Raw genomic sequence first — 131,608 nt, 5'->3', positions numbered from 1 at the left:
AAGGGTTAGGATTAGTGGTTAGGATTAGGGTTAGATTTAGTTTTAGGGTTAGGGGTTAGGATTAGGGTTAGGAATTAGAGTTAGATTTAGTTTTAGGGTTAGTGGTTAGGATTAGGGTTAGGAATTAGAGTTAGATTTAGTTTTAGGGTTAGGGGTTAGGATTAGTGGTTAGGATTAGGGTTAGATTTAGTTTTAGGGTTAGGGGTTAGGATTAGGGTTAGGAATTAGAGTTAGATTTAGTTTTAGGGTTAGGGGTTAGGATTAGGGTTAGGAATTAGAGTTAGATTTAGTTTTAGGGTTAGGGGTTAGGATTAGGGTTAGGAATTAGAGTTAGATTTAGTTTTAGGGTTAGGGGTTAAGGTTAGATTTAAATTAAGAGTTAGGTTAAGGGGTTGGGGCTAGGTTTGGTGTTAAAGTTGAGGTTAAATAGGATTTTGAATTGGAATAAATGTTTTGGTCCCAACTTGGATAGTAAAACCAATGTGTTTCTCTCCACTCAATCACCCCACATATTTCCCAATTCCCATACATTCATTCTGGATTAAGTGAAACTGTGGACAATAGCATGTAACACACAGGATAGTAGCACGTAATACACAGTAGTACACTCTCACAGGCAGAGTCGCCCATTAAAGTCCTCTATGAAACAGACTATTTAAAGATATAAAGACATGCACGAATCACAATAGATCCAGGCAGACAGACTATAGGGCTCTAGTCACCGTGGAAAAGTGGAAGACACACACACACACACACACACACACACACACACACACACACACACACACACACACACACACACACACACACACACATACATACACACACACACACACACACACACACACACACACACACACACACACACACACACACACACACACACACACACACACACACACACACACACACACACACACACACACACACACACACACAGTCCATTCACTGTGGAAGACATGATTCTCTGTGACACCTCACTGGAAGCAGCCGGAGGTTGGGGTCCCTGTGCAGTGCGCGCTAAGTGTGTGCCCTAGCCCAAGCCATATAGCACTGTAGAATTACGTAAATTCGCTCGGAACTGTGCTCTGGCTCAACATGCGAGAAATGTGTTGCTGAAGGACATGTGGACGAAAGGATGGAAGATTGGAAACACTGGACGATTTATCGCAATTTCTCGTCGGAATTGTTAGGGCGTGAAACATGTAGTTTTGGATTAACTCACAATTTCAGAAGCTTGGTAATCTTTCTAAAAATGAAAACATCTATAGCCATGTTAATAGAATGGATGAGTTCGTTTACCTGCATGTTGTAGCCGAGTTCTCCGATTTAAAGAGTTAATTAATCTGTCCTCCCGCTCTTCTCAAAGCAGACCCTTGCCTGTCCGCGGGAATGCAAAGGCAGGCACTGGCACTGTCTGTGACTTTTCTGAGAGAGGTGGATGGAGTGTGGTGAGCGAGAGAGAGTGGGGGGTGGCTGGTATAGAGAGCGAGGAATTAGATGCGCTGTGTGTTCCCTCGAACTCGTTTTAATTTTCCATGCTCGATTTGAATTGGCTATGTAGTCTAAACAGAAATGCTAATTCATTTAATTATTTGAATATAGTTGCCATTTAGGAAATTTGAAAATCTCACAAAATAATGGAATGGCATCAAATGCCACAAAATTAACTGAGCCAAGGTGAATTATTGTTCACCTCTTCTGAATTATTTGTATTCTCTTCTCTGTCATTAGGCTACGGTTTACCATAATAGGCATCCAATTCAATCTCATCATGTGGAGAAGACCAATCCTCTGGGGAGGACTGTGGTGTGTGTGTGTGTGTTTGCACACACATGTGGGTGTGACCAGAGTCGTCATGCCCATAGTGGGAACAGGGGCACATACCCCCTCAGATTTGTCCTGTTAAAACAAAAACAAACAGGCTTATATATACAGTGCCTTTGGAAAGTATTCAGACCCCTTGACTTTTTCCACATTTTGTTACGTTACAGCCTTATTCTAAATTGATTTTTTTTTAAATAATCCTCAGCAATCTACACACAAAACCCCATAATGACAAAGCAAAAACAGGTTTTAGTACATTTTTGCAAATGTATTAAAATAAAAAACAGAAATACCTTGCTTGCATAAATATTCAGACCCTTTGCTATGAGACTCAAAATTGAGCTCAGGTGCATCCTGTTTCCATTGATCATCCTTGAGATGTTTCTACAACTTTTGACTGGAGTTCACCTGTGGTAAATTCAATTGATTGGACATGATTTGGAAAGGCACACACCTGTCTATATAAGGTCCCACAGTTGCCAGTGCATGTCAGAGCAAAAACCAAGCCATGAGGTCGAAGGTATTGTCCATAGTGCTCTGAGACAGGATTGTGTCAAGACACAGATTTGGGGAAGGGTACCAAAAAATGTCTGCAGCATTGAAGATCCCCAAGAACACAGTGGCATCCATCATTCTTAAATGGAAGAAGTTTGGAACCACCAAGACTCTTCCTAGAGCTGGCCACCCTGTCAAACTGAGCAATCAGGGGAGAAGAGCCTTGGTCAGGGAGGTGACCAAGAACCCGATGGCCACTCTGCCAGAGCTCTAGAGCTCCACTGTGGAGATGGGAGAACATTCCATAAGGACAACCATCTCTGCAGCACTCCACCAATCAGGCCTTTATAGTCGACTGGCCAGACGGTAGCCACTCCTCAGTAAAAGGTACATGACAGCCAGCTTGGAGTTTGCCAAAAGGCACCTAAAGGACTCTCAGACCATAAGAAACAAGATTCTCTAGTCTGATGAAATGCCAAGTGTCACGTCTGGAGGAAACCTGGCACCATCCCTAGTGTGAAGCATGGTGGTGGCAGCATCATGCTGTTGGGATGTTTTTCAGCTGCAGGGACTGGGAGACTAGTCAGGATCGAGGGTAAGATGAACGCAGCAAAGTTTTTATTTATTTTACCTTTATTTAACTAGGCAAGTCAGTTAAGAACAAACTCTTATTTTCAATGACGGCCTAGGAACAGTGCCTGTTCAGAGGCAGAACGACAGATTTGTACCTTGTCAGCTTGGGGATTCGAACTTGCAACCTTTCGGTTACTAGTCCAACGCTCTAACCACTAGGCTACCCTGCCGCCACAAGTACAGGGAGATCCTCCGGACCTCAGACTGGGGCGAAGATTCACCTTCCAACAGGACAACGACCCTAAGCACATATCCGAGCCAACGCAGGAGTGGCTTCGGGACAAGTCTCTGAATGTCCTTGAGTGGCCCAGCCAGAGCCCGGACTAGAACGCGATCGAACATCTCTGGAGAAACCTGAAAATAGCTGTGCATCAACACTCCCCATCCAACCTGACAGCGCTTCAGAGAATCTGCACAGAAGAATGGGAGAAACTCCCCAAATACAGGTGTGCCAAGCTTGTAGCGTTGTACCCAAGAAGACTCGATGCTGTAATCGCTGCCAAAGGTGCTTCAACAAAGTACTGAGTAAAAGGTCTGAATACTTATGTAAATGTAATATTACAGTTTTTAATTCTTTATAAATTAGCAACAATTTCTAAAAATCTGTTTTTGCTTTGTCATTATGGGGTATTGTGTGTAGATTGATGAGGGAAAAAAACAATTGAATCAATTTTAGAATAAGGCTGTAAGGTAACAAAATGTGGAAAAAGTCAAGTGGTCTGAATACTTCCCAAAAGCACTATATATATACAGTATATACAGTTGTGAGAACAAGTATTTGATACACTGCCAATTTTGCAAGGAATGTAGCCCATCCCAGCCTTGTGCAGGTCTACAATGTTATCCCTGATGTCCTTACACAGCTCTCTGGTCTTGGCCATTGTGGAGAGGTTGGAGTCTGTTTGATTGAGTGTGTGTACAGGTGTCTTTTATACAGGTAACGCGTTCAAACAGGTGCAGTTAATACAGGTAATGAGTGGAGAACAGGAGGGCTTCTTAAAGAAAAACTAACAGGTCTGTGTGAGCCGGAATTCTTACTGGTTGCTGATCAAATACTTATGTCATGCAATAAAATGCTAATTAATTACTTAAAAATCATACAATGTGATTTTCTGGATTTTTGTTTTAGATTCTGTCTATCACCGTTGAAGTGTACCTATGATAAAAATTACAGACCTCTACGTGCTTTGTAAGTAGGAAAACCTGCAAAATCGGCAGTGTATCAAATACTTGTTCTCCCCACTGTATATAAATGTGTCTCTGTAGGCTAATACTACTAGACACCTAGCAATTTTATGAAGTTGGCTTTAGCTAGCTCAGATAGGTTCCCAATCTCCCAACCTCATAACTACCAAGAAGTGATTTTAGGCTATTGATCAAGTTAGTGTAGCTAGCTTGTCTAACTATCTTAGCTGGCATGCCTGCTGGCAAGGTTGGTAGACTTTAGAAAAGCAAGCAGTAACTAAATGTACTGAATAAGACTCACATTCCTTTCAAACTTTTACACAGATTTGAGCAGAAATGCAGAGAAGCATATTTAGTTTATTTTAAAAAAACACCAAGATACAGACAGCTTAAGAGGTATGCTTAGATATGCAGAAAAATAAATGAATGATTATGGCTCTAGACTGCAAGAAATTGCTGTTTCAATTTATGGACGAGGGGCTTAGGCCCCCAGCGGACCTCCAACCAGCCATCCTCACATACTTTGTGCCCGCTCATATTGTTTCGGTACATCACGCCCAAGAAGCTCAGCGAAAATCCAAATCAATTTAGGCGACCTTGTTTTAGTCTGAGGCTGCTCATGTCAGAGAAAGGCAGAGAGGGTGAGAGAGAACGGGGTTGGAGTGAGAGAGGGTGTGATAGAGATGGGGAGGGAAGGGAGAGAAAGAGAGAGATAGAGGGGTTGGACTTGGAGAGGGTGTGAGAAAGGGAAGGGAGAGGAAGAGATATAGAAAGGGGTGTGAGAGAGAGGGCTTGGATTGGGGGAGGGTGAGAGAGAGAGAAATGGGGAGGTAGGGGAGAGATAGACAGGAGAGAGGGGTGTGAGAGAGAGAGAAATGGGGAGGTAGGGGAGAGATAGACAGGAGAGAGAGGTGAGAGAGAGAGAGAAATGGGGAGGTAGTGGAGAGATAGACAGGAGAGAGGGGTGAGAGAGAGAGAGAAATGGGGAGGTAGTGGAGAGATAGACAGGAGAGAGGGGTAAGAGAGAGAGAGAAATGGGGAGGTAGTGGAGAGATAGACAGGAGAGAGGGGTGAGAGAGAGAGAGAAAATGGGGAGGTAGGGGAGAGATAGACAGGAGAGAGGGGTAAGAGAGAGAGAGAAATGGGGAGGTAGGGGAGAGATAGATAGGAGAGAGGGGTGAGAGAGAGAGATAAATGGGGAGGTAGGTGAGAGATAGACAGGAGAGAGGGGTGAGAGAGAGAATTGGGGAGGTAGGGGAGAGATAGACAGGAGAGAGGGGTGAGAGAGAGACCTGGGTGGAATAGCAATCAAACGGGTCAGACATTTTCTGGACGTGTGCATTGCATGATAAAGAGTTAAGATATGCAAACAGCCTGCAGGAGCCACAGGCTAGAAGATCTACTCTGAATATACTTTACTCCCTAATACAGCGGTCCTGTGGTTAAGCAGTAATATCTGATTGAAGGAAACCGTAAAGAGAGGTCATGTGAGTAAGGGCAAAGGTCATCCCATCCCATGTTGTCCTATTTTAGTAATGATCATTAAGTCCACAGGCACGACTGATTTCCTGCTATGAAGCACATGCACTTGGACTAAGCTCAATGGAAGTTTGGGATATGTTCAGGGTCACACACACAACCGACCGGAAACAAATAATTACATAGTGGCTTCATTAGGTGGCTTTCTCTCTCTCTTTTCACTATATTACCCAGTGTCAGTGGTCTTCTTTGGGTCAATACTCATTACACACAGGGATCTTTTACTGTAGACAACTGTCACACACAACCATGGAAAACATCGCCAGACCATTATTCCTCCTCCACCAAACTTTACAGTTGATATTATGCATTGGGACAGTTGATATTATGCTTTGGGTCAGGTAGCGTTTTCCTGTTCTGCCACACCCAGATTTTTCCGTCGGACTACCAGATGATGAAGCGTGAATCATCACTCCAGAGAATGCGTTTCCATTACTCCAGAGTCCAATGGCGGCAAGCTTTACACCACTCCAGCCAACGCTTGGCATTGCGCATGGTGAGCTTAGGCTTGTGGGCGGCTGCTCGGCCATGGAAACTCATTTCATGAAGCTTCCGACGAACAGTTCTAGTGCTGACGTTGCTTCCACAGACAGTTTGGAACTCGGTAGTAAGTGTTGCAACTGAGGACAGACAATTTTTACGCACCATGTGCTCCAGCACTTGGTGGTCCCGTTCTGTGAGCTTGTGTGGCCTACCACTTTGCGACTGAGCCGTTGTTGCTACTAGATGTTTCCACTTCACAATAACAGCAATTACAGTTGACCGTGGCAGCTCTAGCAGGGCAAGCATTGGTACTGCTGCCGTGCAGTAGCAGAGAGAACAGTCTATGACTTGGGTGGCTGGAGTCTTTGACAATTTGTAGGCCCTTCCTCTGACACCACCTGGTATAGAGGTCCTGGATGGCAGGGAGCTCGGCCCCAGTGATGCACTGCCTTGAGTTCTGATGCATAGTAGTTGCCATACCACGTTGTGATGCAGCCAATCAAGATGCTCTAAATGGTGCAGTTGTATAAATCTTCTTGAGGATCTGAGGGCACATGCCAATTCAGCTTACTGAGAGGGAAGATGCATTGTCGTGCCCTCCACTAAGCCCAGTCTATGTGAATGGGGGCGTGCTCAGCCCTCCGTTTCCTGTAGTCCACGATCATCTCTTTTGTCTTGCTGACGTTGAGGGAGAGGTTGTTGTCCCGTCAGGAAGTCCAGGATCCAGTTGCAGAGGGAGATGTTCAGTCCCAGGGCCCATAGCTTAGTGATGAGCTTGGAGGGCACTATGGTGTTGAACACTGAGCTGTAGTCAATGAACAGCATTCTCACATTGGTGTTCCTCTTGTCCAGGTGGGAGAGGGCAGTGTAGAGTGGAGTAAAGATGGCATCATCTGTGGATATGTTGGTGTGTGGTATGCGAATTGGAGTGGGTCCAGGGTGTCTTGGATGATGGTGTTGATGTGAGCCAACAGCCTTTCAAATAATTTCATGGCTACAGAGTGCTACAGCACGATAGTCATTTAGACAGGTTAACTTAGCATTCTTGGGCACAGGGACTATGGTGGTCTCCTTGAAACATGTGGTTATTACAGACTGGGTCAGGGAGAGGTTGAAAATGTCAGTGAAGACACTTGCCAGCTGGTCAGCGCATGCTCTGAGTAGGGGCCCTGGCAATCCATCTGGCCCTGCGGCCTTGTGAATGTTAACCTGTTTAAAGGTCTTACTCACATCAACTACAGAGAGCGTGATCACACAGTTATCCAGAATAGCTGGTGCTCTCATGCATGGTTCAGTGTTGCTTGCCTCGACGCAAGCATAGAAGGCATTTAGCTTGTCTGGTAGGCTTGCGTCACTGGGCAGCCCATGGCTGAGTTTCCCTTTGTAATCCGTGATAGTTTGCAAGGCCTGCCATATCCGAACGTCATAGCTGGCATAGTAGGATTCAATCTTAGTCCTGTATTGACACTTTGTTTGTTTGATGGTTTGCCGGATGTTGTAGCGGGATTTCTTATTAGCGCCCGGATTAGTGTCCCGCTCCTTGAAAGCGGCAGCTCTACCCTTTACCTCAGTATGGATGTTGTCTGCAATCCATAGCTTCTGGTTGGGATATGTACGTACTGCAGTGGCGGTCGGTGCCGTTTAAGTTGAGGGAAGACAATCATTTTTTAATGAGCAGGGCCTTATTTCTATTACAGCATATTGGATGACTGTCATTCATATTTCATTCATCCATCTCAATGTAACCTCGATAGGTTTAGGTTACTACATGGTACTCCAATTTTTCTTATATCCATAATGAGGTTGTTACAAGGTGACAGACAATGACACATTCAATACCGCCTTGTACACTCTTGCCTGAATCTAGCTAATCTAGGGTGTAATCGTTAGTCCAACAGTTGCAAACGAGAGTTTTCTATTGGACAAATTCAGGTATGTTTATCCCCGTTTCGTTCCGTTTAATTCTGTTTAAGAAACATTTTTTAACAGAATCGATGGAATGAATACACCCCTGATCACATGCAAACATAGTTCACTTTCATAGCAGCCATATACAAACAGCATAATCACTTTCCTCGTTAATTACTTCTCGCATCTACGGGCTCCCTCCTCTCACTTTTTCCCTTCGCTTGAAGGCTTCAGTGCAAAACACATCAGTTGTCTTTGACCTGGCGAAAAAAACCTTTCCAAGCCAAACCTTTATATCATACCAATAACTGCTACACACAGCCTACATCGTTGTCACCATATTAGCTAATGTCAGTCAACAAAGTTACTAGAAATAAAGTGTAAACCTGCTACAATCGTGCAGTACTGTGTAGAGTTAGCAAGCAGTTTAGCAGTTACACTGGTGGGCCCTGGTGGTAATACATTTATAAAACCAAAAGCTTACCTTGGAAAAGTTCCAGTGTTGGATAGCCATAGCCAGCTTGCTAACATGGCATCCCTCCCTGTTTGAGCAGGATGTTTGAGTAGGCTAAACTAGCTAGCTGCAAGTGAAAGTGAAAGAAAATACAACAAGAAAAGTCTCTTGTTTCTCCTTTATTTTTGAAAAATGTATTTGTTCAAAACTGTTCAACTATTGTCTTTCTCTCTCTTTGAGTCAACTACTCACCACATTTTATGCACTGCAGTGCTAGCTAGCTGTAGCTTATGCTTTCAGTACTAGATTCATTCTCTGATGCTTTGTTTGGCTGGACAATATGTCCAACATGTTCATATTTCAAGAGGTTGGAGGACGTCCTCCGGGAGTTGTCATAATTACTAAGTCTATGGAAGGGGGCGAGAACCTCCTAGATTTTGTATTGAAGTCAATGTACCCAGAGGAGGAGGGATGCTGTCTGTTGAGGCTACTTTAGACCTTCGTTGCAAAACAGTGTGTTTTAATCAATTATTTGGTGATGTGAATATATTTAGGACAGTTTTATCTAAAAAGGATAACTTTTTAGACACACACACACACACACACACACACACACACACACACACACACACACACACACACACACACACACACACACACACACACACACACACACACAGTCAGAACACCGTTTACCACTTGTAGCTATTTTTAGAGGTGATATAAATAGCTTTTCTTTAGCTCAAACATTTGCATTCATGTCTGACTGTAGCCAGCAGCCTTGTTTTCTGTTGTCTACAGATGTTAGACACGGATGTTATCATCTACTCTGTGATTCTGTTCTCTCTGCTATCGCACGGCAAGAGGTATGGGAGCGCCAAGTCTTGGACCAAAAGGCTCCTGAACATCTTCTACCCCCAAGCCATAAACCAGCTGAACAGTTAATCAAACGGCTACCCTGACAATTTACATTGATCCCCTTTTTATTTAAACTGACTCTTGCACCAGTGCTATACAAACTCACTGAACTCTACCCACACACTCACACATACTACACTGACACAACACACACACACACACACACATAGACTACATACAACTACATACCCTCACACACACACAAACCACACACACGCATATTGACATAACACACACACACACACACACACACACACACACACACACACACACACACACACACACACACACACACACACACTTTCCCACTCTTTCACACTTCACATACACTGCTGCTACTCTGTTTATGATCTATTCTGATTGCCTAGTCACCCCTTACCTACATGGACAGTTGAAGTTGGAAGTTTACATACACCTTAGCCAACTACATTTAAACTCAGTTTTTCACAATTCCTGACATTTAATCCTAATAAAAATCCCTGTTTTAGGTCAGTTAGGATCACCACTTTATTTCAAGAATGTGAAATGTCAGAATAATAGTAGAGAGAATGATTTATTTCAGCTTTTATTTCTTTCATCACATTCCCAGTGGGTCAGAAGTTTACATACACTCAATTAGTATTTGGTAGCATTGCCTTTAAATTGTTTAACTTGGGTCAAATGTTTCTGGTAGCCTTCCACAAGCTTCCCACAATAAGTTGGGTGAATTTTGGCCCATTCCTCCTGACAGAGCAGGTGTAACCGAGTCAGGTTTTTTAGGCCTCCTTGCTCGCAAGCGCCTTTTCAGTTCAGCCCACACATTTTCTATAGGATTGAGGTCAGGGCTTTGTGATGGCCACTCCAATACCTTGACTTTGTTGTCCTTAAGCCATTTTTCCACAACTTTGGAAGTATGCTTGGGGTCAATGTCCATTTGGAAGACCCATTTGCGACCAAGCTTTAACTTCCTGACTGATGTCTTGAGATGTTGCTTCAATATATCCACATAAATTTTCTTCCTCATGATGCCATCTATTTTGTAAAGTGCACCAGTCCCTCCTGCAGCGAAGCACCCCCACAACATGATGCTGCCACCCCCGTGCTTCACGGTTGGGATGGTGTTCTTCGCCTTGCAAGGCTCCCCCTTTTTCCTCCAAACATAACCATGGTCATTATGGCCAAACATATCTATTGTTGTTTCATCAGAACAGAGGACATTTCTCCAAAAAGTACGATCTTTGTCCCCATGTGCGGTTGCAAACCGTAGTCTGGCTTTTTTTAATGGAGGTTTTGGAGCAGTGGCTTCTTCCTTGCTGAGCGGCCTTTCAGGTTATGTTGGTATTGAAATCGTTTTACTCTAGATAATTTTGTACCTGTTTCCTCCAGCATCTTCACACTGTCCTTTGCTGTTGTTCTGGGAATTGATTTGCACCTTTTGCACCAAAGTCTCCTTCCTGAGTGGTATGGCGTCTGCGTGGTCCCATGGGGTTTATACTTGCATACTATTGTTTGTACAGATGAACGTGGTACCTTCAGGTGTTTGGAAATTGCTCCCAATGATGAACCAGACTTGTGGAGGTCTACAATTTATTTTCTGAGGTCTTGGCTGATTTCTTTTGATTTTCTCATGATGTCAAGCAAAGAGGCACTGAGTTTGAAGGTAGGCCTTGAAATACATCCACAGGTACACCTCCAAATGGCTCAAATTGGCTCAAATGATGTCAATCAGAAGCTTCTAAAGCCATGACATCATTTTGATACAGTGAATTATAAGTGAAATAATCTGTCTGTAAACAATTGTTGTAAAAATGACTTGTGTCATGCACAAAGTAGATGTCCTAACTGACTTGCCAAAACTATAGTTTGTTAACAAGAAATTTGTGGAGTGGTTGAAAAATAAGTTTTAATGACTCCAACATAAGTGTATGTAAACTTCCAACTTCAACTGTACATATTATCTCAACTACCTCGTACCACTGCACATTGACTCAGTACCGGTACTCCTTGTATATAGCCTCGTTATTGTTATTTTATTGTGTTACTGTTTCCTTTTTTAAGGTTCGCAAAAAAACATTTTGTCTCTACATTGTTGGGAAAGGACTCGCAAGTAAGCATTTCACAGAAAAGTCTACACCTGTTGTATTCAGCGCATGTGACAAATACAATTTGATTTGATCTATATAGCTGTTATATGACCTGGCTCTTTACACAGAGCACTTATATTGGTGTGTGTGTGTGATGTCTCACCATTCTATCACCCCACAAATTTCCTGGAAATTCTTTCTAGAAACTGGGATTTGAGGACAACCACACACAGTAACACACACACTCTCACACAGTCCCTTATATGCCTTAATCTATAGTTTCTCTAAAGCTCTCTGATCTTACTATTAAAACACAGAGCAGTGCTATAGGACAGTGCACCTCATTCATCCATATAAATGTCCCTCTGTTCCTGCAATGGATATTCTTAAAAGCTTTGCAATCATTGATTGTTTCTGATATGTGCAGTATTCCATTTAAAGGGAGGAAATTCAATACAATATTTTCTTCTCATTAACCCCTACTAGTCTAATCCTGTAGACGGTGACATCCACTAAGCTAACATATGGAGCTGTTTTATTAATATGGTCATAAGACGGACCACTTAGCTATTTGATTTGGAGTTTTAGGACCCCTGTAAACCAATACATTTAGCCTTTATTAAAGCCTTCATGGTGGAGCTTTAGGAAGTGGATGGAACAAAACACAGCCCAGAGACACAAAACACAGCTTATCTTGGAGGTGGGGTGGGGGCGATGGAGGGAGACACGTTGTAGCCTTGGAAACGGTTGCTAAGTAGCGGGGCGAAGGATGCCTGGACAGAGGGACCGAGATGGAACTGTGAGGAGGGATGAGGAGAGAAAAGAGGGGGAGACCTGTGTGTGTGTGTGTGTGCGTGTGTGTGTGCGTGTGTGTGTGTGTGTGTGTGTGTGTGTGTGTGTGTGTGTGTGTGTGTGTGTGTGTGTGTGTGTGTGTGTGTGTGTGTGTGTGTGTGTGTGTGTGTGTGTGTGTGTGTGTGTGTGTGTGTGTGTGTGAACAGTAGTCTGTGAATCGAGTCACTCATACACACATGGAACTCTAAAGTGCTTTTGCACTCCGTGGACCCTGCCTTTGGTGGGATAAAAATAACCAGGTTTTGGCTATCCAACTCCACTGTATCCTAAAGACACACACAGACACACACACAGACACACACGCATTTCCATTCAATCTACTCTTACTTGAGTTTATTCCACTCGATGCCTAGTTGAACTAAAACCTCTGTACCCTCTGTTTTTTCTCATTTCCTCTGTCTATCCCTTCTCCACTCTCTTTTATCCTCTCCTTTCCTCTGTCTATCCCTTCTCCACTCTCTTTTATCCTCTCCTTTCCTCTGTCTATCCCTTCTCCACTCTCTTTTATCCTCTCCTTTCCTCTGTCTATCCCTTCTCCACTCTCTTTTATCCTCTCCTGTCCTCTGTCTATCCCTTCTCCACTCTCTTTTATCCTCTCCTTTCCTGTCTATCCCTTCTCCACTCTCTTTTATCCTCTCCTTTCCTCTGTCTATCCCTTCTCCACTCTCTTTTATCCTCTCCTTTCCTCTGTCTATCCCTTCTCCACTCTCTTTTATCCTCTCCTTTCCTCTGTCTATCCCTTCTCCACTCTCTTTTATCCTCTCCTTTCCTCTGTCTATCCCTTCTCCACTCTCTTTTATCCTCTCCTTTCCTCTGTCTATCCCTTCTCCACTCTCTTTTATCCTCTCCTTTCCTCTGTCTATCCCTTCTCCACTCTCTTTTATCCTCTCCTTTCCTCTGTCTATCCCTTCTCCACTCTCTTTTATCCTCTCCTTTCCTCTGTCTATCCCTTCTCCACTCTCTTTTATCCTCTCCTTTCCTCTGTCTATCCCTTCTCCACTCTCTTTTATCCTCTCCTTTCCTCTGTCTATCCCTTCTCCACTCTCTTTTATCCTCTCCTTTCCTCTGTCTATCCCTTCTCCACTCTCTTTTATCCTCTCCTTTCCTCTGTCTATCCCTTCTCCACTCTCTTTTATCCTCTCCTTTCCTCTGTCTATCCCTTCTCCACTCTCTTTTATCCTCTCCTTTCCTCTGTCTATCCCTTCTCCACTCTCTTTTATCCTCTCCTTTCCTCTGTCTATCCCTTCTCCACTCTCTTTATCCTCTCATTTCCTCTGTCTATCCCTTCTCCACTCTCCTTTTATCCTCTCCTTTCCTCTGTCTATCCCTTTTCTCCTTTCCTGTCTATCCCTTCTCCTTTTATCCTCTCCTGTCCTCTGTCTATCCCTTCTCCACTCTCTTTTATCCTCTCCTTTCCTCTGTCTATCCCTTCTCCACTCTCTTTTATCCTCTCCTGTCCTCTGTCTATCCCTTCTCCACTCTCTTTTATCCTCTCCTTTCCTCTGTCTATCCCTTCTCCACTCTCTTTTATCCTCTCCTTTCCTCTGTCTATCCCTTCTCCACTCTCTTTTATCCTCTCCTTTCCTCTGTCTATCCCTTCTCCACTGTCTTTATCCCTCTCCTTTCCACTTTTTATCCTCTCCTTTCCTCTGTCTATCCCTTCTCCACTCCCTCTTTTATCCTCTCCTTTCCTCTGTCTATCCCTTCTCCACTCTCTTTTTTTATCCTCTCCTTTCCTCTGTCTATCCCTTCTCCACTCTCTTTTATCCTCTCCTCTTTCCTCTGTCTATCCCTTCTCCACTCTCTTTTATCCTCCTCTGTCTTCCTCTGTCTATCCCTTCTCCACTCTCTTTTTTATCCTCTCCTTTCCTCTGTCTATCCCTTCTCCACTCTCTTTTATCCTCTCCTTTCCTCTGTCTATCCCTTCTCCACTCCTCTTTTGTCTATCCTTCTCCACTCCTGTCCTCTGTCTATCCCTTCTCCACTCTCTTTTATCCTCTCCTTTCCTCTGTCTATCCCTTCTCCACTCTCTTTTATCCTCTCCTTTCCTCTGTCTATCCCTTCTCCACTCTCTTTTATCCTCTCCTTTCTCTCTTCCTCAGTTATGAAATATGAATGACAGAAAGCGGACACAGACGACATGCAATTCATATGCTAATCCATGTGGGTTGGATTTCCGCAGTGCCGGGCCACATTCAGTGAATACACAAGTTCACTTTAAATACATTTGGATTAAAGCATCTGCTAATTGAACCTTTTGTTTTTATATTAAAATTATATTATATGTGTTATTGGAACTTCTCTCAATCACCGAAACAGTGCTTACTTACTTGCTTATGGTAGCTCAATTCATCAGATGATGGTACGCATAGTTCTCTGTTAATCATGACAGTAGATGTCAGTAGATGTTGTCCACGTATGTTTCATGTGGTCTTCCACTATGAGACCACTGGTGGCCAGCTGATGATGCCTGAAACATACAGAAACTGTATTGAAGATTAAAATAATAAACACAAATCATAAGACCAAGTAGGACATGGACAGACACGCATTCTAATGCACACACGTATTCTGTGTATATTCCTGAATGGTAGAGACGGGGAAAAAACATGAATTCGAAATAGTCTGGAAAGATTTAATCTATTTAGGCAGCGGTGGTTGTGTTTTGGTAGCAGCCTTGAGTAGTTATTTGTTTGACAACAGACAAGCATTCATACACTGAGAATACAAAACATTAAGAACACTGCTCTTTTCATGACATAGCCTGACCAGGTGAATTCAGGTGAAAACTATGATCCCTTATTGATGCCACTTATTAAATCCACGTCAATTAGTGTAGATGAAAGGGAGGAGACTGGTTAAAGAAGGATGTTTAAGCCTTGAGACAATTGAGACATGGATTGTATATATGTGCCATTCAGAGAGTGAATGGGCAAGACAAAAGATTGAAGTGCCTTTGAACAGGGTATGGTAGTAGGTGCCAGGTGTACCGGTTTGTGTCAAGACTTGCTGTGTTTTTCACAACCAACAGTTTCCTGTGTGTATCAAGAACGGTCCACCATCCAAAGGACATCCAGCCAACTTGACACAACTGTGGGAAGCAGTGGAGTCAACATGGGCCAGCGTCCCTGTGAAACACTTTCGACACCTTGCAGAGTCCTTGCCCCTGGCTGTTGTAAGGACTGTTCTGAGGGCGGGGGGTGCAACTCAATATTAGGAAAGTGTTCCTAATGTTTGGTATACTCAGTGTATATAGGCATGAATAAATGGATACAGGTGTATCTGACGTATTCTAAATGGATACAGGTGTATCTGACGTATTCTAAATGGATACAGGTGTAACTGACGTATTCTAAATGGATACAGGTGTATCTGACGTATTCTAAATGGATACAGGTGTAACTGATGTATTCTAAATGAATACAGGTGTAACTGAGGTATTCTAAATGGATACAGGTGTAACTGACGTATTCTAAATGGATACAGGTGTATCTGACGTATTCTAAATGGATACAGGTGTATCTGACGTATTCTAAATGGATACAGGTGTATCTGACGTATTCTAAATGGATACAGGTGTATCTGACGTATTCTAAATGGATACAGGTGTAACTGACATATTCTAAATGGATACAGGTGTAACTGGTGTGCCCTTGACTTGTGCGGCCAGTCTTCCTTGCATACGTCAATATATCTATAGGACTATCTCTGGAGGGAGAACATTTGGCCATCAGAATTCTCTCGATTTTCCTCTCTCTTACTTCTCTTTTTATCTATCTCCCGCTCTCCTTTTCTCTCTCTTGATCTCCCCCTTCCCTGCTCCCTCTACACCAGGGGAGAACGACTGGTCCCTCTCGTTGAAGACACAAAGTTCAAGGCCGACCGCCGTACTGCAGGAATTGTTTGCAGAAAATAGGATCCCCATTATAATGAAGGGGAAATGGCGATCTTTGTGGTCAATCTTCATGTAAATAAATACAAATTTGAAGGAAATCATGGTACCAATATTACTTCTATAACACCAGATGTATGTCCTTGAAGAGATTATTTTTAAATCACACAGAAGAAATTATAAGGATAATTTAGTAGCTAATATCAGCCTGCAGTACCCCGGTCAGTCTTCAATTGGAGGAGCAGCACTGAGCTACCCTCAAAGGTCACTTGATCGAGTAGCTCAAACTTTGCATGTGAGGTCTACATAAATCTCCCACGAGACGCCATTTTAACCAACTTCCTGGGTTGCATTCAAAACACTTAACAGACACACCCTCTTTTTATTATTTTTTATTATTTTTAATAACAAATCAATACATAAAGCACATGAGGGAACACAAGCATACATAGATTACAAACAATAGACAATCGAGCTAGGGGGTACAATATCACATTACAATTACACAAGGACCTTAAGGGACATGCATATACTTACAATTCTAACAGCTTTTTTGTTAGTAGAGCATTTAACTGTCTTAAAATACAGTTCAATTTATTTTTGTAGGGTACGAAAATGTGGTTTTCTGTTTGTAAATTTACATTTGTGTATATGAAATTTGGCCAAAAGAATAATGAAATTAATTATATAAAAATGATTCCGCTTATTTCTATTGTATGTAAAGAATCCAAATAGTACATCTCTCCACAATAGTGTAAAATCTTCATAAATGTGTTCAAACAGACACACCCTCTCAAATTAAGTGGACACTTCTGATGACGTATCATGATATCTGACGAGTTTACACTTGCAGGGCAAGGGGCGAGGGAGGAAGGAAGGAATTTTAAATGGACCACACTTGCCCGGATATTCGTCCTCGTTCATCCCACGACGATTGTGTTTTCAGCCACCGGTAGCTTGTGGGTGCTTTATATGCGCTACAGTCAATTATGATTGCATGTCTACTTATATTAAATATATAATTATTCATATACGCCTACTGTATGATAGCTACCAAATTAATTAGCTAACTAACGTTAACCTGCCTAGCTGGAACTTCTGAAGTAGGAAAAGTTTTATTTTTTACAATTTCCAAAAGCTAACCAAACAAAAACATAATTACTGAAAACGAGGGCTGAGGGGCTTACGTTGCAAACTTCCCTTGCTTGGCGAATAATTTGGACCGACGACAAATATGGCGGGCAGGGATTCCCCCAAGGGCATAAGACGAGGATAAATGAATAAGGGTGTGTCTTTTATGAGTTTGAAACGCAGCCCTGGGCTTCAAATGCGCTATTGAGTCTTCAGATGGGAATGAATGGTGTCACGTGATCGATGGCTTTGTCCATTCATAAATGTAGTCTTTGCGCTGTACACACCTAGGTATACCTAGACTCACAGAGTAAGACCAAAGTGACTTGCTCTCCTCCCTCTCTCCATTAGCGATCCCCAGACTTTTACTATCCCCATGTATCTTCATCTCACTCTGTCGTTTCTCTGTCTCGTCTGGGTGACCCACACTCATTGAGAAGAGTCTAACGCAGCTCTGTATTAACTAATTTCCCTCTGCCTCAGAGAAAACTATAGAACTTACTATAGAATTATGTTGTACACTGTAGTATCCCTCGTTCATGTGTTGTACTACAGTATACTATAGACCGCAAAAACACAACAGTAATTACTATAGTATATACCGCAGTATTTAATTTGCATATACCCTGGCCATTCCCCTCCCTAATATCTCAATTTGTGTCACCTATAAGTGACTGGAGGCTGCTATAACAGCCAGTCTCCAGTCTTCTGGGAAGGCTTTCCACTAGATGTTCGAACATTCCTGTGCGGACTTGCTTCCATTCAGCCATTAGAACATTAATGAGGTCGGGAACTAATGGATGATTAGGCCTGGCTCGCAGTTGGCTTTCCAATTCATCCCAAAGGTGTTCGATGGGGTTGAGGTCAGGGCTCTGTGCAGGCCAGTCAAGTTCTTCCACACTGATCTCAACAAATCATTTCTGTATGGACCTCGCTTTTGCCACATTGGCATTGTCATTCTGAACGATGGAAACACAAAAAACATCAACCACAACCACACATCCCACCAGTATCCTGAAAAACAAGTTTCCATCCCCTACTTTCTATTTTTAATAAAGTTATTCACCCCCTCCCCAACCATACCCTAAACTGGGTTTGTATCCTATTCCCAACCCTACCTCTTAAACCTAACCCCATCTCCTCTATTTTATTATCCTCTTTACATTTTTTTATTAATTCGTTTAAAAAAAATCAAGTCGAGGAAGACAAAAGGTGAACTCCACCACCCCTCCCCCTTGTAAATTGGCAAACCTGATCTTCAACCAGACAGCTACACTGAGAAGAGGGATAGAAGAAGGCATGATACCCTGAGATGTCCCTACCAGTCCCAAAGTTTGTTGTGTCTATCTCCAGGTTATAGAAAAGAGCAGCTCTTAACTATCTGTACAGACTCCAGTCCTAAATAACTACAGGCTATGGAATATTTGCTCTTTTAGTATTTGCCCAGTAGGTTTCCTCAAGGAGAAAGACCACATGTATATTACAAAAAGAACTAAACAAAAACACAAGAGTAAATACTACAGTAAATACTACAATCATGTCCGCAACACTACATTGAATAATACAGCAAAAACACCAGTGTATACTATCGTATTTATACCGTAGTGTACTATACTATTTTTTCATGTGAGGGGAGAGAGCGATAGAGACGATTGACATGCAAGCCTAAATATTCTCAGTACTGGATAATCTCCTTTTGCATCTGAGGGGAGGGGGGCACAGAGAGAGAGGCGGAGTCTCACCCTGTCCCCTTATCTCACCCCGTCTCTGGTGCAAATCCCAGTCCTCTAAAAAGCAGTTTACAGACCAGACAGAAAAAGCAGAGGGAACGAGAAAGGAATGGACTAGAGATAAGTGCGGTAGAGTAATGAGCAGAAAGGGCTGAATAGACAGAAAGGGCACTCCAGGCCAGAGAGAAAAGCTAACTATACTAAACATGTAAAGCAGAGAAAGCAAACTCTATAGGCTAACTTTATGAGTTGTCTGGCTCAAGAGATGTGAAGGGGTGAATTGTTAGACTGCGCAGCAGTAATGCTTGTTAATGTACTTTTAAATTATTAGAACGCTTGGGCAGAAATAACTATAAAACAAATGCAGGGGCTACGCAGAGACAGACCTGTCACCAGAGGAAGACGGATAAATGGAAGTGTCCAGTTAAACCGTCATAGCTGCCTCAGTATTTCATTAACCACTCACATCAAGACTAATTACTTTATAGAATTCATCAGAAGTCCACCTAGGTTTGTAACCAGAGAAGGGGGACGGATGGAAGCATTGCCTGGAGCAACCTGAGGCAGTAGTTATTTTTACCTTCAGTAGAAATTGGTCACAGAACCCGTGATGATTTAACTTGAAATGAAGGTTGAGGGAAAAAAACAAATTTCTCCCCTGGTTGCTGTGGATACTAACTCAATGCAGCTCAGCAGATTAGTTTTGAGAGCATGTGGTAGCCGGGAAAGGGATAATGTAGAAATGCAATCTACAGTGAGATTATAATCCAGCCCTCCCCTTTGTTGCTTTTGGGCTGGTTGAACCCAGTGAAGTGCTAAAATTGAGTATACATCTGAAGCCAGATGTACCGATGGGATTAGGGTTTTAGAAAACCCAGACTGATAGCGCTGTGTTGGCTAGGGCCATAGAGAGAATTGCCAGAGGACATAGCCTATTCACTTATAGCATGAGTGCCAGTGGTTGTGCCATAATGCCAAACAGTTTGTTTTGACAATGGCAGTTGTCAAGGGCAAACAGATCTGGGCCCAGGCTACTATTTACAGCAGTCAAAATGGTTTTGATTGTAAAAAGCTTGGATTTTGATTGCTATAAATAGCCTGGTCCCAGATCTGTGTGCCCTTGACAACTGTCATTGTCAAACCAAAGAAGCATTTTAAGACTAGGTAGAAATCACATATCTGTGATCAACTCACATTACCCCAATCGGTAGGGGGATTAGGGGATTGAAGAAATACCAGACCCTATATGGTTAGTGGGAACTAGCAGGATCAGTGGGTCCCCCAGGGGATGGTTGAGCTAACCTAGGCTAATGCGATTAGCATGAGGTTGTAAGTAACAAGAACATTTCCCAGGACATATCTGATATTGGCAGAAAGCTTAAAATTCTTGTTAATCTAACTGCACTGTACAATTTACAGTAGCTATTACAGTGAAAGAACACCATGCTATTGTTTTAGAGTGCACAATTTTGAACATGAAGTTATTAATAAACAAATTAGGCACATTTGGGCAGTCTTGATACATTTTGAACAGAAATGCAATGTTTCATCGGATCAGTTTAAAACTTGGCACACTTGCCATCTAGTGGCCAAAATCAAAATTGTACCTGGCCTGGACTGTTACGGCCTCTTGCATTTGCATCAGACAATAAATATAAAGTACTTTCTTTTATCAGATCTAACGCGTTATATTCTCCTACATTAATTTCACATTTCCACAAACGTAAGCGTTTCCTTTCAAATGGTATCAAGAATATGCATATCCTTGCTTCAATGCCTGTGCTATAGGCAGTTAGATTTGGGTATGTCGTTTTAAGCAAAAAAATTGAAAAGGGCAGATCCTTATTAAAACATGCACCAATTGTCTAAATACATTGGTAAATTAATCTGGATAAAGTTTCCCTTAAAAACAAGAGTTTGTTAAGAGGCATATATTATTTTTCAGGGACACAGACCAACCCCAATACTGGAATAAAAATGTGTTCAAACAAGATTCTCCATTGCAAGTAATTTGTCAAACTAGTCCATCTATGCCCAGGAAAACTGCAAATGAAATGGCACTGAGAAAGTTCTGATCATTTTATAGTCATGGGCACCACCTTGTGGTAGCAGATAGAAAACACATATTGTAAATCAGAATCAAAGTATTTATTTATTGGGGTTCAAGAATAAAAAGTTGGAGTGGTGAACATGACCACAGAACATATATACAGACATATCTACAGACTGGAATGAGCATTTGTTTTCCAAACAGAAGGGGGAACAAGGGGAGCATGGAGTTCTGTTGATCTTCCTCACAGACAGCTGGCCAGGTAAGATTAGCAACTAAAAAGTACTTGCGCTAGAATAAGAACCCTAGTCCAAGAAAAGGACATCAGTAGATCCCTACCACCATATAATATATATATATATATAAAAATGACTGGATCAGTCAAACTGCTGATAAACAAACATATCCAGATAAAACTAAAACGCAATAGCGATGCCATGATGCATACAAAGTCAGCCAGCCATCTCTTTCCCACCCGCCAACAAGATCCTCCTCCCCACCCACAGGAAGGAACATGAACCCCCACTCCATTGGAAGTTTGGACCGGGGAGGTTTAGGAAGCCTCCTCGTCAATCTTGGGCGCCAGGTAGTACTTGACATGGCCCATGTCAGCTATCTTGTACTCCACCACTGTCAAAGAAAAGATCAGTCAGACATCAGAAAACAATGTACAGTACCTGATAGGCTGTGTGTATGGGGTAGAGGTTAGGGTTAGAGGGCAAGAGCAGGTTACCTACCTAGGGGAATGTCTGCAGACATGCTGAGGATAACTGTCTTGGAGAGGGGTGTGGCCTTGGTGAAGAAGTTGAGGTAGTTGAGGGCAAAGATCAGCTGGACTGGCTCGTTCATCTCAATACTCACCTAAGAGGAAGGAATGGGAGAGAAAATATTTAATTCAACATCAAAGCTTCCAGTGATCCCAGACAAAACTGCAAATCTGTTGTCCAAGAGAACAACCTTTACCGAGCTGATGGCCATTCTGGTTGACATGTTCATTGTCCATCTGATATGCAGTTTCTCACACTTCACCCCAGGGATGAAATTATATAGGGCACTATATAGGGAATAATTTGGGATACAGACCCAGGTCTCCTCCCCATACGTACCGCTTCCTCCTCCTTGTCCACGTTGCTGGTTTGGGACAGCTTGACGTTGCCAGTGCCCAGCTCTCCCGTGGCCGAGAACTTAACGCCATCCTTGGCGCAAGAAATCATGACGGCGTCACCAATCTGAGACAGGTCACGGCAGATACGGGCAAACTCCCCCGATGGCATCTTGACCACACAGCTGTACTCCTGCTCCTAGAGGGTAAGAGAGGGGTGAGAACGTGACAACCAACATGGCATGGTCTGGTGACAAACGCTACTGCCACAAGTATGGTTCAAATAGCACACTAAAGAGAAGTTTAGAACTTTTACTTAATGGAATATTGGGAGAACACTTACTGGGATTCCCAACTGTTCTACATCGAGATCCATCAACTTCATCTCATAGTCCGACACCTTCTCCTGGTCTAAGAGAAGAACAGGTTAACACTGACATCTAATTAAACATTAAATACATGACCAAGCATATATGATAGCAGTGGTTTACCATGGGTCCTGAGAATTCAAGTCTTCCTACAACAACTCTAATAGATCTAGCAATCTATCATTCCAGCTGCAAAATGAAATTTCCCTACTGTAAAAGTATAGATATTGCTTGATGGATAAAGGTACTCACTGAGTGTCTCGAAGACTAGGGCGAGTGTGTCTGCGTTGTCCTCTGCTCTGAGAGTGATGATGTCTTCATTCCCAGCACACTTCAGGATCTTTGACATACTAGGAGGGAGAGTGGTAGACCAGTCATAATTTCACTCAAAAAAACTTGCTGAAGCACAAAATATGAAAATTGATTTGATATGCTTTGTTTATACGGCAATATTTTTATTAGCATATTTAAACCTGCCCTTTCCATAGGCTGTGTAAATCAAATGCAACTTTGTTTAGGCCGTCATGACACTGCACGGAGCACCATTGTCTAGAAGCTCTGCTACACGTTAGTGGTTAAATTACACATAAGCATTTATGAGATATACAAAGTGATTTCATATAGCTGGTAAACATGATCGTATGCTCCATTTAGCAAACAGCCAACTTCAAACAATGGTGACTGACGTCACCTGAATTTGGCGGGTTCGCGAAATTCCCGCCAACCTTCAACCAGCGATTTGGCGCTCAATTGACGTCACTTTCAAAAGGCGGCTTTATGACATGCATGTTACCCTGCAACCGGTCGATAATATCAGTTTTCCAGGAAAAACATTGTCTACAGACTTTTAACTTCTGAAAATAACACGAGGCGTTGCAAGAGACGAACGTCTAAAATTTCCTCAACACAGTAAAAAGTAGAATACTAAAGCCACGCCAACAAAATAACATGGTTAACTTAGCTTACTAGCGACAATGAAAAATCTTAAACTAGTTACCTCCTTGCTAAACTAACGACATTATTGTTCTCTAGGCAAAGTAACTAACCTTGACAATCATGCTGTCATACTCAAAATCAGTTCCACTAACCTGCTAAGATTGACTCCCATTGCGAGGTTGCGGTCACAACGGTAGGAGTCGAATCCGTCGCTGCGGAGAGTGAGCTGAACTAGGGAGACGTGGGACGAGTCCATACTCTGAAGAGAGATACCCGACGAGCTCACGTCCCAACAGGCCTCGGTGATCAGGTCCTTCAGAGCCTCCAAAACCTTCTTCAGGATGGATCCCTGTACCAAGCGAGCCTCAAACATTGTCGAGTCTGTTTGTATGTAGTAGAAATACAAAATTATTTCCCGAGACCTTCTCCTTCAACTTTAGTCCTGCAGTCTAAAAATGCGGGCTTGTATAAAAAATGTAAAAAAGAGCTCCCTTCCCAAAATGCGACAAGAATTCTCTCTTCTCTAGTTGGAGGGGAAACGGTCTGTGGATCACGAACGCGCGCTAGTGTTGTTTAAAGCGTCATTCGTCATTTCCGTTTAATAATGGGCGCCTTCTGCTCCTCCCACTGAAGAAATTGAGGCACAATAATCTCTATCTTTGATATAGTTTTAGGCACTTGTTCATACGCATACGTTGATCCAAAATGGTATATGTTACAACCTATTTCCAAAATAAGGAAGTTCGATGGCGCCAAATGTTCTCCAGCTTAATTTTCAAAACAGTAAAATGATTCCGATATTTCGACCGTAGCTATGCATACATGTTCTCTGGTTTTACTTTATTTGACTCATATTTATTACTTTAACCCATGTGTTTGAGTGATATGCAACTGTCTATGCGCTGCTGCATTAGGTTTGTCTGAGCTTTCCCAGCTTGCATTGTGACTGTCATAAATTCCTATGTTTTGTTGCAAACAGTCCATGCACCATGACACATGTAATACATTTGAATATGGAATAGACATGAATATGGAAACTATAGCTTCCATATTCAGCATACAGTTGGTTAAAAATGGATTTCCCCAAATATATACACACACACATGTGATTGGTGGCCTACCTCTAACCTATATACCTGCCATTCCACAATTCCTGGCCCTACAGATGTTAACATTGGTTATTGAAATAAGTAAACATTGAAAATCGATTATTTTATTGAAGCACACAACCATTTGACTTGCCACTCATCTCAAGTTTCACGTGTATAAAATGGATGAACACAGAGCATGTCATTTCTCCCCTGAGAGTATTCAATACAGTGACTCATGTTAGACATGGGGGTAAAACATTTGGGACACTTAAGGTTGGATGGATATATATTAGCATGATCTTAGAAACAGAATCTATCGAACAACAACCTGAGCTCTTGGAATGTTTGAAATTAACTGCCAATATCACACCATTGATGGATGTCTGTGTTCTTATTCTTTGTGTAATATATCAAATTATACTGGCACTACCATATTAGGACGGTTATATGTGATATAACTCAGGACAGAGTAGGGTACATTCTACACATTCTTATATCACAAGGTTGCTAAGCACTGGGCAGGGTGTAGTTGGGTTGCTAGGCGCTGGGCAGGATGTAGTTGGTAGCCATGGCAAGGACTGGCGCTCCGGTGGGTACACCGGGGAAGGGGCCGCTGGAGCCAGCGATGTCGATGTGAGAGTATGGCAGAGGACTGCCAGAGTCCACACCATACTAATGGAGGGAAACAAACAAACGAACACAGATTATGTTCGATCCATCCAGGGCTGTGAAAAGAGCTGGAGCATTGTGTGTCTGTGTGGTGTGGGATGTGTACCTTGTCCAGCCCAGAGGCCATGATGAGGAAGGCAGCGGGGGTCTGATGTCCACGGGGAGTAGCAGAGGATGGCAGGTTGTTGCTCTGCAGAATCTCCTCGTACTCAGACTTCCCCTTATGGAAGTCATAGTCCTCACGCCTGATACTGGACACTTCAAACAGATCACCCAGCACCTCCCCCGCTACACAGAAGGAGAAAGAAATAGGACTAACAGGTTAAACCATGTCCAACCCAGAAAACCCACATTCAGACCTGTAAACCCTGGTTTGAATGAATAGTATCCTTTAAGTACATTGGGGCAAAAAAGTATTTAGTCAGCCACCAATTGTGCAAGTTCTCCCACTTAAAAAGATGAGGCCTGTCATTTTCATCATAGGTACACTTCAACTATGACAGACAAAATGCGAGAAAATCACATTGTAGGATTATTTATGAATTTATTTGCAAATTATGGTGGAAAATAAGTATTTGGTCACCTACAAACAAGCAAGATTTCTGGCTCTCACAGACCTGTAACTTCTTCTTTAAGAGGCTCCTCTGTCCTCCATTCGTTACATGTATTAATGGCACCTGTTTGAACTTGTTATCAGTATAAAAGACACCTGTCCACAACCTCAAACAGTCACACTCCATACTCCACTATGGCCAAGACCAAAGAGCTGTCAAAGGACACCAGAAACAAAATTGTAGACCTGCACCAGGCTGGGAAGACTGAATCTGCAATAGGTAAGCAGCTTGGTTTGAAGAAATCAACTGTGGGAGCAATTATTAGGAAATGGAAGACATACAAGACCACTGATAATCTCCCTCGACCTGGGGCTCCATGCAAGATCTCACCCCGTGGGGTCAAAATGATCACAAGAACGATGAGCAAAAATTCCAGAACCACACGGGGGACCTAGTGAATGACCTGCAGAGAGCTGGGACCAAAGTAACAAAGCCTACCATCAGTAACAAACTACGCCGCCAGGGACTCAAATCCTGCAGTGCCAGACGTGTCCCCCTGCTTAAGCCAGTACATGTCCAGGCCCGTCTGAAGTTTGCTAGAGAGCATTTGGATGATCCAGAAGAAGATTGGGAGAATGTCATATGGTCAGATGAAACCAAAATATAACTTTTTGGTAAAAACTCAACTTGTCTTGGAGGACAAAGAATGCTGAGTTGCACCCAAAGAACACCATACCTACTGTGAAGCATGGGGTGGAAACATCATGCTTTGGGGCTGTTTTTCTGCAAAGGGACCAGGACGACTGATCCGTGTAAAGGAAAGAATGAATGGGGCCATGTATCATGACATTTTGAGTGAAAACCTCCTTCCATCAGCAAGGGCATTGAAGATGAAACATGGCTGGGTCTTTCAGCATGACAATGATCCCAAACACACCGCCCGGGCAACGAAGGAGTGGCTTCGTAAGAAGCATTTCAAGGTCCTGGAGTGGCCTAGCCAGTCTCCAGATCTCAACCCCATAGAAAATCTTTGGAGAGAGTTGAAAGTCCATGTTGCCCAGCAACAGCCGCAAAACATCACTGCTCTAGAGGAGATCTGCATGGAGGAATGGGCCAAAATACCAGCAACAGTGTGTGAAAACCTTGTGAATACTTACAGAAAACATTTGACCTCTGTCATTGCCAACAAAGGGTATATAACAAAGTATTGAGATAAACTTTTGTTATTGACCAAATACTTATTTTCCACCATAATTTGCAAATAAATTCATTAAAAAAATCCTACAATGTGATTTTCTGGATGTTTTTTCTCATTTTGTCTGTCATAGTTGAAGTGTACCTATGATGAAAATTACAGGCCTCTCATCTTTTTAAGTGGGAGAACTTGCACAATTGGTGGCTGACTAAATACTTTTTTGCCCCACTGTATATGTATGCATGTTAGGAGCGTCTCACCTTTCTGCCACTGCCGGGCATTGCCAGAGCGTTGGGCAGCTCCGTTGTCCATGATGATCTAAAATGGGACAAAGTTTAATCAAACAAAATTGTCACCATGGCCAGTGTGTTGTATTGTACTGTGTGTGTATGGTAGAGTACAGTGTGTGTATATGGTCCAGTCCTCACAGAGTAGTTTGGTCCCATGGCTCTGATGGCGTGTCCTGTCAGAGTGGCAATGGTAAACAGCTGAGGAGACACCTCACATACCGCCTGGAAAGAGAGGAGATAGAGGGTATCATTACACTTGATGAAACACCCTGCCAAGAAATGAAACTTTAAACCTCATTTTACATTGTCATCAACAGCTAACCCCTAGAATGTCGCATGCAAACATATCCAGTGACACCTGTTTTGGGACTTAAACAGATATACGCAAACATTAAAAGGTCTTGCCCCTTGACCTGGAAGGCGTATAAAGACACTGACAGTCAGTCAGTTTTTGACAGGAAGAGGTGAGATTAAGGTGACAGAATGGGTTGGACAGGAGAAACCGAGGGAGAGAAGAGGGAATAGAATTGTGTATTCTCACTTTCTCCTTCATTTCACAGAGCAGGTCGACCATCACCATGCGTCCCTCAGCGTCCGTGTTCCCCACACGAACTCTGCGACCCGCACGGGACACCACCAACTCATCAGCTACGTAGCAGTCTGAAAGAAGAGAACCACAACACACAACCCTTAAACCCTCATTTAGTCAGAGAGAGACAACACACAGAGAGAGATAGGAGAGAGGGAAGACGCCAACTGTACACTCATTAGGTGAAACTATAGAAATAGAATAATAAAAATAGATTTTCATATAAGATTCTATTTGTGAAACCCCTACGTCATCACACTGACCTGAGCCCACGCTGTTCCTGACCATCGCCATGGCACCGACCACCTTCAGATGCTTGGGCTTGAGTTTGGCCAGGACCTGACAGGACAGAACAGAGCTACATGTTAGCAGGAGTAGCAGACTATTTGAGGGACTATGAAACATCTCTAACTACCATCCTCTAGTGATAACTAAATAGTGTCAAAGTGCTAGTTGTTGAACCTGGAAGAACCCAGCCACGGCAGCAGCACCACACTTGTCTCTGTGCATGCCAGCCATGAAGCCACCAGCCTTGATGTCAGCTCCACCGGTGTCATAGGTGATGCCCTGAGAGAAACACACAAACATGTTACATCCAAAAACATGTTCATGACATGAGAACACCCCACCCCCTTTATCGCCACCATCATCTTCCCCTCTTCCACACTCTCCCTCTCACCTTGCCGACCAGCATCAGTGTGTGTTGGACTGGTCCTTCTCCACAGTACTGCAGCTTGATCACTCTGGCCTGGTGACGAGGCACAGCTATAAGAGACAAACACACGGATGAAAAACACACACACACACACACACACACCAGACCTAGGTTCAAATACATGTGAATTTGAGTATGTGGTATTTAAAATACTTTTCTCTGTGTATTTGAGTATTTTCAAATAAACAGCCCAAAACAAGTACTTTTATTTGAGTATTTGAATGGTTATTTGTAAAAAAAAAAAAAAACAGATCGAATATCAAAAATTGAGAGCATTATCAAATACATGGGAGTGTATTTGAGTATTTTCAAATATTCAACTACTATTCAAATAAGAGATATGAATACTTACTGTGAATGTATGTAAAAGTCATTGAGATATTTGAACCCAGGTCTGACACACACACTTACCATTGGCACAGCGGTTAACAGCAGCGAGGCAAGGGTACTCCTTCTCCAGCACCTTCAGATCACTCACCACATCTACCTGAGAAAGACAGGGTGGTTCAGCTTCATCACATTAACATATTAGTGAAATACATGAGACAAGTAGAGTTTAGATATGCTGGCACTACTAAAGGCTGGTAAAGAATGGAGAGCTCATCTGGGTAAAGTCATATTCCCAAAAATTAAAAGGTGATTGCATCTCCCAAAAAGACTGCAACAAAGCTTTGACAAAGACCGATAGCTTTTTTAACTAATAAAAAAAGCACCTAAATCACAAAATCACTTTGTTGTTGCTGTCTTTTTGGGAGATAGAAATCACCTTTTCCTTTTTGGGAGATAGAAATCACCTTTTCCTTTTTGGGAGATAGAAATCACCTTTTCCTTTTTGGGAGATAGAAATCACCTTTTCCTTTTTGGGAGATAGAAATCACCTTTTCCTTTTTGGGAGATAGAAATCACCTTTTCCTTTTTGGGAGATAGAAATCACCTTTTCCTTTTTGGGAGATAGAAATCACCTTTTCCTTTTTGGATGCATGAGAAAAATCATCTCTCACCTGCACTGGGCTGTCCTTAAAGAGGGCCTGGATGTACTCAGCTACACGAGGAGCAGCCATCCTCTCAGGATCGGACCCTCCTATGTCACGGCAAGCCAGCCTGGAGAAAGAGGGAGAGAGAGATGGGGTAGTCGGCGGAAGAGAGAAAGATTGCTTTTTTTAAACTAACAAAAATTGTTTTTTTCAGATCTAATACATTTAAAAACCTCTCCCCATAAGAGGGATCACTAAGTTGTGAAAATGTGTGTGTGACCCACCGTCCACTCTCCAGAGCAGAGGCCAGATTCACCAACTCCTTCCCCTGGGCCTCCTGGTCCACCCACAGCCCCAGAACACACACCTTATACTGGCTAGGCTTCACAGACGCCTCCCTCACTTCCAGAGGCTGAGAGAGAGGAGATGGAAAAAGAGAGAGAGGGAGAAAAAGAGAGACTAAATGTCAGCACCATATTTGGTGCAAGAGAATTGATTTTCTAGAGCTCCATATGTGTGCAAAGTTTATTTGAATAAGGGTCTAGGGGTTTATGGGCACAGGAGTGCCTGAAAGTTCTTCGGGTCGAAATGTTGCACAATAAAAAACAACTATGGGAGCATTAATCAGTGTACTGGTATCTATTCTGTTTTTCATAGGATAGTTCTCACCATGTAGAGGGCGTGCAGGGCACCTAGGGCAGCCACCAGGGTGCTCCTGTCATAACTGCTATGGCGAGGACAGACCAGAAGGGGGCGCTGCATGCCTGCTTTCATGGCCCTGAAGAAACACCCATACAGTATATGGTAATGAATGGGAGACACAGCGTAACCTCTTGATACCATTTGTGTGTGTGGTGTTGACTGACCTCTTGATGCCATTAACAGCTGCGTCACTGAAGCGTCTGACATCATCGTAGTCCCGGTTAACGGGCCCGGTGGACGCAAACACCAAGCGGTTACCAGGCAACCCCGGAACCTTCAACACCACCACCTCATCTCCCAGACCACAGTCCACCTAGAAGAGAAAGGGAAAAAGGAGAGAGATGGAGGAAAAATGAGAGTGGAGAAGAAAAAAAGTAGGGCTATATTCATCTATCTTTCTATATGCTGTTGTGTGACTCACAGAGCTGTAGTCCAGCAGAGGTGCTTTCAGACATTCCAGCTCCTTGGGCAGCGTGTCATAACTCTGCGTCACCAAGACTATTCCATCATAACTGGAGAGAACACACACAGTTAGATCTTGCTCTCTCTCTCTCTCACACACACACACACACACTTAATACTCACTTCTGGCTCTTACAGTCAGTGGTCCACTCGATGGGCTGGACACTATAGACAGTGGTGGAAAAAGTACCCAATTGTCATACTTGAGTAAAAGTAAAGATACCTTAATAGAAAAATGACTCAAGTAAACATGAAAGTCACCCAATAAAATACTAGAGTAAAATTATTTAGTTTTAAATATACTTAAGTATGAAATGTAAAAATGTAATTTGTAAAATATACTAAAGTACCAAAAGTAAAAATGATTTCACATTCCTTATATTAAGCAAACCAGAGGGCACAATGTTTTTGTGTTATTATTTTAGGGATAGCCATGGGACACTCCAAAACTCAGACATTTACAAACAAAGCATGCGTGTTTAGTGAGTCCACCAGACCAGAGAAAGTAGGGATGACCTGGGATGTTCTCTTGATTAAGTCTGAACTGTCCTGCTAAGCATTCGAAATGTAGCTAGTACTTTTGCGTGTCAGGGAAAATGTATGGAGTAAAATTACATTATTTTCATTAGGAATGTAGTGGAGTAAAAGTGGTCAAAAATATAAAGTAAAGATGCCCCCCAAAAACTATTTAATTAAGTAGTACTTTAAAGTATTTTTACCTTAATACTTTACACTTCTGACTATAGAGAGAAACATTAATTACAGCTCAATATGACTGGTCTTGAAGGTCCAACTCACAAACCTGGTCCCAGATTTGTATGTGACCTTGTCAACCCCATTGCTGTCATTGTCAAGCCAAACATTGTTAAGCATGATAATGAATGACAAAGAGTTGGAAATCATTATAGTACACACTGGATCTCTGGTTACCAACTCAGCATAATACAGTGAGCTGTTTTGACTGCAGAGAAAGGTGAGATAATGTATTGCTTTGCTTTCCTGTTTGGTATTCTCTGCTGCAGGGTTAGCGATTTCACTGAGACTGTGTCAAAGTCTGTCTTGCAGAGAAACCTTTGGCCTCTAGATAATCTGCAAGACTCGTATACACTCGGTCTGTTAAGACTCCCTGGTTATCTCTAAAGGCACACATAGTCAAGGGGATATCGCTTTTACCTGCCCAATTCATCCACAACGCACAAGGAACAGAGATACCTTTGAGAACCACGTTATGTTGAGTTGCAGACCATACGAGTCCGACTCAGTATTTACGTATCTCGCCATAGAACGAACCACGCCTTCAGATTGAAATGGAAGGAGTGTTCTAAAGACCAGTGTTACCTTTCTCTCACCCTCCCTTTCCTGGAATGTGGAGATTCATGCCTTTGTCACAAGAATAACATGTCATGCGGGGAGACTATTATATCTCCAAAAACAAGGAACACGATCTAGGAACAGAAAGTGAAAATGGCAGATTCTATTTTTTGCCATAGGCCAAGACAAACTGGGCTGTAATAAAAAGCTAGTTCGCAGCTACTTGAATGCAAAATTGCAACTATCTTGCTAATCAGTAAAAAAAAAACAATAGACAGTCCTTGCGAATTGATCAAGTGTATTTAAATATGCATGCAATCCTGTCGAACAAAGCCACGGCTCAAGAAGTTAGTTCGCTCATTCATACCAGATAACAATTGATCCTGCACACATGCATTTCACAAAGTACATTTTCTGACCGAATCTTTGCACGGAAAACAGCTAAATAATATGAATCGGTAGGCTTACCGGGTACACATTGCTGTCCTTCCGACGTCTAGAGGGAAAGAGACAGCAAGCTGACAGAACGAAGCCTCCCTCTGGTTGATCACCTGATTTATCAACGTTCTTTAAATTTAATCATGGGAATTGTAGTTTATACATAGCAATTACTTATCGTCTCGGTCGCGGAAATGTATGCAGATTATCCATAGAAATTGTTCAGATAATCAATTGTAAGTGTTACTTATGATGCAAATGCTAGAGAGCATTGACCTTTGATCTCACATACTGTAAGCACTGAGTGACAGTATCCAGTAAACTAAACTACAAACACTGACCAGGAAGTGCACTTCTGTGCATATCTGTTCTGTAGACAAACTAGCAAGGCGAGTTTATTGATCTTCGGTCCAAAGTGCAATAATGAGACGATTTACAAGACGTTTGACCTGATTTATATGATATCGGTAAAAACCAGCTACTTTTCATTGACTAGATTGTATTAGCAGATTTTGGTTGTGCAACGTAGAGTATATGTTGCTGGCTGCGTAATGTATACACCAGTTCCACAGCATAGGGACAAGGGGTTAATTTGGGATTGGGCACAAGCGTTACAAGTGTTGTCTGTTGTGGTCCTCAGTGCTTGACTTCAGCAAGAACTCACCGGAGTTGACTACTGGCACCTAAAATGTTCTACTGCTTGAGCTCCTGTTCCTCTAATAGAATAGGAACTCATAAGTATTGTGACGCTCCTGTACCATAATGAAGTGTTCCTGTATATGTGTGTATTTCAGAGAGGTGACGTGGTTGAGTGTCAGATAGACCAGCTGGGTGTAATAGCAACAATGTTGTCTAACCTATGACTCCTGAAGCAGCCAGCCCATTGGTCAGCTCTTTTTTTAATCAACCAATCATTATGATTGATAGATTCAGCTCTCTTTTGGACCGAAGTGGCATTATTCTGTCCCTATGCTGTGGAACTGGTGTATACAATTCTGTCCCTATGCTGTGGAACTGGTGTATACATTACGCAGCCAGCAACATATACTCTACGTTGCACAACCAAAATCTGCTGATACAATCTAGTCAATGAAAATCAGGTCACAAATCCAAGCAATGTTTTGTGTGTAAATTCTGTCAATCTAACTCATGTTGCATATATTTTGTGGAATTCTTGTAGATTCGACTAGATTACTTATCAATTCAAGCTCTGTGTGTGTTCGGTGATCATTCTTATACAAAACATCTGTTGTCATACTAAAATACCACTCACATGGCTAAATGCATGATGAGTCTTTACAGAAGTCAAGTGTGCTATAACAATGTTTCCATCCCAAATGGCACCCTATTACCAACATGACCACAGACCAAAAGTAGTGCACTATATAGGGAATAGGATGCCATTTGTGATGCAAACAGTGTCATAAAGAATATATTTTTACCTAGACAATTAGATTAAGCAGGACTACCATTAATAATTGTGTTAAATATTCATGGGGGTCATTATGACTCATATCACTGTTATATTTCTTTGACAATAGATATACTCAGTGGTCAGTTTATTTAGGTACACCCAGCTATACCGAACAAAATAAAACGCAAAATGCAACAACTTCAAAGATTTTACTGAGTTAAATGAACTTGAAGGAAATTAGTCAATTGAAATACATTCATTAGGCCCTAATCTATGGATTTCATATGACTGGGAATACAGACAGGCAACTGTTGGTCACAGATACCTTAAAAAAAAGGTAGGGGTATGGAACTGAAAACCAGTCAGTATCAGGCGTGACTACCATTTGCCTCATGCAGCACAACACAACTCCTTCGCATAGAGTTGATCAGGCTGTTGATTGTGGCCTGTGGAATGTTGTCCCACTCTTTAATGGCTGTGCGAAGTTGCTGGATATTTGCAGGAACTGGAACATGCTGTTGTACAAGTCGATCCAGAGCATCCCGAACAGGCTCAATGGGTGACATGTCTGGTGAGTATGCAGGCCATGGAAGAACTGGGACATTTTCTGCTTCCAGGAATTGTGTACAGGTCCTTGTGATGTGGGGCCGTGCATTATCATGTTGAAACATTAGGCGATGGCGACGGATGAATGGCAAGACAATGGGCCTCAGGATCTCGTCACAGTATATCTATGCAATCAAAAATTGCCATCGATAAAATGTTTGTTGTCCGCAGCTTATGCCTGCCCATAACATAACCTCACCGCCACCCCTCTGTTCACAACGTTGACATCAGCATACCGCTTTCCCACACATGAACCCTCCAGGACACCTGATGTCACCTGATGTCCAGGACACCCGATGTCACAGGAAGGCCCAAAAGATCAAGGACAACAACCATCCGAGCCACTGCCTGTTCACCCCGCTATCATCCAGAAGGCGAGATCAGTACAGGTACGTCAAAGCTGGGCCCGAGAGACTGAAAAACAGTTTTTATCTCGAGGCCATCAGACTGTTAAATAGCCATCACTAGCACAGAGGCTGCTGCCCTTTATAAACTCAGCAAAAAAAGAAACGTCCCTTTTTCAGGACCCTGTCTTTCAAAGAAAAACTGTAAAAATCCAAATAACTTAACAGATCTTCATTGTAAAGGGTTTATACACAGTTTCCCATGCTTGTTCAATGAACCATAAACAATGAATGAACATGCACCTGTGGAACAGTCGTTAAGACACTAACAGCTTGCAGATAATTACCTACTAAGGTCACAGTTCTGGAAACTTAGGACACTAAAGAGGCCTTTCTACTGACTCTGAAAAACACCAAAAGAAAGATGCCCAGAGTCCCTGCTCATCTGCGTGAACGTGCCTTAGGCATACTGCAAAGAGGCATGAGGACTGCAGATGTGGACAGCGCAATAAATTGCAATGTCTGTACTGTGAGACGCCTAAGACAGCGCTACAGGGAGACAGCTGATTGTCCTCGCAGTGGCAGACCACGTGTAACAACATCTGCACAAGATCGGTATATCCGAACATCACACCTGCGGGACAGGTACAGGATGGCAACAACAACTGCCCGAGTTACACCAAGAACACACAATCCCTCCATCAGTGCTCAGACTGTCCGCAATAGGCCGAGGAAGGCTGGACTGAGGGCTTGTAGGCCTGTTGTAAGGCAGGTCCTCACCAGACATCACTGGCAACAATGTCGCCTATGGACACAAACTCACCGTCGCTGGACCAGATAGGACTGGCAAAAAGTGCTCTTTACTGACGAGTTAAGGTTTTGTCTCACCGGGGGGGGATGGTCGGATTCACGTTTATCGTTGAAGGAATGAGCGTTACACCGAGGCCTGTACTCTGGAGCGGGATCGATTTGGAGGTGGAGGATCTGTCATGGTCTGGGGCGGTGTGTCACAGCATCAGACTGAGCTTGTTGTCATTGCAGGAAATCTCAACGCTATGCGTTACAGGGAAGACATCCGTCTCCCTCATGTGGTACCCTTCCTCCAACATATCAATGTCACCAGCCATACTGCTTGTTCTGTGCGTGATTTCCTGCAAGACAGGAATGCCAGTGTTCTGCCATTGACCAGCGAAGAGCGCGGATGTCAATCCCATTGAGCACATCTGGGACCTGTTGGATCGGAGGGTGAGGGCAAGGGCCTTGGTGGAAGAGTGGGGTAACATCTCACAGCAAGAACTGTCAAATCTGGTGCAGTCCATGAGGAGATGCATTGCAGTACTTAATGCAGCTGATGGCCACACCAGATACTGCCTGTTACTTTTGATTTTGACCCCCTTTGTTCAGGGACACATTATTCAATTTCTGTTAGTCACATGTCTGTGGAACTTGTTCAGTTTACGTCTCAGTTGTTGAATCTTGTTATGTTCATACAACTATCTACGCATGTTAAGTTTGCTGAAAATAAACGCAGTGAGGACGTTTCTTTTTTTGCTGAGTTTACAGACTTGGAATCACTGGCCACTTTAATAAATGGAACACCAGTGACTTTATTAATGTTGACATATTTTGCCTTACCCATCTAATATGTATATACTGTATTCTATCCTATTCTACTGTCTTAGTCTATTCCGCTCTGACATTGCTCGCCCAAATATTTATATATTCTTAATTCCATTCCTTGACTTTAGATGTGTGTATTGTTGTGAAATTGTTAGATATTACTGCACGGTTAGAGCTAGAAACACCAGCATTTTTTCGCTACACCCGTTTATAACATCTGTTAAACACGTGTATGACAAATACAATTTGATTTGACTTGGCATGCTGTCTGTCATCTGCCCGGTACAGTCAAAACCGGGATTCATTCGGGAAGAGCACACTTCTCCAGCGTGTCAGTGGCAATTGAAGGTGAGCATTTGCCCAATAAAGTCAGTTATGACGCCAAACTGCAGTCATGTCAAGACCCTGGTGAGGACGACAAGTACACAGATGAGCTTACCTGGGAAGGTTTGACAGTTCTTTGGCTGCGCAAACCCCCAGTTTCATCAGCTGTTCGAGTGGCTGGTCTCAGATGATACTGCAGGTGAAGAAGCCAGAAGTGGAGGCCCTCGGCTGGCGTGGTAATACGTGGTATGAGGTTGTGAGGCCTGTTGGACATACTGCCAAATTCTCTAAAACAACGTTAGAGGTGGCTTATGGTATAGAAATGCACATTTAATTTTCTAGAAACAGCACTGGTGGACATTCCTGCAGTTAGCATGCCCCCACAAAACGTGAGACATCTGTGGCATTGTGTTGTGTGACTGTACATTTTGGTGGCCTTTTATTGTCCCCAGCACAAGGTGCCCCTGTGTAATGATAATGCTGTTCATTCAGCTTCTTGACATGCCGCACCTATCAGGTGGATGGATAATCTTGGCAAAGGAGAAATGCTCACTAACAGGGAGGGAAACAAATTTGTGCACAAAACTTGAGATACGCTTTTTGTGCTTATGGATAATTTCTGGGATTTTTTATTTCAACTCATGAAACATGGGACCAGCACATTCTATATGTCGCGTTTTATTTATGATCAGTGCAGTACCGGGTTGAACCCCCCTTTGCCTCCAGAACAGACAGAATTCTTCAGGGCATGGATTCTACTTTATATAGCAAGCCACAGTCACATGAGTCACTGTCTGTAGGTGTGAACCATTTTCATGAATGGGGTGGTGTACCTAATAAAACAGACAACTGAGTGTATGAGGTTAGATGTGGGCACAGATAAGATTCCAGTGTGTGCAGGAATAGCAGCTGCTTACCATGAGGCAGTGTGGCAGCTGGAAAGGTATTGCTCTGAGTCAGCTGTTGTGGGCAGCTCATCTTCTCTGTATGGAGATGGTGGCTTTGGTCTCCATGATTCAATCAGACATATGTATGACCTTGGAAATATTAAATATCTGGGTCCACTGCAGCTCAATGCTCTACGGTAGATACATATTCTGTATTGGAAACATTATACCTGGTTAGTCTCACCATCAGACAGTGGCCTCTCCTGTGGCACTTACACAAACACAAGTGTTTACTGTGTCAAACACAGCCCAGAGATACCCACTTAATCTAAATGCAAAGTGCGAGACAGAAAGAGAGAGCTGAAGGCTATTGATTATTCAAGGGCAATAGAGGTAAAATGCACAGCCAGCCTGTCACATCTCTGATTACAAATGCTGCCATTTGTTCAGACCAACACAAGGTGGTAGTAGTGTGTCATAAGACGTCTTCTGACATTCAGACAACGGTATCTAATCTCTGCCATCTCTTGAAATAGTCTGCATGCTATATTGTTGCCTTACAAGACAACTGATTTGACTTATTTCCATCTGTTCAAATGTTTCTTACACATGTTGTCTTCTACAGTATGTAAGGGTGAATTATTTGACCTCAACTCATCTTCCCATGTTTTTGCTCTGTCCAGCCACTCTTCTCCCAGGTTAAGTATTGATTGCTCTCTCTTTGTTATTCAGTGACCCCCGACCCCCCCATCCCCTGGTTGTTCATGCTCTCCTGGGCTCTCATTCAGCACATCAAGACAGATATAAAATATACTGTCTAGAACAGCGATGTTAGAAACGCACTACCTGGAACAAGCATGATAGAAATACACTGCCTACAACCAACATAAAGTACACTGCCTAGAACAGGCATGCTAGAAGTATAATATATATATATATATATTTATTTATTATCAGTCAAACTTTTGAACACACTCATTCAAGGGTTTTTCTTTATTTTTACTATTGTCTACATTGTAGAATAGTGAAGACATCAAAAGTCTGAAATAACATATGGAATCATGTAGTAACATTTAAATCTATTTTAGATTCTTCAAATAGCCACCCTTTGCCTTGATGATTGCCAAGAGTGTGCAAAGCTTTCGCTTAACCAACTTCACCTGGAACAGTCTTGAAGGAGTTCCCACACATGCTGAGCACTTGTTAGCTGCTTTTTCTTCACTCTGCGGTCCAACTCATCCCAAACCATCTCAATTGTGTTGAGGTTGGGTGATTGTGGAGGCCAGGTCATCTGATGCAGAACTCAATGAATCTCATTATTGGTCAAATAGCCCTTACACAACCTGGAGGTGTGTTGGGTCATTGTCCTGTTGAAAAACAAATGAAAAACAAATGGTCCCACTAAGCCCAAACCAGATGGGATGGCGTGTCGCTGCAGAATGTGTGCCTTGAATTCAAAATAAATCACTGACAGTGTTACCAGCAAAGCACCCACACACCACCTCCTCCATGCTTCACGATGAGAACCACACATGCGGAGATAATCCAGTCACATACTGAGTCTCACAAAGACACGGCAGTTGGAACCAAAAATCACAAATTTGGACTCATCAGACCAAAGAACAGATTTCCACCAATCTAATGTCCATTGGTCGTGTTTCTTTGCCCAATTAAGTCTCTTCTTCTTATTGGTATCCTTTAGTAGTGGTTTATTTGCAGCAATTCGACCATGAAGGCCTGTGTAGCATTTATTTGGGCTGCAATCTGAGGTGCAGTTAACTCTAATGAACTTATCCTCTGCAGCAGAGATAACTCTGGGTCTTCCTTTCCTGTGACGTTCCTCATGAGAGCCAGTTTCATCATAGTGCTTGATGGTTTTTGCGACTGCACTTGAAGAAACGTTCAATGTTCTTGATATTTTCTGTACTGACTGACCTTCATGTCCTAAAGTAATGATGGACTGTCGTTTCTCATCGCTTATTTGAGCTGTTCTTGACATAATATGGACCTGGTCTTTTCACAAATAGGACTCTCTTCTGTATACCACCCCTACCTTGTCACAACACAACTGACTGGCTCAAATGCATTAAGGAAAGAAATTCCACAAATTAACTTAAGGCACACCTGTTAAATGAAATGCATTCCAGGTGACTACCTCATGAAGCTGGTTGAGAATGCCAAGAGTGTGCAAAGCTCAAAATCAAATCAAATCTTATTTGTCACATACACATGGTTAGCAGATGTTAATGCGAGTGTAGCGAAATGCTTGTGCTTCTAGTTCCGACAATGCAGTAATAACCAACAAGTAATCTAGCTAACAATTCCAAAACTACTACCTTATAGACACAAGTGTAAGGGGATAAAGAATATGTACATAAAGATATATGAATGAGTGATGGTACAGAGCGGCATAGGCAAGATACAGTAGATGGTATTGAGTACAGTTTATACATATGAGATGAGTATGTAAACAAAGTGGCATAGTTAAAGTGGCTAGTGATACATGTATTACATAAAGATGCAGTAGATGATATAGAGTACAGTATATACGTATACATATGAGATGAATAATGTAGGGTATGTAAACATTATATTAGGTAGCATTGTTTAAAGTGGCTAGTGATATATTTTACATAATTTCCCATCAATTCCCATTATTGAAGTGGCTGGAGTTGAGTCAGTGTGTTGGCAGCAGCCACTCAATGTTAGTGGTGGCTGTTTAACAGTCTGATGGCCTTGAGATAGAAGCTGTTTTTCAGTCTCTCCGTCCCTGCTTTGATGCACCTGTACTGACCTCGCCTTCTGGATGATAGCGGGGTGAACAGGCAGTGGCTCGGGTGGTTGTTGTCCTTGATGATCTTTATGTCCTTCCTGTGACATCGGGTGGTGTAGGTGTCCTGGAGGGCAGGTAGTTTTCCCCCGGTGATGCGTTGTGCAGACCTCACTACCCTCTGGAGAGCCTTACGGTTGTGGGCAGAGCAGTTGCCGTACCAGGCGGTGATACAGCCCGACAGGATGCTCTCGATTGTGCATCTGTAGAAGTTTGTGAGTGCTTTTGGTGACAAGCCGAATTTCTTCAGCCTCCTGAGGTTGAAGAGGCGCTGCTGCGCCTTCTTCACAATGCTGTCTGTGTGGGTGGACCAATTCAGTTTGTCTGATGTGTAGGCCGAGGAACTTAAAACTTACTACCCTCTCCACTGCTGTTCCATCAATGTGGATAGGGGGGTGTTCCCTCTGCTGTTTCCTGAAGTCCACAATCATCTCCTTAGTTTTGTTGACGTTGAGTGTGAGGTTATTTTCCTGACACCACACTCCGAGGGCCCTCACATCCTCCCTGTAGGCCGTCTCATCGTTGTTGGTAATCAAGCCTACCACTGTTGTGTCGTCCGCAAACTTGATGATTGAGTTGGAGGCGTGCGAGGCCACGCAGTCGTGGGTGAACAGGGAGTACAGGAGAGGGCTCAGAACGCACCCTTGTGGGGCCCCAGTGTTGAGGATCAGCGGGGTGGAGATGTTGTTGCCTACCCTCACCACCTGGGGGCGGCCCGTCAGGAAGTCCAGTACCCAGTTGCACAGGGCGGGGTCGAGACCCAGGGTCTCGAGCTTGATGACGAGCTTGGAGGGCACTATGGTGTTAAATGCCGAGCTGTAGTCGATGAACAGCATTCTCACATAGGTATTCCTCTTGTCCAGATGGGTTAGGGCAGTGTGCAGTGTGGTTGAGATTGCATCGTCTGTGGACCTATTTGGGCGGTAAGCAAATTGGAGTGGGTCTAGGGTGTCAGGTAGGGTGGAGGTGATATGGTCCTTGACTAGTCTCTCAAAGCACTTCATGATGACGGAAGTGAGTGCAACGGGGCGGTAGTCGTTTAGCTCAGTTACCTTAGCTTTCTTGGGAACAGGAACAATGGTGGCCCTCTTGAAGCATGTGGGAACAACAGACTGAGATATGGATTGATTGAATAATTTTTCTGTAAATACACCAGCCAGCTGGTCTGAGCATGCTCTGAAGGCGCGGCTGGGGATGCCGTCTGGGCCTGCAGCCTTGCGAGGGTTAACATGTTTAAATGTTTTCCTCACGTCGGCTGCAGTGAAGGAGAGTCCGCATGTTTTGGTTAAGGGCCGTGTCAGTGGTACTGTATTGTCCTCAAAGCGGGCAAAAAAGTTATTTAGTCTGCCTTGGAGCAAGACATCCTGGTCTCTGACGGGGCTGGTTTTCTTTTTGAAATCCGTGATTGACTGTAGACCCTGCCACATACCTCTTGTGTCTGAGCCGTTGAATTGAGATTCTACTTTGTCTCTATACTGACGCTTAGCTTGTTTGATTGCCTTGCGGAGGGAATAGCTACACTGTTTGTATTCGGTCATGTTTCCGGTCACCTTGCCCTGATTAAAAGCAGTGGTTCGCGCTTTCAGTTTCACGCGAATGCTGCCATCAATCCACGGTTTCTGGTTTGGGAATGTTTTAATCGTTGCTATGGGAACGACATCTTCAACGCACGTTCTAATGAACTCGCTCACCGAATCAGCGTATTCGTCAATGTTGTTGTTTGATGCAATACGAAACATATCCCAGTCCACGTGATGGAAGCAGTCTTGGAGTGTGGAATCAGATTGGTCGGACCAGCGTTGAACAGACAGCGCGGGAGCTTCTTGTTTTAGTTTCTGTCTGTAGGCAGGGATCAACAAAATGGAGTCGTGGTCAGCTTTTCCGAAAGGAGAGCGGGGCAGGGCCTTATATGCGTTGCGGAAGTTAGAATAGCAATGATCCAATGTTTTTCCAGCCTGGTTGTGCAATCGATATGCTGATACAATTTAGGGAGTCTTGTTTTCAGATTAGCCTTGTTAAAATCCCCAGCTACAATGAATGCAGCCTCAGGATATATGGATTCCAGTTTGCAAAGAGTCAAATAAAGTTAGTTCAGAGCCATCGATGTGTCTGCTTGGGGGGGAATATATACGGCTGTGATTATAATCGAAGAGAATTCCCTTGGTAGATAATGCGGTCGACATTTGATTGTGAGGAATTCTAAATCAGGTGAACAGAAGGACTTGAGTTCCTGTATGTTGTTGTGGCCACATCACGTCTCGTTAACCATGAAGCATAAGCCCCCGCCCCTCTTCTTACCAGAAAGATGTTTGTTTCTGTTGGCGCGATGCGTGGAGAAACCAGCTGGCTGCACCGACTCCGATAGAGTCTCTCCAGTGAGCCATGTTTCCGTGAAGCAAAGAACGTTACAGTCTCTGATGTCCCTCTGGAATGCTACCCTTGCTCGGATTTCATCAACCTTGTTGTCAAGAGACTGGACATTGGCGAGAAGAATGCTAGGGAGTGGTGCACGATGTGCCCGTCTCCGGAGTCTGACCAGAAGACCGCTAAGTTTCCCCCTTTTACGAAGTCGTTTTTTTGGGTCGCTGGCTGGGATCCATTCCGTTGTCCTGGGTGAATGGCAGAACACAGGATCCGCTTCGCGAAAGTCATATTCTTGGTCCTACTGATGGGGAGTTGACGCTGCTCTTATATTCAGTAGTTCTTCTCGACTGTATGTAATGAAACCTAGATGACCTGGGGTACCAATGTAAGAAATAACACATAGTTAACTGCATAGTTTCCTAGGAACGCGAAGCGAGGCGGCCATCTCTGTCGGCGCCGGAAGTAGAGCTGTCATCAAGGCAAAGGGTGGCTACTTTTAAGAATCTATAAAATATATTTTGATTTGTTTAACACTTTTTTGGTTACTACATGATTCCATGTGTTATTTCATAGTTTATGTCTTCACTATTATTCTACAATGTAGAAAATAGTAAAAAATAAAGAAAAACCCTTGAATGAGTAGGTGTTCTAAACTTTTGATTGGTACTGTATATGTTTTCATTGGACATAAAAAACATTAACATTTTGGGAAATCTGTTCTAAAGTATTTCCATGCATAACAGTGATCATATACAAATGTAAGCAAAGTTTGAAATGATTTAGTTTCATTTATTATATCTGTTTGCTAGTTTAGGGTTGGAGTAAAAACCTATACGATGGTAGCTCTCCAGAAATAGGGTTGGAGAGCCCTGGCCTAGAACAGTTATAGATATACACTGCCAAGAACAGGAATGATAGAAATATACTGCCTAGACTTGATAAGACTCAAGAGTTCTAATCTAAACTGACCTCTAGTCCATAAACCATTGTTAATTATGTGAACACTTGGCAAACAATAAACTGAATGGCTGCCCACACATTAGTTTTATAGGGATTGTTCTCAATCATTATGACCCTTATCACTTCTAATGGAGTGTGATGCTTCAGGTTTGTGAGAGCAGAGCAATGATGGATTCAGAAAATAAAAACATTTCTAGGTTTAATAACATCAACGTAACAAAGAGCATCATATGAAAAAAATCTTGCTCGACACTTTCCACTGAGCTATTCTGCATCATTAACACTAGAAACACACATCTTCTCTCAATTTCTCTGGTGTGTCCAAAAATGTGAACTGTTCCAAGCCAAGTTATCACTATACATCTTTGGCCAAAGGCAACATCTAAACTGAAACAAGACCCAATGTTCCGGTCCATTATAGACTCATGCAAAGTCTTTTACTAAACTGAAACACGCATTGAGATTAAACAAAAAAAATGCCTGATGAGAACAGTAAAATGTAAACTTAATTCCAACAAATTGATCATGTAAACACATGAAAGTCAATAAGAGCAGGCTAAACATTATAGAGCTTCACTATATAGACTTTACTCTCATTCACTGCTTGGTCGTTCTCTTGTGGTGTGTGTGTGTGTTAGTCATAGAGGAACTGGGATATAAAGCTGTGGAGTTTCTGTCTGTTGTCTGTCTGTTGGAAGAGTGGACTGACTCCCAGGAACACACATCCTCTCTGCTGATCCTCAACCAGCACCTGACACACAAACACTATTTAGATACACGTGCAAGGACCAGTGAGTCAATGATAAAATGTTAATCATATACAGAGTGACTGCTTCTCACCCCCAGGTCTGTCAGCGTCCTGACTGTCACACGTGCCACCTCCTCTGAGCAGCTCTCTGTGACACACACACACACACAACAAACCAGTGTTTGTGAAAGGTGAGTCATGTGCGTAACCTCCAGACAAAAAAGCTGGTTATTAAAGAGGAGATTTTCATTAGGCAAATGTTTGAAGTATCGGTATTAAGCATTCTGTGTGTATGTCATTGTGTAATTCCAGTCTCACCATAGTGTCCCCTATCCCTCTGGGCGGTGTCACACAGGTGGGAGTGTATCTGGCCCAAACAGACAGCCTCTGCAGGGTGAGACACACACAGCTACTCAGAGGAGTTCCACAAACACGCGCACACACACACACACACACACACACACACACACCTGGTAGCGGAGTGTCTAGGAGGTCTAACCCCTTTGTAGCCCAGCACAGGGCCCTCAGGTAGCCAGCCATCAGACTGCACAGGAAGAAAAGCAGTTCTGGACACTGGCTGGGCTGGCTCAACTACAACGAGAATGAGAGAGATAGATTTTAGTCACTGAGTTGTGTTGATTAGTAGTTCTGTGTGTGTACCTTGAAGGAGCGTGCCTCTCCTTCTTCACAGTCAGAATGGTCGTCTGAAGCACTCCAGGTCAGAGCACCCTTCCTCCAGAAATCACAGATCGGCGTGTCGCTAGGAACCTACACACACACGAACGATATAAATGACATAAGCCCAATCACTGGGTTGAAATGGTGAAAGTGTGTTGTGAGAGATGTACGTTTGTGTGTGATGAACTTTTAACCTCTTCCATCACAAGGATGCCACAGCGCACCAGTGTGTCCACTGCATCCAGAGCAAAGCCATGAGATGACTGACATGGCTATAGAGAAAGAAAGACAGAAACATGGGGCAAGTCAGGGCATTATCTGTGCATATTTCGTTGCTGCTGGTGGACAGACAGGCAGTTATCAGTCAATGTGGAAACACAGATGGGTAGGGGGGTGAGGAAACACAGGAGGGTAGGGGGTTGAGGAAACACAGATGGGAAGGGGTGAGGAAACACAGGAGGGTAGGGGGTTGAGGAAACACAGATGGGTAGGGGGTGAGGAAACACAGGAGGGTAGGGAGGGTTGAGGAAACACAGATGGGAAGGGGGATGAGGAAACACAGATGGGAAGGGGGAGGTGAGGAAAAACAGATGGGTGGGGGTGAGGAAACACCGATGGGTAGGGGAGGTGAGGAAAACAGATGGGTAGGGGGGTGAGGAAACACAGGAGGGTAGGGGGTTGAGGAAACACAGATGGGTAGGGGGGTGAGGAAACACAGGAGGGTAGGGAGGGTTGAGGAAACACAGATGGGAAGGGGGATGAGGAAACACAGATGGGAAGGGGGAGGTGAGGAAAAACAGATGGGTGGGGGGTGAGGAAACACCGATGGGTAGGGGAGGTGAGGAAAAACAGATGGGTAGGGGGTAGAGGAAACACCAATGGGTAGGGGGAGGTGAGGAAAAACAGATGGGTAGGGGGTGAGGAAACACAGATGGGTAGGGGGTGAGGAAACACAGATGGGTAGGGGGTGAGGAAACACAGGAGGGTGGGGAGGTGAGGAAACACAGATGGGTAGGGGGGTGAGGAAACACAGGAGGGTAGGGGGTGAGGAAACACAGGAGGGTAGGGGGGTGAGGAAACACCGATGGGTAGGGGGTGAGGAAACACAGATGGGTAGGGGGAGGGGGTGAGGAAACACAGATGGGTAGGGGAGGTGAGGAAAAACAGATGGGTAGGGGGTGAGGAAACACCGATGGGTAGGGGGAGGTGAGGAAAAACAGATGGGTAGGGGGTGAGGAAACACAGGAGGGTAGGGGGTGAAAACACAGATGGGTGGGGGGTGAGGAAACACAGGAGGGTAGGGGGTTGAGGAAACACAGATGGGTAGGGGGTTGAGGAAACACAGGAGGGTAGGGGGTGAGGAAACACAGGAGGGTAGGGGGTGAGGAAACACAGATGGGTAGGGGGTGAGGAAACACAGGAGGGTAGGGGGTGAGGAAACACCGATGGGTAGGGGGGTGAGGAAACACCGATGGGTAGGGGGGGGGAGGAAACACAGGAGGGTAGGGGGTGAGGAAACACAGATGGGTGGGGGGTGAGGAAACACAGGAGGGTAGGGGGTGAGGAAACACCGATGGGTAGGGGGGTGAGGAAACACAGATGGGTAGGGGGGTGAGGAAACACAGATGGGTAGGGGGTGAGGAAACACAGATGGGTCGGGGGTGAGGAAACACAGATGGGTAGGGGGAGGTGAGGAAACACAGATCGGTAGGGGGGTGAGGAAACACAGATGGGTCGGGGGTGAGGAAACACAGATGGGTAGGGGGGTGAGGAAACACAGATGGGTAGGGGGTGAGGAAACACAGATGGGTCGGGGGTGAGGAAACACAGATGGGTAGGGGGAGGTGAGGAAACACAGATCGGTAGGGGGTGAGGAAACACAGATGGGTCGGGGGTGAGGAAACACAGATGGGTAGGGGGAGGTGAGGAAACACAGATCAGTAGGGGGTGGGAGGAAACACAGGAGGGTAGGGGGGTGAGGAAACACAGATGGGTAGGGGGAGGTGAGGAAACACAGATCGGTAGGGGGGTGAGGAGGAAACACAGATGGGTCGGGGGTGAGGTGAAAAACAGATGGGTAGGGGGTGAGGAAACACAGGAGGGTAGGGGGTTGAGGAAACACAGATGGGTAGGGGGTGAGGAAACACAGGAGGGTAGGGAGGGTTGAGGAAACACAGATGGGAAGGGGGATGAGGAAACACAGATGGGAAGGGGGAGGTGAGGAAAAACAGATGGGTGGGGGGGTGAGGAAACACCGATGGGTAGGGGAGGTGAGGAAAACAGATGGGTAGGGGGTGAGGAAACACCAATGGGTAGGGGAGGTGAGGAAAAACAGATGGGTAGGGGGTGAGGAAACACAGATGGGTAGGGGGTGAGGAAACACAGATGGGTAGGGGGTGAGGAAACACAGGAGGGTGGGGAGGTGAGGAAACACAGATGGGTAGGGGGTGAGGAAACACAGGAGGGTAGGGGGTGAGGAAACACAGGAGGGTAGGGGGTGAGGAAACACCGATGGGTAGGGGGGTGAGGAAACACAGATGGGTAGGGGAGGTGAGGAAAAACAGATGGGTAGGGGGTGAGGAAACACAGGGGGAGGTGAGGAAAAACAGATGGGTAGGGGGTGAGGAAACACAGGAGGGTAGGGGGTGAGGAAACACAGATGGGTGGGGGGTGAGGAAACACAGGAGGGTAGGGGGTTGAGGAAACACAGATGGGTAGGGGGTTGAGGAAACACAGGAGGGTAGGGGGTGGGAAACACAGGAGGGTAGGGGGTGAGGAAACACCGATGGGTAGGGGGTGAGGAAACACAGGAGGGTAGGGGGGTGAGGAAACACAGATGGGTGGGGGGTGAGGAAACACAGGATGGGGGGTGGTGAGGAAACACCGATGGGTAGGGGGTGAGGAAACACAGATGGGTAGGGGGTGAGGAAACACAGATGGGTCGGGGGTGAGGAAACACAGATGGGTAGGGGGAGGTGAGGAAACACAGATCGGTAGGGGGTGAGGAAACACAGATGGGTAGGGGGTGAGGAAACACAGATGGGTAGGGGGTGAGGAAACAGATGGGTCGGGGGTGAGGAAACACAGATGGGTAGGGGAGGTGAGGAAACACAGATCGGTAGGGGGTGAGGAAACACAGATGGGTCGGGGGTGAGGAAACACAGATGGGTAGGGGGAGGTGAGGAAACACAGATCGGTAGGGGGTGAGGAAACACAGGAGGGTAGGGGGTGAGGAAACACAGATGGGTAGGGGGAGGTGAGGAAACACAGATCGGGGGGGTGAGGAAACACAGATGGTTCGGGGGTGAGGAAACACAGATCGGTAGGGGGTGAGGAAACACAGATGGGTCGGGGGTGAGGAAACACAGATGGGTAGGGGGAGGTGAGGAAACACAGATCGGTAGGGGGGTGAGGAAACACAGATGGGTAGGGGGAGGTGAGGAAACACAGATCGGTAGGGGGGGTGAGGAAACAGTGTGAGTCAGATATAAATAAAAACTGGTGCAATCAGACAAAGGAGGGAGCGAGAAGGAGAGAGAGAGGGAGCGAGAGAGAGAAAGTCCTAGTATTTATGTCTTTGATTAAAAGCCTTTGAGGACAGAGAGTTCGAGAGCACACACTCAATGGAGCATACACAATCTCTCGCACTCTCAGAGCTAGATGAATGGCTGTGCTGCTCCATTAAACATTCATTGAATTAGACACACACACACCCAGCCAGTCCATTGTGTGTCTAGTTTAGTATTTCCAGGCACAGTAGGTATGTGTGTGTGAATGTGTACTATTCACAGGTATTGTTCACAGGGGGGCATTGTGTGTGTACGTACTCACAGGTATATACCCCGGGGGCAGTAAGTGTGTGAGTTGCAGGGCTCTCTCAGTCAGTTCATCCTGACACAGTGCCACGTCAAACTCTATCTCCCCTCTGACCCCGTCACCTTTAATCTCTTCACCCCTGATCCTGCTGCTGCCCCCGCAGCCTGCCACCTCACACAGCATGGCCGACACCGCACACGCTGCACACACAGTCAATTGTAGGAAAAACAAAAGAGTCATAAATAATACAACTAATCAATGAAGATTGTGAATGTGGTAATGAATTTGCACAGACGTACCTCCGACGGCCTCATGGATGAAGGTGTGTGTGAGTATCTGGGAATGGCGGGAAAGAGAGAGAGTGGCAGAGAGAGAGGGGTGGGGAGCGATGAGGGGATCAGACCTAGAAGGGAGGGAGAGAAATGGTTGGTATTCCCTCTCCGTCACACACACACACACACACACACCTACCTACCTGTCTTTGGGATGGGCAGCGAGGGTGAGGTGAGGGGTGAGGAGGGTGAGGGAGTGGTAGACCACCCCAACCAGACTCCCCCCAAAGCCCACATCTCTGTTCCTGAACAATATCTCCTCCAGCAGCCAGGCCACGTCACGACACAACACAGACAGACATACACCCTGGATGGAGGGTGGGGGTGGAGAGAGAGAAAATGAGGTAAGCAGACGACCTAATGACCAATAAAATGAAAGAACAGGGCTTTGCCCCTTTGAGAGTAGAAAGTCAGCATCAGCGACTCTAATAACGTCTATACACAGAAACAATAAGCAGCAAAGCAGAAAAACACGGGACTCCCGTACTTAACCCCCCAGGCTGAGTTTATGGTCATAGATGGTGTGTGTTCCCTGTGATATCACCACAGGGCTGGCAGGAGAATAGTTCACACACACACACACACACACACACACACACACACACACACACACACACACACACACACACACACACACACACACACACACACACACACACACACACACACTACCTTGCGGTGTTTGTGCAGTAGAAGACAGGAGACCAGGCTAGTGGACATCACAGCCATGCAGGACATAGTGGCTAAAAAGAGGAAAAACACCAGGTATATTACATGTTAATAGACGAACTGGCATTATGACATGTCAAAGAGATGGAGACAGAGGGTATGAGAGAGAGAGGGGGGTTGGACAGTGATGTAGTGTCAAAGATATTATGGAAACTCCAGACTAGTACAGTATAGCTGATCTGGTCCTTTCTGATGTACAAGGGGGAAATCAAGAAGAGTCTAGGGGTTAGGACTAGGGGTTGATTTAGGACGGCAATAGACTCACAGTAGATGAAGGGCAGGGTGGGGGTGTGTGTGCGCGCTTTATGTATGCATCTCTGTGTGTGTGTGTGTGTGTGTGTGTGTGTGTGTGTGTGTGTGTGTGTGTGTAACTCACAGTAGGTGAGGTGCAGGGTGAGGGCAATGCTGAGGTCTCTCTCCGATTGGCAGAGCTCAGGCAAATAACGAGGGGGCAGGATCCATGACATCGTCCTCTGGCCAAATATCGCATCAGACCTGGAGGAAGGGCAAGGGCGCGCACAAACATATCAGCCTGAAGACCTTTCACTAAATCAGCTCCTTCAAAACAGGAAATCTCAATTAGCGATGCCAGATAGAGAACAGGAAGCATAAAACCTAGAGAGTAGAGACTGCAGGGTGTTTGAGCATCAGTTAGGCACTTTGAATGAGTGTGTTTTTGTGAGTCAGATCAAAAGTGTGTGTATATCCCACCAGGTTCCCAGCTTGGTTTGGCCAGCTCTCCTGTTCACTGCTGTGTGTTTACTATTTGAGCTGTGAACAATAGAGACTTTAAACAGACCTAATAAACCAAGTAAAGCCAGACAGATTGACTCAACAAACTCTTTCTCCATCCATCTTCAGTCCCCACTGCTGATACCCCCTTTCAACTCTCTCCTTTTCCCATCGTCCTCTCTCCTCCTCTGAGTTTCATAAGAAGTGAGGACTGAACAGCAAATATTGAGATAAGATGTGACGCAAGCGCAGGCACACACCTGTTGTGTAGAATGGTAGGGAGCAGGAGATCTTGTAGAGGGCGCCCTCCATCCACACGACACTTCCCTGTGTCACACATCTCCTACGCACACACACACACACACCACACACACACACCACACACACAGCAGAGAGAAAAGTCACACTCAGTAACAACTAGGGCTGTTACGGTGACCGCATTACTGCCACAACGGCGGTCACGAGTCATGACGGCAGTCAAATTCCACCTGGGTAATTAGGCTTCTCCAAGCTCTGATGCTGCTGATGGTCATAAGTAGCCCACCAAACTTGCTAACTGCCTAGTACTCGGCACTCCACTGTCCCTCTAATCACTCTGACGTCAATGCAAATGTATTCAAAAATCGAATCAAACACTTTGAGAGCCCATGAGCTCATGTTGAGCAACATTTCTATAGGCTATGCAATTGTGTGAGAAAACAGAGTGATGGCCTCTATTAAAAAGAGGACGATCCCATCAGCTTTCTTCAGGCTAGGCTTACTTTATTTATCAACTTTCCTAATATTTAGCACATTGCTTCTCTTTACAACAGGAGTAGAGCCTACCTGACTGGTGTGAAAATAAACCAATGGAAAAGTGTCCTCCATTTGCTATTTAAGTGCATAGATGACATGTATTTTTCCCGATGCCCTGTTTTAAGACAGGTGCATGATAATGGGTCATTTTAAATCTAAACTAATTCCACACATACAGTGGGGCAAAAAAGTATTTAGTCAGCCACCAATTGTGCAAGTTCTCCCACTTACAAAGATGAGAGGCCTGTAATTTTCATCATAGGTACACTTCAACTATGACAGACAAAATGAGGGAAAAAAGTCCAGAAAATCACATTGCAGGATTTTTAATAAATGTATTTGCAAATTATGGTGGAAAAATAAGTATTTGGTCAATAACAAAAGTTTCTCAATACTTTGTTATATACCCTTTGTTGGCAATGACAGTGGTCAAATAACTTCTTAAAATGAAGCACATTAATCTGCTTTATAACAGGTGTAGAGCCTAACTGGCAAACATATGCAGTGCGTGAGTGTCAAGTTTGGGGGAAGATAATTTTCACCATAATAATTCACCTTTATAATAAAATTATTTAATGCATCATCGCATCTGTGGTCACTTTTGAGAATGGTGTTTTCCTGCTAATGGAACATTTGCGCTTATAGCCTACTGCCATTTGCGCATTGCTGCGCTTATAATGTCAAGAAATAGCCCAATAGTTTAACAACATTTTAAGCTAAATGTTCTCATCTGTTTCGTCAGGCTCATTGCTTAAAACTGTTTTTTCGATGCTAGTGGTTGTATTAATTTGGGATCTAGGGCATTCCACAACTGTCCCGGGCTATGTTTGGAAAATGTATTTCTCGCACGGAATAGGTGAACTTTTGTACTATGGGGATAGTATATAGACTAGTGCTTTTGCTGTTTGTTACGCCTACTCATCTTGTTGGTTGACAAAAAGTAAATGTGGACAGTTCTTCCAATATGCGCCTCAGAATTGGATAAGGATGCGCACAGTTGCGTCCCCGATGTGTCTGTCTTCACTTGAAGCCTGTGAGAAAGACATGTACCACGTGACTGAGAGCCATACGAGTGAGATGCTTCGGCACGCAGCCGGGAGAAGGGAAACATAATTATTATATTCAGCCCAAGGGCACAGATTTTTTTCTTGGGCATTACGGCCACAAAGGGGATGCAGCCAGGAAATTTGAGGCATTATCAAATGCTTGTCAAATTGTGAATGAGAGACTGATGAAGTGTGTACAGTCTGAGCAAAAAAAAACTAATCAGAGCTCATGCCTTTTTTCAAAACATCATTAGAGTCGCACCATGCAGGCTTAGAAGGTATAAAATCGAAACATTGTCATGACGTTGCCCTGTTGGGTGAGGTTTATGACCCCCCATAAATACATTTCCCCCTTTTCTCTCCACTCTACAGAATGGACTCTTGGAAAGCCATTTGTTAACAGAGAGAGTATGGCAACATCAAAAGGTTGAGGAATGGAACAATATTTCCCTTTCTCAACCAGTTGAAAGTGTCCGTTGGTACTTAAAGAATATGATATCAGATCAGTTGGTGTCTGGGACATTATATCTGATGAAAGGACGACAAATGTAATCTTGGGACATCTACACATTCTAGTTATAAGATTCACATGGAATGGTTGTGCAATTTAAATGTTTAAATATGAAACAATTTGTGACCAGATGTAATTTTAACTTCTAAATGAGAGAAATGTTTACATTAGTAAACTACGCTCACTCAGTGGACATCCCCCAAGTGAACAGACATTGGTTGAGAACTATGAAACACGACCTTCTCTCCCACAGTACAAAAGCCCGTTGACGGATGTCAATTTAGTTCCCGACGACGTGAGGACTGGTGTCCAAATGTTTAAAAGGGCGAATTTCAACGTGGAAGTGACGATCACTACGCTGGAATGGTGAATTTCAACGTGGAAGTGACGATCACTACGCTGGAATGGTGAATTTCAACGTGGAAGTGACGATCACTACGCTGGAATGGTGAATTTCAACGTGGAAGTGACGATCACTACGCTGGAATGGTGAATTTCAACTAGACCAGCCAGAATACAGTGCGAGCTGATTACGGCAACTTGGTATGAACTTTGAACAGTTATTCACTAAAGAAGAAGTGAGCCTGCAGGAAGGGTACCACATGAGGGAAGAGGATGTCTTCCCTGTAACGCACAGCGTTGCGATTACCTGCAATGACAGCAAGCTCAATTGGTATCGTTTTTTATTTATCACACTTTTCTTTAACCATTTATGTTCTTTAATACAGGGCCGACATACCAGTTCCTTACTTTTTTCCCCTTCTACTTGCCTCTTCCATTTTTGTGGTAGTGCTGCAATTAGTTGGTTGTAATTTTGGGTAGAGCAGATATTTCCATGTCTGTGTTAGCTGCATAACTCCACCAGTCCTATTTATGATATCATTCACTAAAACACCTTTTTAAATAATTTCTTCAAATTTGTTATATTTTTTAATCAATTAGTATATTTGAGTTTAACCACAATATTTGTTGTATTATTTGTTCTGTCTTTTCAGGTGGATTCAACTGAAATTGCAACCAACTTTCTAAGGCTTGTTTAAAAAAATAACGATATTTGAGATTATTTCCTTTTCAAACAACTGAAAGTGAGCAGGTGTAATCTGAACAAAGGGGAAAAGGCCATTCTTGAACAAAGGATGAGACATTCCTACCAATTTACTAGAAAACCAGTTTGGATTTAAGTACAACTTTTGTATGACTGATGCCTTTAGTGAGACCATTTAATTGGTAAACTACACGGTAATGTAAAATTAGCATTTTTTTGTGATCCAATACGTAATACTTATAATACACTTATAATTTGGTTTTAATCCAGAGACGATAGCAAAAGTATCTAGATTCTCTATGAGGCCGTGGAAAGATTCTAATTATGTTTTTAAAAGAAAACATGAATCAGCGTACAATGACACCTTAGTATTTAAGCCATGGATTTCCAATCCCTTAATTCTTAAGGCTAGAGGGCATTATTTTCACATCCGGATGAAAGTGTGCCCAAAGTAAACTGCCTGATACTCAGGCCCAGAAGCTAGGATATGCATATAATTGGTAGATTTGGATAGAAAACTCTAAAGTTTCTAAAACTGTTAAAATTATGTCTGAGTATAAGAGAACTTATTTGGCAGGAGAAACCCCGAGGACAAACCATCCAGGAATTTTGTTGTTGTTGAGGTCACTCTTTTCAATGGGTTTTCTATGTGGACCTAGATTTCTAAGGCACTTGCTTGCAGTTCCTATCGCTTCCACTAGATGTCAGTCTTTAGAAATTGGTTGAGGTTTTTCCTTTGTGTAATGAAGAAGTACGGCCATCTTGAATGAGAGTCACTTGAAGTGCACTGTTGGATAGATGCGCATGACCAGAAAAGTAGCGTCAGTTTGTTTTCTTTTTGTATTGAACACAGATCATCCCGTCTTCAATTTTATTGATTATTTACTTTAAAAAATACCTAAAGTTGTATTACAAAAGTAGTTTGAAATGTTTTGGCAAAGTTTACAGGTAACTTTTGAGATATTTTGTAGTGACGTTGGGCAAGTTGGAACCTGTGTTTTTCTGGATCAAACGCGCCACATAAATGGACATTTTGGATATATATGGGCGGAATTAATTGAACAAAAAGGACCATTTGTGATGTTTATGGGACATATTGGAGTGCAAACAAAAGAAGGTCATCAAAGGGAAGGCATGATTTACATTTTTATTTCTGCTTTTTGTGTCGCGCCTGCAGGGTTGAAATATGTTCTCTCTCTTTGAATACAGAGGTGCTACCCTCAGATAATAGCATTGTTTGCTTTCACCAAAAAGCCTTTTTGAAATCTGACATGTTGGCTGGATTCATAACACGTGTAGTTTTAATTTGGTATCTTACATGTGTGATTTCATGAATGTTTGATTTTTTATAGTATTTTATTTGAATATGGCGCTCTGCATCTTCCCTGGCTATTGGCCAGGTGGGACGCAATCGTCCTATCCCAGAGTGGTTAACCTGTTGAGTGTATGGGGCAGTATTTTGATGTTTGGATGAAAAACGTACCCAAATGAAACTGCCTATTTCTCAGGCCCAGAATCTAGAATATGCATATAATTGTCAGATTAGGATAGAAAACACTCTAAAGTTTCCAAAACGGTCAAAATATTGTCTGAGTATAACTGAACTGATATTGCAGGCGAAAATCTGAGGAAAATCCAACCGGAAGTGCTGTTTTTCCTGAAACCTCTGTTCCATTGCCTGCCTTCGCTCCATTTAAAGGGATATCAACCAGATTCCTTTTCCTATGGCTTCCACATGTTGTAAACAGTCTTCAGACATAGTTTCAAGCTTTTATTTTGAAAAATTAGCTAGAAAGATCGCATCGCGTCATTGGATGGCTGGGTGCCAGCAGCGTTTTGCAAGCGCAACAGCTTGGAGCAGACATTTTCTCTCTCCCATTGAAGAAGCTACAGTCTGGTTGAAATATCGATTATATATTGTAAAAACAACCTGAGGATTGATTATAAAAAACGTTTGACATGTTTCTACGAACGTTACAGATATTTGGAATTTGTCTGCCCGGTCATGACCGCTCAAGCCTGTAGGATTTCTGAACATAACGCTCCAACCAAACAGAGGTATTTTGGATGTAAAAATAATCTTTATGGAACAAAAGGAACATTTATTGTGTAACTGGGAATCTCGCGAGTGCAAACATCCGAAGATCATCAAAGGTAAGTGATTCATTTTATTGCTTTTCTGACTTTCGTGACCAACCATATGGCAGCAGGTCCACAAGGTCTGCCATGAGAGGTGACTGTATAGTTCTCTTAAGGAAAAGCACCTTTAGTAAATCCGCTTTCTCTGTGAGAGCTTCCCTTGTCTGGAATACACTGCCACCAGACACACATAACTGCACCACCTATCACACTTTCACAAAATGTATGAATACATGGCTAAAGGGCAATCAGATTTGTGATCATAATCCCTAGCTGTGTATTGCCGCTTTCCATGTTGTCTGTTGTCTGTAGCTTGTGAGGTGTGGAAACAATGTTGCTTTTATGAATTTTGTCTTGCTGCTTTTTGTTCTGTCTGTATGCTACGTCTTGCTTGTCCTACGTTGCTCTGCATGTGCTCACTGCTCAATGATTGTCTATATTGTAATTGTTTTTAATAACCTGCCCAGGGACTGCGGTTGAAAATTAGCCGGCTGGCTAAAACCGGCACTTTTACTGAAACGTTGATTAATGTGCACTGTCCCTGTAAAAATTAAATAAACTCAAACTCGATCTACTTGGCTGCTAGCTGTTTGTAATGTTTCGTCTGCTGAGAGAGATGTCCTTACATAAACGCTTGGTATGCTTTCGCCGAAAAGCTTTTTTGAAATCTGACGCGCCAGGTGGATTAAACTAAGCTGTGTTTTGCTATATTGCACATGTGATTTCATGAAAATTAAAATGTTTTTTAGTAATTTAATTTGAATTTGGCGCTCTGCAATTCAGCAGATGTTGACGAAAATCATGCCGCTAACGGGATGGGTGCATCAAGAAGTTAACGGGATTGATTTTACAACGCCCAGTGAAATAGCAGTGCGCCAAATTCAAAACCAGAAATACTCATAATAATAATTCATGACTCATACAAGTGTTATACACCGGTTTAAAGATGAACTTCTTGTTAATCCAGCCACCGTGTCAGATTTCAAAAGGGCTTTACGGCGAAAGCAAACCATGCTATTATCTGAGGACAGCACCCCATCAAACAAACACATGAAAATCACATTTCAATCCGCCAGGCGCGACACAAAAGTCAGAAATAATGATATGATTTATGCCTTACCTTTGAAGAGCTTCTGTTGGCACTCCAATATGTCCATTAAACATCACAAATGGTCCTTTTGTTTGATAAATTCCGTCGTTATATCCCCAAAATGTCCATTTATTTGGCGCGTTTGATTCAGAAAATACACCGGTTCCAACTTGCGCAACATGACTACAAAGTATCTAATAAGTTACCTGTAAACTTGATCCAAACAACTTTCCTAATCCAACTTTAGGTATTTTTAAACGTAAATAATCGATCAAATTTAAGACGGGATAAACTGTGTTCAATACCGGACAAAAACAAAGTGGAGCGAGCTTTCATGTCGCGCGCCCCAACCACAACAGTACACTAGACTCGACTCTCGTTCTGAACAGCCCTACTACTATATTATCTCCAATGTATCGTCCATGTAAAAAAACGGTCTGATTAGGATGAATAATATCTGACAATACTTTATTAATTCTATGCACCAAGCATTTTGCTAGGATTTTTGCATCACAACACTGAAGTGTAAGAGGTCTCCAATTTTTTAAATGAACTGGAACTTTATATATACACACACCACTTGTGTCCTGTTTCAGTAATAATGATATCAGACCTTGTTGCGTGTTTGATAATCTACAATTTATATAAGAGTGGTTAAAACATTCTAATAATGGTCCTCTGAGGTTATCAAATAAGTTTTGTATACTGCCATCCAACCCTGGAGTTTTCCCAGACATAAAGGCTTTAATTGCATAAAGAAGTTCCTCCTCTGTAATTTGGCCTTCACATGTCCTTCTGTACAGATGTTAATTTGACATTATTATTATTAGGAAAAATATCCATACAATTAGTGGAGATGGAGGAGACAAACTAAAACATTCTTAAAGTATTTTACTTCCTCTTTCAAAATATAATTTGGTGAATCATGCATTACTCCATTTGTAACAAGTTTCCATACATTTTTGGTAGCATTTCTATATTGAAGATAAACAAATAATTTGGTGCATTTTCCCACATATTCTATCCAGTTCGCTTAATATTTTATAATATATTACACTGGATCTTTCTTGAATAAGTTTCTCCATTTCTTTTTGTTTTTCCTCCAACTTATTCTTTGCCTCTATGGTACAGTTTTTATTGCTATCTAACTGTACTGTTAGTCCTTCAATTTCCTTTGTTAACCTCTCTGCGCACGGAACCCGGTAGCGGGCTGAAATTCCACAACATACGGTGATCGCTACATAAATAGTAATATTAAACATTCATGAAAATACAAGTGTCTCACATGTATCGAAAGCCTAGAATCTTGCTAATCCAACTGCGTTGTCAGATTTAAAAAAGGATTTACTGCGAAAGAATACGATGCGATTATCCGAGGATAGAGCCCCATAAAAAAAAAAACTATTTAAACCAGCACAGGCATAACAAAATCAAACTGCATTAAAATAAATTGTTTACCTTTGACGATCTTCGTCTGTTTGCAATCCCAATGCTCATTGTTACATAATGAATGATCTTTTGTTTGATAAAATCCGTTTTTATAGCCTAACACGAAACATTTTGTGAACCGCTTGTGTCGTGAATTCCGTCTCATTCCATTTGACGACGACCCATTCGAGGGTAAATACCCACACAAAATGTGACTTTTCCAGCCATGTTTGGTATCATTGCAATCAACTTGTTTGTTTGTAACACAACCAAACATGATGGGCCATTTTGCGGGACGTATTGACTGAAAGAAACCGATTTGAAGACAACAGGTAATGACATCACTGTGCACCAATGATATGACCACTGTTTCGTTGATTGACTGTATTTTAACCCAATGACCACTGATCGTCTTGAAATCTAGCTGGGTAGATAGCCAATTAGCTGAGGTAAACGGCAATATGCAATGGTTATGTGTTGGAAGACCAACCCATGTAGTAAACTCTGGCGTAAAGAGAGTCATTTGCTATTGAAGTTTTATACCGGAAGGAGCTACGCATATTACGCACAGCATTGTTTGGTAAACGCGCAGATTCAGCTGTTTATATATCAATCAGTATGGCGACTAAGTCAGGGAAAGCTAAATCTCAGTCTATATATACAGATGTACACACAATTTTAGAAGAAATTGATCGGAAAAGTGAGACAGAGATTGTTGTAGGACGATTCATTTAGCGATTCCCAAGTGGAGGAATATTTCTTTGAACGGAGAGGACATCGTTTTGGACTGGTAAGTTCTTCTCATGCTAATGCCCTTGTTTGAAATTAATAATATGAAATATTATTTGTGATTTCTTTTAAATTTAGAAGCAATATCTAAAAATGTAATTAAATGTGAGATGCGTGTGTCTGCCGCCCCACCCCAACCCACATGAAATAGTCTATTTGAGGCTGTTGAGGGGTGGGCAGGCCCACAACAATGGCCAAAGTGAAATGGAGACAGTAGATACAGCTGGTCTGTTGTAATATAATAAAGACAGTAGATACAGCTGGTCTGTCATAATATAATAGAGACAGTAGATCTAGCTGAAATGTCATAATATAAAAGAGACAGTAGATCTAGCAGGTCTATAATAATATATTCAACCTTATGTTCCCTGTACTCCATATATACACTGCTCAAAAAAATAAAGGGAACACTAAAATAACACATCCTAGATCTGAATGAAATATTCTTATTAAATACTTTTTTCTTTACATAGTTGAACGTGCTGACAACAAAATTACACAAAAGGTATCAATGGAAATCAAATTTATCAACCCATGGAGGTCTGGTTTGGAGTCCCACTCAAAATTAAAGTGGAAAACCACACTACAGGCTGATCCAACTTTGATGTAATGTCCTTAAAACAAGTCAAAATGAGGCTCAGTAGTGTGTGTGGCCTCCACGTGCCTGTATGACCTCCCTACAACGCCTGGGCATGCTCCTGATGAGGTGGCAGATGGATCCCTCAGGAGACCATCCGCCACCTCATCAGGAGCATGCCCAGACCTGGACTAAAGCATCCGCCAACTCCTGGGCAGTCTGTGGTGCAACGTGGCGTTGGTGGATGGAGCGAGACATGATGTCCCAGATGTGCTCAATTGGATTCAGGTCTGGGGAACGGGCAGGCCAGTCCATAGCATCAATGCCTTCCTCTTGCAGGAACTGCTGACACACTCCAGCTACATGAGGTCTAGCATTAGGAGGAACCCAGGGCCAACCGCACCAGCATATGGTCTCACAAGGGGTCTGAGGATCTCATCTCGGTACCTAATGGCAGTCAGGCTACCTCTGGCGAGCACATGGAGGGCTGTGCGGCCCCCCAAAGAAATGCCACCCCACACCATGACTGACCCACCGCCAAACCAGTCATGCTGGAGGATGTTGCAGGCAGCAGAACGTTCTCCACGGCGTCTCCAGACTCTGTCACGTCTGTCACATGTGCTCAGTGTGAACCTGCTTTCATCTGTGAAGAGCACAGGGTGCCAGTGGCGAATTTGCCAATCTTGGTGTTCTCTGGCAAATGCCAAACGTCCTGCACGGTGTTGGGCTGTAAGCACAACCTCCACCTGTGGATGTCAGGCCCTCATACCACCCTCATGGAGTCTGTGTCTGACCGCTTGAGCAGACACATGCACATTTGTGGCCTGCTGGAGGTCATTTTGCAGGGCTCTGGCAGTGCTCCTCCTGCTCCTCCTTGCACAAAGGCGGAGGTAGCGGACCTGCTGCTGGGTTGTTGCCCTCCTACGGCCTCCTCCACATCTCCTGATGTACTGGCCTGTCTCCTGGTAGCGCCTCCATGCTCTGGACACTACGCTGCCAGACACAGCAAACCTTCTTGCCACAGCTCGCATTGATGTGCCATCCTGGATGAGCTGCACTACCTGAGCCACTTGTGTGGGTTGTAGACTCCGTCTCATGCTACCACTAGAGTGAAAGCACCGCCAGCATTCAAAAGTGACCAAAACATCAGCCAGGAAGCATATGAACTGAGAAGTGGTCTGTGGTCACCACCTGCAGAACCACTCCTTTATTGGGGGTGTCTTGCTAATTGCCTATAATTTCCACCTGTTGTCTATTCCATTTACACAACAGCATGTGACATTTATTGTCAATCAGTGTTGCTTCCTAAGTGGAAAGTTTGATTTCACAGAAGTGTGATTGACTTGGAGTTACATTGTGTTGTTTATGTGTTCCCTTTATTTTTTTGAGCAGTGTATTTGAAGATATATAGAAAAGCTATATTTTTTTATTGTATTATTACAATCCATAACCAGGGTAGAATTGTGTTTCATTATTTTCCTCTATAAGAACTTCGTAATTTTTTAAATAGCCATGGAGTAGTCTTTGTGTCTCTGAACAGCTGGTTATCAATATATAGTTTAGCGACGACAAGAGTGACTCGTTTCCCCTTGTAATCAATATTTCTTGGAAATTGGATACAGAACTTTATGCCATTCTGTAATTTCCTTCGGGAACTGGCCATTCATGCCAATTTTGGTCCCAGCAAGTCTTTTACCCAGGCTTTTAACCATTATTTTATCTTTAAATGTAGCAAATTTGGCAATGATTGGGCGTTCATACCTCTGCTCTCTCTGTCCGAAGTGGTGTACACATTTGAGTTGGATTTTGTTGATAGCTTCGCATGGAATCTGAAGCGCTGTAAGGAGGAACTCTAACTACAGATTCAGGAACTTCTCCTCCTTGGATACCTGTAAGTACCAAATTCTCTCTCATGGATCTAGTCTATGTCAAGTAAGGCTTCTCTCAGAACGGTGTTCACTTCGGTTTCAATCTTATGGATTGTCACTTTTAGCTTATTTGTTTCCTTCTCCAATGGTCGCAGCTTTTTCATCACTCATCTCGAGGCTTGCCTTCAACTCTTTTATATCCTTACTGACTATTTCAAGTATACCCAGTTTGTCATTTATTGATTTTAACAGATCGGTTTCGACCTTTACCATTCCTGGTGGTGAAAATATTAAATCGTCTGTGTCTGTAGAAGAGTCACGTTTTCGTTCTGAAATCGGTTCCCCTGTCTTAACTCTGTCATATTTGTGTGTTTCTTGTTTTCTTAATATTTGTCAATATATTTCTCTCGTCTTAAGATTTGTTTTGTGTTATTATCCAGATTGAAGGTTATCACCCACCAGATTGTGTTGTGCTAATATTTAGTCTAACTTGCCGATATTGAATATTACGTTTTCATCTTGAGGTGCTCTACATAACTACGTTCAGTCCACCATTACCTGTCTCAGTCCCACCCTCTCCTCCTACCTCTATAGCCAAGTACTTACGACAATCAGAATGAGACCGATCGAGCTGACGATTAATAATTGACTGCTATTGATATACAAGATCTTCAGATCTTTTAAAGAGTGGATTCGGGAGATAACCGCTCTATATAAATGAATGCCTCCGTGGTGCCCCAGGTTATTAGTGGTTTAATTGTTGCATGGTTTAATTCAATCACGTAATCAATTAAATGTTAGGTAATCGATTTGATAAAATAGCATATCTTATCATTTAATCAGTCAGAAGCACGACAAATCTTGTCTGCTAAATTAAATAGTGTAGCCCACAGCCATATGGCATAGCCTGATCAGGGCCTAACATAAGGACAACTCAGAGTATGCTATTCTGTTCTTCTGAAATATACTACATTTCCTTCATTTCATGTTTCTATAGACATGTCTAAAATAAATAACAGATTTATTGTGATGGTGTAGGCTGGTGTACATGGATCTATTAGACTTTTTAAAATGTAGATGTTCCAAAGTTCTGCATCAGTGGCTTGTAGGCTGTGTGTGGAAGATGCTAAATGTGTTTTATGTTAATTAACGGTCAATTATTGTGAGACTAGCAGTTATTTGCTTGACATTCACAGGCTGACTAAATTTCATGACCGCCTCAGCCCTAGTCACAACTAGACTTCAAAAATACTAAGACAAAAGTGTTTCACAATCCCTGTCTGTTGGAGAGTTAGTTGTAAGCTAAGCAGCTCAGTCCTCCATGAAGGAACAACAATAGCATACCCATCAGTTCCTGGTCCAAACATACCTTCAGAGAGAAGGGCTGGGCGAAGTGGATCCTCACACTACTTCTCTGTCGGTTGCCGCACAGCAAGGAGAACACACACCTCAGAGTAGACAGCAGACCAACCTGGGGGATATGGAATACATAAACACATTGTTATCCTCGTGGGGACCTAGAATGAATTTCCATTCAAATTCCTATTTTCCCTAATCCTAATCCCTACCATAACCCTAACCCGTAACCCTAGCCCTAATAGTAACCCTAACCCCTAAGCTTAAAATAGCCTTTATCCTCATGGGGATGTGGGAAATTCTTTGGATACTTGAGGGAACGATTAGTTAGGAGAATGGAAGTACAGACACAATAGAAGTATAGAATACATGCACATAAGCACACACAGATGAGTTATGATGATACCATAATGGGGCTCTCCCATTAAGAGGAAGATTAGGGGAGCAATAACAAAAATGAGAAGGCTCTTTTAATTAGCAATAGGATGACGTGTGTGTGTGTCAGATTAATAATGAACAATAAGATGTTGAGGGAACATTAGCCCACCCACAACGGAACACCATCTAACCAACAAGTACAGAAGCAACACTGTGGGGGGGCTCCGAGGGGCTTTACCGGGAAATTTAAGATTAATGTGTGTGTGTTATACAGGTAACTGTCAAAAATAATGGGAACACTCAAATAAATGAGGGATAGAGGTGTGGTTCTTGAGTTAATTCAGCATCCCATCAAGCTTAGGGTCATGTAGAAAAATGCTGGGCAGGACATTATTTCGGCTACCATGGCTATAACCCCATAGGATGACAATGCACCAATCCACAGGGCACGAATGGTCACTGAATGGCTTGAGGAGCATGAAAATGATGTAAAACACATGCCATGTCTGTCTCAGTCACCAGATCTCAACCCAACTGACCACTTACGGGAGATTCTGGAGCGGCGCCTGAGACAGCATTTTCCACCCCCATCAACAAAACATCTCTCCCACAGTGTTCCAGACACTTGTAGAATGTATACAGTGCCCTCGGGAAGTATTTAGACCCCTTGACTTTTTACATATTGTTACATTACAGCCTTATTCTAAAATGGATTAAATAAAAATCCTCAGCAATCTACAGAGTAACCCATAATGACAAAGCGAAAACAGGTTAAGAATGTGTCCAAGGTACATATAAAAAATAAACTGAAATAGCTAATTTACATAAATATTCAGACCCTTTGCTATGAGACTCGAAATTGAGCTCAGGTGCATCCTATTTCTATTGATCATCCTTGAGATGTTTCTACAACTTGATTGGAGTCCACCTGTGGTAAATTCAATTGATTGGACATGTAAAAAAAAAAGGCACACACCTGTCTATATAAGGTCCAACAGTTGCCATTGCATTTCAGAGCAAAAACCAAGCCATGAGGTCGAAGGAATTGTCTGTAGAGCTCCGGGACAGGATTGTGTTGAGGCATAGATCTGGGGAAGGGTACCAAAAAATGTCTGCAGCATTGAAGGTCCCCAAGAACACAGTGGCATCCATCATTCCTAAATGGAAGTTTGGAACCACCAAAACTCGCCCGGCCAAACTGAGCAATCGGGGGAGAAGGGCCTTGGTCAGGGAGGTGACAAAGAACCTGATGGTCACTCTGACATAGCTCTAGAGTTCTTCTGTGGAGATGTGAGAACCTTCCAGAAGGACAACCATCTCTGCAGCACTCCACCAATCAGGTCTTTATGGTAGAGTGGCCAGACAGAAGACACTCCTTAGTAAAAGGCACATGACAGCCAGCTTGGAGTTTGCCAAAAGGCACCTAAAGACTCTCAGACCATGATTGATGAAACCAAGATTGAACTCTTTGGCCTGAATGCCAAGAGTCCCGTCTGGAGGAAACCTGGTACCATTGTTACGGTGAAGCATGGGTGGCAGCATCATGCTGTGGGGATGTTTTTCAGTGTCAGGGACCGGTAGACTAGTTAGGATCGAGGCAAAGATGAACAGAGCAAAGTACAGAGAGATTCTTGATGAAAAGCACTCTGGAGCAGGTTAGGACCTCAGACTGGGGCACAGGTTCACCTTTCAACAGGACAACGACCCTAAGCACACAGCCAACGCAGAAGTGGCTTCGGGACAAGTCTCAATGTCCTTGAGTGGCCAAGCCAGAGCCTGGACTTGAACCCGATCAAACATTTCTGGAGACCTGAAAATAGCTGTGCAGCAACGCTTCCCATCCAACCTGACCGAGCTTGAGGGTCTGCAGAGAAGAATGGGAGAAACTCCCCAAATAATGATGTGCCAGGCTTGTAGAGTCATACCCAAGAAGACTCTAGGCTGTAATCGCTGTCAAATGTGCTTCAACAAAGTACTGAGTAAAGGGTCCGAGTAGTTATGTAAATATGATATCAGTTTTTTATTTTTCATAAATTAGCAACAATTTCTAAAAATCTGTTTTTGCTTTGTCATTATGGGGTATTGTGTGTCGATTGATGATAATAATTGTTTAATTGTAACATAACAAAATGTGGAAAAGGTCAAGGGGTCAGAATACTTTCCGAAAGGCACTGTACCAAGGTGCATTGAAGTTGTTCTGGCTTGTGGTGCCCAATGCCTTATTAACACACTTTATGTTGGTGCTTCCTTTATTTTGGCAGTTACCTGTAGGCTATACACTGAGTGTACAAAACATTAGCAACACCTGCTCTTTCCATTACAGACGGACCAGGTGAATCCAGGTCACCTGTTAAATCCACTTCAATCACTGTAGATGAAGGGGAGGAGACAGGTTAAAGAAGGATTTTTAAGCCTAGAGACAATTGAGACATGGACTGTGTATGTGTGCCATTCAGAGGGTGAATGGGCAAGATGAAAGATTGAAGGGCCTTTGAACAGGGTATGTTAGTACTTGCCAGGCACACTGGTTTGAGCGTGTCAAGAACTGCACCGCTGCTGGGTTTATCATGCTCAACAGTTTCCTGTGGGTCAACATGGGCCAGCATCCCTGTGGAATGCGTTCGACACCCTGTAGAGTCCATGCCCCAACAAATTGAAGCTGTTAGGTATTAGGTAGGTGTTCCTATTGTTGTGTATACTGTACCGGTGTGCTGGTGTTGGGAACACAGTCATAGGAGATGCCCACTGGAACCAGGTGGACGTCAGGCACCACTCCCTCTCTCACAGCCAGTCTGATGCGTGCCAACCATTGCCCTCCTCGCCAACTCTCTCCTGACACACACACACTCAGTACCTGGCCTTCACACAGCAACTCACCAACCAACTACACACATAAAGAGAGAGAGGGGGTGGGGAGCAGTTGGAGAAAAACATGTTTTGGAATGCAATAATCTGATAAATTACCCACCATAACGTAATGACAACCTCCAATAAGAGGGGTGGGGGACCAGAGAAGGAGAAGAGAGGATAGAGAAATAGGAGAGCTAGGAGTAGTCGATGCCTCCAGTCCAAAGCATCTGTCCCTACTGAGAGGTCGAAAAGGCAAGGATGATAAGGAAAGAGGGGATGATGAACAGAGAAAGAGAGGTATATAGCAGGACAGACAAGTGGATTATGAATGTGTGAGATATATGTACATACATACACAGTTGAAGTCGTTAGTTTACACACACACAGTTTCACAATTCATGACATTTAATCCTAGCAAAAATTCCCTGTCTTAGGTCAGTTAGGATCACAACTTGATTTTAAGAATGTGAAATGTCAGAATAATAGGAGAGAGAATGATTTGTTTCAGCTATTATTTCTTTCACACCAGAAGTTCACATGCTACCAAATGCTAATTGAGTCTATTGCCTTTAAATTGTTTAACTTGGGTCAAACGTTTTGGGTAGCCTCCCACAAGCTTCCCACAATAAGTTGGGTGAATTTTGGCTCATTCCTCCAGACAGAGCTGGTGTAACCGAGTCAGGTTTTTAGGCCTCCTTGCTCGAACGCGCTTTTTCAGTTCAGCCCACAAATTTTCTCTAGGATTGAGGTCAGGGCTTTGTGATAGCCACTCCAATACCTTGACTTTGTTGTCCTTAAGCCATTTTCCCACAACTTTGGAATTATGCTTGGGGTCAATGTCCATTTTGGAAGAACCATTTGCGACCAAGCTTCCTGCCTGACTGATGTCTTGAGATTTAATTAATTTCCCTGCCTCATGATGCCATCTATGTTGTGAAGTGCACCAGTCCCACCTGCAGCAAAGCAACACAACATGATGCTGCCACCCCGTGGTTCACGGTTGGGATGGTGTTGTTCGGCTTGCAAGCATCCCCCTTTTTCCTCCAAACATAGCGATGGTCATTATGTCCAAACAGTTATTTTTTTGTTTCATCAAACCAGAGGACATTTCTCCAAAAAGTACGATCTTTCTCCCCATGTGCAGTTGCAAACCGTAGTCTGGCTTTTTTATGGCGGTATTGGAGCAGTGGCTTCTTCCTTGCTGAGCAGCCTTTCAGGTTATGTCGATATAGGACTTGTTTTACCGTGGATATAGATATTTTGTACCTGTTTCCTCCAGCATCTTCACACGGTCCTTTCTGTTGTTTTGGGATTGATTTACACTTTTCGCACCAAAGTACGTTCATCTCTAGGGGATAGAACGTGTCTCCTTCCTGAGCGGTATGACGGCTGCGTGGTCCCATGGTGTTTATACTTGCGTACTATTATTGTTTGTACAGATGAACGTGATACCTTCAGGCATTTGGAAATTGCTCCCAAGACCCAGACTTGTGGAGGTCCACAATTTTTTTCTGAGGTCTTGGCTGATTTCTTTTGATTTTCCCATGATGTCAAGCGAAGAGGCACTGAGTTTGAAGGTAGGCCTTGAAATACATCCACAGGTACACCTCCAATTTATTCAAATGATGTTAATTAGCCTATCAGAAGCTTCTAAACCATGACATAATTTTCTGGTATTTTCTAAGCTGTTTAAAGGCACAGTCAACTTAGTGTATGTAAACTTCTGACCCACTGGAATTATGATACATTGAATTATAAGTGAAATAACTTGTCTGTAAAGAAAAATTACTTGCATCATGCACAAAGTAGATGTCCTAGCCGACTTGCCAAAACTATAGTTTGTTAACAAGAAATTTGTGGTGTGGTTGAAAAGCAAGTTTTAAAGACTCCAATCTAAGTGTATGTAAACTTCCGACTTCAACTGTGTGTGTATATATTAGATGTCGACCGATTTATCGGAATGGCCGATTAATTAGGGCCGTTTTCAAGTTTTCATAACAATCGAAAATCGGTATTTTTGCGCGCCGATTTTTTTATTTTTTATTAAAAAATATATATATACAGTGGGGCAAAAAAGTATTTAGTCAGCCACCAATTGTGCAAGTTCTCCCACTTAAAAAGATGAGGCCTGTAATTTTCATCATAGGTACACTTCAACTATGACAGACAAAATGAGGAAAAAAAATCCAGAAAATCTCATTGTAGGATTTTTAATGAATTTATTTGCAAATTATGGTGGAAAATAAGTATTTGCACGCAGAGTCAGGGTATATTCAACAGTTTGGGCAGCCCGGCTCATTGTGAACGTAATACGTACGTAATTACGTAATACGTAATTACGTAATACGTAATTATGACATAACATTGAAGGTTGTGCAATGTAACAAGAATATTTAGACTTAGGGATGCCACCCGTTAGATAAAATACCGAACGGTTCCGTATTTCACTGAAATAATAAACATTTTGTTCTCGAGATGATAGTTTCCGGGTCGACCATATTAATGACCTAAGGCCATTTCTGTGTGTTGTTATAATTAAGTCTATGATTTGATAGAGCAGTCTGACTGAGCGATAGTAGGCAGCAGCAGGCTCGTAAGCATTCATTCAAACAGCACTTTCTTGCGTTTTGCCAGCAGCTCTTCGCAAGCACAGCGCTGTTTATGACTTCAAGCCTATCAGCCTAATGGCTGGTGTAACCGATGTGAAATGGCTAGCTAGTTAGCGGGGTGTGCGCTAATAGCGTTTCAAACATCACTCGCTCTGAGACTTGGAGTAGTTATTCCCCTTGATCTGCAAGGGCCGTGGCTTTTGTGGAGCGATGGGTAACGCTGCTTGAAGTGTGGCTGTTGTGTTCCTGGTTCAAGCCCAGGTAGGGGCGACGAGAGGGACGGAAGCTATACTGTTACACTGGCAATACTATAGTGCCTATAAGAACATCCAATAGTCAAAGGTATATGAAATACAAATGGTATGGAGAGAAATAGTCCTATAAATACTATATTAACTACAACCTAAAACCTCTTACCTTGGAATATTGAAGTCTCATGTTAAAAGGAACCACCAACTTTCATATGTTCTCATGTTCTGAGCAAGGAACTCAAACGTTAGCTTTTTTACATGGCACATATTGCACTTTTACTTCTCCAACACTTTGTTTTTGCATTATTTAAACCAAATTGAACATGTTTTATTATTTATTTGAGGCTAAAATGGATTTTTATTGATGTATTATATTAAGTTAAAATAAGTGTTCATTCAGTATCGCTGTAATTGTCATTATTACAACAACAACAAAAAATAAAACGGCCGATTGATCAGTATCTGCTTTTTTGGTCCTCCAATAATCGGTATCGGCGTTGAAAAATCATAATTGGTCGACCTCTAGTATATATACATATACATACGTGTGTGTGTGCGCACGCACGCACGCACACGCGCGCACGCACACACACACACACAGCAGGACAGACCAGTGATACTATAGGATGAGCTGCAGTAGCTAGATGCCGCCAGAGCCTCAAATTGTGTTTTTACTTCTCATACACAGTGAATTAAATTACTATTGACCCGCAGAAGAGCAGCCCTGTGAAATGAACTCAATAAACTAGCAGGTCTATTAACAATGATGCACAGCCAATAGAAATACACACACAACTGCCTCCCTCCCTTTTTCCCTTACTTCCTCCTCCTCTCTGCTTTCCAGCCAACACAGATGCCACAGATTCTCTAGTGAGATTCAGACTTGCTGTTAATGGGAGTAGAACCAGAGCTGGAGTGGGATGGAGCCGGGGCTGACAGTGGGGGATGGAGCCAGAGTGTGGGATGGAGATGGGGCTGATAGTGGGGGATGGAGCCAGAGTGTGGGATGGAGCCGGAGATGGGGCTGACAGTGGGGGATGGAGCTGGAGTGTGGGATAGAGATGGGGCTGACAGTGGGGGATGGAGCTGGAGTGGTGGCTGGAGATGGGTCTCACAGTGGGGGATGGAGCCGGAGTGTGGGATGGAGATGGGTCTGATAGTGGGGAATGGAGCTGGAGTGTGGGATGGAAATGAGGCTGACAGTGGGGGACGGAGCTGGAGATCGGGTTGAAGTTCTGCCATCAGCATGCCAAGGAGTGCAATAAAGATGGCGCACGTGTGTGTGTTTTACCCAAATTCCATTTCTCCCCTTCCCCTGAAGTATGAAGGTCTCTCGAATCCACTTGTTGATGGAGACAGACTTACGGAGGTCATGACTGATGAGTAGAGGTCGTCGGTCTCTGCTTCCTGTTCTGTGATTGGATCTGGTGGGAGGAGGACAACGCCAAGTCTCTGCAGGACTGACCTATAGGAACAGGTTATACCAGTCAGGTGACAGGAAGAGTAGAGCAGCCAAACTGCCATACCAGGTTGTCTTTTTGTCAATCACTGACTGTCTGTGTGTGTGTGTGTGTGTGTGTCTGCGCACGCGCGTACCTAAACCAGTTGTTGTGTATCTGTAGGTGACAGAGTGTGTATGGCACTCTCAGGTTGTGACAGAAGAGAACCAGTGGGATGAGAGCATAGTCCACGATACTCTGAGGCACACACACATACACCAGTAACGCACCCTGAAAAACAAAACGCATTACACACATTCATTCCTCCAATCGACCTTCTACACACACACACACCTACATATCTTCTTACACTCCGATCAAAATGTCTGTGTGTGCGTTCGCCAAAATTTCCTAGGGGGATGCAACCTTTATTTGAGGGGTAAAATATCCTTAAATAACCTATAGGTACACCTAAAATATGTCATGAGTCTTGTTAACATATGTAGAATTGCATTAAATTAGCTTCAAAACATTTATTTTACTATGGTTATAGCGTCATTTAATATTTTTTTAAATGTTTATTTTAACCTTTATTTAACTAGCCATGTCAGTTAAGAACAAATACTTATTTACAATGACGGCCTACACCGGTCCAAACCCGGACGACGCTGGGCCAATTGTGCGCCACCCTATGGGACTCCCAATCACGGCCGGTTGTGATACAGCCTGGATTCGAACTAGGGTCTGTAGTGACAGATGTGCCTTAGACCACTGCGCCACTCGGAAGCCCCATCACCATTGATTTAATATAGAGCCCTAGAACTACCTTGTCTGACGACTCAAACTGAATTATTCCGCTGCTCTATGTTCAACTACATACTTCAGACTGCCATCGTTGAAGTCGTTTGTGGTGACGTCAAAATGAGGGGTGTTGTACAAAATAAAGTCATCAGTGATTGGATCATCTCTAATCAGAGTATCAACGGCAATTTTCAAAACGCAGCTTTACCCATGTGCGTTCTGGCTCTGGCCCAACGCATCAGTTTCTAGGACCACTAAGAAAGGTTCAAATGTCTTTGAGTTCTAGAAATAGTCGGGGAGGTACTCAGATCCAGCCTCTAACGTCCATGGGCGTGGCGTAGCATTTGGCCGGAGCAAGGAGTTTGGGTAACCAGGCAAAGAAAGACCCTCATACCTATGGGGTACATAAGAAAATGTCTGTATGACAGTGTGTGCGTGTGTGAGTGAGTACCTGCTTTGAGGCTCTGTGCAGGGGAGCCATGTGGTTCAGGTTGACCTGAACACTGCAGAACACTGACCCAAACGCCTTCAGCAACACCCAGCCGACCAGCCTGGAGAGAGTGAGAGAGACAAACGCCTTCAGCAACACCCAGCCTGGAGAGAGAGAAAAACCCCTTCAGCAACACTCAGCCTACCAGCCTGGAGAGAGAGAGAGACCCCTTCAGCAACACCCAGCCAACCAGCCTGGAAAGAGAGAGAAACCCCTTCAGAAACACTCAGCCTACCAGCCTGGAGAGAGACAAACACCTTCAGCAACACTCAGCCTACCAGCCTGAGAGAGACAAACACCTTCAGCACCACTCAGCCTGGAGAGAGAGACAAACACCCCTTCAGCACCAGCCTACCAGCCTGAAGAGAGAGACAAACCCCTTCAGCAACACTCAGCCTACCAGCCTGGAGAGAGAGAGAGACCCCTTCAGCAACACCCAGCCGACCAGCCTGGAAAGAGAGAGAAACCCCTTCAGCAACACTCAGCCTACCAGCCTGGAGAGAGAAAAAACCCTTCAGCAACACTCAGTCTGGAGAGAGAGACAAAAACCCCTTCAGCAACTCAGCCTGAAGAGAGAGAGACAAACCCCTTCAGCAACACTCAGCCTGGAGAGAGAGAGAAACCCCTTCAGCAACACTCAGCCTACCAGCCTGGAGAGAGAGAGAGACCCCTTCAGCAACACCCAGCCGACCAGCCTGGAAAGAGAGAGAAACCCCTTCAGAAACACTTAGCCTACCAGCCTGGAAAGAGAGAGAGAGAGACAAACACCTTCAGCAACACTCAGCCGACCAGCCTGGAGAGAGAAAAAGCAACCCCAGCCAGAAACACCCTCAGCCTACCAGCCTGGAGAGAGACAAACACCTTCAGCAACACTCAGCCTGGAGAGAGAGACAAACACCCCTTCAGCACCACTCAGCCTGGAGAGAGACAAACACCTTCAGCAACACCCAGCCGACCAGCCTGGAAAGAGAGAGAAACCCCTTCAGAAACACTCAGCCTACCAGCCTGGAGAGAGACAAACACCTTCAGCAACACTCAGCCTACCAGCCTGGAGAGAGAGAGAGACATCCCTTCAGCAACACTCAGCCTGAAGAGAGTGAGAAAAACCCCTTCAGCAACATTCAGCCTGGAGAGAGAGACAAAAATCCCTTCAGCAACACTCAGCCTGGAGAGAGAGACAAACACCCCTTCAGCACCACTCAGCCTGAAGAGAGAGACAAACCCCTTCAGCAACACTCAGCCTGGAGAGAGATACAAAAATCCCTTCAGCAACACTCAGCCTGAAGAGAGAGACAAACACCCCTTCAGCACCACTCAGCCTGAAGAGAGACAAACCCCTTCAGCAACACTCAGCCTGGAGAGAGATACAAAAATCCCTTCAGCAACACTCAGCCTGAAGAGAGAGACAAACACCTTCAGCAACACTCCCCAAACACCTTCAGCCCCCCAGCCTACCAGTCTGGGGGAAAAAAGAGAGACCCATTCAGCAACACTCAGCCTGGAGAGAAACAAACCCCTTCAGCAACACTCAGCCTAGAGAGAGACAAACCATAAAAATATAGCTGTATGTGAGCTCAATCAATGAATTATTAATTTATTTTTTAAACCCCTTTCAACCTCAGCAGTAGTCACAAAGTGCTTTACAGAGCTCTCAGGAGTGCTCGAATTCTGAAGATAGTGTTTGTGAGGGAAAGATAGGAGAAACATGACACTGATATGGAGAAAGCACGGGGTAAACCCATTTGAATTTAATCACTTTAATCAGTTCTTTGTAGTTTGACAACCCTGTTTGTAAGCTTTTAAATGATATCAAACTTTTAGATTTTCCAGTGATGAAGACATTTATAGCCTGAATGTCCAAAAAGTCACCTTTAGAACACTTCTACAATGGACAAACATGGAAAGTTTTGTTGAAATCAAAAGGGATGCTATGAAAAAGTAAATTAATTCAAATGGATTTACCCGGAGGGGAGGGGTAGAAAGAGAGAGGAGATAAAGAGGGTCAGATGACACTGGCTGGAAATTAGATGGAAGTTGTGGGGGGAGAGAGCGCGGGTGGAGAGAAGTAGACAGATTTTAAAGACAACCACAATAGAATTCCAATGACAGAGTATATCTACTGGGGATGAAATTGAAAAGAGAATTTTCAATTCCATCCAGGACTACATTATATTCCACCATCTACAGAATCTGAAAGGCAGTGAAATTCAGAAGGCAGGTCAAATTAACTCCAAGAGAGGATTTCAATGACAATGGTATTCCAAAAACAAATTCCAAGATTTATGGAACAGACAGAGTTAATCCCAAATGGCACCCTATTCCCTACTTTTGATAGGGCTCTATGGGCCTTTAGGGACGCATCCACTGCCGGACAGACCCACCGTAGAAGCTGTGGAGAGATGCAGGTGTTGATGAGGGGGATGTAGGGGGTAAGGTGGGTGAGTGAACCCCAGGTATCTCCCCCTGCTGGTGCTATGTCTGGTGAGGAGAGAGCCTTCTGAACCCTGAAACACACACAGAAACATTGGGATAGGCAACAGAACAAAACAGCCATTTTACTTAACATGTGCACAAACACGTATGCATGCACTCATACACACATATCCACTTGGGGTGAGCTTGGGTGAGCTCCCAGCCATCAAGGACGTACATGCAAGGGGGTGTCTGAGAAAGGCCAGAAAATTGCTAAAGACTCCAGCCACCCGAGACATGGACTGTTCGCCATGCTCCCGTCCGGCAGATGGTACCGGTGCAGCAAAGCTCAGAACGACAGACTCTTACAGTTTTTATCCCCTGACCATAAGACTGTTAAAAGGCTAACAACTACTACTCACCCTCACACCTACACTCCTGCTAAAATCCTCAATGATTCTATTTCTTATTTCCACTATGATGCTGATTGCCATTATCTATCCATTTTATCCTTCTATTGGCCACTATTACTCCCGTTCACATTTATACACTCACCGGACAGTTTATAAGGTACACCCATCTAGTACTGGGTCGGAACCCTCTGCCTCCAGAACAACCTGAATTATTCAGGACAAGGATTCTACAAGGTGTCGGAAATGTTCGTTGCTCAATTGGTATCAAGGGATCTATCGTGTGCCATGAAAACATTCCCCACACAATTACACCACCAGCCTGTACGAACCAGGATGGGGCCATGGACTAATGCGGCTTACGCCAAATCGTGACTGTCATCCAGCATGATGCAACAGAAACCAAGATTCGTCGGACTAGGCAATGTTTTTCCACTCAATTGTCCAGTGTTGGTGATCGTGTGCCTACTGGAGCCGATTCGTCTAGTTTTTAGCTGATAGGAGTGTAACCCGATGTGGTCGTCTGCTGCAATAGACCATCCGTGACGAGGATCGACACGTTATGCATTACGAGATGCCGTTCTGCCCACAATTGTTGTACTGCACCATTATTTATCCATTTGTGGCCCACCTGTTAGCTTGTATGATTTTTGCCATTCTCCTTTGACCTCTCAACAAGCTGTTTTCGCCCACAGGACTGCCGCTGACTGGATATTTTTTGTTTGTCGCACCCTTCTTAGTAAACCCTAGACACGGTCATGAAGAAAGGCCAAGGAGGGCATTCATTTGAGTTACTGGATCTGGCACTGACGATCATACCACGGTCAAAGTCGCTTAAGCCACTCGTTTTGCCTATTCTAACATTGACTCACTGTACGTAGGAGCAAACCATTTTCGTGAACGGGGTGGTGTACCTGAAACTGGCATGTGAGTATCTGCTGGTCCCAGTGGTTTTCAATTAATGTGGTCTTGTTTTTTCCAGAGAGAGAGAGTTTTGATACATAGCGATGTCTGTAGGAGCGATCCATTTTTGCTATACTATTTTGTTAGTGATAACTGTACTGTTGGGTAGAGCTTGCAAGTTAAACATTTACGCTTCAAACACACCGACAGCGTCAATGCGCAAAATAGTATGCAGCATCATCTGGATATGTGTGCAACAAAAGTTACATTCACCTACAGTAAAATTCACCTTCTGCTACCTTTTCTGCTACCATTTCTGCTACCATTTCTGCTACCATTTCTGTCAAGCCGTCTACACATAGTTTAACGCATACGTTCAATAAATCCAACATCTGCACCACACCGTAAGCACTGCAACTGCCTCTGCAACACAATGCTGCACAGCAAACTCAGCGTTTCATTGGAAATGAATGTACTTCTGGTGTACCAAAATGCAATGACGCCGTCGGTGTGTTCGAAGCGTTAACTGTACCTTTGCTTGCAACACCACAACACACACACAGGTACCTGTTGCTTTGGGAGACTCGCTCCACTCTGTCAGTAGCAGGACTAGGGTAGACCCTGCAGCCTCTGACCAACAGCACACAGCACACCCTCCTCACCAGCCAACCACGATACCTACAATGAAACATCACATCATTGTGTGTTTGCATGCAGTGTAAGGCCGTGGAGGTCTGTGTGTGTGTGTAATATATGTGTTACGTCTACCTGGTGTGGGTCTCATTGACACTCAGTAGATTATGGAAGCCCAGAGAGGGTGTGGTCTGTCCCAGCTTCTTGCCCTGAAACGCAAGTGTACGCACACACACACACACACACACACACACACAACCTAGTTGGTTAGACCAGTCCAAAGATGACTACACACTGCCAGTACCACACCTCATAATAATGGCTGGAATTGAGTGATGGAATGGTATGAAACATGTTTGATGTGATTGACACCATTCCATTACTATGAACCCATCCTGATTTACAGTGCCTCCAGCCACCACTGCTGCAGAGATTGACTGATGTGAACAGTAAACGTCCGCTCAGGACTTCATTTAAATGGGGCCTTTTATTAGGACATGACGGGGTTTGCTAAATGTGCTTTGTGTGTCAAGTCAACCCCATCTCTATGGGTACACCTCAATAGCTTCTCTATAGACCCTTTTCCAGTACACGACACACTGACATCACTCTTGGCGGCAGTAAGAAAGCCATCACCATTTGCGGCCATTCAACATTTAGATTTACGTTTTTATTACTTTAAACTTAATACGTTTTTTGGGTTCTCATACGCTTACAATGATGTTTTGATTCTAGCTTGAACAGTCGCTAAGATTATATTTTGTATGCAGCAGTTGTTAGCTAGAATGCTAACACTCATTATTATAAGCTGTAGCAAAAGCTAGCCAAATAGCAATTTTACTGGTTGAAGTTTGTGTTTAAGTATACTGTAATTGATTTGCAATGATGACACAAACAATATATTAATCAGGACATTCATACATTCATTCAATTATAATCCAAAAGTAGAGTGAAATAAGCAACATGTAAATAGAGGCGTTTTTTGCGGGCGTTCTATAAGAACGTCCGGTGTTCTGCCACCCTCATGCGGCAAAGTTTGCAAACACAGAAAGGGCTCTCTGGGCTGCCCCTCCATAGGCTCGCTCTCTGGGCAGCCCCTCCATAGGCTCGCTCTCTGGGCAGCCCCTCCATAGGCTCGCTCTCTGGGCAGCCCCTCCATAGGCTCGCTCTCTGGGCAGCCCCTCCATAGGCTCGCTCTCTGGGCAGCCCCTCCATAGGCTCGCTCTCTGGGCTGCCCCTCCATAGGCTCGCTCTCTGGGCAGCCCCTCCATAGGCTCGCTCTCTGGGCAGCCCCTCCATAGGCTCGCTCTCTGGGCAGCCCCTCCATAGGCTCGCTCTCTGGGCAGCCCCTCCATAGGCTCGCTCTCTGGGCAGCCCCTCCATAAAACAAATCAAATCAAATTTTATTTGTCACATACACATGGTTAGCAGATGTTAATGCGAGTGTAGCGAAATGCTTGTGCTTCTAGTTCCGGCAATGCAGTAATAACCAACAAGTAATCTAACTAACAATTCCAAAACTACTGTCTTATACACAGTGTAAGGGGATAAAGAATATGTACATAAGGATATATGAATGAGTGATGGTACAGAGCAGCATAGGCAAGATACAGTAGATGGTATCGAGTACAGTATATACATATGAGATGAGTATGTAAACAAAGTGGCATAGTTAAAGTGGCTAGTGATACATGTATTACATAAGGATGCAGTCGATGATATAGAGTACAGTATATACGTATGCATATGATGTATGCATACGTATGCATATACGTATGCATATGAGAGTAACATTATATGAGGTAGCATTGTTTAAAGTGGCTAGTGATATATTTACATCATTTCCCATCAATTCCCATTATTAAAGTGGCTGGAGTTGAGTCAGTGTCAGTGTCAGTGTGTTGGCAGCAGCCACTCAATGTTAGTGGTGGCTGTTTAACAGTCTGATGGCCTTGAGATAGAAGCTGTTTTTCAGTCTCTCAGTCCCAGCTTTGATGCACCTGTACTGACCTCGCCTTCTGGATGATAGCGGGGTGAACAGGCAGTGGCTCGGGTGGTTGATGTCCTTGATGATCTTTATGGCCTTCCTGTAACATCGGGTGGTGTAGGTGTCCTGGAGGGCAGGTAGTTTGCCCCCGGTGATGCGTTGTGCAGACCTCACTACCCTCTGGAGAGCCTTACGGTTGTGGGCGGAGCAGTTGCCGTACCAGGCGGTGATACAGCCCGCCAGGATGCTCTCGATTGTGCATCTGTAGAAGTTTGTGAGTGCTTTTGGTGACAAGCCGAATTTCTTCAGCCTCCTGAGGTTGAAGAGGTGCTGCTGCGCCTTCTTCACGATGCTGTCTGTGTGAGTGGACCAATTCAGTTTGTCTGTGATGTGTATGCCAAGGAACTTAAAACTTGCTACCCTCTCCACTACTGTTCCATCAATGTGGATAGGGGGGTGTTCCCTCTGCTGTTTCCTGAAGTCCACAATCATCTCCTTAGTTTTGTTGACGTTGAGTGTGAGGTTATTTTCCTGACACCACACTCCGAGGGCCCTCACCTCCTCCCTGTAGGCCGTCTCGTCGTTGTTGGTAATCAAGCCTACCACTGTTGTGTCGTCCGCAAACTTGATGATTGAGTTGGAGGCGTGCGTGGCCACGCAGTCGTGGGTGAACAGGGAGTACAGGAGAGGGCTCAGAACGCACCCTTGTGGGGCCCCAGTGTTGAGGATCAGCGGGGTGGAGATGTTGTTGCCTACCCTCACCACCTGGGGGCGGCCTTTCCTTCCAGTAGGCTCGCTCTCTGGGCAGCCCCTCCATAGGCTCGCTCTCTGGGCAGCCTCTCCATAGGCTCGCTCTCTGGGCAGCCCCTCCATAGGCTCGCTCTCTGGGCAGCCCCTCCATAGGCTCGCTCTCTGGGCAGCCCCTGCAATAGGCTCGCTCTCTGGGCACCCCCCAATAGGCTCACTCTCTGGGCACCCCCCCCAATAGGCTCACTCTCTGGGCACCCCCAATAGGCTCACTCTCTCTGGGCACCCCCCAATAGGCTCACTCTCTGGGCACCCCCAATAGGCTCACTCTCTGAGCACCCCCAATAGGCTCACTCTCTGAGCACCCCCTCAATAGGCTCGCTCTCTGGGCACCCCCCAATAGGATCACTCTCTGGGCACCCTGAATAGGCTCACTCTCTGGGCACCCCCCTCGCTCTCTGGGCACCCCCTCAATAGGCTCGCTCTCTGGGCACCCCCTCAATAGGCTCACTCTCTGGGCACACCTCAAAAGTCTGAAGTGACTTTCTCTCTTCCATCTGCATAATTTTTTTATTTCACCTTTATTTAACCAGGTAGGCCAGCTGAGAACAAGTTCTCATTTACAACTGCGACGTGGCCAAGATAAAGCAAAGCAGTGCGACAAAAACAACAGAGTTAAACAAATGTACAGTCAATAACACAATAGAAAAATCTGTGTGTGTGCAAATGTAGTAAGATCAGGGAGGTAAAGCAATAAATAAGCCATAGCGGCAAAATAATTACAATTTAGCATTAACCCTGGAGTGATAGATCTGCAGATGATGTGCAAGTAGAGATACTGGGGTGCAAAAAGAGCAAAAATAAATACATTTGGGGGATGAGGTAGTTGGATGGGCTATTTCCAGATGGGCTGTGTACAGGTGCAGTGATCGGTAAGCTGCTCTGACAGCTGATGCTTAAAGTTAGGGAGGGAGATATGAGTCTCCAGCTTCAGTGATTTTTGCAATTCGTTCCAGTCATTGGCAGCAGAGAACTGGAAGGAAAGGACAGCAAAGGAGTTGGCTTTGGGGATGACCAGTGAAATAAACCTGCTGGAGCGTGTGCTATGGGTGGATGCTGCTATGGTGACCAGTGAGCTGAAATAAGGCGGGACTTTACCTAGCAAAGACTTATAGATGACCTGGAGCCAGTGGGTTTGGTGACGAATATGAAGCGAGAGCCAGCTGACTAGAGCATACAGGTCGCAGTGGTGGGTAGTATATGTGGCTTTGGTGACAAAACGGATGGCACTGTGATAGACGACATCTAATTTGCTGAGTAGAGTGTTGGAGGCTATTTTGTAAATGACATCGCCGAAGTCAAGGATTGGTAGGACAGTCAGTATTACGAGGGTATGTTTAGCAGCATGAGTGAAAGAGGCTTTGTTGCGAAATAGGAAGCCGATTCTACATTTAATTTTGGATTGAGACGCTTAATGTGAGTCTGGAAGGAGAGTTCAGTCTAGCCAGACTCCTAGGTATGTGTAGTTGTCCACATATTCTCAGTCAGAACCGTCCAGGGTAGTGATGCTAGTCGGGCGGGCGGGTTCAGGCACCGATCGGATGAAAAGCATGCATTTAGTATTACTAGCATTTAAGAGCAGTTGGAGGCCACGGAAGGAGTGTTGTATGGTATTGAAGCTTGTCTGGAGGTTTGTTAACAGTGTCCAAAGAAGGGCCAAAAGTATACAGAATGGTGTTGTCTGCGTAGAAGTGGATCAGAGAATCACCAGGAGCAAGAGCGACTTCATTGATATATATACACAAAAGAGTCGGCCCGAGAATTGAACCCTGCGGCACCCCCATAGAGTGGCATAGAGTGGAGTTCTGCACAGTTCTGAGTTCTGCATATTCTGCACAGTACTGTCTTTTATCGATGGCGGTTATGATATGGTTTAGGACCTTGAGAGTGGCTGAGGTACACCCATGCCCAGCTCGGAAACCAGATTGCATAGCGGAGAAGGTACAGTGGGATTCGAAATTATTATTATTTGACCATGCTGGTCATTTATGAACATTTGAACATCTTGGCCATGTTCTGTTATAATCTACACCCGGTACAGCCAGAAGAGGACTGGCCACCCCACATAGCCTGGTTCCTCTCTAGGTTTCTTCCTAGGTTTTGGCCTTTCTAGGGAGTTTTTCCTAGCCACCGTGCTTCTACACCTGCATTGCTTGCTGTTTGGGGTTGTAGGCTGGGTTTCTGTACAGCACTTTGAGATATCAGCTGATGTACGATGGGCTATATAAATACTTTTTTTATTTTTGTAATTATTTTTTGATCTGGCTTTAGAAAGGCAGGGCAGGATGGATATAGGTCTATAACAGTTTGGGTCTAGTGTCTCCCCTTTGAAAGGGGGATGACGAGGCAGCTTTCCAATCTTTAGTGATCTCAGATGAAACGAACGAGGTTGAATAGGTTAGTAATAGGGGTTGCAACAATTGCGGCGGATAATTTTAAAAGAGAGGGTACAGATTGTTTAGCCCAGCTGATTTGTAGGGGTCCAGATTTTGCAGCTCTTTCGGAACATCAGCTATCTGGATTTGGGTGAAGGAGAAGCGTGGGGGGTGCAGAGCTGTTGGCTAGGGTCGGGGTAGCCAGGTGGAAAGCAAGGCCAGCTGTAGAAAAATGCTTATTGAAATTCACAGTTTTATCGGTGGTGACAGTGTTTCCTAGCCTCAGTGCAGTGGGCAGCTGGGAGGAGGTGCTCTTATTCTCCATGGGCTTTAGTGTCCCAAAACTTTTGGGAATTTGTGCTACAGAATGCAAAATTCTGTTAGGAAAGCAAAAGCTAGCTTTTTCAAACGGACTGTGTATATTGGTTCTTAACTTCCCTGAAAAGTTGCATATCGTGGGGGCTTTTCGACGCTAATGCAGTCCGCCACAGGATGTTTTTGTGCTGGTCAAGGACAGTCAAGTCTGGAGTGAACCTAGGGCTATATCTGTTCTTAGTTCTACATTTAAAAAAAATGGGGGCATGCTTATTTAAAGAATAACCAGGTGTCCTCTACTGACGGTGTGACATAGAAGTCTGTCACTGGCCGCGGGCAGCATTTGGTTCTTTAAAGCACGCACACATTCATTACTCCTCCCTGCTTCGTTACAAGATAAGTTAACAATGTGGGTCGACACACAAGTTAACTTTTGTCATAGTGCATACATTTCACACTTGTCAGTGTTCATTTGTAATATAAGTCAAATGTATTATACTTTTCTATGTTGCGGATGAGAGTGTTGTTTGTTTGTTTTGTTCCTCTATCTCTGTAGCTTCTGGGTATGCTGGATAAGGACCCGAGCTAAGGGAATTGGGCAGACTTTGTAGCGCCTGTCCCAAATGACTCATCAATGTAAATGTGCATATTGAAAGACACTGTCAGTAGTGATGTAATTTTGTAACTGTTATGTTGTGATATTGTTTCATAAACATGTTGCAATGTATATACTTTAGTATGTTTAGTTAAATGGAGAATGTAGGTTTGTATAGGTAATTGCTTAATTCATTGGTGTTAATTGTTCTGAGGGGAGGGGCTAGCACTACAAAAGGAGCCTCTCTTTCAGTTCACGGAAGGCCATTTTGGATTGAGCTGTGAATGGGGCAGCATTGTTTTTAGCTGTCCCATAAGGTATACGTTTGATGGCAGTACTGTTGTTTTTGTTTCGGAATCACTTTGTAAATAAACCCCCTTGCACAGAAGAACATTTGCGGCTCCGCCATCTTCTTATTTTGATAGAGGTTAGGTTTTCCAGTATAGCCTTCTGGGATACTCTACGTGACAGACGGGATGAGGTCAATATCCTTCCAGGATGCCAGGGCGATTAGAAAGGACTGCTCGCTTAAGTGTTTCAGGGTTTGACAGTGAAGAGGAGTGGTTGTTTGACCGCAGACCCATTACGGACGCAGGCAATGATGCAGTGGTCGCTGAGATCCTGGTTGAAGACAGCAGAGGTGTATTTAGAAGGCAGGTTGGTCAGAATGATATGAGGGTGCCCGCGTTTACGGATTTGGGGTTGTACCTGGTAGGTTCCTTGATAATTTCTGTGCGATTGAGGGCATCTAGCTTAGATTGTAGGACGGACGGGGTGTTAAGCATATCCCAGTTTAGGTCATCCAACAGTATGAACTCTGAAGACAAATGAGGGGCAATCAATTCGCATATGGAGTCCAGGGCATCCCTGGGGCTAAGGGGGGTCTATAGCAGGCAGCAACAGTGAGAGACTTTGTTTCTGGAAAGGTGGATTTTTAGAAGTAGAAGCTCAAACTGGTTCGGGTACAGACCTGGATAGCATGACAGAACTCTGCAGGCTCTCTGCAGTAGATTGCGACCCCACCCCCTTTGGCAGTTCTATCGCGGTGGAAAATGTTGTAGTTCGGGATGGAAATTTCATAATTTTTGGTGGCCTTCCTAAGACAGGATTCAGACAGCTATGACATCAGGGTTGGCGGAGTGTACTAAAGCAGTGAATAAAACAAACTTAGGGAGGAGGCTTCAGATGTTAACATGCATGAAACCAAGGCCTTTACGGTTACAGAAGTCAACAAATGATAGCGCCTGGGGAATAGGAGTGGTACTGGGGTCGACAGGGCCTGGGTCTACATCACCAGAGGAACAGAGTAGGAGTAGGATAAGGGTACGGCTAAAGGCTATAAGAACTGGTTGTCTAGTGCAATGGGAACAGGGAATAAAAGGAGCAGATTTCTGGGCGTTGTAGAAAAGATTCAGGGCATAATGTACAGACAAGGGTATGGTAGGATGTGAGTAAACCTAGGCGTTGAGTGACGATGAGAGGTTTCGTCTCTGGTGGGACCAGTTAAGCCAGGTGAGGACTCCGCATGTGTGGGGGGGTGGGACAAAATATATATCTAAGGTAAGGTGAGTGGGACTGAAACAATAAGGACTAGCCGATATGCTCTGGGGTTGATATCGCGCTGTGCAAACTGGCATGTATTGTCCGAGCTAAAGCTGGCGGTGTCCGAGCTAAAAGGTGAAGATCGCTAGCAGTGGCTAACAAAGACCAGTAGCTAGTTAGCTGGCTAGCTCCTGACAGAGGTTCCAGTTATAGGGAAGAAAAATAGCGTACCACATTGGGTGAGGCAGGTTGCAGGAAAGTACACTGCTCAAAAAAATTAAGGGAACACCTAAACAACATAATGTAACTCCAAGTCAATCACACTTCTGTGAAATCAAACTGTCCACTTAGGAAGCAACACTGATTGACAATAAATTTCACATGCTGTTGTGCAAATGGAATAGACAACAGGTTGAAATTATAGGCAATTAGCAAGACACCCCAAATAAAGGAGTGGTTCTGCAGGTGGTGACCACAGACCACTTCTCAGTTGCTATGCTTCCTGGCTGATGTTTTGGTCACTTTTGAATGCTGGCGGTGCTTTCACTCTAGTGGTAGCATGAGACGGAGTCTACAACCCACACAAGTGGCTCAGGTAGTGCAGCTCATCCAGGATGGGACATCAATGCGAGCTGTGGCAAGAAGGTTTGCTGTGTCTGTCAGCGTAGTGTCCAGAGCATGGAGGCTCTACCAGGAGACAGGCCAGTACATCAGGAGACGTGGAGGAGGCCGTAGGAGGGCAACAACCCAGCAGCAGGACCACTACCTCCGCCTTTGTGCAAGGGGGAGTAGGAGGAGCACTGCCAGAGCCCTGCAAAATGACCTCCAGCAGGCCACAAATGTGCATGTGTCTGCTCAAATGGTCAGAAACAGACTCCATGAGGGTGGTATGAGGGCCCGACGTCCACAGGTGGGGGTTGTGCTTACAGCCCAACACTGTGCAGGACGTTTGGCATTTGCCAGAGAACACCAAGATTGGCAAATTCGCCACTGGCTCCCTGTGCTCTTCACAGATGAAAGCAGGTTCACACGGAGCACATGTGACAGCCCTCCATGTGCTCGCCAGAGGTAGCCTGACTGCCATTAGGTACTGAGATGAGATCCTCAGACCCCTTGTGAGACCATATGCTGGTGAGGTTGGCCCTGGGTTCCTCCTAATGCAAGACAATGCTAGACCTCATGTGGCTGGAGTGTGTCAGCAGTTCCTGCAAGAGGAAGGCATTGATGCTATGGACTGGCCCGCCCGTTCCCCAGACCTGAATCCAATTGAGCACATCTAGGACATCATGTCTCGCTCCATCCACCAACGCCACGTTGCACCACAGACTGTCCAGGAGTTGGCGGATGCTTTTGTCCAGGTCTGGGAGGAGATCCCTCAGGAGACCATCCGCTACCTCATCAGGAGCATGCCCAGGCGTTGTAGGGAGGTCATACAGGCACGTGGAGGCCACACAGACTACTGAGCCTCATTTTGACTTGTTTTAAGGACATTACATCAAAGTTTGATCAGCCTGTAGTGTGTTTTTTTTTATCAACCTCCATGGGTTGATAAATTTGATTTCCATTGATCATTTTTGTGTTATTTTGTTGTCAGCACATTCAACTATGTAAAGAAAAAAGTATTTAATAAGAATATTTCATTCATTCAGATCTAGGATGTGTTACTTTAGTGTTCCCTTTATTTTTTTGAGCAGTGTATATAAAGTAAACAGAAAGTGAGATTAAAATGTATACAAGAAAAGAAAAAGCCGGGTATTTACACGGGATAAAGACAAAGACACTGCTACACCATCTTTGCATTAGTCTGAAAACAGTAGTTAGGTGTCAAAATGGAGGAACACAAGGAAAAGGAAGACACCTTTGAGACGCAATCTACTTTATAAACTCGGTGGTTCGAGCCCTGAATGCTGATTGGCCGAAAGCTACAGTATATCAGACCATCTACAATGGGTATGACAAAAAATAACTATTTAGTCTTCTAATTACGTTGGTAACCAGTTTATAATAGCAATAGGCCACCTCAGGGGATTGTGGTATATGGTCAATATACCACGGATAAAGGCCGTGTTCAGGCACTCTGCGTTTCGTCGTCCTTAAGAACAGCCCTTAGCTGTGGAATATTAGACATATACCACAACCCCCTGAGGTCGTATTGCTTAATTATACAACGGGTGGTTTGGAATTCCCATTGTTAGAGCCTATCCTGCCCATGATATACGAGAAAAAAACAGGAGGTTGGTGGCACCTTAATTTGGGAGAACAGGCTTGTGGTAATGACTGGCGCGGACTTAATGGAATGGTATCAATAACATCAAACAAATGGTTTCCAGGTGTTTGATGCCATTTGCTCCGTTCCAGACATTATTATGAGCCGTCCTCCCCTCAGCAGCGTCTACTGGAGACAACATACACATGGCCTGTACATTCATAAAAAGTACCATTGTTTACGTTGTTACCTAGCAACGCACTACTACTCCTCCTCGGGCCTTATTGCTTAAGTACCCACCTCGCCTCGCTCTCCATCCCCCTACTTACCAGGCTGTCAGGGGTACACTGGTGGCAACATTGTCCTACAGATGGTCTGAATTTGCCGAGGTAGGGAGCTACAGTCTTCAGCTTCTTCTTGATCTTCGACCCCCACGACAACTAACAGGGAGAGAATGCAGGGATATGGCATTAACATACACACAAAATCACAATGTAAATTGACGACAGCATCAACTCAGAGTCAACATGCTTCATATTTGGTATTGTTCTTATATTGTCCGGCACAAACACATGATCTTATATCAACATGTCATAAACATGTCAACATGTCTAACACAAACCGGATTGTCACTGTATAGGACTTTTGAGCGGTGACTTTCAAACTAGTGGCAGTAGAATGCGTTTACATGACATCCCTATCAGTGAGACCAAATCCATTATTATTCTGTCTACTCCCAAAACACAGGTATTGTGCTGTGTGTGCGCATGTGTAACGGACAAAGGCTTGCTTGAAGTGTAGCGCGGTACCACGGTAATATAACGTTACCAAAATGTCATGATATGAAGATTTTAGAATACCATAGTACTGTCTCATACGATACTAGCGACTTTTTCAGCCCGACCGATCTAAAGAACCTGCGGGCGCCTGTTCTAAAATGTTTCTCAAGTCAGTTTTGTTTATAAATTCAGTTGAATTTAAGCAACAGCCACTAGTCTCTTGAATCAGCAGGCAATAATATCCACATCACTTTGTTTAAAAAAATATATAATTTAACTGTGATGCGAGCGGGGATGCAGACCCAGACGAGTCTTATGTTGTTAGAGTTATATTTGTTACATTGGAGCAGCCCGTAAAGTGATACATTGTATAATTTCATCACTTGTTATAACCAAGAGCACAGACCAGTCTGAGTAGACTTTAAAAGTTCCCTGACATGTAGCCTCTGAGTGCCAGAGGGAAAATGGAGCAGAGAAAACATCTTGTCTCTAATCTAACCAGTAACAACAATATGACCCATATTACCAGAGACGCCTTTCATTCTACCTATCAGGATTCGCGCACATTTGCTATAATTTCATAAACCATGTCACGGGCCTTTCACACTAATCCTGGGTCGCTGATTATGAGTTTGGTAACAGACAACGTTGTTCAGTCATGTTACCCAGCTAGCTAACAACCTGGTAACTTGACAGTAGGTTTAGGCAAATTGAATTGGCACAGGAAGAAAGAAAAAGAGTCTGCTACTCATGAGAGGTATTTCAAAAGGAAGAATTCATTTATGGTGCTCCTTCAATTCTGTTTGGTGCCTATAATTTAAAAAGTTGGGAGTAGTGTGTTTGTGGGAGAGAGAGAGTGGTGTGTGTGTGTTTTATGAGAGTGAGGGAGACAGAGGGTGTGTGTTAACTGAAAAGACGCTCCCCTTACTGACACAATGACATGCAGATCATTATGCATGTATATCACAGGAGGTTGTTGGCACCTTAATTGGGGAGGACAGGCTAGTGGTAATGGCTGGAGTGGAATGGTATCAAACACATGGTTTCTGTGTGCTTGATGCCATTCCATTTGCGCCGTTCCAGCCATCATTATGAGCCATACTCCTTTCAGCAGCCTCCACTGATGTACATATATTCCTTCCTCTCATTCCTCCAGCCAATCACAGGTAGGCCTTTTCAAATATTAGCAAATCCTCCACAGGCTGAGCAGGGCCAGGGACAATCCACTTTAATAGAGAGCCTGCAGTATGACACTGATAAATGAGCCAGTAAGTTTTCACTAGAGTAAGAACACATTGTGAAAAAAATCTGAAGTGCTGACATGTTGAAAGCAACTCTCCAAACCAAATATATATATCTATCTATATATATAAATAATTCTGAGTTTTGCGTGTCAATTCATAAACCATGTAATCGGTACATCGAAAATCTCCCCAACTATTTTGCAATGTACTTGGCACAGCTGTCAATATAAGGTCCCACAGTTGCCAGTGCATGTCAAAGCAAAAACCAAGCCATGAGGTTGAAGAAATTGTCCGTAGAGCTCCAAGACAGAATTGTGTCGAGGCACAGATCTGGGGAAAGGTACCAAAAAATGTCTGCAGCATTGAAGGTCCCAAAAAACACAGTGGCCTCCATCATTCTTAAAAATGGAAGAAGTTTGGAACCACCAAGACTCTTCATAGAGTTTGCCGCCCGGGACAAGTCTCTGAATGTCCTTGAATGGCCCAGCTAGAGCCCGGATCTGAACTCGATCATACGTCTCTGGAGATGCCTGAAAATAGCTGTGCAGCGACACTCCCCATCCAACCTGACAGAGCTTGAAAAGAATGGTAGAAACTCCCCAAATACAAGTGTGCCAGCGCGTAGTGTCATACATCTCAAAACAGCAAATGCATTGGCAACGGAAGGCAGGCTTCATCAGCGTGTCACACACCACTTTCAATGAGATGGAGGCCGTATGCATTTTGAAAACAGCCTACTTAATCGTTTTACTACATTATGAGGCATGTCTTACCTTGCTTTAAAACCTCTTGGGGCTAGGGGGCAGAATTTTCACTTTTGGAAAAATAGCGTGCCCAATTTCAACTTCCTGCTACTCATGCCAGGAATATAAGATATGCATATTATTCATTGATTTGGGTAGAAAACACTGAAGTTTCGAAAACTGTTTGAATCATGTCTGTGAGTATAACAGAACTTATGTAGCAGGCAAAACTCCGAGGACTAACCGTTCAGAATATTTCTTTTTTGAGGTCTGTCTGTTCATAGGGCTCTCTGGTTTGTTTTCATTCCTGTATTGAACACAGATAGACCCGTCTACAATTTGATCGATTATTAACGTTTAAAAATACCTAAAGTTGTATTACAAAAGTAGTTTGAAATATTTTGGCAAAGTTTATAGCCAACTTCTGAAATATTTTGTAGTGACGTTGCGTTTTTTGGAAGGTGTGTTTTTTCTGGATCAAACGCGCTTTATAAATGGACGTTTTGGATATATATGGACGGAATTAATCTAACAAAAGGACCAATTGTGATGTTTATGGGACATATTGGAGTGCCAACAAAAGAAGCTCGTCAAAGGTAATGCATGTTTTATATTTTATTTCTGCATTTGTGTAGCGCCTGCAGGGTTGAAATATGCTACCCCTTTGTTTACTGCTGGTGCGATCATCAGATAATAGCTTATGCTTTCGCCGAAAAGCATTTTTAAAATCTGACATATTGGCTGGATTCACAACGAGTGTAGCTTTAATTGAGTATCTTACATGTGTGATTTAATGAAAGTTTGATTTTCTATTAAAACATTTTTTTTTGCCGCGCTGCATTTTCCCTGTTTTTTGCCCAAGTGGGACACAACTGTCCCGCCTCGTCAAAATTCAGACCATATCCGTGGAGGCAATTGTTTTATATTAACTTTTTTTATTGTCCAGTAGCCAAAGGCACAACCCATGCTAGTTGTTGCATATTAGATCACCCCTCTTTCTAAATGTTTAAGAAAATGTTCATCTCTGTTACATGAAACCACTCGCATGTGCATTGTGCTTTTGACAATAGGCGTTTTCCCACTAATTGCATTCTGGAATGAAATGTTGCGCGTAGCCTACTGCTTGGCTGCGCTTATTATGTGAATAAATAATAGTTTTTCAACATTTTAAGCCTACACGTTCTAATCGGTTTCATCACTCATTGCCTTTTAAAGTATATATATATTTTTTTAATGTAGCCTACTGGTTGTATGAATTTGGGATCTATCATCCCACAACTGTCCCAGTCTGTTTGGAATAGGCAAATTCTTTCTTGACAAGCTGGCCAATAGAATAGGTAAACATTTGAACTATGGGGTATAGTAGATTGACATAGGCTAGTGATTTTCTGTTTGTTACTCGTCTTGTTGGCTGAGGAAAAGTACATGTGGACAGTTATTCTAACATCTTCGAAGTGCACATCTGAATTCAGTAAGAAGAACCGCACATCGTTGCATCCTGGACTTGCATGTCCATTTAACATTTAATTACTATAAACAAAATGTGATTTGTCATTCTGAGCACTGTGGTTGGATGCCCTAATCAGGTTACATACCCAATGCATATGGGTCCGGTAAATTTCTCAAATGTCAGGTAAATTAAAATTTGCCGGTCAAATGTCCGGAGCCAAATTTTCCTAACGGAACCCCTGGTGGGTAGGTAGGTGGGTGTACTGTAGGCAGAAGGGTGTTCTTACTGCTGGTCTCTTCTGTTGAGTGCCCTGGGAGATGAGGGCTTCAGTAAAGCCATACCCACTCTCCTGCGCCATGGTGGTTCGTTCCACAGGTGTGTCACTCTCTCAGGGACCTATAGGCACAAAGAGGGTGGCAGGGTAAGAGCAGGTTTACTTCACACACATACACTGTAGAGCTCTTCACGGTTCGGGTGGACACGATATACCCCGAGTCCGAACAGATCGGGTTTGTGTTTGAAATTCAAACTTGTCCCTCGGGTCTGAGCTGGATCCTGTTTGATTGTCATCGGGTCTATGTAACTACTGCTTACAGACCCGCGTGGACCTGACCATGTTCTGCATAGCCCATAGCATACTTATGTTACGCTAATAAGGTGAATTTATTGACTTAGAAGGCCTAGCCAACATATAAAGACATATTCATTAACCAGAAGAGCAACTTGTTAGTTCACAGGCTGAAACAATGGTGCTCAAACACAAGAGGCTGTTTCTGTTCTTAACTGCCATTACAATTAGACTTTTATTAGAGATGTATGCCTTCCTGTTCATCTGTTATCAATAGAAAAATGGTGTTCTGGTGAAGACATTCAGAGACAGATAACGCAGACACACTGGCAAACAAGACAACAGTCAAGAGAAACAGTATGAATGAGTGCACTGACGCATCTAACATCTATCAGTATCACTGACATCTCCCCCTGCCTCTCAGTATCACATAATAAGGCCAGACTTCCATAATAGGAGAGAGCTGACAGAGCCAGAGCATGTGGCCAACCCAGTCATCCTCTGTAGCTGATAATACACCTGAAAGCATCGCAGGCACATGCACCCTTTACATACAGACTTTCCCATGGGAATGAGGTTTATTCTAGGGTGAAGCTGTAACCATAGTAACCATAGAAGCCAATCTAGCTTGACACACAAGCATATGCTTTATTTTGCACAAACACCCATAAGCATGTACGCACGCACACTTTATGAATACTTAACAGTAATGTGCTGGACACTGCACAAAACAAACAGAAGAGGATTGTGATTGAAATGCACAGAATGTGCTTTATCACTTCAATTACAGCTAAAGCCTTAACACACACACACACACCTTTCCCCCAAAACAAATTTACTCACCCAGTCCTGGCCAGGGAGTGTTGGCAAAAGTCAACCATCTATCAACCTGAGCCCATAGCTACAATTGCTCATCCTCCTTCTGCATCTCTCCACACCACATTTCACTCTCACTTCCTTATTACTAACTTTACTCACATCCTGAATCAACTCTCCTTTCTAGCAAGCGTATAGCCTAACTTAATGCTCAGAGAGGGCAAAGAGGGGTGGGCTATCAGCTGATCATAGCGAATGTACACTGAACAAAAATATAAAACGCAACATGCAACAATTTCAAAGATATTACTGAGTTACAGTTCATAAGGAAATCAGTCAATTGAAATAAATTCATTAGGCCCTAATCTATGGATTTCACATGACTGGGAATACAGATATACATCACTTGGTCACAGATACCTTAAAGAACAAGGTAGGGGCGTGTATCAGAATACTAGTCAGTATCTGGTGTGACAACCATTTGCATCATGCAGCACAACACATCTCCTTCACATAGAGTTGATCATACTTGATTGTGGCCTATGGAATGTTGTCCCACTCTTCAATGGCTGTGCGAAGTTTCTGGATATTGGCGGGAACTGGAACATGCTGTCGTACATCCAGAGCATCCCAAACATGCTCTGGATGGTGAGTATGCAGGCCACGGAAGAACTGGGACATTTTCAGCTTCCAGGAATTATGTACAGATCCTTGTGACATGGGGCCATGCATTATAATGCTGAAACATGAGGTGACGGATGAATGGCACGACAATGGGTCTCAGGATCTCGTCACGGTATCTCTGTGCATTCAAATTGGCATCGATAAAATGTATTTTTTTTGTTGCCTGTAGCTTATGCCTGCCCGTACTATAACCGCACCATGAGGCACTTTGTTCCTAACATTGACAACAGAAAACTGCTCACCCACATGTCTGTCATCTGCCCGGTACAGTTGAAACTGGGATTAATTCATAAAGAGCACACTATGTGATGCCAATGTCCATCGAAAGTGAGCATTTGCCACTTAAGTCGGTTATGACACCAAACTGCAGTCAGGTCAAGAACCTGGTGAGGATGACGAGCTTCGCTGAGGCGTTTTCTGACAGTTTGTGCAGAAATTCTTCAGTTATGCAAAGCCACAGTTTCCTCAGCTGTCTGGGTGGCTGGTCTCAGATGATCCCACAGGTGAAGAAGCTGGATGTGGAGGTCAAGGGCTGGTGTGGTTACACGTGGTCCGTGGTTGTGAGACCAGTTGGATGCACTGCCAAATTCTCAAATATGACAGCGGCTTATGGTAGAGAAATTAACATTAAATTATCTGGCAACAGCTCTGGTGGACATTCCTGCAGTCAGCATGTCAATTGCATGCACCCTCAAAAATGTTGACATCTGTGGCATTGTGTTGTGTGACAAAACTGCACATTTTAGAGTGGCCTTTTGTCCCCAGCACAAGGTGCACCTGTGTAATGATCATGTTTAATCAGCTTCTTGATATGCCACACCTGTCAGGTGGATGGATTATCTTGGCAAAGGAGGAATGCTCACTAAACATATTTCTGGACAAAATTTGAGAGAAATAAGCTTTGTCTGCTTATGGAAAATGTCTCAGATCTTTTAATTCAACTCATGAAACATGGGACCATTACTCTATATGTTGCATTTGTCATTTTGTTCAGTATAGATTATGTTAATAGCTAATTATCTTGCTAGGTTGCTATTCTGTTGAAACAATCTAACTAGTCTTTACCTGTGATTGGAGTTATCTGCCTTTTAGGCCTACTGACAGTCGAATTGAAGCCTTCCCTGTTCCTCACCGTGAGATGACAGGCAAATCAAAAGGGAGCCACTAGTAGCCTACACTACCGTTCGGCGCCAATAGATTCTGCCTGCAGGACAAGTAACAAGGAGAAGTACAGTACAGTACGCGCACGGGTTGGTGCGAAGGAGGAGGGAGTTTCAAGATTCAAAAATTAGCAATGAGCTGGTTTGATGGGCAACTCAAATAAGAGAGAAAATGGACTAAGTGAAATAAAAAAAGTTAAACGCCACCAATCTGAAAGGGCACTTTTCTTATAGGAGGGCAAAAGGGCAGGTGCCCAGAAAGACCATCTATGCACGTGCCTGATTCCTGCTCTCTCAGTCTTTTCCTTTTTCTCCCATTCACCTCCATGGGTACATCTCTGGCTAAGCATCATTAGCTAAACATCAAATGGTACTAAGACAGAGTGGACAGGAATTTGTTTGTAACGTAAACTAGGCAGAGCCCCAACATAAGCCTACCTGTCTTTGCTCTTTCTCTCTTATTAACGCCTTTTCTAGTCTCCTCTGAAGTTGTTCAACGCTACTCTATGATACGTATGACCGCTTATCCTGCACAGCTAGCTTATGTAACTAGCCAACTTGCTGGCTAGCTCCAAGTATGGGTAATTGCATACGTTCTGTCTAGAAGTGGGCGTGTCAACAGAAGTAGGTGGATCAACAGACCGTTTTGATTGTGCGTGTTATTTTTAGTTTCCACGTTTTAATTGGTCAGTTCCCCACCGTGGGAACCAAGACTGGGTGTTAAAATGCACTCTGTTCTTGATAGAGAATAATACTGTGCCATTTGAATGTTAACAAAACACACAACAAACATCTCACTTATTGCCTATATATGAAAATAAAAGTAATTTTAACGTTAAATGCTGAACTAAAATCCACAAATAGCAGTAGAGCATAGATAGGCCTTGGGGTTCTCCAGATGTTGCAGGATGAGATGCACTATACTGAGGATTGCTTAATCTGTGCCACATTTGTATTTGTTAGCCAACTGATACAGGTCCAACAGTGTGTTTAGTCTGACTGAATGATCTTTTCAATACACTTCATTACAATGGAGGTCAGAGCAACAGGTCAACAGTCTCATCTTTGGGAGAAGGCTTCTGAGGAAGAGGGGTGATGATTGCCTTCTTCCACCGAGGTGGAACCGTGTGGGAATGTACAGGTATCTAAAAGACAGTGACCCTGACTGGTGTTGAGCATGTTAACACACTTGGCAGAGAAGTGATGTCAATTTTGTAGAAGTCATTAAGTTAATTTGCTATTTTCTTTTCATCTGTTGTGTACAGTGGTTTTCTGGTGGGAGTTATATTAGTGATGGCTTTTATTGTTAACCTTTGTCCTTGAATACTCTTCATTCTAAGCTGGTTTGCTGCACACGTCTAAGAGTAATTATATTGAGCCAAACAATTTTAGTATCATCATCTGATAGTAAAATATATAGATGCCATAAGTTATAATAAAACAGATTTGGAAAAATGGAAATAAAAAAAAATGGAAATGAAAAAAAACAGTAGACTGTTTGCTGCCCAATTATACAAGAGTAATTATTATTGGTAATATGTGAAAAACTGGAAGACTAATAACTGACATCAACATTTATTTTCATATACTGTATAAGCTATAAGAGAGGTGTTTGTTATGTGTTTCGTTAACATTCAAATGGCATAGTATGATTTTCTTTCAAGAATAAAGCGGCTGTTAGCCCTCCCAGTCTTGTTTCACACTTTCAGGAACTGACCAATAAAAACACGCTCAATCAAAACAGTCTAACCAATTACAGAACGCTGGTGTAACGCCTATCGCTGCTGATCCTCCCACTTCTGTTGACACACCCACTTCCAGACAAACTCCACGTATGCATTTACCCAAGGGAGGAAAAGTGACAAGGCTAATGTTACTTGCTTGGGTAAAGTGTACATTGCAAATTTGAGTTATTTTGATTCATAAATTTTTCAAATGTGCTTGCAAAGCAGTATTTGCTACTCATGTTGCAATCTACTGTCTGCTGGCAGTACTTATGATGTTCAATCACTGAGAGTCTAACCTAACATAGAAGGCGTAAAACAAACGCCTGAAACTAGATCCTCTACATCAGTGATTCTCAACTGGTGGGTTGCGACCAGGTTTTGAATGGGTTGCGAGTGTCCAAGTACATTTTTATTAAATTAAAAATACTCCAGTCTGAACTTAAATGACTAAAACCAGGTATAAATGTGTATAAATGATAATTAACCTATATTTTTTTATAATTTAACTTCTGAACAATTTCTTCAATCACAGTATTTTCAATATAGTTATTAGCAGAGCTATTTGGCAGATTTTGTAGTCTCAAACCAGTGAGCTTAACATTCTTCATCAATAAAATGGGCAAATTGGAATTATTGACAATGAAAAAGGTGGGACATTTGTTCCCATGTCATATAATTGGTGCATTTACTATCAAATTAATATTAAAAATAGAATTCCATATTGCATTTTGGCAAATTTGGGCCGACTTTCTTCTCTGTATACATCAATGATGACGCTCTTGCTGCTGGTGAGTCTCTGATCCACCTCTACGCAGGCGACACCATTCTGTATACTTCTGGCCCTTCTTTGGACACTGTGTTAACAACCCTCCAGACAAGCTTCAATGCCATACAACTATCCTTCCGTGGCCTCCAACTGCTCTTAAATACAAGTAAAACTAAATGCATGCTCTTCAAATGATCGCTGCCCGCCCGTCCAGCATCACAACTCTCGATGGTTCTGACTTAGAATATGTGGACAACTACCTAGGTGTCTGATTAGACTATCAACTCTCCTTCAAGACTCATATCAAACATCTCAAATCCAAAATTAAATCTAGAATCGACTTTCTATTTCACAACAAAGCATCCTTCACTCATGCTGCCAAACATTCCCTCGTAAACCTGTTCATCCTACCAATCCGACGATGTCATTTACAAAATAGCCTCCAATACCCTACTCAATAAATTGGATGCAGTCTATCACAGCGCCATCCATTTTGTCACCAAAGCCCCATATACTACCCACCACTGCAACCTGTACGCTTTCGTTGGCTGGCCCTCGCTTCATACTCGTCGCCAAACCCACTGGCTCCAGGTCATCTACAAGACCCTGCTAGGTAAAGTCCCTGCTTAGCTCAGCTCGCTGGTCACCATAGCTGCACCCACTTGTAGCACTTGTTCCAGCAGGTATATCTCTCTGGTCACCCCCAAAGCCAATTCCTCCTTTGGCCGCTTCTTCTTCCAGTTTTCTGCTGCCAATGACTGGAACGAACTACAAAAATCTCTGAAACTGGAAACACTTATCTCCCTCACTAGCTTTAAGTACTAGCTGTCAGAGCAGCTCACAGATTACTGCACCTGTACATAGCCCATCTATAATTTAGCCCAAACAACTACCTGTCACGCTCGTCAAAATGATTAGACCAAGGCGCAGTGTGAATAGAGTTCCACATATTTTTAATCAACTGAAATTCACCGAAACATAACACCGACCGACCGTACTTGCTATATTTTACTTGCTATATTGTATTTACTTCGCCACCATGGCCTTTTTTTGCCTTTACCTCCCTTTTCTACTGTATTATTGACTGTATGTTTGTTTTACTCCATGTGTAATTCTGTGTTGTTGTATGTGTCGAACTGCTTTGCTTTATCTTGGCCAGGTTGAAATTGTAAATGAGAACTTGTTCTCAACTTGCCTACCTGGTTAAATAAAGGTTAAATAAATAAAATAAAATAAAATATTGGATAGCGACTGAGACAACCTAGTTCAATTTGGGTCCCGAAGAAAAAACAGTTGAGAACCACTGCTCTACATACTTTTCTTGACAAGAAGGGAAAAGAACTGTTAGGGGAGGAGTTAAAATGGAGTGTCTCCAAAGTTGTCACCTTGATAACATCCACAGTGGTAGTCGTGTCACAGGCTCTCTTTCCATTTCCATGAACACCAGAACATCCGGCCACAAAGTCAAAATTGTCTATATCGTAAAAATTCATGAAAACAAACACTTACTTTTGGGTCTTAATTTAAGGTTAGGCATAAGGTTAACAGTATGGTTAAGATTAGTGTTAAGGTTAGGTTTAAAAATCACATTTTATGAAAATAAATTGTAGAAATAGACAGAGTTTATGACTGCGGTAACTAGTGACAATCCTACTGAGAGGCGTGTAAACTTGGAACGCCCCCTTCAGGCCAAAAAGAAAGACAAGATTAGCACATTTGTTTGTTCATTTGTTAATATAATATCAGCGTTTTTATAAGCGAATGCCGATACATATGTATATAAGGCCAATATTGGCCAAAAATATCGCTAAACTGATTTATTGTTTGGCCTCTAGTGGTCATAGTGCTGTAGTGGCCTGGGATTGGGAGATCATGAGGGACTCTCAGTGAGAAGAGGAGACTGGCGTAACCATGGTTGCATTTGCAACCACTTAACACTGTCACTCACACTATCATCAACTCTGGTATTCACATTACACCGCAAGGCTGGAAATGCAGTCTAGAGGGGGAGACAGCGATTACATGAGAGAGTGTGAGCCGACAAACCAAAAAGAAAGATGGTCCATGGGGTGACACACAATTGGCCTAGCATCATCTGGGTTAGGGAGGGCTTGGCCGGTAGAGATATCCTTGTCTCATCGCGCACTAGCGACTCCTGTGGCGGGCCGGGCACAGTGTACGCTGACCAGGTCGCTAGGTGTACAGTGTTTCCTCCGACACATTGGTGCGGCTGGTTTCCGGGTTGGATGCGCACTGTGTTAAGAAGCAGTGCGGCTTGGTTGGGTTGTGTTTCAGAAGACGCATGGCTCTCGACCTTCGTCTCTCCCGAGCCCGTACGGGAGTTGTAGCGTTGAGACAAGACTGTAGCTACTAACAATTGCATACCATGAAATTGGGGAGAAAAAGGGGGTAAAAATAAATATATAATTTTAAAAAGTAGTGCACTGGGGAATAGGGTGCCATTTGAGACGCCTCCTAGGTTGTCCTATTGGCTGTGTGTGATCAGTCAGTCAGACTAGGTAGATAGGCTAGAGCCTAGAGAGGTACAGGGAGGCTAGAGGCTGTGTGTGGTCAGTAAGACCAGGTAGGTCAGGCCTGGTCTGATTGACCACACACAGCCTCTAGCCTCCCTGTACCTCCCCAGGCCCTAGCCTATCCACCTGGTCTGATGATTGTATGATGATTGTATGTATTTTCCATGGAGGGCCACATTAGAATATATTTTTGAAATTGCGGGCCAGAATCATATTACATACATACTACTTATTTTACTTTTTTAACATGCACAGAAATAAACCATATCCATGTTCTCCTCTTGGTAGTCATTATTAAACATGCAATGAACTACACGGAGGGAAAGTACACTGCACATTCAGCACCACGGACAGAACTCTTGTTAGCGGTTATGCACAAAAACACAAGAAAGAGAGAGCTCAACATTACATTTAAACTACTCAATCAGTGTGAGGAGTGAAGTCTCTGACTGACATTGACTAGAGCAGTGAAGTCAGGTATAGTTTCTGACGTCGCTATGCGCAGGATTGCTAAGAGGTGAGAGTCAGTAAGAGATGATCTGTGCCTTGACTTGTTATATTTCGTCACTGAAAATGTCTGTTCACATACATAGGTTGGACCAAACAGTACAAACATCTTCTGAGCATGACTCCTAATCTTTGGAAAGTTTTGTTTATCGAGAGACGCATAGAACCTCGTCAGTGACATTGTTTTGAATAGTTCTCCAATCACTGCATCAGACTGAAGATTGATAAGCTCAAGTTGCAGGTAAGTGGGAGCGTTATCCACATTGAAGGTGAAAGGAGAGGAAACCAACAGCATTACATTTTCCAACACTTTGAAGTCCTCAAGACGAGAGAAAACTCACCATTCAAAGCATGCAGCAGAGATGAATACTTCTCCCGCTAGTCATCTGACAGGGAACAGACTAGTAGTGTCAGAAGGTGGTTGAGATGGTTGTCATCTGACAGGGAACAGACTAGTAGTGTCAGAAGGTGGTTGAGATTGTTGTCATCTGATAGGGAACAGACTAGTAGTGTCAGAAGGTGGTTGAGATTGTTGTCATCTGACAGGGAACAGACTAGTAGTGTCAGAAGGTGGTTGAGATTGTTGTCATCTGATAGGGAACAGACTAGTAGTGTCAGAAGGTGGTTGAGATTGTTGTCATCTGATAGGGAACAGACTAGTAGTGTCAGAAGGTGGTTGAGATTGTTGTCATCTGACAGGGAACAGACTAGTAGTGTCAGAAGGTGGTTGAGATTGTTGTCATCTGACAGGGAACAGACTAGTAGTGTCAGAAGGTCATCTGACAGGGAACAGACTAGTAGTGTCAGAAGGTCATCTGACAGGGAACAGACTAGTAGTGTCAGAAGGTCATCTGACAGGGAACAGACTAGTAGTGTCAGAAGGTCATCTGACAGGGAACAGACTAGTAGTGTCAGAAGGTCATCTGACAGGGAACAGACTAGTAGTGTCAGAAGGTGGGTGAGATTGTTGTCATCTGACAGGGAACAGACTAGTAGTGTCAGAAGGTCATCTGACAGGGAACAGACTAGTAGTGTCAGAAGGTCATCTGACAGGGAACAGACTAGTAGTGTCAGAAGGTCATCTGATAGGGAACAGACTAGTAGTGTCAGAAGGTCATCTGATAGGGAACAGACTAGTAGTGTCAGAAGGTCATCTGATAGGGAACAGACTAGTAGTGTCAGAAGGTCATCTGATAGGGAACAGACTAGTAGTGTCAGAAGGTCATCTGATAGGGAACAGACTAGTAGTGTAGGAAGGTGGTTGAGATTGTTGACTTCTACTTGGGGGGGTCAGGAGGAGTCATTTTCCCTTGAAGGCTTTGACAAGGCTGTACATCTGATGTACAAAAGGGCCCTTCCCTTGTAGTTTGGAATTAATTTAATTCACGAGGGCCATGATGTCCACGGTGAAGGCAAAATCAGCCAACCATTCTTTATCTTGCAGTTGAGGGAAATCCACATATTTTCCTTTCATTTGCAAAAATTCAGCAATCTCCTACTTCAGGTCCCACACCCTTTTAAGAACCTTCCCCAAACTCAGCCATCTCACGTTTGTGTGGTAGGGGAGATTTGAAACTTCCAACTGTGAGACAAACTGTCTGTGGTTTAAATATTTAGCTCTTATGAAGTTTACCACTTTAGTGACTGTGTCCACAACATGACTCATTTTCAGAACACATTTACAGAGCACCTCCTGATGAGTAATGCAACGCAGGAAAATTATTTTCTGATCTGGGTTCAGCTCAGCTACTTGATCCTTTTCAAAAGGCCAATGTTTTTTTCTGTCAAGTCTGATCACCCATCAGTGGTCACACTGGGTAACTTTTCAAAACTCAGTCCCAGCTTTGCCACACACTTATTAACCTCCTTCAATAAACATTTCCCTGTGGTTTTGCTCTTCGTTGACTGCACTAAAGCAGTAATTTCAGAGTATGGGGTTATGCCTCGTAATAATATCAATAACTCCGCCTTGTCACGAGCATCACTGCTCTCATCCAGGGCCAAGGAGAAATCCGTTACCTTGTCTTTTTTTTTTATTCCATATTCTCTGCGATGTCCTCAACACGCCGTGTCACTATTCGTCTTGACAGGGAAACATTTTCAAACAGCTCTTTATTGTTGGGGCAAAGTATTGCTGCAGAGTAAATTAAACATTATTTAATGAATTCGCTCTCAGCGAATGTCTTGTTATGTTTAGCAATTTTGTGGGACAGTACATAGCTAGCTCTCGCAATTCCATCGTTTGATGAATGCAGTTTTGTGAAAAGTCTTTGCTGCTTTTGCAACTGAGAAAGCAACTCTTTCGATGCACTTGCCCGCTGCTCAGAAGACATATTCCTACAGTTCTCTGTATGCTTCGTTTGGAAGTGTCGGGACAAGTTGAAGTATTTCAAGACTGCGATGATCTCTTTGCACACAGCTTTCCCTGATACCTCAATAAAGACATATTTCAATGTCCACTCTTGCTGGAACATCCTACATTCATTGTCTACTTTCCTTTTCCTTGAAAACTAGTTTTGCGCAATTTCTAGCTAACTATTATTTATAACTGTGACTTTTGTGTCAGCCTGTCAGTCACTGTCTGTCCTAGTGCAGTTGTTATTTGTAGGTGCCTTCAAAATAAATGTCACACAAGCGGTGGGAGTTAAATCATTACACAAAGGCGAGTATTCAATGGGCTTTTAATTTGAATTAGTGATGGGCATTCCGGCTCTTTTCAATGAGATTTATATGCACTTTGTTTACATACATTAAAAAGTTATACTTTAAATGCAAATGTTTAATAGCATCCTTTTTCATAACAAACCAATGTCACGCCCTGGTCGAAGTATTTTGTGTTTATCTTCATGTATTGGGTCAGGCCAGGGTGTGGCATGGGTTTTTGTATGTGGTGTGTATTTATTGGGATTGTAGCTAGTGGGGTGATCTAGCAAAGTCTATGGCTGTCTGGAGTGGTTCTCAATCAGAGGCAGGTGTTTATCGTTGTCTCTGATTGGGAACCATATTTAGGCAGCCATATTCTTTGAGTTTGTCGTGGGTGATTGTCCTTAGTGTCTTCGTTCCTGTCGCTGTGTTAGTTGACACAAGTAGAGGCTGTTTCAGTTTTCGTTACGTTTATTTTGTTTTGTAGTGTTTGTATTGATTCGTGTTTACGTTTTGTTGATTAAACATGGATCGTAATCTACACGCTGCATTTTGGTCCTATCCTTGTTCCACCTCTTCGTCAGAGGAGGAGATAGAAGAGAACCGTAACAGAATCACCCACCACCAACGGACCAAGCAGCGTGTCAACAGGCAGGAGCAGCCCAAAGAGGAGATGCGCTATAAGGATTTCTGGACATGGGAGAAAATCCTAAACGGAGAAGGACCCTGGGCTCAGCCTGGAGAATATCGCCGCCCCAAAGAAGAACTGGAGGCGGCGAAAGCGGAGAGGCGCCGGTATGAGGAGGCAGCACGGCGACTCGGAAGGAAGCCTGAGAGTCAGCCCCAAAAATTTCTTGGGGGGCTCAGGGAGAGTGTGACAGAGTCAGGAGTCAGACCTGAGCCAACTCTCCCTGTTTATCGTGGGGAGCCAAGGAGGAGACCAGAACCAGAGCCGGTGTTGGGGGTGAGCGAAACAGAGACTGTGAAGGAGTTCATGGGGAAATTGGAGGAGAGAGAAATGAGGGAGTTGGTGCTTTTTGCATGGAATTCGCCCGACGGAACGTGTCGGGGATTTGATGGCACCTGGGTTAGCGCTCCATACTCGTCCTGAGGTGCGTGTTAGTCGGCTGGTGAAGTTGGTGCCAGCCTCACGCACCAGGCCTCCTGTGCACATCCCTAGCCTTGCACATCCTGTGCCAGCACTGCTCTCAAGATCTCCAGTACGCTTTCACGGTCTAGCCCATCCTGTGCCACCTCCACACTCCAGCCCTCCGGTAGCAGCTCCCCGCACCAGGCTTCCTGTGCGTGTTCTCGGTTCAGTACCACCAGTACCAGCACCACGCATCAGGCCTACAGTGCGCCTCGCCTCTCCAGCGCTGCCGGAGCCTTTCTCCTCTCCTGCGCTGCCGGAGTCTCCCGTCTGTTCAGAGCTGCCGGAGCCTTTCTCCTCTACAGCGCTGCTGGAGTCTCCCGCCTGTTCAGCGCAGCCAGAGCCTCTCTCCTCTCCTGCGCTGCCGGAGTCTCCCACCTGTTCAGCGCAGCCAGAGCTGCCAGCCTGCATGGAGCAGCCAGAGCTGCCAGCCTGCATGGAGAAGCCAGAGCTGCCAGCCGGCATGGAGCAGCCAGAGCTGTCAGTCTGCATAGAGCAGCCAGAGATGTCAGTCTGCATGGAGCAGCCAGAGCTGCCAGCCTGCATGGAGCAGCCAGAGCTGTCAGTCTGCATGGAGCAGCCAGTACTGCCGGTCTGCATGGAGCAGCCAGAGCTGTCAGTCTGCATGGAGCAGCCAGAGCTGTCAGTCTGCATGGAGCAGCCAGAGCTGTCAGTCTGCATGGAGCAGCCAGAGCTGTCAGTCTGCATAGAGCAGCCAGAGATGTCAGTCTGCATGGAGCAGCCAGAGCTGCCAGCCTGCATGGAGCAGCCAGAGATGTCAGTCTGCATGGAGCAGCCAGTACTGCCGGTCTGCATGGAGCAGCCAGAGCTGTCAGTCTGCATGGAGCAGCCAGAGCTGTCAGTCTGCATGGAGCAGCCAGAGATGTCAGTCTGCATGGAGCAGCCAGAGATGTCAGTCTGCATGGAACAGCCAGAGTTGTCAGTCTGCATGAAGCAGCCAGAGATGCCAGTCTACATGGAGCAGCCAGAGCTGTCAGTCTGCATGGAGCAGCCAGAGCTGTCAGTCTGCATGGAGCAGCCAGAGTTGTCAGTCTGCATGAAGCAGCCAGAGATGTCAGTCTGCATGAAGCAGCCAGAGCTGCCAGTCTGCAAGGAGCTGCCAGTCTGCAAGGAGCTGCCAGTCTGCAAGGAGCTGCCAGTCTGCACGGAGCTGCCAGTCTGCACGGAGCTGCCAGTCTGCACGGAGCTGCCAGTCTGCAGGAGCTGCCAGTCTGCAGGAGCTGCCAGTCTGCAGGAGCTGCCAGTCTGCAGTCTGCAGGAGTCCGCCAGAGCTGCCAGTCAGCGTGGAGCAGTCAGATCCTTCAGTCTGCCAGGATCCGCCAGTCAGCCAGACTCTTCCAGATCCGCCAGTCAGCCAGACTCTTCCAGATCCGCCAGTCAACCAGACTCTTCCAGATCTGCCAGTCAGCCAGACTCTTCCAGATCTGCCAGTCAGCCAGACTCTTCCAGATCTGCCAGTCAACCAGACTCTTCCAGATCTGCCAGTCATCCAGACTCTTCCAGATCTGCTAGTCAACCAGACTCTTCCAGATCCGCCAGTCAGCCGGGATCTGCCAGAACTGCCAGTCGGCCAGGATCCGCCAGTCAGCCAGGATCCGCCAGTCAGCCAGGATCCGCCAGTCAGACAGGATCTGCCAGCCAGCCAGGATCTGGTAGATGCATCAACCTGCCTGAGCTTCCTCTCACTCCTGAGCTTCCTCTCACTCCTGAGCTTCCTCTCACTCCTGAGCTTCCTCTCACTCCTGAGCTTCCTCTCACTCCTGAGCTTCCTCTCACTCCTGAGCTTTCTCTCACTCCCGAGCTTTCTCTCACTCCCGAGCTTCCCCTCAGTCCCGAGCTGCCTCAGTCCCGAGCTGTCCTTCAGTCCCGATCTGCTCCTCAGTCCAGTGGGGTTCTGGGTGAGGACTACTAGGCCATGGTCGGCGGCGAGGGTGGACTATCCAGGGACGCGAGGAGAGGGGACTAAGACATTGACTGAGTGGGGTCCACGTCCCGCGCCGGAGCCGCCCACCCGGACCCTCCCTATTGTTTTGAGGTGCGTTCGGGAGTCCGCACCTTAGGGGGTGTTCTGTCACGCCGCCCTGGTCAAAGTTTTTGTGTTTATCTTCATGTATTGGGTCAGGCCAGGGTGTGGCATGGGTTTTGTATGTGGTGTGTATTTATTGGGATTGTAGCTAGTGGGGTGATCTAGCAAAGTCTATGGCTGTCTGGAGTGGTTCTCAATCAGAGGCAGGTGTTTATCGTTGTCTCTGATTGGGAACCATATTTAGGCAGCCATATTCTTTGAGTTTGTCGTGGGTGATTGTCCTTAGTGTCTTCGTTCCTGTCGCTGTGTTAGTTGACACAAGTAGAGGCTGTTTCGGTTTTCGTTACGTTTATTTTGTTTTGTAGTGTTTGTATTGATTCGTGTTTACGTTTTGTTGATTAAACATAGATCGCAATCTACACGCTGCATTTTGGTCCGATCCTTGTTCCACCTCTTCGTCAGAGGAGGAGATAGAAGAGAACCGTAACAACCAATGCATTTTTAAATACATTGTGGTTAAGGTAAAGTATGATTTCATTTAATAATTTAATTATAATTGTTTTAACACTAATCAAAGTCAAACTATTGCAGACTGTTTGACTTGAAAAATACAAAAACATTTTTTTTCAAAGAACCGTTTGGGAGCCAAAAGAGCCGGCTCTTTTTGGTGAGCTGAGCCTTAGACCTTGCCTCATTAACTTGGTACTCCCAGAGAATTGCCCTAAAGGCGGTTACGCCCACTTCTGACCCAAGGGTATAAAACCTGTGAGTATAGAATTTACGACAGGACTACGTGACCCCAGCTGCAGCAAGGTCTAAAAAAGTCAACGAACCCAGAAAGTTTGAGGACAAAGAAATCCTTTTCTACCCAAGCTATGGATGAGTAGCTGTGTCTAAGCGGGTGAATTCAAGTCAAACCTTCTAGCCTCCATCTCCCATCGAATCGTGGTATCTAAAGGGTTTCTTTCCAATGCTGTGAGCTCTGAGCTACAGAGCTGTCTGTCCTCAGAAGACCCCATTCCAGAGTAAAGGGTGAGGGAACAGACTCCTAAGCCAAAAAGGACACTGACATCGGGAGGACGGGCAGGGAGGTGCGCAGGAGAAGTGCTTCATCGAACAGCGGAACGGTCCACGCAGAGAATCCTCGGAGATCATCCCCAAGTAATTACATCATTATATTCTGACCCATAAGAGCGTCAGTTTGGGGCAAGGCTAGGGTTAGTATAAGCATAGCTGACAAATTCACCCAAATGTATATTTCTCTTGTGTACTTTATTTTTTCTCTCTCTTTTGAAATCCTCATTGTGGGTAACACGCGCCGTAGTGTGTTGGCCCGTTATACTAAGTTCTAATCAATAGCCTATAATGTGTTTTGTCTATGTGTATCTTTTATCATAATTTTAGCTTTTTAGTAAGTAAATATTCAACTAAGATTGGTGTGGTACGAATACATTAGTGAGACCCGGGTCCGTGCAGATTCACGGGCTATACGACGTTCAGAACGAGATTGGTAGAGGTAACTGGTAAATTAGCGGCTGTTGTAAAATCGATATTCTGATATTCTTTGAGTTCATTTGGGAAATAGAAACTCAATTAAAAACTAGTTTTCCCATGGTGCCCCAGGTTAATGAGTTAATAATTGCTTGATTCAGTTAATCACGCAATTAGAAACTTGTAATCATTCGATGAGCAACAGTCGTCACATTAACTAATACAACATCACAACACCATGTTATAACCAGAAGCACACAGCAATGCTGACCATATTTTGCTTTTATGAGAGATTTGCATTCAGAAATGCAAGCGGCCTCACTTTTGAGGGGCTGATGCGGTTTCTTCTCGCAGTAATTATTTGCTCAGTTTTTGAGAAGACCCTCTCAGAGGGAATGGATGTGGCCTCTTTACAGAGTCTCCCTGTCATGACTTTAGTAAGCCGTGGGTACACAGAGGCCTTATTATTCCACCAGCTCAGAGGATCTGCAGGAGGGGCTCCTCCAAATAGGATCAGACCTCCATTATGAGAGCTGCTGAGGGATTTCTTTGTGATGCATTCCCAGTTGCTCTCTCGTCGAACAGCATCCAAAAAGCAGACGTTTGTGGCACTACTGCTGGTGCTTCTGCTCCATCAGATCCCTCTTCCTGTTGCCCTGGTGCCTGAGCCAGCTGACTGCTGGGGCTGTCCCTACCTGCTGCTGAGGTTATTCTTTGAAGAGCCTCATCAATCGCTCTGGCATCACTGAAGTCTAACTTCTTCAACCTGGTGTCAAGTGCAGCAGTTTCTGATAGCACGTGATTATATTCCATTCTGTGGAACTTTCTGTCCATTGATGAACATAGGGTGTCCATCAACTCTGTCACATGTCCTGTGGTTACATTTGCTTCTCTGTGGCGGCTGGCTATGATTCGCTGCAGACCTTTACACAGGAGTATCATTTTTGAACCTGTCACATAGCTGAAAAGAGAGAACAGTAACTTGTTAGTTCAACAGGTTCATGTTTTGTCTACTGATACTACATTCTCATATACTGCTCATATACAGTTGAAGTTGGAAGTTTACATACACTTAGGTTGGAGTCATTAAAACAAACTTTTCAAAATCAAATCAAATCAAAATCAAATCAAATTTATTTATATAGCCCTTCGTACATCAGCTGATATCTCAAAGTGCTGTACAGAAACCCAGCCTAAAACCCCAAACAGCAAGCAATGCAGGTGTAGAAGCACGGTGGCTAGGAAAAACTCCCTAGAAAGGCCAAAACCTAGGAAGAAACCTAGAGAGGAACCAGGCTATGTGGGGTGGCCAGTCCTCTTCTGGCTGTGCCGGGTGGAGATTATAACAGAACATGGCCAAGATGTTCAAATGTTCATAAATGACCAGCATGGTCGTATAATAATAAGGCAGAACAGTTGAAACTGGAGCAGCAGCACGGTCAGGTGGACTGGGGACAGCAAGGAGTCATCATGTCAGGTAGTCCTGGGGCATGGTCCTAGGGCTCAGGTCCTCCGAGAGAGAGAAAGAAAGAGAGAATTAGAGAGAGCATATGTGGGGTTACCAGTCCTCTTCTGGCTGTGCCGGGTGGAGATTATAACAGAACATCGCCAAGATGTTCAAATGTTCATAAATGACCAGCATGGTCGAATAATAATAAGGCAGAACAGTTGAAACTGGCGCAGCAGCACGGCCAGGTGGACTGGGGACAGCAAGGAGTCATCATGTCAGGTAGTCCTGGGGCATGGTCCTAGGGCTCAGGTCCTCCGAGAGAGAGAGGGAGAGAGAGAGAAAGAGAGAATTAGAGAACGCACACTTAGATTCACACAGGACACCGAATAAGACAGGAGAGGTACTCCAGATATAACAAACTGACCCTAGCCCCCCGACACATTAACCACTGCAGCATAAATACTGGAGGCTGAGACAGGAGGGTCAGGAGACACTGTGGCCCCATCCGAGGACACCCCCAGACAGGGCCAAACAGGAAGGATATAACCCCACCCACTTTGCCAAAGCACAGCCCCACACCACTAGAGGGATAACTTCAACCACCAACTTCAACCACTCCACACATTTCTTGTTAACAAACTATAGTTTTGGCAAGTCGGTTAGTACATCTACTTTGTGCATGACACAAGTCATTGTTTACAGACAGATTATTTCACTGTATCACAATTCCATTGGGTCAGAAGTGTACATACACTAAGTTGACTGTGCCTTTGAACAGCTTGGAAAATTCCAGAAAATTATGTCATGGCTTTAGAAGCTTCTGATAGGCTAACTGACATCATTTGAGTCAATTGGAGGTGTACCTGTGGATGTATTTCAAGACCTACCTTCAAACTCAATGGTTCTTTGCTTGACATCATGGGAAAATCAAAAGAAATCAGTCAAGACCTCAAAAAAAAACTGTAGACCTCCACAAGTCTGGTTCATCCTTGGGAGCAATTTCAAAACGCCTGAAGGTACCACGTTCATCTGTACAAACAATAGTACCCAAGTATAAACACCATGGGACCACGCAGCCGTTATACCGCTCAGGAAGGAGACGTGTTCTGTCTCCTAGAGATTAACGTACTTTGGTGCGAAAAGTAAAAATCAATCCCAGAACAACAGCAAAGGACCTTGTGAAGATGCTGGAGGAAATAAGTACAAAAGTATCTATATCCACAGTAAAACGAGTCCTATATCGACATAACCTGAAATGCTGCTCAGCAAGGAAGAAGCCACTGCTCCAAAACCGCCATAAAAAAAACAGAATACGGTTTGCAACTGCACATGGGGACAAAGATCGTACTTTTTGGAGAAATGTCCTCTGGTCTGATGAAACAGAAATAGAACTGTTTGGCCATAATGACCATCGTTATGTTAGGAGGAAAAAGGAGGAGGCTTGCAAGCCAAAGAACACCATCCCAACCGTGACGCACGGGGGTGGCAGCATCATGTTGTGGGGGTGCTTTGCTGCAGGAGGGACTGGTGCACTTCACAAAATAGATGGCATCATCAGGTAGGAAAATTATGTTGATATATTGAAGCGACATCTGAAGACATCAGTCAGGAAGTTAAAGTTTGGTCGCAAATGGGTCTTCCAAATGGACAATGAGCCCAAGCATACTTACAAAGTTGTGGCAAAATGGCTCAATGACAACAAAGTCAAGTTATTGGAGTGGCCATCACAAAGCCCTGACCTCAATCCTAGAGAAACTTTGTGGGCAGAACTGAAAAAGCATGTGAGAGCAAGGAGGCCTACAAACCGGACTCAGCTCTGTCAGAAGAAATGGGGCAAAATCCACCCAATTTATTCTGGGAAGCTTGTGGAAGGCTACCTGAAACGTTTGACCCCAGTTAAACAATTTAAAGGCAATGCTACCAAATACTAACCGAGTGTATGTAAACTTCTGACCCAGTGGGAATGTGATGAAAGAAATAAAAAGCTTAAATAAATAATTCTCTCTACTATTATCTCTACTATTATTCTGACATTTCACATTCTTAAAATAAGTGGTGATCCTAATTGACCTAAGACCGGGAATTTTCACTCAGATTAAATGTCAGGAATTGAGTTTAACTGAGTTTAACTGTATTTGGCTAAATTGTATGTAAACTTTCGACTTCAACTGTACATATATAACACTGGATTAAATAATGAGGTAGTAATAACTGCTTACTGTACCTCTCTCCACTGATCTCCACAGGGACCTGCTCAAAGGGTTCCAGGACTCTGCACACCTCCTCAACCACCTCCCATTCCTCTTGGGTCAGAGCATCAACAGGTGCATTGACAATGGCCAGGGTAGAGATGATGGCATCCTTTAACTCAAGAAACTGCTTCAACATATAAAATGTTGAATTCTACCTTGTAGTGCAGTCTTGTTTAAGCCTCAGCTCAGCCGTTCCCATCTGGCATTGTGTAGACTTTAGTTTTACAGCAACTACTGTGCTCCTGTGGAAGTATTTCACAGCTGCTTTCACTTTGTCCACAGGGGGCTTCATCACCTTCAGAGCATCTCTTACAATCAGGTTGATTGTGTGGGCAAGACATGGATGATGGGTTCATTTTAAAATTGTCATGGCTTTGGTTATGTTAGCTGCATTGTCAGACCACTTTTCCGTCTACTTGCCATTCTCTGGCCAATCTCAACAGTTCCTCTGCCAAGATCTCTGAGGTGTGTCTGTCGCTGAACTTAAAGCAGTCCAGAAGACAGCTAGACATTGAAAAATCTTCAATGAAGTGACATGTAACCAACATGTAAGACGTGGTTGCTCTTGATGTCCAGCAGTCAGTGGTAAGGCAAACTGCAGTAGCTTTTTGGACTCTTTCCCACACTGAAGCCTGTGCGCTCTCGTACAGTTGTGTAATAAATTATTTTGAAAGGGTTTTCCTGCTTGGAATTGTGTACATTGAATTTAAACTATTGTTATAATTTCTAAAACCTCTGTACTCCACGATTGAAAATGGCTGGAAATCGGTGGCAATCATTTTAGCCAATGCAATATCAATTTGGCCTTGTTTTTCTACAGACATAGACTTTGGCATAAACTGGTCCATAGAAGACTGCGTTGCTGTGGGTCGCGGAGTAGCCCTACTTGACTGAGTGGCTACATCTCCACGTGTGGAGGTGCTGGCTCCACCACTATCACTAGCAGGCCTGCTACTTTCTCGAAGCTCCAGCTACAGCTAGCTTCACAGTTGGGTACACAGTTCGCATATGCCGGTGTAGGTTATGTGTAGAACCGGCTTTATATGAGATTTTGTTTTGGCAAATTCTACACTATACTCTAACATTGTTTACATTATTAAAATGCATCCAAATGCTACTGTACTTCCGACTCATTTTCCAGCTGTTGTTTTCACAGCTGTCCTTCCTCTCTCTCCTCGGCTGCTAAGTGTGTGACTGAGTGAGTTGGCTTGACACTTAGAGCCGACCCGTTTGCGAATAACCCATCACTAATTTGAATAACAAATACGTTTTTCAAAACTTTACTATAGCAAATTCATTGATCTGATTTCGCGGGACGTATTGAATCAGGTCGTGGGCCGCATACGGCCCCTGGCCGGCCTTTGTCCAGGCCCCCTACCTTTCAGACAGAAAGAAAAGGTGGCAAAAAGTTGGCAGCATGTTAAAGTTGCCAGTAAATGTCTTGGTAGGTTTATATGTTTGGTCAGTATATATGTTTGGTCAGTGTGGCTGTTAGACCAGTGTGGTGGAGACTGGAGAAGAGACAGAGGGAGACTGGGAGTGCCTGGGAGGCAGCATTACACTAGATGGATTATTTAATGGTTGCAGGCTTCAGGTATTTAACACTGCTTATGCAACCCTGTTCCCCCAACACCAACATCAATCTAGGTTAGTTTGAAACTGAGTGGCTCACTGCTATATAGGGCCTTAGGAAACATTATTTTACTTCATTTCACACAACTACAGTAGCTGGGGTATTTTTGCCAAATAAATGTTCAGTGTGAGCGAAGCCAAGGAAAGCTAGTTTTAATGACTGAGTACTGTGTTGTTGCTCGACAAGCAGGTTTCCAAAAGGCAATTCCTTTGATATATGCTTCTGTAGTAGAGTAGAGTTCACGTACTAGTGAGTTCAATACTAAACCTGCCACAAAGAGACTTAAAGCCTCTATCTCTCTCTCTCCCTATGTCTCTCTCCATCACTCTCCCTCTCCCTCATCCCACTTTCTCTCCCTCCTGCCCCATTAAAGTTGGCTAATTAAAACCAATCCATTCCCTTCTTTGGGGAGGTGCTCCACTTCAACTGGCTCCGGTTCCCACATTTATTATCTTCCCCGTGGGAACACCAGGCATCAATCAGAGGTTACCAGGGCCCCTCGGTTTCCTCCAACAAGGGAGGAGGAAGAAGGGAGAGGGGAGGTAGAGGAGGAGGAAGATGGGAGAGGGGAGGGAAAGAGAGGAAGGGTGTTCATTTGTGGATTAAGGATGTCAGTAATCAGCATGTATCAGAGTGATAGGCTGTAATAGGGTTGTATAAGATCTCTACAGGGGAAGGCCACACAGAATCAGCATATACACATAGGTAGGTCAGCCCTATACTAGCTATGTAACAAAACCGCCTCTCTCTCTCTAAACAAGGCCATATGAATTGGAAACACCACCCCGTTCACGAAAATGGTTCGCTTCTACAGACAGTGAGTGATGTCATGTGGCCGTGGCTTACTATATGAAGCAGGCACCCATGCTTCGAGGCATTCAGTTACTGTTTGATTTAATGTTAGAATGGGCGAAACGAGTAACCAAGCGACTTTGAGCACGATATGATCATCGGTGCCAGGCGCGCCGGTTTGAGTATCTCAGAAATGGCCGGCCTCCTGGGCTTTTCATGCTTGCCATTTCCCCAAAAACATCCAGTCAGTGGTAGTCCTGTGGGCGAAAACATCTCATTGATGAGAGGTCTAAGGAGAATGGCAAGAATAGCTGTATTTTTTTATATTCATGCCATGAGATTTCAACCAACGACGTGATTGGTTGATTGATCCTGCTTGTCGTGTCACGTTGTCACACCCTGACCTTAGAGCTTTTTGTGTCTCTATTTTGGTTTGGTCAGGGTGTGATTTGGGTGGGCATTCTATGTTCCCTTTTCTATGTTTTTGTATTTCTTTGTTTTGGCCGGGTATGGTTCTCAATTCGGTTATTCTCTTTGTTATTTTTGTTATAGTGTCCAGTTAAAATAAAAGCATGAACACTTACCACGCTGCGCTTTGGTCCGATGATTCCTCTTCCTCTTCTTCAGACGACGAAAGCCGTTACACATGTATACTCCCTCTCCGGCCTCTAGGTCATCAGGCTGCTGATTATCCCACACACCTGTCACCATCGTCTCGCGCACCTGCGCCTCATGACACTCACCTGGACTCCATCACCTCCTTGATTATCTTCCCTATATCTGTCACTCCCTTTGGTTCTTTCCTCTGGAGTTATTGGCTCTGTTTCATTTCAGTGTGTTTGTGTTTATTGTTTGTTTATTTATTAACACTTGCTCCCTGTACTTGCTCCCCGACTCATTACATGAGACATGTTTCCTAGCAATTATTGTGGCCTTAGTGATAAGGCGATTGCATGATTTAAAAAATATATTATTTCACCTTTATTTAACCAGGTAGGCTAGTTGAGAACAAGTTCTCATTCACAACTGCGACCTGGCCAAGATAAAGCAAATTAGTGCGACACAAACAACAATACAGAGTTACACATGGAATAAACAAACATACAGTCAATAATACAATAGAGAAAGTCCATTACAGTGTTGCAAATAAGGTAGGATATGGGGGGTGAGGCAATAAATACGCCACAGTGGCGAAGTTATTAAAGTATGGCAAATTAAACACTGGGTTGATAGATGTGCAGAAGATGAGTGTGCAAGTAGCGGTACTGGGGTGCAAAGGAGCAAAATAAATAACAATATGGTGATGAGGTAGTTGGATGGGGTATTTACAGATTGGCTATGTACAGGTGCAGTGATATGGGAGCTGCTCTGACAGCTGGTGCCTAAAGCTAGTGAGGGAGATATGAATCTCCAGCGTACGAGGGTATGTTTGGCAACATGAGTGAAGGATGCTTTGTTGCGAAATTGGAAGCAGATTCTAGATTTAATTTTGGATTGGAGATACTTAATGTGAGTCTGGAAGGAGAGTTTACAGTCTAACCAGACACCTAGGTATTTGTAGTTGTCCACATATTCTAAGTCAGAACCGTCCAGAGTAGTGATGCTGGACGGGTGGGTAGGTGTGGGCAGCGATCGGTTGAAGAGCATGCATTTAGTTTTGCTTGCATTTAAGAGCAGTTGGAGGCCACGGAAGGAGAGTTGTATGGCATTGAAGCTCGTCTGCAGGTTAGATAACACAGTGTATAAAGATGGACCATGTAACGGCAGTTGTTGGTGGAATAAGGTGAGGACCAAGGTGCAGCGTGGTATGTGTCCATATTTATTAAAATGAACACTGAAATAACAAAGATACCAAAGAGAAACGACCGAAAACAGTTCTGTCTGGTGCAGACACACAACAGAAAACAATCACCCACGAAACACAATAGAAAACAGGCTCCCTAAAATGGTTCTCAATCAGGGAAAACGATTGACAGCTGCCTCTGATCGAGAACCATACCAGGCCAAACACAGAAATAGCAAATCATAGAAAAACTAACATAGAAAACCCACCCAACTAAAACAAAGACATAACAAAAGAACTAAGGTCAGAATGTGACAGGCCAGAAGTATACAGAATGGTGTCGTCTGCGTAGAGGTGGATCAGAGAATCACCAACCGCAAGAGCGACATCATTGATGTATACAGAGAAATGAGTCGGCCTGAGGGTTGAACCATGTGGCACCCCCATAGAGACTACCAGAGGTCTGGACAACAGGCCCTCCGATTTGACACACTGAACTCTGTCAGAGAAGTAGTTGGTGAACCAGGTGAGGCAGTCATTTGAGGGTGTTGAGTCTGCCGATAAGAATATGGTGATTGACAGAGTCAACGCCTTGGCCAGGGTGATGAAGACAGCTGCACAGTATTGTCTCTTATTGATGGCGGTTATGATATCGTTTAGGACTTTGAGCATGGCTGAGGTGTACCCGTGACCAGCTCGGAAACCAGATTGCATAGTGGAGAAGGTACGATGGGATTCGAAATGGTCGGTTATCTGTTTGTTAACGTGGCTTTCAAAGACCTTAGAAAGGCAGGGTAGGATAGATAAAGGTTTGTAGCAGTTTGGGTCTAGAGTGTCTCCCCCTTTGTCTGAGGTCAACGGCGAGGGTCGCCGCTCTAAAGAGGCCACGGAAGCGGGCTAAGAGGCAGACAAGGACTATGGTGGAGTGGGGTCCACGTCCTGCGCCAGAGCCGCCACTGCGGACAGACACCCACCGAGACCCTCCCCTAGCCTCAGTGCAGTGGGCATCTGGGAGGAGGTGCTCTTATTCTCCATAGACTTTACAGCGTCCCAGAACTTTTTGGAGTTAGTGTTACAGGATGCACATTTCTGTTTGAAAAAGCTAGCCTTTGCTTTCCTAACTGCCTTTCCTAATATTGGTTCCTAACTTCCCTGAAAAGTTGCATATCACGGGGGCTATTCCATGTTAATGCAGTACGCCACAGTATGTTTTTGTGCTAGTCAAGGGCAGTCAGGTCTGGAGTGAACCAAGGGCTATATCTGTTCCTGGTTCTACATTTTTTGAATGGGGCATGCTTATTTAAGATGGTGAGGAAAGCACTTTACACATTTTTTTTTTTTACCCCAATTTCGTAGTATCCAATTGTTAGTAGCTACTATCTTGTCTCATCGCTACAACTCCCGTACGGGCTCGGGAGAGACGAAAGTTGAAAGTCATGCGTCCTCCGATACACAACCCAACCAAGCCTCACTGCTTCTTAACACAGCGCGCATCCAACCCGGAAGCCAGCCGCACCAATGTGTCGGAGGAAACACCGTGCACCTGGCAACCTTGGTTAGCGCTCACTGCGCCCGGCCTGCCACAGGAGTCGCTGGTGCGCGATGAGACAAGGATTCCCTACCAGCCAAACCCTCCCGAACCCAGAGGATACTAGGCCAATTGTACGTCGCCCCACGGACCTCCCGGTCGCGGTTCGCCTGGCTGCGAACCCAGAGTCTCTGGTGGCACAGCTGGCGCTGTACAGCATCCTTAACCACAGCGCCACCCGGGAGGCCCCCAGGAAAGCACTTTTAAAGAACAACCAGGCGTCCTCTACTGAAGGAATGAGGTCAATATCCTTCCAGGATACCCGGGCCAGGTCGATTAGAAATGCCTGCTTGCTGAAGTGTTTTAGGGAGCGTTTGACAGTGATGAGGGGTGGTCGCTTGACCACAGACCCATTACGGACGCAGGCAACGAGGCAGTTATTGCTGAGATCCTGGTTGAAGACAGCAGAGGTGTATTTGGAGGGCAGGTTGGTTAGGATGATATGAGGGTGCCCGTGCTTACGGATTTGGGTTTGTACCTGGTGGGTTCATTGATAATTTGTGTGAGATTGAGAGCATCAAGCTTAGATTGTAGGATGGCCGGGTGTAACCTCTTGATTCTAGCCATCCCGGATCCGGGATCGTGAATACAGCCTCAAGCTCATTACCATAACGCAACGTTAACTATTCATGAAAATCGCAAATTAAATTAAATAAATATATTTGCTCTTAAGCTTAGCCTTTTGTTAACAACACTGTCATCTCAGATTTTCAAAATATGCTTTTGAACCATAGCTAAACAAGCATTTGTGTAAGAGTATTGATAGCCTAGCATAGCATTTAGCCTAGCATTCAGCATGCAACATTTTCACAAAAACAAGAAAAGCATTCAAATAAAATAATTTACCTTTGAAGAACTTCAGATGTTTTCAATGAGAAGACTCTCAGTGAGATAGCAAATGTTCAGTTTTTACAAAAAGATTATTTGTGTAGGACAAATCGCTCCGTTTTGTTTGGCTACGAAAAAATACCTGTATCCAGGAGTGTAATTATCTCCGTAAGCTCATTAGCATAACGCAACGTTAACTATTCATGAAAATCGCAAATTAAATTAAATAAATATATTAGCTCTCAAGCTTAGCCTTTTGTTAACAACACTGTCATCTCAGATTTTCAAAATATGCTTTTGAACCATAGCTAAACAAGCATTTGTGTAACAGTATTGATAGCCTAGCATAGCATTAAGCCTGGCATTCAGCATGCAACATTTTCACAAAAACAAGAAAAGCATTCAAATAAAATCATTTACCTTTGAAGAACTTCAGATGTTTTCAATGAGGAGACTCTCAGTTAGATAGCAAATGTTCAGTTTTTACAAAAAGATTATTTGTGTAGACAAATCGCTCCATTTTCTTCATCACGTTTGGGTAAGAAAAAACCCGAAAATTAAGTCATTACAACAAATTAACTCCATAATATCGACAGAAACATGGCAAACGTTGTTTAGAATCACTCCTCAAGGGGTTTTTCACATATCTATCGATGATAAATCATTCGTGGCAGTTGACTTTCTCCTCTGAAGAAATGGAACGCGCATGGACCTAGAGATTACTCAATAATTTTGACGCAGGACAACGGGCGGACACCTGGTAAATGTAGTCTCTTATGGTCAATCTTCCAATGATATGCCTACAAATACATCACAATGCTGCAGACACCTTGGGGAAATGACAGAAAGGGCAGGCTCATTCCTGGCGCATTCACAGCCATATAAGGAGACATTGGAACACAGCGCCTTCAGAATCTGGGGCATTTCCTGTATGAAATTTCATCTTGGTTTCGCCTGTAGCATTAGTTCTGGGGCACTCACAGATAATATCTTTGTAGTTTTGGAAACGTCAGAGTTTTTTCTTTCCAAAGCTATCAATTACATGCATAGTCGAGCATCTTTTCCTGACAAAATATCTTGTTTAAAACGGGAACGTTTTTTATCCAAAAATTAAAAGAGCGCCCCCTATCTCGAAGAAGTTAACCTCTCTAGGGTAGGAGGCAGCATTCAGAATTTTGAATGAAAAGCATTCCATTCAGCTTTCCATTCAGGAAGTAGTTTTTGTTTTATTTTTGTAGTATTCTATTCAATGCCATTACAGTATCCATTGACTTAGGACTCCATTTAACAGTTCCTATGCCTTCCACTAGATGTCAACCATATTTAGAAATTGTTTCAGGCTTGTATTCTTATAAATGAGGGAGTAAGACCAGTCTGAACGAGTGGACCCTAACGTGACGCAGAGTTTTTTCAGGCGCATGTGCATTTCTTGTTTACCTTTTATATTGACGACGTTATTATCCGGTTGAAATATTATAGATCATTTAGGCTAAAAAACAACCTGAGGATTGAATATAAACATCGTTTGACATGTTTCTATGAACTTTACGGATACAATTTAGATTTTCTGTCTGATTGTTTTGACTGAGTTTGAGCCTGTGGATTACTGAAGAAAACGCGCTAACAAAACTGAGGTCTTTGGATATAAAGAGACTTCATCGAACAAAGGAACATTTATTGAGTAAATTAATGTCTTCTGAGTGCCACCATATGAAGATCATCAAAGGTAAGGGATTCATTTTATCTCTATTTCTGAGTTTTGTAATGCTTCTGCTTGGCTGGTTACTGTTTGTAATAATTTGTCAACTGGGCTATGTTCTGGGCTAGGTATGTTCTGGGCTTGGTATGCTTTCGCCAAAAATCATTTTATAAATATGACACTGTGGTTGGTTTAACAAGAAGTTAATATTTAAACCTATGTAAAATAATGTTTTGTTTTCTGAATTTTTATAATGAGCATTTCTGTAATTGAATTTGGCGCTCTGCAACCTCACTGGATGTTGGCCAGGTGGGACGATACCCTAGAGAGGTTAAGCATGTCCCAGTTTAGATCACCTAGCAGCACAAGCTCTGAAGATAGATGGGGGGTCAATCAATTCGCATATGGTGTTCAGGGCACAGCTGGGGGCAGTGGGTGGTCTATAGCAAGCTCAAATTGTATGGGCACAGAACTGGATAGTAAGACAGAACTCTCCAGGCTATCCCTGCAGTTGATTGCAACTTCGTCCCCTTTGGCAGTTCTATCTTGTCGGAAAATGTTATAGTCATGAATGTCTCATGATCTCATGAGTAAGTATGGTTGTCCTTGTTCAATAGAGGCATTTTACTCCACTATATTCCTATCTGCTTGGACATTGCAGGATATTTAGGTTGAGCCATTTGCCTTGGCTTTGTAAAGACTACTGCCTGACGGAAGTAATACTTCCTTGTTCCCATCCTAGAAGGCAGGCTTTTCAAAATGAGAGTGGTACCATTTTATTTTATTTAACCTTTATTTAACTTGGCAAGTTAGTTAACTCTTGGAACTATCCATCCCGGATCCGGGAGAATTGTCATCAACTACACTAACTAGCATAGCGCAACGGTCAAAAAATATTACTAGAAAATATTCATATTCATGAAATCACAAGTGAAATATAGTGAAGCACAGCTTAGCCTTTTGTTAATCACCCCGTCATCTCAGAATTTGAAATGATGCTTTACAGCCAAAGCAAGACAAGCGTTTGTGTAAGTTTATCGATAGCCTAGCATAGCATTATATCCAGCTAGCAGCAGGAAGCTTGGTCACGAAAATCAGGAAAGCAATCAAATGAACCGTTTACCTTTGATGATCTTCGGATGTTTTCACTGACGAGACTCCCAGTTAGACAGCAAATGTTCCTTTTGTTTCATAAAGATTATTTTTATACCCAAAATACCTCAGTTTGTTTGTCACTTTATGTTCAGAAATCCACCGGAAATAGCGGTCACGACAACGGCGAAAAAAAGTTCTAATTATATCCAGAATATCGACATAAACATGGCAAAAATATTTTTTATAATCAATCCTCAAGGTGTTTTTCAAATATCTATTCGATAATATATCAACCGGGACAATTGGCTTTTCAGTAGGAGCGAGAGGAAAAATGACTACCTCTGTCTTTTACGCAAGAATCACTCAGAGCCCTCAGCTGGCCACTTACGCAATGTAGTCGTTTACGCTCATTCTTCAAATTTAATTTCTCTTTTAACTGAGGCAGTGTTCATTGCAGTACAATTTGGTGATCTATAAAATATACTGTAATCTAACGTTATAACTAGCTAACTAGCTTAGCTTGCCTCAGTGTCTCATTATGTGCAAAACTGGATAAATGTTTTAATGGTAATGGTGGAGCGTAAAGGAATGACTTTGGCTTGACGACTCATATTAGTCTTGGAGTTAGCTAACATGTGTCTCATGTTCTACACCATGCTGCTACTGTACAGTAGGAATAGACAGTACACACTGATTGCCCATGTCTGTGTAATAGCATTTTCGCCTTTCTCACAGACAATAGAGTGGATGTGAAATGTACCGTAACAACAAACACCCCTTGTATCAAAGTGACTCCGAAAACCTCACGGCATCTCCCAAACACATCACATGCAAGTAATCTCTTTGTAGAACTGTCATCTTTATTATAAGCTTTAGTAGTGTATTTTTCTTCTGCTTATATATGTAATACTTTGCCATAACTGTTCCTGCATACTGCGGTCTAAACTCACCTCGGTCTTTGTCTTGAATACAAGCCATGTCTACTTAGTTGCTATATTGACAGACTAATCTGCTGTTTTATTAAGACATTTTTACTTGCCAACAAATTAGTTTAAATTATACAAAAACTCCCTGCATCATTTGTTTTAGCAGTAAGACTGAAGCTAGTTATCCAAATACATTTCATGACTATCGAAGTTGAAAAATGTTTTGGTTTCTGATGCAGCTGGAATCATTTAGTCACTTGTCAGTACACTTGTAAAAAATGACAAACACCATTATATACATACAGTACCAGTCAAAAGTTTGGACTCATTCAAGGGACTTTCTTTATTTGTATTATTTTCTACATTGAAGACATCAACTATGAAATAACACATGGAATCATGTAGTAACCAAAAAAAGTGTTAAACAAATCAAAATATATATGATATTATTCAAAGTAGCCACCCTTTTTCTTGACAGCTTTGCACACTCTTTGCATTCTCTCATCCAGTCTGAGGTCACCTGGAATAGATTTAAATTAACAGGTGTGCCTTGTAAAAAGTTGTGTTGCGGAATATCTTTCCGTCTTAAAGCGTTTGAACCAATCAGTTGTGACAAGGTAGGGGTGGTAAGCCCTATTTGGTAAAAGATTAAGTCCATATTTTGGCAAGAACATCTTAAATAAGCAAAGAAAACAACAGTACATTACTTTAAGAAATTTCAAGAACTTTGAATGTTTCTTCAAGTGCAGTTGCAAAAACCATCAAGTACTATGATGAAACTGGCTCTCATGAGGACCGCCACAGGAAAGGAAGATGCATTTACCTCTGCTGCAGAGGATAAGTTCATTAGAGTATGCAGCCCAAATAAAAGCTTCAGAGTTCAAGTAACAGACACTGCTCAACAAATGAAACCACATCTAATTTTATTGGTCACATACACATGGTGAGCAGATATTAATGAGAGTGTAGGGAAATGCTTGTGCTTTGAGTTTCGACCGTGCAGTAATATCTAACAAGTAATCTAACAGTTTCACAACAACTACCTAATACACACAAGTGTAAAGGAATGAATAAGAATATGTACATATAAATATATGGATGAGCGAAGGCCGAACGGCATGGGCAAGATGCAGTAGAGGGTGTAGAGTACAGTATATATATGAGATGAGTAATGTAGGGTATGTAAACACAAAGTGGCATTTTTTAAAGTGACTAGTGATACATTTATTACATCCTAATTTGAATTATTAAAGTGGCTAGAGACTTGAGTCAGTATGTTGGCAGGAGCCACTCAATGTTAGTGATGGCTGTTTAATAGTCTGATGGCCTTGAGATAGAAGCTGTTTTTCAGTCTCTCGTTCCCAGCTTTGATGCACCTGTACTGATCTCGCCTTCTGGGTGATAGCGGGTGAACTGGCAATTGCTCGGGTGGTTGTTGTCCTTGATCTTTTTGGCCTTCCTGTGACATCGGGTGGTGTAGGTGTCCTGGTGGGCAGGTAGTTTGCCCCTGGTGATGCGTTGTGCAGGCCTCATTACCCTCTGGAGAGCCTTACGGTTGTGGGCGGAGCAGCTGCCGTACCAGGCGGTGATACAGCCCGACAGGATGCTCTTGATTGTGCATGTGTAAAAGGTTGAGTGTTTTTGGTGACAAGCCAAATTTCTTCAGCCTCCTGAGGTTGAAGAGGCGCTGTTGCACCTTCTTCACCACACTGTCTGTGTGGGTGTACTATTTCTGTTTGTGCATGATGTATACACAGAGGAACTTAACTTTCCACCTTCTCCACTACTGTCCCGTCGATATGGATAGGGGGCTGCTCCATCTGCTGTTTTTTCCTGAAGTCCACGATCATCTGTTTTGTTGACGTTGACTGTGAGGTTATTTTCATGACACCACACTCCGAGGGCCCTCACCTCCTCCCTGTAGGCTGTCTCGTCGTTGTTGGTAATCAAGCCTACTACTGTAAAGCCCGAACTACTGCTTTTAATCAGGGCAAGGTGACCGGAAACATGACCGAATACAAACAGTGTAACTATTCCCTCCGCAAGGCAATCAAACAAGCTAAGCGTCAGTATAGAGACAAAGTAGAATCTCAATTCAACGGCTCAGGCACAAGAGGTATGTGGCAGGGTCTACAGTCAATCACGGATTACAAAAAGAAAACCAGCCCAGTCACGGACCAGGATGTCATGCTCTCGTCGTTGTTGGTAATCAAGCCTACCACTGTTGTGTCGTCCGCAAACTTGATGACTGAGTTGGAGGCGTGCATGGCCACGCAGTCATGGGTGAACAGGGAGTACAGGAGAGGGCTGAGAACGCACCCTTGTGGGGCCCCAGTGTTGAGGATCAGCGGGGTGGAGATGTTGTTTCCTACACTCAACATCTGGTGGAGGCCCGTCAGAAAGTCCAGGACCCAGCACAGGGCGGGGTCGACACCCAGGGTCTCGAGCTTAATGCCGAGTTTGGAGGGTACTATTGTCATAAATGCTGAGCAGTAGTCGATGAACAGCATTCTTACATAGGTTTTCCTCTTGTCCAGATGGGTTAGGGTAGTGTGCAGTGTGATTGTGATTGCATCGTCTGTGGACCTATTGGGGCAGTAAGCAAATTGGAGTGGGTCTAGGGTGTCAGGTAGGGTGGAGGTGATATGATCCTTGACTAGTCTCTCAAAGCACATCATGATGACGGAAGTGAGTGCTATGGGGCGATAGTCGTTTAGCTCAGTTACTTTAGCTTTCTTGGGAACAGGAACAATGGTGGCCCTCTTGAAGCATGTGGGAACAGCAGACTGGCATATGGATTGATTGAATATGTCCGTAAATACACCAGCCAGCTGGTCTGCACATGCTTTGGGGACGTGGCTAGGGATGCCGTCTGGGCCGGCAGCCTTGCGAGGTTTAACACGTTGAAATGTTTTACTCACGTTGGCTGTGGTGAAGGAGAGCCCACAGGTTTTGGTGACGGGCCGTGTCAGTGGCACTGTATTGTCCTCAAAGTGAGCAAAGAAGTTGTTTAGTTTGTCTGTGAGCAAGACATCGGTGTCTACGACGGGGCTGGTCTTCTTTTTGTAATCTGTAATTGACTGTAGACCCTGCCACATACCTCTCGTGTCTGAGCCGTTGAATTGTGACTCTACTTTGTCTCTATACTGACGCTTATCTTGTTTGATTGCCTTGCGGAGGGTATAGCTACACTGTTTGTATTCTGTCATGTTTCCGGTCGCCTTGCCCTGATTAAAAGTAGTGGTTCGCACTTTTTCGAGAGAATGCTGCCATCAATCCACGGTTTCTGGTTGGGAAAGGTTTTAATAGTCTCTGTGGGTACGACATCACCAATACACTTGCTAATAAACTCGCTCACCGAATCAGTGTATACATCACTGTTGTTGTCCGACGCTATCCGGAACATATCCCAGTCCACGTGATCGAAGCAATTTTGAAGCGTGCAATCAGATTGTTCGGACCAGCGTTGAACAGACCTGAGCATGGGGCGTTTCCTGTTTTAGTTTCCGTCTATAGGCTGGGAGCAACAAAATGGAGTCATGGTCAGATTTGCCAAAAGGAGGGCGAGGGAGGGCTTTGTATGCGTTGCAGAAGTTAGAGTAACAATGATCCAGAATTTTGCCAGCCTGGGTTGCGCATTTGTTACGCTGATAAAATTTAGGGAGCCTCGTTTTCAGATTTGCCTTGTTAAAATCCCCAGCTACAATAAATGCAGCCTCAGGATATGTGGTTTCCAGTTTGCATAGAGTCCAATAAAGTTATTTCAGGGCCGTCAAGGTGTCTGGGGGGGATATACACTGCTGTGATTGTAATCGAAGAGAATTCTCTTGGTAGATAATGCGGTCAGTGTTCGATTGTAAGGAATTCTAGGTCGGGTGAACAAAAGGACCACGACTCGTTAATCATAAGGCATACACTCCCGCCCTTCTTACCAGAGAGATGTTTGTTTCTGTCGGAACGATGCGTGAAGAAACCAGGTGGCTGTACTGACTCTGATAACTTATCCCGAGTGAGCTATGTTTCCGCTAAACAGAGAATTTTACAATCTCTGATGTCTCTCTGGGAGGCAACCCTTGCACGAATTTCGTCTACCTTGTTGTCAAGAGACTGGACATTGGCAGGTAGTATACTCGGGAGCAGTAGGATTTTTCCCATCTACGGAGCCTGACCAGAAGACAGCTCCGTCTGCTCCTTCTGCAGCACCTTTTTTTTGTGTCACCTGGGATCCGATCCATTGTCCTGGGTGGTGGACCAAACAGAAGATCCGATTCGGGAAAGTCGTGTTCCTGGTCATAATGTTGGTAAGTTGACGTTGCTCTTATATACAATAGTTCCTCCCAGCTGTATGTAATAAGACTTAAGATTTCCTGGGGTAACAGTGATAAATATATAAAAAAACAAACTACTGTATAGTTTCCTAAGAACGCGAAACGAGGCAGCCATCTCTGTCAGCGCCGGATTTTGATCAAATATTAAATACATCAGGCGATTGCGTGAATCAGGCATTCATGGTAAAATTGGGTAACGGCAGCTGGTTTAGCAAGCTTAGGCCCTGTGTCAATGTTGGCAGGGGATGTTGAGTTTGGGGGGCTGTGACTCTTGCTCCTTGTAGACAACCGTCTGGTCCTTTCTTCACACCACAGCCAAGGTGGACAAGCCTCTCGTACACTTTCTTCACCACCCACTACTTTGACCGCTTGCAGAAGATTTGTTTGTACTGGAAGTCTCCTGGAAAGACAGAGTGATCATGATGATGTGTAACTATATAATAAACCCTGTTTGTAAACAAAAATGGGTACAGTAGACTTGTTTTGTTACACTAATGGGGCATTGATATGGGCTGTTAGCAAAGACGTGAAAAGTTTGAGGCGGGCTTGACTTGTAGACAGTCTAGTCGTGTATTGTTGTGTACAAGCACCTACAGTTGTGCTGTTGAGTAGACAAGCACTGCCAACAATAGAATGATTAGGCTAGAAGAGTATACTCTAACAGCCCCTCTCACCATGCCAAAGAACTGACTGCAAGGGTGTGAAAGGTTTGAGGAGCACTTGTCTTGCAGACAGTTTAGTGTATTGGTAAATTTGTTTTCTCAAGAGGATATAGGTGCTTTTATGCATACATTTTGGCTGTCCTGGCTTGTTTCAAAGTCAGATGATGTTATTTAAACTTGAGCTTATTCCAGGCTGGAAGCTTTCATCCAATGGGTCTACAGGCGCTGTACTACAAAAGCTGAGTCAAGGTCATCGTCATCAGTAGCAGGGTTAGTCTGTAGGACACACAGTATTCAGTGATTAGCCAACATTGTACCACTTTGCACTCATCAATACACACTCAAATAACGTACTATATCCACCCATCCCCCTCATGTCAATACAGCATGCATACTAACCTTCACACGCAATGCCCACCCCAGTCAGTCACCAGTCAGTCACCCACACCATCCTCGCCTTACCTACTTTTCTCCAATTTAGACATCAAGCCTTGCATGACCATTCAACTAAGCCTCCATAATACAGAGATAACGAATGTACCGTAGAAGCTGTAGCCTACTTGTAAACACACTAATTATGACAACAAGACACGCATGGACCATGTTTATGTCTGGCTCCATTAAATGTATTTTCTCATCATGGAGTCATGGACAGATTTAGTAGATTTTAGTAAGATTTTAGAAGGTGACTTACACTAATTCCGGGTGCTGAGCTTGATGTTGATGCCTCTGCAGATGTTGATGCGATTAGACTCTAAATAGAACAGTCATGTTAGCCTCTGCGGTAGTTAGTTTGCTACAAATTTGCACAATCGCGACATTCAAACGAGGCTGCAATGAAAACTAATGACTGTAGCGACTGTGTTGACATCAAAATCTGGGGTGGGAACTACATTTCTATTCAAGCGTTGATTGACATGGTAATAGCTCAATATTATTGGACAAAAGTTGAAAAAACTGACCCCCTCTGACGCTGTACGTTAAATTGTGACGTGTCATGACGTAACGTACAGCACGCATGAAGCATCTAATTCTGTCTTAAAGCCTCTCTCCACTAGGTGTAGCACTTCTCTCACCGTTTAAAAGCAAGAAAGGGACACGGTAAAAGGCAAGCTGTTTAAAGGCAGTCAACTTATTGTATGTACACTTCTGACCCACTGAATTATAAGCAAAATAGTCTGTCTGTAAGGTTTCCTCACACAACATCTCTCCTTCTCACTATCACGCAATAGGTTTCGCTTCACCACCTGCCATTTTAAAGAAGAACCCACAGAGCTCATTGCCTTCTTGAATCATGCAAAGATGGGCATCATGAAGTTCTCGTCACTGGTTTTGTTGGAAAGGGGAGTAATTGTGCTTTACAATGATATTACAGTTGATCTGGAAGTATTACGTTTTTTGGCCGCTAAAATAAGGTCAATTGTACGGACCAGCGCAATGTACCAAAGTGAGTTAACGTTAGCTATTGGTTAGCTAATGTAACCTAACGAAGCTAACACTAGCTTGCAACGTTACAAATCACATCGCCAGATAGCAGCTGCCTAATTACATTGAAATGCTTTAGAATGTCTAGCCAGCATATTATGAAAGCTATCTAGATTTTGGTTGAGATAAACAAATGTAGTTAGCTACTATTTTCTGCTGCTCAGATTGGATAGCTCCCTCTTTGAAGTGAAGGGGGAAATCTACAGAATGGCATCAATTTTCAATGTTTGACGACATGGCAACCCCATCAGTTGTTATTCACATGATTCTCACGAGTCACACACACTGTGTATTACACCATGCACTTTAAGGGACCACAATGGAAATAAGTAATTCACTTTGTTATCCTAGTCTAAAAATGTACTGTGAGTATGTATTTTTTTAAACTGTAAAATAAAAGCAATCAATCAACGCACACACACTATGCAGTCTGACCTTGATGTTCACAAGTAGATACTATTCTTTAAATGGTAATACTGTACCTTGTTTTCTAACATAGCAGCTCTAGAAAAAGGCTCAGTACAATCAGCCAGCTGTAACGTTCCGTTCTACACAACAATTACCGAGGGAACACTGACACTCACCTCTCAGGACCCTCAAAGGAAAATTAGATGGTTTGAATGCTTAATTGATTGATTGATCAATTATTTACACAAACAGCCAGCCTATGATGTGTAAATGTTTTCAGCACTTTTAGGACAGCTCTCACAATAAGCTACCATTCTCAGAAAGGATCACTTGTATAAATTTAGAAGACATAAACAAATATATAAGTAATTGAATGACTAATGTGATGTGTGCTAAGTGCTACCGTTTAGAGCTGGTTTTGACTTGCTAATGAACTCTCTGGGATGGGCCAATTAGATGAGATGATTGTGCTGAGTGAGCGAATAGATAACGTCACAGACTGATGTATCAGGTATGAAGGTAAGACCCAGATGCAGTGTCGAATTAACAATGTTTATTACAGCAACAGGGACAAAGGTACAGGATGGCAGGCAGGCTCATGATCAGGTCAGGCAGAGGTCAGTAATCCAGAGGTGGGGCAAAGGTACAGGACAGCAGGCAGGCTCAGGGGCAGGCAGAGTGGTCAGACGGGCGGGTACAGGGTCAGGACAGGCAAGGGTCAAAAACCAGGAGAACAAGAAAAGAGAGACTGGGGAAAAGCAGGAACTGACACAAACATGCTGGTTGACTCGAAAAACAAGACAAACTGGCACAGATAAACAGAGAACACAGGTATAAATACACCGGGGCATATGGGCGACACCTGGAGGGGGTGGAGACAATCACAAAGACAGGTGAAATAGGTGAGGGTGTGACAGTACCCCCCCTCTAGGTGCGCCACCTGGCGTCCTACCTGGGAGCATACCTGGTTGACCGGGGTGCCGGTGATGGAAGTCGGCAATGAGGGCTAGGTCCAGGATGTCTCTAGCACTTCTCCTCCGGGCCACAACCCTCTCAATCAACCAGGTACTGGTAACCCCTGCCCCGTGGTCGAACCCTCAGGAGGTGTCTCACTGTGTATGCCGGATGGCCATCAACGACATGGGGAGGAGGGGTGGGCCTTGAAATAGAAGACAAAGGGCCGTGAGACACATGCTTAATTCTAGACACATGGAATGTAGGATGAATACGAAGGGCACGGGGCAACAGAAGGCGAACAGCAGAGAGGCTAATGATCTTGGAGATGGAGAACGTGCCGATAAACTGGGGGGACAGTTTGCGAGACTCCAGCCGGAGGGGCAGAACCCGGGTGGACAGCCATACCTTCTGCCCGAGACAATACCGGGAAGCCGGGGTCAGATGGCATTCCGCTTGTCGTCGATACTTGGAGTTGGTCTTGAGGAGGGCCGACTGGGCTCTCCTCCAGGTATGATGACAGCGGCGGACAAACAGCTGGGCAGAAGGTATGCCGACCTCCTCTTCCTGCTCAGGGAAGAGTGGAGGCTGATAGGTCCGTGGCAGAGCAGGGAAGGGTGTTGCAGGTGTATTTGACCCACACAAGCTACTGGCTCCAGGTGGTGGGGTTGGCGGAGACCAGGCAGCACAGGGTAGTTTCGAGGTCCTGGTTAGCTAGCTCCGACTGGCCGTTGAACTGTGGGTGGAACCTGGAGGACAGGCTGGCCGACAACCCAATGAGGGTGCAGAACGCCTTCCAGAACTGGGACGAGAATTGAGGACCCCAGTCGGAGACCATGTCTGCAGGCAGTCCCTAGATCCGGAAAACGTGCCGCACCATGAGCTGGGCCATCTTTTTGGCAGGGGGTAGTTTGGGGAGAGGAATGAAGTGGGCGGCTTTGGAAAACAGATCCACCACGGTCAGGATGGCGGTGTAGCCATCAGACGAGGGAAGACCTGTTACAATGTCCAGGGAGATGTGAGACCAGGGACAGTGGGGACAGGCAGAGGTTGGAGGAGACCAGCCGGAGCTGGCAGAGGAATCTTGTTCTGTGCACACAGTGCAAGCGGCAGCAAATGCGAACACATCAGGGACCGTAGCAGGCCACCAAAAGCGCTGTTGCACAAATGCCAGGGTCCGACGGGCGCCCGGGTGGCAGGCAGGCCAGGAGGAGTGGGCGCACTCCAGGACCGTGGAGCGGACGGCGTCGGGAATGAACCTCCGGTTATCAGTGCCCCCCCGGGGGTTGGCTAGGAACGCTGCACCTCATGGACCTGCTTCCCTATTCCCCAGCTGAGTGCCCTCACCAGGCATGAAGTGGGAAGGATGGTCTCGTGTTCCGGAGTTGTAGTCGTGCGGCTATAGCGGCGGGATGATGCATCCGGCTTGACATTCTTGGATCCCGGCTGGTATGAGAGGGAGAAGTTGAATCGTGTGAACAGCAGGGCCCATCTGGCTTGCCTGGAGTTGAGGCGCTTGGCGGTGAGGAGATACTCCAGGTTCTTGTGGTTTGAGTTGATTTTTATTTAGATCTCTTTTAGTCCTCATTTGGATTAATCTTCCAAGAGTCCTTAAACATTAAAATACAATTTATAATACGAACACATTTTCACATATAAACACAGTGTTACAAACAGACATAACATATTTACCCGATAAATACTCAGTCTAAAAAGATATTGATTCTTCATCTACTATAGTCCAACACAACATTTCTATGTATTATATTTAAATGGTTTTAAAGTATTGTTTAAATTTATATATTGAGAGGTTTCTGGTTTCCTCAGTTAAATTATTCAATTTCGTTATTGCTCTAAATCGAAATGTTCTTTTGCCTATTTCTCTTTTCTGTCTGGATAACACATAGATAGTGGACAAAATATTCCTAGTATTTACTGAATGTCTGTCTCTTACCAACTGAATACCGTTGTGAATAGAGTTTGTCCGTTTTAAATGGCGTGTATTATGAAACAAAATAAGCATGTTTTTTCAATTATCTTGTTGATTGATGACCAACCAAGAGCATTGTACATGACTACGACAGAAGAACCATATCTTCACCTTAAAACAATCTTTACTGCTTTGTTCTGTGCAATCTGCAGCCTCCTAATTTCACTTACTGATGCATTTCCCCAGACCACAGAACAGTAGTTCACCTGACTCAATTAATGCTTGTGTTATTTGCTTAAGAATCTTTCCTGGTAAATATTTAGCTATTCTTCTGCTCATGCATGCTGTTTATTTTTTATTATTTTTTATATAGATTAGTAATTTGAGACGACCATGATAAGCAGTTGTCTAGCTGCACTCCCAGTAGTTTGGTTTCTGCCACTTCCTCAATTTGTACTCCCCCCATACTTAATTGTATCCCATGCTCTGTTGGCCTTTTCTTAGTGGAACCGACCAACATAACTTTGGTTTTCTTGGTGTTTAAAACAAGTTAGTTCCGGCAAACCCACTCCATGATATTCTCCAAACCTCCTTGTAAAGCTTTCTGTACCTGTTGAACCGATTGTCTTGCTGTATAAATTGTAGTATCATCTGCAAATATAGTAGCTTGAGTTACAGATAAGGCATAAGGAAGGTCGTTGGTGTATATTAAATAAAGAAGAGGCCCAAGGCAACTGCCCTGTGGTATTCCACAGTTTAAAGCATGAGGGGAATAAAACGAACCATTGATATAGGTGGACTGTTTCCTGTCAGTTAGATATGACTGTACCCAATTCAATGCTACCTCCTTAAAACCATAATGCATTAATTTTGTCAAAATGATTTCATGATCCACTAAA

At 43.9% G+C, this 131,608-nt stretch overlaps 4 protein-coding genes and 1 non-coding gene across 10 annotated transcripts in view; 1 reads left to right on the top strand and 4 right to left on the bottom strand.

Annotated features, from left to right (window-relative positions):
- LOC112262736 (calsenilin) overlaps window positions 1-1,494 on the bottom strand; it is a 92,171-nt gene extending 90,677 nt beyond the window's left edge. Inside the window, exon 1 of one of the 2 annotated variants that reach the window (XM_042331458.1) lies at window positions 1,303-1,494. In XM_042331458.1, coding sequence (XP_042187392.1) covers window positions 1,303-1,308 — 6 coding nt within the window. In that variant the 5' untranslated portion in view covers window positions 1,309-1,494. The remainder of the gene's footprint in view (window positions 1-1,302) is intronic. The other variant, XM_042331457.1, reaches the window with a different exon arrangement.
- Window positions 1,495-18,798: 17,304 nt separating this feature from the next.
- On the top strand, window positions 18,799-18,854 carry LOC112264264. The gene has a single exon (XR_002955608.1). It is a non-coding gene; the product is annotated as a U7 small nuclear RNA (small nuclear RNA).
- Window positions 18,855-21,243: 2,389 nt separating this feature from the next.
- On the bottom strand, window positions 21,244-24,130 carry LOC112262735 (proliferating cell nuclear antigen). Its single transcript, XM_024438467.2, has 6 exons — window positions 23,719-24,130; window positions 22,883-22,980; window positions 22,606-22,673; window positions 22,267-22,461; window positions 21,898-22,021; window positions 21,244-21,790 (listed from the first exon to the last, which is right to left on the bottom strand). Exons 1-6 carry the CDS (start codon window positions 23,937-23,939, stop codon window positions 21,714-21,716), a joined length of 783 nt encoding a protein of 260 aa, XP_024294235.1. The 5' UTR covers window positions 23,940-24,130; the 3' UTR covers window positions 21,244-21,713.
- Window positions 24,131-24,763: 633 nt separating this feature from the next.
- Window positions 24,764-32,694, bottom strand: zgc:152830 (uncharacterized protein LOC767682 homolog). Its single transcript, XM_024438466.2, has 16 exons — window positions 32,587-32,694; window positions 30,931-30,972; window positions 30,767-30,857; window positions 30,510-30,658; window positions 30,313-30,421; window positions 29,928-30,055; window positions 29,671-29,770; window positions 29,081-29,156; window positions 28,634-28,719; window positions 28,417-28,521; window positions 28,218-28,293; window positions 27,907-28,025; window positions 27,504-27,587; window positions 27,336-27,393; window positions 25,433-25,614; window positions 24,764-25,329 (listed from the first exon to the last, which is right to left on the bottom strand). Exons 1-16 carry the CDS (start codon window positions 32,595-32,597, stop codon window positions 25,195-25,197), a joined length of 1,551 nt encoding a protein of 516 aa, XP_024294234.1. The 5' UTR covers window positions 32,598-32,694; the 3' UTR covers window positions 24,764-25,194.
- Window positions 32,695-44,091: 11,397 nt separating this feature from the next.
- gpat2 (glycerol-3-phosphate acyltransferase 2, mitochondrial) lies at window positions 44,092-94,623 on the bottom strand. 5 transcript variants are annotated; one of them, XM_042331455.1, is made up of 25 exons: window positions 94,470-94,623; window positions 93,937-94,075; window positions 91,090-91,199; window positions 86,917-87,027; window positions 76,896-76,969; window positions 76,695-76,805; window positions 74,784-74,906; window positions 73,338-73,362; window positions 72,364-72,438; window positions 71,269-71,402; window positions 71,038-71,137; window positions 66,667-66,846; window positions 63,598-63,699; window positions 51,201-51,283; window positions 50,585-50,703; window positions 50,152-50,222; window positions 49,623-49,786; window positions 49,447-49,550; window positions 49,163-49,347; window positions 45,526-45,603; window positions 45,314-45,421; window positions 45,124-45,244; window positions 44,972-45,040; window positions 44,746-44,801; window positions 44,092-44,670 (listed from the first exon to the last, which is right to left on the bottom strand). In XM_042331455.1, the coding sequence occupies exons 3-25, from the start codon at window positions 91,159-91,161 to the stop codon at window positions 44,503-44,505; spliced, it is 2,433 nt and encodes an 810-aa protein (XP_042187389.1). In that variant the 5' UTR covers window positions 91,162-91,199; window positions 93,937-94,075; window positions 94,470-94,623; the 3' UTR covers window positions 44,092-44,502. The 5 variants fall into 5 exon arrangements, with proteins under 5 accessions (XP_042187389.1, XP_042187388.1, XP_042187390.1 ...); XM_042331454.1 differs by lacking the exon at window positions 93,937-94,075; XM_042331456.1 differs by lacking the exon at window positions 93,937-94,075 and having other exon boundaries at window positions 44,092-44,656.
- Between the last annotated feature and the right edge of the window lie 36,985 nt (window positions 94,624-131,608).

The sequence above is a fragment of the Oncorhynchus tshawytscha genome, linkage group LG12, assembly GCF_018296145.1.
Source record: "Oncorhynchus tshawytscha isolate Ot180627B linkage group LG12, Otsh_v2.0, whole genome shotgun sequence".
In the NCBI taxonomy this organism is placed as follows: Eukaryota; Metazoa; Chordata; class Actinopteri; order Salmoniformes; family Salmonidae; genus Oncorhynchus; species Oncorhynchus tshawytscha.
The sequence above is the reverse complement of the archived record's forward strand: the minus strand, read 5'-3'. Positions and strand labels throughout refer to the sequence as shown.

Excerpts from the sequence above, each read along its gene's own strand:
- LOC112262735 (XM_024438467.2), bottom strand. The coding sequence starts at position 23,939 with ATGTTTGAGGCTCGCTTGGTACAGGGATCCATCCTGAAGAAGGTTTTG. Across the intron at positions 22,674-22,882 it reads CCTAGTCTTCGAGACACTCA|ACCAGGAGAAGGTGTCGGAC; the intron begins GTGAGTACCTTT and ends TTCTTCTCTTAG. Across the intron at positions 21,791-21,897 it reads GTCTGCAGACATTCCCCTAG|TGGTGGAGTACAAGATAGCT; the intron begins GTAGGTAACCTG and ends TTTCTTTGACAG.
- zgc:152830 (XM_024438466.2), bottom strand. Across the intron at positions 30,659-30,766 it reads CTCTGCTGGACTACAGCTCT|GTGGACTGTGGTCTGGGAGA; the intron begins GTGAGTCACACA and ends TTTCTCTTCTAG. Across the intron at positions 27,394-27,503 it reads CCATGGGACCAAACTACTCT|ATCATCATGGACAACGGAGC; the intron begins GTGAGGACTGGA and ends GTCCCATTTTAG.
- gpat2 (XM_042331455.1), bottom strand. The coding sequence starts at position 91,161 with ATGGCGCAGGAGAGTGGGTATGGCTTTACTGAAGCCCTCATCTCCCAG. Across the intron at positions 74,907-76,694 it reads CGAGTCTCCCAAAGCAACAG|GGTTCAGAAGGCTCTCTCCT; the intron begins GTACCTGTGTGT and ends TGTGTGTTTCAG. Across the intron at positions 45,604-49,162 it reads TGCCCCCGGGGTATATACCT|CCATGTCAGTCATCTCATGG; the intron begins GTGAGTACGTAC and ends CTTTCTCTATAG.